Below are 144,179 nucleotides of genomic sequence, written 5' to 3' on the forward strand. Positions count from 1 at the left end.
TATGCAGTTTTTAATACAGTGACGTAAAACTTTCACAATGATAGAGATTCTGTTTTATTTTATAGAAATTTTATTATTGATATTCGTCTATGCATTGTTAGTGACCCCTTTTTCCCGTTCTCTTACTTAAAACTAGAACACACCCGTGATATCGCGGGTCCGTGACTGAATTAAAGTCTATAACTATGCGCAAGTCTTATTTTAGTATTAGTATTGTCATCTGATAAAGTCATGCCGATTAAAAGATACACAGTTTCTGCATGATTTCAAATTTTCCCGTCGAACTGGAACTTATCAATTATTGGTAATATTAATTATTTGGAAAACAAAAGGTCCTGGAATGGAGTATTTTTTAATCAACAGCAGTGTCCTATATAAGTTATAAATAAAGTTGAATTCTTTGATTCGCTGTTTTACGTCATGCCCGCTAACAAATTGAAAACTGTACCTATACGCCTTATTTTCAGTCCAGATTTTTAGTATTCGTTTTGTTATCTTAGAAAGTCTAACTGATTAAAATACTACAATAGGTAACAATATGACAATTTAGTAGTGTCAACCCTGTGATTATGACCCGTGTATATGTCTCTTTGACACATTCCCCATTTCCATTCTCAATTTTATTAATCCTGAATACACCGTTGAGTGGTGCGCCTGTCAGATGCGGAACGTACAGATAAGGTAATAGGTAACAGGTGAATATACTATTGGTATCGGTATCGGACTCGACCCGGAACTTCTTAATTATTGGCAATATAAATTACGTGGAAAACAAAGGGGCCTGGAGTGGTGTAATTTTTAATCTACACTTTTGTACTTTATTAGTTATATATAAAGATGAATTCTTTGATTCGTCGTTTTTACGTGATGACGGCTGACAAATTGGACCTCGTAATTTTAGTATTATAGATGAATAAAAAAAACCACATATTTTCAAACGATAAATTATTAACAAATATGGTATTGATTATTAAAAATCATAATTACACTGATTGAGCATGGTATATATATCGCAGATCCACAATACAAAGAGAGCTATTCAGTAAAAGGTATAGGTACTTGGGGACAGGAACATTTTTTTGACCTTCCCCTTTTTACCAAAATCTATTCCCCCCTCAATTTTATTAATTTTCGCGCTCTTTATATAACAATCAGTGAACTTGAAACTGATACTAAATAGCAAAGCTTGTAGTTATTTCTATTTTTCTATTTTTATATATAGTGCAGGAAAATGCGAAATAAGTTGAAAACGAAAAAATAAAAGATTTTGGAAAAAGGGGGAGGGCAAAACAAAAATAAATTGTCCTGTCCACAATGGTAGTATACCTATGGACATAGACACATGTTGCAATGTTGGTTCGGGATATTATCAAGGGTTTGTACGTTCGCAAGCAAGCGAAACTGTTAGAGCCCAGGTGGTCGTGTGGTCTAGCGGGACGGCTGCAGTGCAGGCGATTTGGTGTCACGATATCACAGTAGCATGGGTTCGAATCCCGGCGAGGGAAGAACCAAAAATTTGCGAAAGCAAATTTACAGATCTAACATTGTTGGGTTGATGTTTAGACGAGTTGTATATATATATAAGCAGAGATGCCGCATTCTTAACCTTCAAGAATGTATTAGCAGGATTTACATGTATAGGTGTGTTGAGTACATTACAAAAATATATGGTCATTGAACTCTGTATGGTAATAGGACGCCCTTTAGAGAAACATCAATACAAAATTACAAAATATCAATGATATCATATATTTTTCAGATGTTTGTTTGCAGCCTTGAGATTTGTTTATGTTGACGCAATTATTGATCTGATCAATTGGTATGAAATTAATTTTGCAATGGCGAGGTGCTGTAACTAACCTTGAAAGGTTAAGCATAAGTATGTCGGTGAAAAGAATTTCTTCGACGCAATAGATTTCTCATTTATGCAGAAAACATATAACTTTTGTATGCTCGTACAATTAATGAGTACATTTGCAATAAAATTTGAAATGGAAACCACTTTCTTGCGAACTGAGAGGTAGTTAAGTGAACTTGGTCACAAATTAAAATATTAGTTTCTTTTTTTATATATATATATCTCTTTTTAATAGCGGTTCCGCTTGTTTTCTTATAAAATTATGAAGGTAAAAATTATAAAATTAAAAAGCATGCATATGCACAAAAAAATTAAAGTATTATTACAGTTTATGAATATGATTTAATATATGATTCATGATTGTTGCAATAATGTTATGCGACGACCCCCTCCCCCCACCAAAAAAAAAAAAAATGAAAATAAAAAAATAATAAGAAAATGTACGCTTCAAATCGTAAAAATGAAAGCTTTTAATTATATAATCAGAATGAACTGAAGAAAAAAAATGTACAATTGATACGGCGCACTTTTCAGTTTGTTATAGCTATTTTATTTGTTTCTGATAAAACAATTAAGTCTGATCATTCTTCTAAAATGTCACTGAACCTCACAATTATTTCGAAAACGTAAAATGTAAGTGTAATGTTGCTCGGCCCTTTAACAGTGCGCAATACGCATGTTTCTAACGAAGAGCGACTTGGGAATGGTCACTTTGAGGGGTCCTCTCAAAAGTATTTTTGATAACACTGGAACACAGACGTGTCTGAGAGCACCCTTTCCCGATGCCAACAACGATGCAAAACTTTCTACTAAAAAAGGAAATACAGAGAGGTTTGTCACTTTTGGACACAAAGTTGTAAAAGAACAGAAATATACCTGATATAAGCATAACATAAAAAAAAAAGAAAATATAAATATTGACATGTTGCACGACCACCAACGACGCAATGTTTAACCTCAAGCAAAGGACAGCGATCATGATGAATATAAAAACTATAAACAAATTGCAATCCCTTGTTTTATTTTTTTATTTGTTTAGCCCTTTTTTAAATATTTTTAAGACCATTGATTTACTTTAATTTTGTTACACGTTTTCTTAGTCTTTTTAGTACGATTTTACAAAAAAAACCATTAAATTTTGACCGTCTATAATATTTTCAATAAAATTTATAAACTACCGCTATTGTAACATCGTACTGACAAGACATTGACATATCAAGTTAGTACATGTAAGTAAAAATATAGCCTCAGTGATAATCATTTTTTTCTCTCTCAAAAAGTCAACAGAACCACATATTTACGTAAATATACATCATCAAAAGACAGTTGTTGTATATTTACTTTGAAAAAAATAAGTGAATGTGCAACAAAAAGGGGGGTCATATTCCTACATAGACTGAGTATTATTGGTGTAGAATATGTTTAAAAAACCTGGTAGTTGCATGGTGATTATTTAGCGAGTATTTTTGACAGAAAAATAGTAATAGGTATTCTGAAAAGTAAATAAACAGAACAAAGAATTTTAAAACTTGGATGTTGATTATCGAGATTTTTTTACGAAAATGAGTTAATCAGTTTTCTGAAAACAAAATGGACAAGCATGGATGTTAATATTTTGATTGATCAAAATAGAATTATCTCCGAGACGCAGTGTGACAAGCTGTAGCCTTGACCGTATTGAAAGGTTTGTAAATTCTACGGCGCAATACATGTTTCAAACCATGCATTACATCATGTAGACCTCTTACCTTGTTCAAGGAGATCATTGGCCTTTGTTAGTCTTGTATTATTTAAATTTTATTTTCTTGTGTACAATTTGGAAATTAGTATGGCGTTCATTATCACTGAACTAGTATATATTTGTTTAGGGGCCAGCTGAAGGACGCCTCCGGGTGCGGGAATTTCTCGCTACATTGAAGACCTGTTGGTGACCTTCTGCTGTTGTATTTTTTTATTTTGGTCGGGTTGTTGTCTCTTTGACACATTCCCCATTTCCATTCTCAATTTTATTGAACCCATTAATATCAATACAAAGAAAATATAACAAGGAAAATGGACTAAAGTTTCAAAATAATATACATTCCGGTTGGAAAAAAAAACAAACCAGTAAAATGGACAAAAAGTTTAAAAGTATTATACATTCCGATGGAAAAAGAAAACATAACAAGGAAAATGGACAAAAGTTTAAAAATAATATGAATTTCGGTTGAAAAAGAAAACATACCCAGGCAAATGGACAAAAGTTTAAAAATATATATTCCACTTGGAATGTTTTCGATCGTATTTAGAATCAGATTCATGTACACGTGACGTGTTTGTATCATTTATCACTTGTACATTTTTAATTCTAAAGTCTTTGAAAAAGTGATTCAGAATGCGAGATTTAGAAGATACTAGCAGCTTCTAAGTTGCGGATCCTTGGGTAGGAACCTCTTTTTTTTGGACGATCAATGCATTTAAATGGGGACATACAGTTTGAACCCCGTTTCTCTTGGGTTTGGACCTCCCTTTAAAAATGGCTAGATCCGCCCCTGCTTCTATATTTGTTTGTTTTTTGTTTTTTAATTTATTTTAACAGTAATTGAAATGAATTTCTATTGAAATATTTCTTTTTAACAAAAAAAGCAATATTATTTTACGAATATGAAAAAAATGACGAATTGTCGACCTAAAACTCCTCAAATCGAAAAAAAAATCGACTTGTATTACACATGCTGATGCTCAAGTTCAAGTCACAAATGTTGATGTGATTCAGAATAATAAAGTCTAAATTGTCTACAGTAAATCTAGGAAAATGGAACACCGTCATTTTTTATCAGCCCTAGAATTTTATTTTGGTTCTCTCTTTTAGAATTATGTAATTATGTAAAATGCTCTATTTGCATTGTACTATTTATAACTTTGCTATATACTTAATATGAATTAAAGCTGATAACTGTAATTACGTGGTAGAAAAATAAATATAAATCACAGTAGGAAAAGTGTCCAGCGGGTATCGTGTTGTTTCGAGTGATTTGATCGTGTACTAGTATTTACTCCTAACCACATATCTTCGAGTGAATATGACAAAAAAGAAATTCCGATGGCTCTTTATTGGAAAAAGTAAAATCACAAAAATAATTAATTCCGTGAACAATTCTAAACGGGATGTACCTAATTAAATGGCATAAGCAAAGGCTCAAATTAAACACATCAATACCAAACGAACGGACAACAACTGTCATATTCCAAACTTTGTACACACATTGAGACTTAGCGTTATTGCTCTTTAATGACGAATTGTATATTGTTTTTTTTTCCAGTGTTTTGCCATATATGATGAAATTGTAATAAGACAAATATAATTGAGTTAAGCCTTCCAATTGATATTTAATCGTGTGTTTTTCTATGTTGTGATGTTATACTATTGTTTCATAAAAAGGGAGAAGGTTTGGTACCATTAAAACGTTTAATCCCGCTGCAAATGTTTGCACCTGACCTTAGTCCGGAATCGGATGTACAGTAGTTGTCGTTTGTTTATGTAATTTATACGTGTTTCTCGGTGTTTTGTTTTTTAATAGATTAGACCGTTGGTTTTCACGTTTGAATGGTTTTACACTATAAAATTGAGAATGGAAATGGGGAATGTGTCAAAGAGACAACAACCCGACCAAATAAAAAACAACAGCAGAAGGTTACCAACAGGTCTTCAATGTAGCGAGAAATTCCCGCACCCGGAGGCGTCCTTCAGCTGGCCCGTAAACAAATATATACTAGTTCAGTGATAATGAACGCCATACTAATTTCCAAATTGTACACAAGAAACTAATATAAAAATAATACAAGACTAACAAAGGCCAGAGGCTCATGACTTGGGACAGGCGCAAAAATGCGGCGGGGTTAAACATGTTTGTGAGATCTCAACCCTCCCCCTATACCTCTAACCAATGTAGAAAAATAAACGCATAACAATACGCACATTAAAATTCAGTTCAAGAGAAGTCCGAGTCTGATGTCAGAAGATGTAACTAAAGAAAATAAACAAAATGACAATAATACATAAATAACAACAGACTACTAGCAGTTAACTGACATGCCAGCTCCAGACTTCAATTAAACTGACTGAAAGATTATGATTTCATCATATGAACATCAGGCACAATCCTTCCCGTTAGGGGTTTAGTATCATACCATCATAACATATATGAGAAGAACATAACCCGTGTCATGCCAACAACTGTTTTAGAATAAATGTCTTTAGTTCCGACGCAAAGACCTTATCAGTGACTCAATATTAACGCCAAAATATGCAATCTTTAATGACTTGACAACAGTATCGTAATTATATCCCTTCTTAATCAGTCTATTTAAAGGTTTTGTAAGTTTCTGAGGTGAATACTGACACCTTTGTGCTTTATAAAGAATATTTCCATAAAAAATTGGATGTGAAATACCTGAACGTATAAAAAGTCTGCATGTTGAGCTATATTTACGAATGATGTCTTTATACCGATGATAAAATTTAGTAAAAGTTTTGACTAGTTTGTGATATCGAAAACCCTGGTGTAATAATTTTTCAGTAATACATAAATTTCTCTAGTATTTTTGGGGCCATTTATAGCTTGTTGTTCGGTGCGAGCCAAGGCTCCGTGTTGAAGGTAGTACCTTGACTTAAAATGGTTTACTTTTATAAATTGTTATTTGGATGGGGAGCTGTCTCATTGGCACTCATACCACATCTTCCTATATCTAAATAGAAACTTTCAATAACAAAAATGAGAAGTTTGTTTAACCTTAAATTAATTTGTTAGTTTTTTTTCCTGATTAAAATCGCAATGATAAATGCACATAATAGTTTCTGAATTTACAGTAAAAGCATTATCTACAGCTCACTTTGGGCGCATCATGGTCAATGTCAAAGTACGGAATTCAATTGATTTATTATCAAATATTTGAAAATCTCTAGAAAAGATTGAACGTATATGACATTTGATATTTTCTTTGTGTAAATAGATCATGTCAGAAGTAATGATTTAAACACATTTATGAAATAGCCTGACCTGTTGTATAAGAGAGCCGAATGATTTCTTATATAACTATACAATTATGAATATATGTATTTAGTCCTGTTATCTAATACACGTGGCTATATTGCTTATCCACGTGTCCATTCACGTGTGATTGTTTATTTACTTTTAATTTAATAAACATTGACCATTGGTCCAAATTAAACCATTAATTTTTACTTCTGTTAAATTTTGAGGTTAAATAAAGTTGCAATTTATGTTGCACGATTTTCAAAAGCTGGCATAGTTTTCTTTGTTTATCAAATTACAGTACAAAATCATTCGAAGCTCAGTTTTCAGTGCAGCTAACCCCTTCCCACCCATAGCTATTTATACATTTTATATGGAGAATGTATGTATTTTTCATTTATTTGTATACTGTCTATTCTTGTGCAGTGGAGAGTGCAAGAATAATATAATATGTGCCGGACTCTTTATGTTTGTTTGTTAATAATAAATTGAGCTGCAGAACTGGCGAGCTGATCCCATAAAGATTTATGTAAAAGTCTAAGTGTCGTTGGGTAAGGATTACGTATACATGGTATAAATACTTTATGTTCGGCTGTGGAACGACTGAGAACATAAGACAGTTTAACTATTAAAAAGTATTAAGAATTTTCATATGATAGAAATGAATACTATAATCATATATTTGGATGATATATTTGCTCTCAATAATGACGACTCAAAAATGTAAACTGAAAAGATTTATCCTGCTTAACTACCCTTAGATAAAGCTAGATCTAAAAACTGATAACTGCCCTTTCCTGGATCTTGCATATCTTTATCTTGAACAGGATTGTCAGGAAGATTAAAGTCATATGAACCTTCAAACTAAAAAAAGATGATGCATAAGTTTTTTTTATAACCAAATGTCTAGTTTGTATCCTGATATTTATTTACACAGACTTGTTTTCTCAAGAAAATTCTATAGTGTGTAAAAATTTAGAAGAATCTTACTTTTAAAAAAAATATTTGCTTCCAGTTTATAATTGCCGCGATATGTTTTCCGTATGCAGTGAACTCATCGTGACCTTTCTCGTAAAAATCCGGAGATCGCAATACGCATGGCTCTGTCATTGAAACTGTATCTTATTGTACATGTTCAATGATATACGTGGTTAATTTCCATGCTTCTTTGTTGATTGTTTACTTAAGTGACAAATGGTTAACTACGGCTTCAAAACACGGAAATTAATTAGCTGCCATATTGTCACATCACCACAGACTGATAGAAGAAGAAAAAAATTGACGATTATACGATATTGATGCGGAAAAAATGATAAAACCGTGAAAAGTTTATGATATATACATGCATTGGTTCAAGAATTGAATAAACACTATTTTCCACCAGGCACTCGTTTCATATGACTTTAGTTCCAAAACTTACAATAAAAGAGATATTTTTTTCCCTCTTGTTATTTATTCAGTTTTAGGTAGTGATGCTCCATTGTCACCACCTTATGTAGTTGGTGACCTTCTGCTGTTGTTTTTTTATTTGGTCGGGTTGTTGTCTCTGTGACACATTCCCCATTTCCATTCTCAATTTTATTTACATCAACTTTTCGATTCGCTCGTGTATGTAACGATGTATTTGATTTAAACGAAAGAAATCTCTGTATTTTTGAGCATCAGAGTTTCCAAAATCACAAACTTGGCAAAACATTTACTAAATTTTATCATCGGTAAAAGAGCATCATTCGTCACTATAAATCAATGTGCAGATATCTTATACGTTCAGGTATTTCAAGTGATATCTTTTATGGTAATAATCTATACTAATCACACACATGTCGTCATTCAAATTCAAAGATATCCAAGCATTTGAACATAACTTATTCAGTAGTAGTAAAGTAACAATAATGTTGCCAGGTCATTAATGATGGCATTTTTTAAAATAAAAAAAATGATTTTTTAATTGAGTCTCTGCAACGGAACTAAACACATTCATTCTAATAACAGTTGTTGGCATGCGATGGGTTATTTCCCTTTCATATGTTTTTATACGAAACCTATAATGAGCGAGAATGTGCTTGCTTTCAATCAGTTTAATTCAGGTCTGAGACTTGCATTTGAGTAACTGCTAGTAGCACTTTGTTACTTTTTGTTTCATTGTGATTTTGTTTAGTTTTTCACTGTGCTTATACACCTTATCGCTATTTAGTCCATTCCTGGAAAAACAGTCATTTATACAACTACCTGTTTAGGTCACGCGGGCCGAAAATGGAGGTCATCAGCAGCGAGCTGAGGGAGGAAAAACTTTAGAAAGTGATCATACAAAAACTTTGATATAGTATGATCCGCTTTTTTCGATATTAAAATTGAAGTAAAAAAATATTCTGTTTGAAGTATTTACAGTAGTTTAAACAGGTCTCATTAAAAAGTATCATGCATGGTGAATTGTTTAAACAGGGTCCCAGATAGCTTCGACTGGATGAAAGAGTTGTGTAATTTTAGAACTTATCCGGAATGGAATAAATAGCGATTTAGGTGTATTCTACATTGGCTAGAAGTCAAGGGGAGGGTTGCGATCTCATAAAATTCACCACCTGCAGTTTTGCGCCTGACCCAAGTAATGTACTCTGTTCTTTTTTTAGCCTTGTATATAGTTTTATGGTTCATTTATATATTTCAGTTGTTGGCAAGATACGGGTTATGTTCTTCTCATAAATTTTATGATGGTATAATACTAAACCGCTAATGAAAAGGGCTGTACTTGATATTTATATGATGAAGACATGGTTTTTCAATCAGTTTAATTGAAATCTGGAGCTGGCATGTCAGTAACTGCTTGTAGCTTTTTTGTTAATTTATATATCATTGTCATTTTGTTTAGGTTCATTTGTTACTTTTTCTGACATCGGACTATGACTTCTTTTAAAACAAAGTTTTACTGTTCGTATTGATGTTTATTTGTTTTTTCAACATTGGCTAAAGAAATAGCGGGAGGGTTGAGATATAAAAAAACATGTAAAACCCCGCCGCATTTTGCGCCTGTCCCAAGTCAGGAGCCTCTGGCCTGTGTTAGTCTTTTTTTTAATTTTAATTTCTTGTGTATATTTCGGAGTTAAGTATGACGTTCATTATCACTGAATTAGCATACATTTTGTTTAGGGGCAAGCTGAAGCACGCCTCCGGGTGCGGGAGTTTCTCGATGTAAAAACTCATTGGTGGACTTCAGCTATTATCTACTCTTTGTCGGGTTGTTGTCTCTTTGACAAATTCCCTATTTCCAATCTCAATTTTATTAAGATGGGGCATATCATATTTAATAAAGTTCTAGATAAACCTCAGAGATAAACATGCGCGTATTGTTATTAAATGAGTAAAAAAGACGTATAACCTTAACGGTTCACAAATGAAACTATATACTAGTATGCAAGGACAATGAGGGAGTAAAACCAAGAACAAGGAGTGTGGTCTGAGTTCAAATTTATGAAACAGAAGGACACATATAAATGATGAATTCAAAAGAGATTTTTATTAAAATATGGCAAATAATTCAAAAACATCGCAATTTTTGTGGAAATGTCTTCATAGCCGAAACACGTCCCAACAAGAAACACTATTCCAGCTCTTAAAAGTCTTAAAAGAAGATGGTGTTAGAACTAAAAATTTCAGTGACATCTGTAATGTTTTAATAATTTTTTCAACGTTATTCTGAAGTAATAAATGTATGAACAATGATCATGATTATGCAAGATTACACATTGTACAAATGAAATTTACGTAATTAAAACTATGAAAATACTCAATTTCATCAGTGACAATAAATAATCTATATAATGTACGAGATTATCTAACTTTGATAATCCAGCGGATCTGATAACATAGGACCAACAATTTTAAAGAAGGTGCTAATGTGTAGATTCTGCGTACTGACGTGTTATATTGTGTTTTTTGTCTTTGTTATGTTATCAATATTACTTCTACTGTTTTGTCTGTTTTTGGTGATATCCATTTGACGTGGCTCGGTACTTTTACATCCCGTCAATGTATTGTCCGTATTATTTTTGCTGGTGTGCTCTGTACGTGTGACTTTTTGTGTTTCATTGGTACATATGACGTGGCTCTGTAATTTAAAACATCCCGCCATTATGGTATTGTTCTATAATAATTTTCAAAATAATTTGAACGACAACATTATATTATATCTCTAACTGTTTGGCGTTTACATTCTGACATCAAACACGCGATTCTACACCAGAGTTGATATGAAACTAGCCATTTAGTCACAGGACTTCAAATATTTCAATCCTTTGTGAGTTGATTCAAAATACAAAAATAAGTAAGCAGTGAACGTGGTTGTTAAATTTGATAATATATGCTTTTTTGTGCTTCTTTGTTAAATATTTGTTTAATTTTGTTCTGATTGAGATTGTGACAAGGTGAAGATTGCTATACCCCTATTTTAACAATTTTACCTATTACGTCTGTTTTGTTCACGCATTGTTGTAAATATAATGGAATTTGATACAACTGTCATACAAGTGAGAGGTTCATTTCTATAAAAAACAGGTTTAATCAACTATTTTCTACATTTTGAAAATATCTGTACCTAGTCAGGAAAATGACGTTGTTGTCCATTCGTTTTATATGTGTTATCATTTGATGATTTTGCCATTTAATAAGGAACTTTCCGTTTTGATTTTTCCTCGGAGTTCAGTATTTTTGAGATTTTACTTTTTTCATAACTGAATATTTAGCTTACATTTTCAACAGAATGATAGATACTGTTATATGCCTCTATTTGGTATTTCTGGTTTCCGGAAATGTAGGACATAATTTATACTGTTTATTGTATTTTTACGGGACTGTATAACTTCTTTGTGGTTGTCGGCGGCGAACAGTTAGTGTCGTCTGCCATACACGTGTTTGATAAATGGCAGTAAAATAAAATTTGGAAAACGAAAAGCGTGACTTCAATCCCATAGTCCCCCCAGACAACAAAAAGGATTGAGGCCCACGACATGGTGGAGGACTTAAAAGGCTTTTAGCGTAAATATTATTTATTTTTGTGATATTGTTGGTGAACCTCTTTTTTTTTTAAACACGTGGTAGTGAACTAAATGGACCGCAATGAGCCGAAATCAACTAAACAAGCAGATCCATAGGCTGGAACCCTCACAAGTTTTACTTTTGATTTTATGCCGGTAATTTTGAATGATTATAAAGCAAGATTTTTACAGAATTCGAGGACAGAAAGGAAAATTCAGTGGTGGTTTAAAAATGGTGCATCCGCGAACGACCAATTACAGTACATTAAAGACAATTTGGAGCTTAGATTACAGATACATCCTAAAATATTACTATATGTTTGGCTAGGAACGTGTGATCTCACGAGAAAAGATGGTAAATTTATTTCTTTTAAATCAAGAGATAATTCAACGTTAATCAATTGACACAAATTTTCAAAGAAATTCATGCTTTTATATCAGACTTTCCGACGGTAAAACTTGCCTTTCTGGAATTACCGTACTATTCAATTTTTCATTGAAATGCCTATAAAAACCATGCTAATCCTGGACCGTTCAAAAATGATGATCACTTGCTGATTGAACAAATTGATGCAGTCAACAGTTTTATCCGTGAAACAAACATGTTACTACGAAAATATTCACCAAAATTTAATTGTGACATCCAGAATTGTAGGAAAAGCTCGGGCAGTAACCCCAGATACACATACAAATTTATAACTTTTTTATTGACGGAATTCATCCTTATCCAGCTTATGCCAGACTGTGGCTACTCAGAATTTGTGAATTTTCACAAAAGGACTGCATTTAAGCATGAATTATTGAAAACTTCAGAAAATATAATTCGGTGATAATTGTATCGCCGGTACTACCTACATGTACAGTTTTGTTTCTTAAATTTTTCTCACAATAAGCCATTTCATTTTTTTGATGTTAATTTGTCTTCACATGGTTTTCCTTGTTTTGGTGATGATTGCATCGCTAAACAGAAATTACATTCCGTTTAAAAATAGCAAAGTTTGCGTGCTTTATAAAGTGATGATTGCATCGCTAAACCGAAATTACACTTCGTTTAACCATAGCATGGATTGGATTTCTTACAACATTTAGTTTCGACCTTTATAAAGTGATGATTGCATCGCTCAAATTATTTACACTCCGTTAAGCAATACCCATGGTTGGACGTTTGTTCTGCTGTTTTGGTGATGATCGCATCGCTAAACTTACATACCATAGATCGCGAGAGGTAAGCAGTTGCAGTTATACCCTGATTTTCAGCTATGGACTATGCAGAAGGACGACATAATCTTCTTGATTTGTGACGTTTTTGGTGATGATAGCATCGCTTTAATTGAATTGCACTAATGTACTTTTATGAACTATTATTTTCGCATGATATTACGATTGATTGTTGTTATTGTTTCTTAAAGTTATGCATTTCTATCATATGTTACATTCAAAAAGTATATATATCATGAAGCTAGAAAAGGTATTATTATGAACTAGATGTGTTACATGCAACAGAATTGAAAAGTTTTTCAGATACTTTCGAAAGTTTATCTCAGTTAAATTTATAACGGTGTACACAGTGTTAGTGTCTGCTAGAGTGAAAACCTGTACATTTCCTATAACATTGTTTATTGAGACTGAGAGTGTATGTATACATGTATATCAAAATTATTTTACGTGAACTTTTTGCTAGTTATATAAGAGTGTGTGATAGTGTTATACTAGATTGTGTTATTTAAAATAATTGTATTAAGAGTTTCGGGTCTCTTCTAGCATCACTGTGATTAGAGCACAAATGGTCACCAATATATAGCAAACTTGAGAGTTGAGTCAACTGTATGGAAAGTTATATTCGTCTTATATATGATATAGTATATATATATGCAAGTACGTACAAAAATGTGTCCATGTACGGAGTTAGTAATGCCAGAGTGAGAAAAGGTGTATACCAATTTTAAATGTATTTTTTTTTTATTAATATTATTATTGTATTATGTTATTTCCAGTGCATTTCCAGTGACCAGACCAAAATTTTTCAAGTTTTATATTTGGGCGGGGGATGTTATATACCTCTATTTGGTATTTCTGGTTACCGGAAATGTAGGACATAATTTATACTGTTTATTTTATTTTTACGAGACTGTATACCTTCTTTATGGTTGTCGGCGGCGAACAGTTAGTGTCGTCTGCCAAACATGTGTTTGGTAAATGGCAGTAAAATAAGATTTTGAAAACGAAAAACGTGACTTCAATCCCATAGTCCCCCCAGACAACAACAAGGATTGAGGCCCACGACAATACATTTACATTGAAGAATGCAAGAGTAACCCCTGTTATAAAGCCAGGGAAAGGTTCATGACAACCAGTTACAGACGAATTTCTGTGTTTTCTGTTTTATCCCAAAATTTAGAAACAAACATGTTTCAAAACATTTCTGTGACTATCTGAAAGACTTAATCTTCTACACAAAACATAGCCGGAACACTCTTAGCAGTTCTTTTTGATTTTAAGAAAGCTTTCGATGATATTCTCGGTAAAAAGCTTGCAACTTATGGACTTTATAATGCTACTGTTTCTTTTTTAAATGCTATTGAAAGATAGAACAAAAAAAGTACATTTTGGTAAGGCTCATTCTGAAAAAAAAAAACTTCAACTTTATATCAAATATGGTGTATCCCAAGGCTCCATATTAGAGCCTCTTCTTTTTATTTTATATATACATGACCTTCGTATGTAAATGAAACATTATTGCACTTATGTATATGCTGATGATTCAACTTTACATCTTTCTAGTAGTGGTTATCAAACTCGGCAGTCAAATGTACACAAATATTTGCATGGTGTTATGCTAAAGCTATATTCATCAATTAATAATTTAATTTTGGACGTAACGCATCTTCTGATTGGCTGACGTTATTTTGTTATTAGCACATATATATATATAATTTTGTCATGTGACCGTGACGTCATCAACGTTTTTTCATGGTTTTCTACGGTTTAAAATGGAATTTAGAATTAAATTATAAGAAATGACTGTAATACTTTTTCTGTCTATTCGAAATAACATACAGAATTTTGTGCAAACTGTTAAATAACCCGCTACGCGCGTTATTCGGTGTTCACCAATTTATTTATGTTATTTCTTCATAGACAGAATTTTTATTACAGTCATTCCTTAAATGTAAAACAAAATATATGATTATTGCAACAAATCAACAAAATAAAAACATGACACAATGCAGTAATAGTGGTCTTCCACTTGCGATAGTATCCAATACATTAACATTAATCCTTTCTTCACACGGACTTACCAAATTAATTTGATCTGCACATTTAGGCTATATCTGATATTAAACATTAGTTAAGAAATTTCTGAATATAGACTGCAGAAAATTTTTCTATGATGTTCATATCTGTATTGTCGAAATGTGCATCTGGTACAAGAAAATTGATACCGTTAATTTTATTACCACTGTCTTATTATTTATTGTTGTATAGTGTGGAGTAGATTAAGAAGTATAAGAGTATACTTAAGATATCAAAATAAAAAAAAGACAGCTGCTAGAATAATACTGGAAACAGAACCTTCCGCTCTTTCTGATCCCTTTTTCAAACACTGTAAACTGGACGACAGTTAAACAAAGATAAAATATCATAAGTTTGTGATGTCATTTAAGTGCATCAACAATTGTGCGTCATCATATCTCCCTAGTAAGTTTCATTATTCTGAGGTAGAAATTCATACTTTTTGATAAATGCCGTTCAAGGAAATGTCAAACTCTCAAACCAAAAATAAAAATGTTTAAAAAAATCTAATGGTTTCTGGACTTTTCTTGTCGAATTTGGTTTAGTTCCTTTTAATCATCATTTTTGTAGTTTTGAAAGAATAATACTGATTGCGCCATGTCTTCCAAACCATCCCATCAGCATAGATATTTGTCACTCCTCCTAAGTATAATCCATTCAGATTTGAATGACTGCATTTATTGTACCACCACGCTCCTTGTCGCACTTGACCACAGTTACGACCGAAAAAATCATTGTCCCTATCAATGGTAGTGAATTTCATGCCGTTATGATGCTTCATCAAACTGTCTCCTAAAAATAAAAAAAAATATGTAATTGACTTTTCAGAATCGACAAATAACAAAACATCTTATATAACTAAGTTTACGGCATTCACAGAGACATGTTATTACGGTATGATATCCTAAGACACGATAATAGTCATGGTTATCTTGACCACAATTTACTTTACCTTATTCTGATATTTTGTTCTGAGTATGGATTCTTCTTTTGATGGAAGACAGAAAAAAAAACCAAAAAAAATTATATGAACAATAACTGATCACCATTTGGCCTCCAACAATAACCAATATCAATACCATAAAGCATAATAAAATGCACCAGTATGAAAAATGTGAAATACGCGTTTATAGGGTTTCAATGCATATACATGTCGAGTTAAATTTATCTCTACTACAAATATCAAACAGATATATGTTAAAAAGAAATTAGCCAAACAGTTGTGATACTTGGTATTAGAAGCAGTCGTTCATATTCATATTTTTCGCATTATTCGGGTCGTTCAGAGAACAAATATTCAAAATTCGATTCTGCAGAAAAAAATGCATGCCGGTGTTTTTTCTTTATGGTTTATTTGTTCGTCTACGAATGACATTTTTTCAAGTTTCTACTGTTATAAAAAATATACAAATCAATCATCCGTGTCGAAGGGTTATGTTACAATTGTCGTTTCAATTGAAAACACTGACTTGTGTTATCGTGTTTCACAGCAAATGCACATATATTGAGTAAAAGTGTTCCTGATGAAGTAAATTAGAAAACCGTTTCAATTGCAACACATTTACCAATATTTTTTAACATTGCAATATAAGCGGAAAGTATGGCTATCCATTAAATCCGGTTCATCCCATCATTGTTCGTAAAATTGCATTTACCGAGTCAGGAATATGGCTGATGTTATGTAAAAGTTCGTTTCAATGTATGTTGCATTGTTGTTTGTATTTTGTTGCACTTCTGTGTTCTATTATTTCGTTGTTTTCCTCTTATAGTTATGTGTTTCCCTCGGGTTTTGTTTGATACCCGGATTGGTTTTCTTTCAATCGATTAATGACTTTTAACCAGCGGTATACTACTGTTGCCTTTATTTAAGTCTACTGCAAGAGGAATGAGCCTAAATTTATTAGTGCTCCAACATACCAGTTTTAAGAAGAACAAAAACTGTCTTTAAAAAAGATATCCGACGTATTGAAATTTGAGTATATGTTTAAAACTATCATGTTGATAACCGTCAGAAGCACACCGACTTAATGATGCAGGACCTCTTTAATAAAATCTCCATCTGAATGTAACTACAAGAAATTCTTTACTAAGTCTGGTTATATTAAGGCAATAATGTATAAGAATACTGTGATGACACCTAAAAATTTTATTGGTCAAAAAATCTAGTGCAAATAAAAAGAAACAAATATACATTTACTGCTGTTTAGATTAAACTTAATTCCTGGTTAACAAAGCTAGAAACTATTGGTAGTATAAGTAGTATCTTTCTGTTTACATTCACCAAAACCCCGCGGAAATCTCACATGCGTAGGTGCGTTCTAAAAATTATATAATTGTCCCGAATAAACAGCTGTCTTGGATGCAAAGAGCTATTGGAGAAACAATTATTTTAATAAAAATATAAATCTTAGTAAGATCTAGTTCAAATATTTATAGTTTTTCACCTTCTTTCCTTCACGATATAATTTTTCGAGACGTTTTTTCAAACACAACCAAATCACCCTACGTGACAGCATTTTGTCCAATCACAGAAAGGATTTTCGAGCATGCGTAGTCTGTTGCCATAGTGAAGCGTCCTTAAGTTCAAAGTGCACAAAGCGAAACTATACCGACTACGTCGGAAAAAATGTATTCACATCTGATTCATGCCGTCTTTAGAGTAGGTAGTTAAACAATTTCTTTGAAAGCCTGCTTTGATTGCTGATAAAATTGATTAGAAACACGTTTTCACTGAGCACTTGGAAGATAAAGCTTTATAATCTTGTTTGTATGGACACTTAGGTAATTTAGGTATGCAATAGAATACCGGACCCAAATTTTCAAAACCAGAATACTTATACCACCTCAGAAATTCATAGAGGAATTAAATTGACAATACACAGTTGATCATCTTTGTTTTGCACAATTTGATATCATCTCCGACTTTGAAATTTAATTTTCCAAATTTGATGATTTTCTTTTGTCTATTTTGAAAAACTGTTTGAATTTTTTACAAAAAAATCGAAATAAATGAATTTTGTTCCCAACATATATAAAATCTGGAGATAGAAATGGGCAATTTGCCAAAGAGACAACCAGAAAGAAGAGGAGAAAACAGATGAAGGTCACCAATGGGTCTTCAACATAGCTTGAAAATGATGCGACCGGAGGAGGGCTTCAGCTGGCCCCTAGACACAAATGTGTTTTTTTCCCAGTTAAAATATACATGTATATCCTTCGAATCTTCCTTTTACAATCAATGTAAATGAATGACATAAGGTTACAAAATAATTATCGAGAGTGAAAACAACTTTATTTGAAAATTGAATAAATGAAAGCAAAATTTGCATACCTCTGTTCAAAGGTAATAAATAGATTGAGAGAAAAGAAATCTGGGTTACAAACTAAATTCGAGGAATACATATCAACTATAGGAGGAACACAACTGAAACAACAGGGAATCTAACTTGCAACAACAAAAAAACACGCCTATATACGAACTATTAGATCACAAGTGCCATATACCTGACATTAGTTTCAATACCATTAAAACGATGATAAATGTTGAATAATTTTAATTCTGCACTATGCAGCCTTTCATTTATTCGAATTGTTGAATTGCTGTCTCATTGAAATATATCATCCCCCTTTTATTCAAATACTATACATTCAGAAATTATTGCGAGGTTTTTATTATTGCGATGTTTTTATTATTGCGATGTTTTTATTATTGCGAAAAATGCGACAGAGGTGTAAACGAAATATTTTCAACTCGCATTTAGAAAGACTTAATGTAAAATAAACAGGATATTCCCCAACATCGTAAAAATTAAAATCACATCTAACATGTTTAAGTCTAAAATGAAAAATCGCAATAATAAATGCAAGTAATAATTTCTGCAGTTTAGAATCTAAAGAACTATGGGTAATATCATTGTTCATACACAAAAATGAAAATAATGTTACGTCAATTGTTTCGAACGTTTTGGTGTACTCGTTTTAAAATATTCACCAGAATGCATTATATTCTGAAACAGCGAATTCCTAAGTCATACCTGCAGTACCACTGTAACCAGTAACTCTCAGAATAAAGTTTGTTGCAGCATCCCCTACACTGAATCTGCTATACTGTGCGTATTTCGAATTACCTTCAAAATCCTCAAGATGGACATAAAGCTTGTAGTTTCCAGAAGACGTAAGGATATTTATTAGTCTATTTCCTGTGCAAAGGTATAATAAAAGTTACATCTTCAAAATAGTGTCGGCTTATTATTATTTTATCAATCATATTATTCTTTTATCAATAATATTATTCTTTTATCAATAATATTATTCTTTTATCAATCATATTATTCTTTTATCAATAATATAATTCTTTTATCAATCTTTTTTTTTATCAATCTTTTTTTTTATCAATCTTTTTTTCTTTTTTTTTTATCAATCTTTTTTTTTATCAATCGTATCATTCTTGTATCAATCGTATTATTCGTTATAGCGCTTAAAATGTTTTATGGGTGCATTGATGGTTGTGTGATGAAGTTGTGAGAATTTTATTTGTCTGAATTGTAAAAGTTTATCCGCTTTGTCATCCTCCGAAATAAAAAAATTAAACCAAATATTACATAAAAGTTATTATTATACTTTATGAAAAAAAAATTATACAACGCTGACTGCTGTTTCTTTGTTTTTGACATTTTTGTCTATCATATCTGTTTGTTTTGCTTACGCATTGTTGTCAATATAATGGAATTTTATGCGACTGTTATACAAATGAGAGTTTAGCTAGCGATAAGATCAGACTTAATCCACCATTTTTTTTTACATAAGAACATGCTTGTACCAAGTTACGAATCTTCATTTGGTATCCTTTCGTTTGAAGTGTTTGAACTTTTAATTTTGCTGCTTCATTAGGTACTTTTCGTTTTGAATTTTCCTCGTTGTTCTGATTTTTTTGTTTTTTGATTACTTTTGTCTTATAAAAGCACCAACAATATAGAGCATGCTATAGATATGACTTGTTAGTTGAACTATATTTTCATGTGCCATGAAAAAAAGAACGTTTGAATTATTCGAAAAACTAAGGATTTTCTTACCCCAGGAGTAGATTACCTTAGCCGTATTTGGCACAACTTTTTGGAATTTTGGGTCCTCAATGCTCTTCAACTTTGTATTTGTTTGGCTATTTAACTATTTTGATCTGAGCGTCACTGATGAGTCTTATGTAGACGAAACGCGCGTCTGGCGTATAAAATTATAATCCTGGTACTTTTGATAACTATTTACACCACTGGGTCGATGCCACTGCTGGTGGACGTTTCGTCCCCGAGGGTATCACCAGCCCAGTAGTCAGCACTTCGGTGTTGACATGAATATCAATTATATGGTCATTTTTATAAATTTTCTGTTTACAAAACTTTGAATTATTCGAAAAACTAAGGATTTTCTTACCCCAGGAGTAGATTACCTTAGCCGTATTTGGCACAACTTTTTGGAATTTTGGGTCCTCAATGCTCTTCAACTTTGTATTTGTTTGGCTTTTTAACTATTTTGATCTGAGCGTCACTGATGAGTCTTATGTAGACGAAACGCGCGTCTGGCGTATAAAATTATAATCCTGGTACTTTTGATAACTATTTACACCACTGGGTCGATGCCACTGCTGGTGGACGTTTCGTCCCCGAGGGTATCACCAGCCCAGTAGTCAGCACTTCGGTGTTGACATGAATATCAATTATATGGTCATTTTTATAAATTTTCTGTTTACAAAACTTTGAATTATTCGAAAAACTAAGGATTTTCTTACCCCAGGAGTAGATTACCTTAGCCGTATTTGGCACAACTTTTTGGAATTTTGGGTCCTCAATGCTCTTCAACTTTGTATTTGTTTGGCTTTTTAACTATTTTGATCTGAGCGTCACTGATGAGTCTTATGTAGACGAAACGCGCGTCTGGCGTATAAAATTATAATCCTGGTACTTTTGATAACTATATTCATTAGGTGTTAAATTTCGTTATAACTTGGCCGTTTTGATAATGATTATTTCATTACCAAATCAAATATTTCATGATAATTTGATAATCTATGACTATGGATTTGGTTATTTGATAAGCTTTGACTACTGTTTTGATTATTTGATAATCTATGACTATAGTTATGATTATTTCATAATCTATGATTAAAGTTATGATCATTTGATAATCTATGACTATAGTTATGATTATTTGATAATAAATGACTATAGTTTTGGTTATTTGATAATTTATGACTACAGTTTTGATTATTTGATAATCTATGACTATAGTTATGATTATTTGATAATCTATGACTATAGTGTTGATTATTTGATAATCTATGACTATAGATATGATTATTTGATAATCAATTCCTTACTTATATTCAATCTACGATATATGTAAACAATTAAATAATATAAATGTCAAACTAGCTAATTGATAAAACGATAAAGCAAAAAGCTTGCACCTAAAGTTGACGCTTAGCAAGCAGTAATATTTGCCATTTGATTTTGGAATTTTCCGTTTTGTATTCACACGGAGTGCTGTATTTTTGCTAAATACCCTTTAAATAAATGCGAGGTGTCTCCGTTTAATAATTGTGACAATCTAATATAAAGAAATCTTGTCCCAATCTATTTTAGAAACCAGGAGAATAGCATAAAAAAAACACACCTAAGCGTATTGAATTGAAAAATTGTATCTTAAGGACTATGGGTAATATCATTGTGTGTACACCTAAATAAAAATAACGATGCATCATTGGTTTTATTTCATTTGTTTAGAATATAAACCAATCAAAACGTTTTGGTGTACGGTTTTGAAAATATTACCCAGAATGCATTAAAATCTGAAATAGTCTAATAATTGATTATTATGATTAAATTACCTAACCAAAACTCAAATTTCAAATTTCCAAATCCAATTTCATAATCGCACCAACGTTTGTAGAAATCGACGGTCCCATTAATTCTGCTTTGGAAAACCTTTGAAAAATAAATAATATTTATGAAAAATATAATATGTTTTGGAATCTGCTTACCCTTCCGGAGCACCTGAGATCACCCCTAGTTTTTGGTGGGGTTCGTGTTGTTTATTCTTTAGTTTTCTATGTTGTGTCATGTGTACTATTGTTTTTCTGTTTGTCTTTTTCATTTTTAGCCATGGCGTTGTCAGTTTGTTTTAGATTGACGAGTTTGACTGTCCCTTTGGTATCTTTCGTCCCTCTTTTAGTCATTTTTAGAGGCATGTTCATTTTTATTTCACTGCCGCTTATTAGTTTACTTCTAGGTCACGTTTTAGTTATTTGGCTATTTACATGTGTATCGAATTATATCTATATTTTGAGTTATTAGCATTCATGATAAAGGTAAATAAAAAAGTATTTTAAACATGATAGATCAAGACTGTATGCTAAATAGGGGCGAAAGATACCAGGGAAAAGTCAAACTCATAAATAGATAATAAACTGACAACGTTATGGCTTAAAGAATAAGACAAATAGTCAAATAGTAGTACACAAGAAACAACATAGAAACTAAAGACTAGAAACAAAACAAACCCCACAAAATAATGGGAATGATCTCAGGTGCTCCGGAAAGGTAAGCAGATCCTGTTACACTCATATTCAGACCTAAGTTAAACTGATTTGAGGATTATGTCTTCATCGTATGAAAATCTCTCAATCCCTCCTGTCAAAGGGTTAAGTATCATACCATCATTAATGTACGAGAAGTACATTACCCGTATCATAACAACAACTTGCTTAAGAATAAATGTGTTCATAAACTAGTACAAATTCAAGGGCAGTTATATTGTATCAAAGCAGGCCCAATTGACACAGCTCTTTTGTTTACTTTTACTAAAACTGACTTAATACAGTATGAACACATATATTCACATTCTGACTTTTTAAATTCCCATCTTATTAGGTGTGTAAATATTTTTTTAATTAAATTATGAGGTAAAATATATAGGGTAGAAAAAAATAGACTCAAACTTACCAATATAAGCATGTCAGTGAAGAGGTGTAGTGTTGACTTAAAAGGTGAGTCCACTTATCAGTAAAATAAAGAATAACAAATTATCCAAGTAAAACTTGCTATTTTATAGTCTTGTACATTGTAGATACGTTTTGTCATACCAATTTATGAAGAGTTAAATTTATCACGTCGGGGGAAAGAAGTAGAAAACAATTACAAAATAACAATATTTTTAGTAAAACAAATATCTACATCTTCACTATGTTGAAGGCACTTACTGTCCATCCAAATCCTGCTGTATTCATGTCGCAGAAAACATCAAACTTTTCAGTTGTTGGATATATTGCATATACCCCAGATTCACTTCCTGATGGAAGATCACTGCAATCACGTGGGCGAAGTTCTAAAAGAATACATATTTGTAGAAGAAATGGTTGTCGTTGGTATATCGCATTTGTGTACGATTATTGTTTTGTTCATAAATCAGGCCGTCAATTTTCTCGTTGGAATGGTTTTATAGTTTTTATTTTGAGGACTTTTACAGCTGACTTTGCGGGTATGGGTTTTGCTTATCGAAGTCCGAATAGTGACTTACAGTTGTTAACTTCTATGTCATTTGGTCTGTTGGAGTGTTGTCTCATTGGCTATAATACATATTAAGGCTTCACAAACTTGCCTAGGACGCCGTATACACAGATAAAGGTCTAACACGTACAATAAGCATACTGCATTTTCAAATGTAGAGAATGGTGGATTGATGATAAAGTTGGAAAATGTACGTTTTACTTAATGGTATTGGCTGTATCGAAAACCTCACATGAGGCGCAACTTTGTCAGGTCTTGTCAGAACGTTACCGTTGGGTCAATATTGTAAGCGTGAACCGAAGGTGTACCTTCATGAGTTCTTAATTGGAAGAACTAATATGTCTAGATTTTTTTTATTCATAAAAAAGTACTATCAGAAGCATTTTGAGTAGAGGACTCCTATATATTATGTCAGCGTTTGAAGTTATGTTTTTTTTCGTGCTTAGAATATTTACTTCCGGGAATTTCAAACAAATACCAGTGCAACGTAACGTTCGTCAGTCTTTGCTGTGTTTCCATTTGGCTTGCAGCAAGGCTCAGCCCGGGGGTTCCTAGAGGTAAGAAGCAGCGCATTTAGCTGTATGAATCGCAGTTTATATTATTAGTAAGGGTTGTAGTTTAGAGGTAAGAAGCAGCGCAGATAGCGTTATGCCTTGTTTTTATTCTCTTTGTCATTGTAGAATTTAAGATATATCCCGTTTGGTCCATACACAACTGATACAAGAGAATGAATATCATTTTAGTAGCTCCGCCCCGTATGTTAATATTGTATTGCTGTTATAATAGTGTATATGTATGGACATATTATAATATAAATAAACGTATCATTTTTACTATTGATAAATCACGCTACCAAGAGAGAACAGAAAACAGAATTGTATTTATTCATTCCCCCCGTGTAGTAACAATTTGTATGAGTTATTCGTATTTGCTGGTTTTATAACTATACAAAAACAAAGCAAGAAGCAGAAATTACGACACTGCACATAGAACTCAGTACAGCGATATAGGCCGGGTGCAAAACTAAAATACAAAACACATTGTGTTACCCCCACATTGATATAATACTTTATATCAAGTTACTCTGACAGAGTACACATATTGTTTGGCATTCACAAAAGTAACAGTTGCATGTGAATTTCACGGATCAAATATCACATCGATTTTTAAGTATACGTTTTTGAAAAATAATTTATGACCTTATCCAAATATTAGTTACCTATGTTTCGTGTGTCGGCCAAAGCAAAATGTCCTCATTTTGACATAACTGCTTAATTTTAAAACAACTTAAATAGTAACGAGATAGAAATACTCAGATAATGAAGCTTAAATATAACAAAGTTCACCAAAAATTCGTTAATTGAACTACATCCCGAAAGAGCCGTTGATCAGCCGTATAAAAAAGTCACGTTCACTTCACAATAAATATGAAAGGTTATACGTGCGACACACATCAGCGTGTAGCTCCGACATACGCTGGGCGTGTTAAAAAGTCATGTACGCTACCAATACGCTAGTAATTTTGGATAAATTCAACCTGTCAATCATATCTGTATCGTGTGCATACAAAGCTTTAAGCGTGTATTTGGCGTACGAGAAACGTACATGAGCGTTTATCGGGGTTCAAGTATTGTATGTTGGCGTATGTCTGGCGTTTGTCCTAAGTAGATAGAATGCACGCTACGAAGGAGAAACGTCTCTTGAACGTATTTGAGAGACATTCCGGTCGTTTCTTGGACGTTCTATTATGGGGTGTTTGTTACACATACTTTTAAGTAATTATCCTGGCGTCACACATTGGCGTGCACCAAACGTACAGAGAAAATTGACAAAGTCCGTAAACGTTAGTTGCACGCCAGAGGAACGTTAAGCAATCGTTAAACGCGCGTTGCATAAGTTTGAAGTACGTCGAAATGCAAAGGTATACGCTTGGGGAACGCTATAACTTCAAGAAATTTTAATGTAGCTTTCCATTTTTATTTTGCTCAAGCTTGTGTCAAGCGTATACCTGTTCGCTACACGCACGTAATTACTACGATACAGCTAAGTTTGAGACACGTTTAGTGCACGTTGTATGCGCTTTAAGATCGTTCTACTTTAATTCAATCGTATGCGGGTGTGTTTGTAAACACCTCATAATAAACGTCCTAGACACTCCGAAAGCATGGTATATCGTCGCAGATACGACCGGTGCGCGTCTCAAAGACGTTCATTAGACTTTTTTTCCTTCCTAGCGTGCATTCCATCTATGTAAGACAATTGCCAGAAATAAGCCAACATACGTTACTTGAATGCCTGATTATCGCTTAGGTACGCTTTTTGTACGCCCAATACACGCTCAAAGCTTGTTTTGCACACGATACAGATATGATTGACAGGTTAAATGCATCTAAAATTTCTAGCGTATTGGCAGCGTACATGATTTTTTACCACGCCCGGCTATACGCTGATTTGTGACGCCGTTATAAAAGTCAAACGATCTTGAAGCGTATACGATGTGCCACAAACGTGTCTTAGACTTATCTGTAGAGTTTCCAACGCACTTGTAACGTATGTATTACATGCGTGTAGCGTACAGGTATACGCTAGACATACGCTTGAGCTGGATGAAAATTGTCATGCTGCATTAAAATTTCCTCGAGTTGTATCGTTCACCAAGCGTATACTTTTGTATTTCGACGTACTTCAAACTTATGCAACGCGCGTTTAACGATTGCTTAGCGTTTCTCTGGCGAGCAAATAACGTATACCGAGTTTTTTCTCTGTACGTTTGGTGCTCGCCGGTCTATAGGCCAATGTGTGACGCTGGCATAACACATTTAACACCATGAATGGCACATTTTTTAACTTATATCTTTTAGGGGAAGTGTATGCCATCATGTACTAAACTTACGTGTGTAGATTTCAGGTGAGCGCATAGGTAATGGCACACAATAGTAACCTATTCCCTTTATCATGCATGCCTGATTAACATTGCAGCTATTACCATTGCATTGTCCAGCCAGTTTCTGAATTAAAAGAACAAACATTATATGAGCATGGAAATTTAATCTTTTATTTATTCTTATTTCTACCAGGCGTACGCTTTATTCATCCCTGAAGACCATTTATCACTCTTCTTTATAACAGAAGGAGTCGCACAGTGTTCTCAATGAACTTGTACGTTTTTATTTTACTTTCGTATTTAATGCACCTTTGGTATTTTTTGTATATCTTTTTAAAGAAACACTATTGTTATACTATGGCTAAGTTTATTTTGAATGTTCATGATCAATTTTTCATCTCCTTGAGTGTCTTAAGGCTTGATTGGATGATTATATCCATCTGCTTTCATGCAAAAGGTTGTTTAGCCGATGGAAAAAAGAGAGGAAAAATACTGTTTTGGACCCCTATGGCGAACTGCATGTTAAGTAGCTTTTTTATTTGAAGTCAACATTAACAAAGTAGAAACGTCATTAATTTTCTCGGAACAGTATTAGTTTTGCGTTTGTTTGGTGTTTGATACGTTTGGTTTGAGATCTTTATCGGATTGACTTCGCGAAATGCATTTTGCATATGCGTCTTTTGAAAGAGGTGCATTAAAGCTTTTTAAAGTTTCTCCCGTCTTCATTTATACTTATGTCAATAATCTGCTTCTGCTCAAATGTGTGTATCTCGAACTTTGGTTGACATTTTTGATCTTAAAGGTTATAAAATTCTATCTTTAAAAGTCGTTCAAATAAAAACGACCATATTCTCAGATGACAAATCTGTCAATCTGTGTGTCTAGTCACCAATTATTGTTTTGCAGGTAGAGATCATTCAATTTAAAAAAAATTAAAGATTATCGGTATAACAAGGAAATGAACTATTTGTTGTTTGTGAAAGAATAATTTACAGAACCCAAACTCATAGGTTAAATTATGAAAACGACTCCACGAAGCATGTCAAAATCAATCACTCGACTATTACAACCAACGGAACAAACGTTGGTACTGGCATTTTCCGAGGAGTTTTATAAAATCCTTATATAGTAAAATTCTTTTATTCAAGATATTAAAGTAAAACCAAAACAGAAAAGCATTATTTTTTTTCAGTTTATATATTGATGCGTGTGCCTGAGATCATTACATATGAAATATTGCTTTTAGAAATAATCGGAGTAAACATACAGTTTATAGCTTAAATTTTATAACACTGTAGTTCGATTTTTGGAAAATATTTGGCAATAATCTAATTTTGAATGAAAAGCGTCTTTTGTTAGACTGACGTTATTTTGTTATGAGCCCATAGACATAATTTAGTCATGTTAACGTGACGTCATCAACGTTTTTTCATGATTTTCTACGGTTTAAAATGGAATTTAGAATTAAATTATAAGAAATGACTGTAATATTTTTTCTGTCTATTCGAAATAACATAACAAATGCCTTAAAAAGATGTAGAAAGTCACTGTTTAATAACCCGCTACGCGCGTTATTCTGTGTGCACCAAATTTTTTATGTTATTTCTTCATAGACAGAAAAAATATAACAGTCATTTCTTAAAGAAATTCATTGAACACGAATAACTGTTAACAAGATTTGCGTTTAGAGATACTATTACTGTGAAGAAGATAAGCCATATTCTAATATGACAGTGTTCGGAGGCTTTGAATACACACGCCTGGTAAAATATTAATATATATATTGTTTGTCAGCTGATCGGCAACGTCATGCTCCGATTTGTAGAAAGACCCCAGAAAATGATGCATTATAATATAAGTGGTAAAATGTTAATATATAAGTCATTGTTTGCTTGGGCTGTTCCCATCCTTCTCTCACATAGCCAGCCTTTTACGAATGATTTAACGGAGGTTATTCGGTGTAAAAAACCTCTGAGAATGATGATGTCAGAATATAAGCATCCTAAAGGAAAATGCACGAATATGAAACTAAAGGTCATTCAAGCACGGTAAAAATATGTTGAGAGCAAATTGCCTTCAAAAGATGTAGAAAGTCACTTAACTTTTTCCAAACCTCAGATTCTGTATAAGTATGTTACTGTAAATAATATAAGCGTGCCACATTTTCAGTTTTTTGTGTCTTTTACATCAAAGTTGATAGTCTGTTTTTATGACGGGAACAAAGTTGATAGTCTGTGTTTATGACGGGAACAGCAAACATTTGCTGTCGTCTAAAATGTGCGTGCTTCGATCAAAAAGAATTGCCGTCTTAATTTCTGTTAGAATATTAATAATAAATGAAGGTTGAATTTATATTCAGAACCATAAGAGTATTTTGACCATACGCGTATGGTCATGACAATATGGATAAATACTCTTAAGGTCCGACTGATTAATTTAATACTTTCCTATGTAACCATCATTGTTTTTATCAGATAAAGTTTAATATATTAATGAAACGTTTCAAAGTATATTTGAAAAAAAATACCTATATGGTCCTAACCCTCATATGATCCTGTTTATAACCAAACATCTATATACTCATATGGTCCGACCATGCAGTTTTGACCATAATGTCGATATTTTATCCCTCGCTATTGCTCAAGGTAAAATATTTGGAAAAAGATCCAACCCGTGGTTAAATCAGTGTAAATTCAAGAGCCCTTTCTATGATATTATATTAAATAATTTTTGGAATATATTTTCTATTGTTTCTTAAACATATTTTTATTTTGTAGTTACCTGTGGAAAATTCGACGCCGCTACAAAACTATTTCCAACACTCTTAATAAGTTCACAAGTACTAACCCCGGGATCAGCATCATTTATCTGGCAAGTTTTATTCCATGATATAAAGTTAATTGATTTGCATACTTCGACCCTCGAGCAGTAATGAGCACATATAGACCACATTGGCATGGGTATCTGAAACAACACATGCCCTAAATAAACTTTGTCTTTTTGTGTTTTGATAACGACTATTTCACTTGAAGTCCAAACAATAAGGAAAACAGTAAAGAATGTCAGGCGGTACATATTTTGAAATTTGAATATCATGGAAAGTAGTTATGTTTCTTGTATTTTCCGACAAGTAATGCATCTATTTTCTTGCATGTATTGCTGTTGATGTCAGTCGATACGTTAGAAATTCAACAATCATGGAGTGTGCATTGAATTTCACTCATAAAGTCGGTTCTGTATACTTTTAACAAGTAATGTAAATGTATTCATTTACACATGTCTTATTCAGTTGATTGTAATTACAAATAATGATTTTTATTTATCTATTATAATTAAGTGTTTCCTTTTGGGAATATTCAGAGTTTCCAATCAGAAAATTTTCGTAATAACTAGAACACACCCGTGATATCGCGGGTCCGTGACTGAATTAAAGTATATAACTATGCGCAAGACTTATTTTTGTATTAGTATTGTCATCTGATAAAGTCATGCCGCCGATTATAAGATAGTTATCACAGTTTTCTCTGCTTTCAAATCTTTCTGTTTGAACCCGTCTAACTGGAACTTATCAATTATTGGTAATATTAACTATTTGGAAAACGAAAGGTACTGGGATGGAGTATTTTTTTAATCAACAGCATTATCCTATATTAGTTATAAATAAAGTTGAATTCTTTGATTCGCTGTTTTCAAGACGTCATGCCCGCTAACAAATTAAAAACAACCTATACGCCTTATTTTTAGTATTCGTATTGTTATCTTATAAAGTCTTACTGATTAAAATACTACAATAGGTAACAATTTGACAATTTAGTAGTGTCAACCCTGTGATTATGACCCGTGTATATAGCATATCCTGAATACACCGTTTGGTGGTGCGCCTGCCAAATGCGGAACGTACAGATAAGGTAATAGGTAACAGATGAATATACTATTGGTATCGGTATCGGACTCGACCCGGAACTTCTAAATTATTGGCAATATTAATTACGTGGAAAACAAAAGGGCCTGGAGTGGTGTAATTTTCAATCTAAACCTTTGTACTATATTAGTTATATATAAAGTTGAATTCTTTGATTCGTCGTTTTTACGTGATGACGGCTGATAAATCGTAATTCTAGTATTATAGATACTATTACAAACCACTCCACCAACCTGTTTAATTAGATATAGCAGAAAGCTTTTTTTGCCTTCCATCTGTAAAAAAAACACAATAAATCGTTTAAATTGGTGATCATCAAAGAAAAATATCAAGACTAAGTGTTCTACAAATATTCAACGAAAATATAAATGCAAGGACAAAATGCTTTCCACCAAGTCAGTGTTTCGAAACGTAAAGGAACATCATATTATGTCTAGAATACAAAAGGCGTTAGTTTCCAAAATTCAATGGCAATCATTACTGTCTATTCTCCATAATTATTGAACAAGTTGTTCATGAGTACACACAAAGAATCTATAAAATCGTATGTTTTATATTGAATTTTAGACTCAACAAAACTTACCAGACTTAGCTTTTTGAATTTATGTTATTCTCTTTTTTTTTTTAAACTTTGAACTATTAAACATTGAGTAGACCACAGGATGGTAGCAGTTCCTTACGGAACCTAATACATGCCATTTTTATATCTGTATTATGTTATGGTATTGCGATAGGAACGATAAATTTGAATAAAGTTGGTCAAGGTAATGCTGCATTAAAATAAAATCCTAACATATTTTCCCATCAGAAAATTAAAGAAAGAAGTAAGGGAATTTGTTTATTATGTGTTTATTATATTTTGTTATTCTGTGTTAGATTTGAACTTCTCTCTACATAGTATAGAATCAACCAGTACAATTCCTAGTACAAAGAAAAACAATATAAACGGGCAGTCATATGTTAAAAAGGACAAAACCATGAAACTAGGTAAAATACCTCGTCCCAAAACAAAAAAGCAAACATACAAACAAAAAACTGAAAATAAAGTCAACAATTTCAGATATGTTCATTGTGCCTTTTTGTGTCGGGATGTATAAGTACCCGGCCACGTCCACTTTTGTTTTTTGTCTATCTGATGAGTTAAGCCTTTTTTAACTGATTTTTATAGTTCGTTCTTATGTTGTACCGTTATACCACTGTCCCAGGTTAGGGGAGGGTTGGGATCCCGCTAACATGTTTAACTCCACCACATTATTTATGTATGTGCCTGTCCCAAGTCAGGAGCCTGTAATTCAGTGGTTGTCGTTTGTTTATGTGTTTCATATTTGTTTTTCGTTCATTTTTTTTTACATAAATAAGGCCGTTTGTTTTCTCGCTTGAATTGTTTTACATTGTATTATCGGGGCCTTTTATAGCTGACTATATGCGGTATGGGCTTTGCTCATTGTTGAAAGCCGTACGGTGACCTAAAATTGTTAATAGTTGTGTCATTTTGGTCTTTTGTGGATAGTTGTCTCATTGGCAATCATACCACATCTTCTTTTTTATAATACCTGATATATGTAAAATTATTGTTAAAAGGTATAACTCGACAAGATTGTGTAATACCAACAAATCATAGTACGTCACATCCCTTTGCATACGAAATGGGAAAAAAAGCATTCAACAAAAAAGTATATTTTAGGTGTACTACAACCAAATCATAGTACGTTACTTTTGGTTGCAAACGAAAAAGGGTATAAGAATATTCCCTTGAATTTGACAATTGTAAGAATTTTAATTCAAGTTAATGAAATATCATTTTCACGCTTAGTTATAATTTTGTTCTATATTGTCTGTGTTGTGACGCAAATGTCAATTATAGAGATATATATTTAATGGCAATTAAAAAATGCGATATACAGTTCATTTCACTTGTTTTTCACATTTTTTGCTACGTTCATAAAACCATTAAAGGCCAAAGAGCAACTTTAATTAATGGAAGCTTGAATAATAAGTATTCATAAAACTGATTTCACGCTTAAGATGAAGTACATAACTATGACTATGAATAGAATATAGAATAGAATATCTTTTATTTCCATAAGAGGTACCCTCAAGGGGAATAGTGAGAACATAACATACATATTTGATTTTAATTATCTTGAAGGTTATGATAGACACGAAATAAATGATTTCACATTTTTTTCTGACTGTGGGTAGGTTAATTGGGGCGATTTACTACATTTAACTTACAAATTAGACCAAAGTCCGAAGTACATTTCTTGTAAAGTTTTCGAGTCAGCGACCCAGGATACACTCCAATAATCTGTAAATAAAATGGATGTAATCCTTAATTGGAGTCGAACACGCCTGCAACGCACAGAATTCTCAGTGTTGATAGGCTAGTGATACAATAACTCGCTTTCTAAGCGTTGGTTGTTCAACAGTTTGAAAGTCCTTTAGGAATATTGATCCAGACTAAAAGGGACAAGGAAAAGCAAAAAGGGTTAATGCAAATGCATTACAATACAATATGACCAAATAAGATTATGCATTTGAACGGGTATGATAAATCAGAATGGTTATGTTAAAATATTCACGGAGTTATAGATGAACTCAGTAGACGTTTCTTAAAGTGGCAAGGCGTTATAAGGCTTAATGCCAATTTTCAAACTATTTGAAAGGAATCAAGCCATTTTTTTACGCCGTTTCGAAATTAATTTGGCTGCGATAAGATTAATATGTGTCTAGTCTTTCAAATCTAAGAACTAAAAGTTATTGGTGTCAACATCGGTGACAGTGTATTCATTTTTGAGTGATTTTGTTTTAATCATTTTAGGTCTTTCCCCAACAGATATGAATATACTGCGTGGTGGCTTTTTTAAAAGTGTTCTATGTTGTGTCTTGTGTACTATTATATGTCTGTTATCATTTATTTTTTAGACATGGAGTTGTTAGTTATTTTAGATCTATGAGTTTGAATGTGCCCCAGATATCTTTCGCCTTTCTCTTAAATGAAAGCTGTAGATAAAGTCAATATTTGTGGTCATTATAACATGACTAAGGCTCCCTTTTTTTACACACAATGATGAAATTGAAAAGAGTAGATTTGTAGAAATGAAATCTTTCATGAAGATAGAAATTGCAAACTATGCAATGGTCTTGCAAACTATGCAATGATCTTGAAAACAAGGAAAATTTTCTATTTGAACTTTTAAACATTTTTTGATTCGAGCGTCACTGATGAGTCTTTTGTAGACGAAACGCGCGTCTGGCGTTAGTATAAACTTAAAATCCTGGTATCTATGATGAGTTTATTTCCTATTGGAGTGCAGAATAAATAGTCTAAGATTGGATCAGTTTAAATAATCAAAATACGAAGGTGAATTTATGTCACTTCCAAAGGACCTAAAACTGGTTTAGATATTAAACCCTGTATTTACATACCATGTGACTTAATTAATTGGCTATTTTACAAAACAGTCATTAGAACTGAGGATAGAAGAATCTCTAATTTTCATTTGTTTATATCTTTATTTCATGACTTCAATAATCATGTTAATGATTAGTAATTCTGTTCAATCTATATTCCATTGATATTATGTACGTTTTTGTCACAAATATTTTTTATTTGTTTATAAGAAATTTAAAGAACTACGGTAACCTATAGTTGTTAATTTCTGTGTCAGTGTGGTCTCTTGTGGACAGTTGTCTCATTGGCAATCATGCCACATCTTCTCTCTTCATAGAAAAAAAACTCCGAGAAAAATGTGATATATAATCTTAGAATTTCTTGACATGAATGTTGTGTTGCTTTTGATATAGACATTGGTAGATGCTATTCGTTTCAACTTCAGACTAGAAGGAACAAGGAAAACAGAAGGGGAAAACACTACACATTAACCCTCAGAATCGTTTATTAAAATGTTCACGGAATGATAGACGAATTCGGCCAATTTATATTGCATTGATTTATATATATGTATATTACTGTCACAAACTAGTCTCATTTGTTTGTTTGATATGACAAAAAAAAAAGATTATTATATAATTTCGGACTTTCTTGACATGAATGGTATCTGGCTTTTGAGATAGACATTAGTCAGGTTAGTAAATGGTATTTGAGCATCAAGTTTAAAAACTTGTTACCCTGTTTTATACAATTGCGTGCCGGATTATTTTTTTAATTGTACGTGTTGGCTTTATAAATATTTTTATATGAGCGTCACTGATGAGTCTTATGTAGACAAAATGCGCGTCTGGATTATCAAATTATAATCTTGGTACCTTTACTAACTTTTTGTCTGATGATAATTTGGATTGCATAGTTGGTATAACGTTACTATTTACCGATAGAAAAATATTATTTAGTTTCATTTATTTGTGCAGAATGTCTTTAAGCAGAAATTGGTGAAATAAATTGGGTGTTTATGGATAAATTTACCCGATATGAATTTTATTGACTTAATAAATTACCGTATAATGACAATTGCATACTGTGCAACTAATATAACAACGATGATAAAAAAAATAAAAATAATAGTAATAATAACAATTATGATAACGATTATACTTCTTCAAATAAAAAATAGCATTAGTTTACCTTCATTCAATTTTTCTGTTATGAAATCTTCAAAAAATTCCTAACTCTATGTTGGGGCAAATTGATTGGCTCACACATTTTGGTTGCCATTTACCAGTTGGTGAAAAAAGTATTCTTCATTCTAATATGACGTCCTTATTACGTTTTGTTAACAAAGCCGTGTTCTAATGAGCACAAAAAATATGTTTGACACATGCGCACGGTCTTACTGGTTATATTAACGCTATTTCCATCGTTATCCTTTTAAATATTTACATTTAAGCAGCTAACATTATATAAATAACACATAGCTGAGAGGGTGATAGAGCAGATTGGTACCCCGAGAAAACATTGTCAACCGCGGCGAAGCCCAGGTTGACAATGCCTTTTCGAGGGGTTCCAATCTGCTCTATCACCCTCTCAGCTATGCGTTATTTAATTTATTATACTGAATGTCCTATCATTATTGGCTTTTACAGATTACTTTTATTTTAAAAGTATTTTCTATGACGTCACGTTCATAACAACGTTACGGGTATTAGAAAAAAACAACAAAAGTGAAGCAAGATGTTTTATTTTATTGATTTTAACAGTCGATAATAGAATCTGAGCAAAAACGAAGAACTTAAGCATTGTATTTAATTGCTTGATGAAATTTATCTGGGATTGTTCTTTGAATTATCGATTTCTGATTGGTCTAGACGAGAGGGTAACATTAACAAAATGTGTCACCCGCTCAGCCATGCGATAGAGTAAATTGACACGCTCGTCTTAGCCAATCAAAATATGGCATTTTAACGTGAAGTATAATAAAAAAAAATATTATATATTTTTATCAAATAACATTTATTTGCCTTGCTCGTAGGTTTTAAAATTATCAAATATGTAGACTCCTCGGGGAGGACACGGGAACAGCAAAACAGTCTTACGGTATTTTCGTACGCTTCGACCTATAAATATATTGTATTTGTCATATTAGAATCGAAATAATTCCTTCATGTCATGCTCTATGCTCATTTTAACATGGGTAGGCATTATGTTTGACCACATTTTACACCTCACTAACGCTCAGTGTAAAATATCGACAAATATAATGCCTACCCATGTTAAAATGAGCATAGAGAATGACATGAAGGAATTATTTCTTGATTAAAGAAAACGGAATCCCATTTAATTGTTAACAAAACTTTGAATTTTTACATCAGGAATAGATTACCGTATCTGCATTTGGCAAAACTTTAATAAATTTTTTGCCCCGAATGCTCTTCAACTTCGAACTTTATTTGTCCTTTTAAACATTTTTTGATTCGAGCGTCACTGATGAGTCATTTTTTAGACGAAACGCGAGTCTTACGTAAATATATTTTTTCCCTGGTATCTATGGTATGATAAGTTTATTTAACTAACTTTGAGTTATGACCCCAATGTTTATGAAGAAAATGATAATATCAAGAAATGGACATTGTTGCTGATAAACCTTCTTTATGTCCATCAACATATACTGTTTTTAAACAACAAATTGTGTTATAATAAATGCAACTGTACGATGGATGTGTATCAAAATGTGAAAGATATGTGTTATCACGTTGTTAAAAGTTGTTAAAGGGTTCATGTTTTACAATCCAATAATAAGATAAATATATTAAGCCTCACTTCAATTGTCAAGATATATTATCAATACATAACTTCCTGTCTTCTTTCTTTCACCAATGATATCTTTCTTATTTTATCTATATAAGTCGAGATATATACTGTCGATAAAAGATTCAATACAGTTGATTTTGATTGGTTGAAGTGGGCTTATATATATAGATATAGGAAGATGTGGTTTGAGTGCCAATGAGACAACTCTCCATCCAAATAACAATTTAAAAAGTAAACCATTATAGGTTAAAGTACGACCTTCAACACGGAGCCTTGGCTCACACCGAACAACAAGCTATAAAGGGCCCCAAAATTACTAGTGTAAAACCATTCAAACGGGAAAACCAACGGTCTAATCTATATAAACAAAACGAGAAACGAGAAACACGTATATAGTACATAAACAAACGACAACTACTGTACATCAGATATGTATGTTTTTGTCACAAACTAGTTTCCTTTGTTTATTTGATATGACAAAAAAAGATTATTATATAATTTTGGAATTTCTTGACATGAATGTTATCTGGCTTTTGAGATGGACATTAGTAAATGGTATTTGCGTAACTTTTTCTACGTTGTGATGTTATGCTATGGTTTCAGAAAAAGGGAGAAGGTTTGGATCCATTAAAACGTTTATTCCCGCTGCAAATGTTTGCACCTGTCCTAAGTCAGGAATCTGATGTACAGTAGTTGTCGTTTGTTTATGTAATATATACGTGTTTCTCGTTTCTCGTTTTGTTTATATATATTAGACCGTTGGTTTTCCCGTTTGAATGGTTTTACACTAGTAATTGTGGGGCTCTTTATAGCTTGTTGTTCGGTGTGAGCCAAGGCTCCGTGTTGAAGGCCGTACTTTAACCTATAATGGTTTACTTTTTAAATTGTTATTTGGATGGAGAGTTGTCTCATTGGCACTCAAACCACATCTTCCTTTATCTATTATATATGGAATATTTGTTAAGCTAACATCGTTTATATCTAAGTAAAAGCATTAAAGTGTCATATAAATGATGTTTTAGATCATGAAACAATGAGCGCTCTAAATTCAAAATTCAATAAGACTGATCAACTTAGAAAACATACTAAGACATAGATTTTCACTTGGCACTTGCATTATAAGTACAACAGCTTTAAATTCAAATTAGAACAGCGGAAGTATAATTTACAATTCGACAGTTGGTTGAGACCATTAACTTTCGAAAAGTATGTAAAGAATGTCCAAATTCATTTTTGAAAGGTCAAATGAGTGAGATATGCTTAACACTGATTATACTGCACATTTAGTGTGTATGTGCTGAGTCTAAGTATCATCAGCATGTTAATTAGTTATTCGACACTGTCATCAATGATAACACATTTCGTTAGTTTCCATCTTTCAGATTTAAAAAATATTTAGAAACTATGGTTCCCATAATTACCGTTTATTGTTCTAAGAAGAGTGTGTTAATGGTAATGTAGATCAGCAAGTAGTTATACACGACTTGCTAAGATATGTTTGAATTTGTGAGGAAGGTTTAACTTTAAAAGTTCTTCGGAAGGATCTCATTAAGAAAATTCTCCAGTACTAGGCGGATAACACTGCTGGTTGCTTATTAGTTCCATCAGTTAGTTAGATATCATCAGTGTTGTTGTCTGTACATTGACACAACAATGATATATAACTTACATGTATGTTGACATACACTTATATATTGTTTTATGATTGCTAATGAGATATATCTACACCAGTAACAAAATAAAATAAAATGTTAGTAACTAAAACCTATAGGTCATTGTATGGCTTTCAACCATAAGCAAAATCAGTACCGCATAGTCTTCTTTTAAATGCTCCAAAATGACAAATGTAATATTTCAAACTGATATGTGATAAAACAACAACAAGGGACAGTGGTCTAGCAGCACAAAAAAGAACAACCTATAAAAAAAGTTGAAAAGTAGTAACGTCATCAGATCGACAGCAAGCACGACAGTTACTTAAAATAGTACAGAATACACGAATGACATATATGATATCTGAGAGTTCATTTAGATACTGAAAGCAAGACGAAAGCCAATAATAACTATTAATAGAATAATGTACAAAAGTAGGATAACTAAATTTGGTATGTGCCGATATTGCAAGTTCCTCATGACTGTCAGACAGTGTCTAACTGGCAGGTATCATCTGACCTTGACCTCATTTTCATGTTTTATTGGTTATATTTATAATATATGTTTGTTCTGTTTTTCTTATACTTGAATTGTAAGCAATATGCCTATTATATGTGTTGTATGGAAAGATTGCAAGTTGTACATGTCTGCGTGGCATGGTTCATCTGACCTGGACCTCATTTGCACGGTTCATTGGTCACTACCTAGATTTCTTTGTTAAGCAAAAGGTAAAAATATTTAGTATATTGAATAATTGTAAGGCGTTTATGTATTTCTTATTTGGTTTAAATGACCTGGACCTTATTTTCAAGTTTATGTAATAATTTCAGTAAAACATTATGTATATGACTATCATCATAATATAAAAGATTAGTAAAGAAGGTGAGACATTTCACCGTTTGCACTCTTGTTTTAGGATAACTTATTATGTTTTATTTGTTCGTTTTTGTTTGTTTGTATTTGTATGTACGTCAGATTAATTTGGAGTTTGTAATTAAGTGGTTTGATGTACTGTTTTGCTCCTTTTGTATATCATAGAATAAAATAGAACCTTTGGAAATATCAATAATCTTGCATAATAAGCCAATATAGCAAGAAAACCCCGCAACGGAAGCCTGTTATAGATGGCCCTGAAACAAAAATATATTCTAGTTCAGTGATGACGGACGTCATTCCAAAACAGAAATATATAACTAAAAATCAGAGGAGACAAACAAAGGCCAGAGGCTCCAGACTTGGGATAGGTGCATAACTTGTGGAGGGTTTAAATATGTTTTTTTCCAGGCCTCAACCCTCAACTTCTAGCCAATAAGAAAAAACAAACACACAGCAAAATCGCATAAACCGTATAAATCAGTTTTTAAGAAGTCCGAGTTATATGTTAGAATAGGTAACAAAAAAAACTAAACTAAGTGACAATGGTATATAAATTATGAATGTGCAAAGAAAAATAGTTGATTCCCTCTCTATTCATCACGTCATTGCAATTGACAATTAAATATTAAACGATTTAATCAGTTGCAATAATACGTTTATGTTCATGGTATACTTCTAAAATGGACCAACAACTGTCTCTGATTTCACAGGTAACAAAACACTAATAATATTTACAAGGACTGTGACAAAGTATAAAGCACATGCGGCTGTAGCCAGGAAGAATCCGGTTGTCAAATAATCTTCATCCGGATACCCAAAGAATGGGTCAAATTCCATCAATGTTTTATAGTGTTTCCTGTACTGGTTCAGTGCATAGGCAAGCATAATACCTTAAACACAATTTGACATATCATTAATTTCAATAAATAATCAAATTTGATCGGTTATTTTGTTATTGATTCTGTTGGTTGCAAAAGAGGAGCGTAAGATACCAGAGGGATATAGATAAAAAAAAACTGACCACGCAATGCCAACAAAAGAAAAAGACTATAATAAATAGAATATCAAATTTAAAGATACAAAAATAGACAAACAATAGATAACAAAACACAACATAGGAAAATTAAGACTAAACAAGACTACACCCACCAATATATAAGGGTGATTTTCTCTGCTCTGGAAGATAATGCAGATCCTGCACTACATGTGGCACTTGCGGTGTTGTAACCATATTTGATCATTTAATATTGTGTAGTTATACAGGTTAATATAGCTTTTGAAGCCAACTTTTACTTTCTTTCAAGTTTGAGTGCGTGTCATTGAGTGAAAAAGTGACATTAGCATAACAGTTGAATATATAAGTTGATTATTGCACAATTAATGTCTTTTCAGTGATGCACGAGACTTAAGTATGCGAATATCCTGAGCTAAAGAAAACATCGATGAACGATCAACAAAAAGAGCCTGTAAATTCAGTGGTTGTCGTTTGTTTATGTGATACATATTTGTTTTTCGTTCATTTGTTTTACATAAATAAGGCCGTTAGTTTTCTCCTTTGACTTGTTTTACATTGTCTTATCGGGGCCTTTTATAGCTAGCTATGCGGTATGGGCTTTGCTCATTGTTTAAGGCCTTTAGGTGACCTATATAGATCTCACATCCATGTCAGTTTGGCCTCTGGTGGAGGTTGTCTCATTTTCAACCATACCACATCTTCTTTTTATATACAGTAGTACCAACACCTGGACATGGAATCACATTAGAAAAGCTTGGATCCACAAGGAAATGTAATGTTTGTTTTGTCGCAGATCAATAAAACATGATATAATTATACATTTACTTGAGACTTGTGACTAAAATAAAAGTTAAAGGATATTCGATATTTACAATCAGAAGACTTTAAACATTGTTAAAAGACAAATTAATTATTTATAAATAAATAAACACGAAAAGTATAAACAAATAATGCGTCTTTTGTGCTCGTTTTCCAGATGAAGCCATTGATAATTTAGTGGGAATACTCCCCTCTAGATTTCATATACAATTAACATTGGCAGAATTTTGTTTTAAAACTAGATAACAAGGATTTGTTAAAATTTGAAAATTTGACTTTTAAAACTATAAAATAAAGAAAGGAAAAGTAGGGCTTAATGAGCCAAATTTTTAGATGCATAAACTCAGAGGATTCCGAATATCTAACAAAAAATCAAAAATACATAAAGCGAACATGGTTAAGTTATATTTACCTGCGGTCATAGAAATTGCGGATGATGTCAACTTACAGACAGTCAAAATAGAACGTTTCTTTTTGATTACAGGAACCAAACTTGCTAGTAAAAGAATAAGGACCGAACAGATTCATAAGAATGGTGTAGCTAGAACAAGGTGACGGACCGGGTCTCTCCATGTGTCTAGGAAGATAGAAAAACAACAGTTTTCAAATTTAGATCAGCAGATAAACTATATATATGATTCATACAATACCTGTACAGAGTACATATTTTTTTTCCAAAAAAATCATGAGTAAAGATAAAAACACAGATGGGATGTATCCATCCTTTCCTGCTGTTTTTTTTCTTTTTCTTAAGCAACAATTCTAACATGTAAAGGAAGTGTTGTTTGGTATATAAAATATATTTGTTTATCAGTGAAATGAATGAAATAGTCATCATTTTAATGTATATTATTGTATGAAATTTGTTTGATAATTTTGTTTACCTTGCAATAAAAATAAAAAAATAAATTCATCGTGTATGACTAGCATGTATATATCACACGGCACAGATGACTTTTCTTTTCGTTGAAACGACTTCATTAATGGAAAACATGTCAACATCGTAGTTATAATAGTAATTTATGAAAAGACGAACAGAAGTCAACAAAACGCTACACAGAAGGGAACATTTGATTGACAGGAAAGGTTCTTCTCCACTAAAGAAGCAGGTCGGTTCCCTCCGTTAACTATCCAGTATGACCTTAGTAGGATTTGGCAAAAAAGAATTTTGGTCCTCAATGCTCTTCAACTTCGTACTTTATTTGGCCTTTTTAAACTTTTTGGATTCGAACGTCACTGATGAGTCTTTTGTGGACGAAACGTGCGTCTGGCGTATATACAAAATTTATTCCTGATATCTACGATGAGTTTTTTTATGGACACATACAAAAAAGAACTTACTTAATGAGTAAAAACTTAATCCACATCACTTGAAAGTGGCTAATGTACATTATTAATCGAAGAATTGGTTAAATGTACTTCTTTACATTAATATCTACAGTTTTCTGTTTGTACTAGTATTTCCCAGATTTGTGTATTTTATGTAATTATTTGAATTGTACGCTGTACTAACGAGTTTACGGAGTACAAATTCAGTATGTAATTTTTATGAATGTATATTTTTTTCTGTAGAAAGATAAACATAGGTGTATAACAATTTTTTTGGATATTAAAAGAATATTGATAAATCTTGTTATAAGTCAACTAAATGATATATTTAAATATTTTTGTTTTGTTTTGGTCATTTTAAAGCTGTCTTCGTAAAAATTTAAGTAGCTCCAGGATGACAATTACGACTCTTGCATCAAATTTGACGATTTCAGTTTTTATCATTGTCAATCTGTTGGGTTTTTTTTTCGTGTATATTTTTTAAAATGTAAAAAAAAAAAATTTAAAAAAAATGCTTACTCACCTTCAGCCATTTTTTCAGTTTTTCAGGTATATAAGTTTCATCGAATTTCCGTTTATTTTCTGTGGAAGCATCATGACTACCCCAGATAGTTTGATAAGCATGTAAGCGCATCAAATATATACCCTCCCCTTGTACTTCACGTTCAATGCTTATCGTATTCCAATTTACTGATTTCAAGACAGAGCTACCAGCCAAAGATATAGCTAATACCAATGAAGATACTGACAGCAATAGAAGAATAGTATGCACCGAAATGCATTTCATAGTGAAAACAAATTGCCAAATTATTTTTGACTGATATTTATAGTATATAGTTTTGTATGTTCTCTAAATCCACAAGATAAGATAGAAAAATGAAGTATACAATACTGTAATGGGATTAACTTTTATCACAAGCATTAATATTTGTTCATTTCTATGTTAATAAAATTCTTATGATAACATATGAGAAATGAATGAAACAAAGTCAAAATATATAATATGTATAAGAAATAAAATTTAATGAAATGAACGTCAATCAATTGGTCAAGAACGTGTCAGAAGTAAACGAAAAGATTAAGGTATCATTTCGAGATGTCCGGTTTAAACACATGCATGTTATTTAACGGTAGGGAAAAATAAATGTATTTAACTATAGCATGTATAGAGTATTAAAAGATTAATTTCCATATAAAATGACACCTTTGGAGAGTTTTCCAAATGCTTATTTAAAACATTAACAATAAATTTATGAAATAATTTACAATTGCATCCTCCACTTTTTGTTAAACAAAAGAATAGTTGTCTGAACCTGGAAAAATATATTGTATACCTATTGACTGGGTATGAGTTGAATAGTAAGTTTATTGTCCCGAGGTGCAACTATTGCCTTGAGTCTTAGCCGAGGACAATATTTGTATCTGAGGAGACAATAAACTTACTATTCCACAAATATTCAGCCAGTAAGTGTTTTATCATACCGAAAGAGACTACAGACAACAAATGTCAAGGCTAAATCAACTATCGTAATATACAAAGCAGAAACACCACCATACTGTTGTAATTCACGTTGACTTCATATATATTCTGAATTAAATTCTCCCTCGCCCTGTTCGTCCAAATTCAAAAGTATTTCGACTCTTAATTCAATAGGCTTTAAACAAAACAAACACAGACAAAGATGCTCGAAGTAACATTATTATCTTCTCTTGCGATACAAATTTTATTCAATTTAATAATACAGGTTTCCAAAAATTGCTCGCCCTGAAGATCATAAAAAAACATTTTATTAAAATAAAGTATGTCAATAAAGGTTTTGATTTTGTAAATATTGCCGGTATTTTTAACGACCATTCTGTTAAAGACCAAATTCCTGGATATTTTGATAATACTGAACTCCCCCTCATTTGTTATATTTACAAGAAATCTACCCGAAAATATGTGTTTAATTATAGCCAATTGTGTAAAGATGTAAATATCACTGACAATACACCTATGTCGTGTAATTGCAGTAATTCAGAATACACCTATGGCCCAATTTCCCATGTTATAACAGGAGACCTTAACATCGTTCTCGACCGTGAGTTAAAATCATTCCTAAATATCGTCCCCCGTCAACTATTAACTGGAATGAGTGTCGTAATATCATCAACGACTCACTCCGTGAAACTACTGTTTGAAATGGGTAAAACGGGAAAAAGCTGACAAAAAATCTTTAGACTCTTTTTTTAATTCAGGAATGAAGATAGTTGATATTCGAATACAACATTTTAAAGAACATTTTACTCTTAACAAAACTATAAAAACCCTATTTCGCGTATCAAAAATAAACTAACAGAACTAGCCAAGGAATTTGTTTTTGTCCCGGCTGATAAAGCTGCTAATAATATCAATCATTATTGTTTGACGTAAATTTTATATAGAGGTTCTGCAAAAGGAAATCACGAATTCACCAACATTCCAACTGACTTCATTTTCAGAAAACGACATCTGTAACAAACATAAACTTTTAGCTACTTCTTTACAAGCAGAACCAAACACAATGAAAGTCCCAACTATGTACTGGCTTCCAAAGCTGCACAAAAAAACCTTACAAATATAGATTTATTTCATCTTCTAGCCATTGTTCAACTACTAAATTGTCTGTTTTACTTACTAGTACACTTGGTACAATAAAAAACCTGATAATAAATTGTTCAAATAAGGCCTTTGAAAATAGTGGAATTAATTACTTTTAGAGTGTCAAAAACTCGTTGGAAGTACTTGATAAATTGCATGCATATATTGGTGATTTTGAATCTGTTCAAAGTTTTGATTTTTCTACCCCATATACCACTTTGCCTCATATTCTTATTAAGAAAAAATTCACATCCCTAATTAACTGGGCATTTAAAAAGTCGGAATGCGAGTACATATGTTCAAACTCTTTTAGATCATTTTTTAGTAGCAATAAACAAAAGAACTATGTCAATTGGACATGCTTTGATACTATTTATGCGCTTGAATTTTTACTTGATAACATTTTTGTTCGCTTTGGAGATTCCGTATATCGTCAAGTTATTGGAATTCCTATGGGGACTAACTGTGCACCACTTATTGCGGATCTGTTTTTGTATTGTTATGAGTTACAATTTATGACTAAAATTAGCAAAGACCCATCAAAACAACATTTGATACAAAAATTTAACAATACCTTTAGATATTTGGATGATATATTGGCTCTCAATAATGACGACTTCAGTATGTATACTAAAGACATTTATCCTGTAGAACTTACTTTAAATAAAGCTAATGATAACAATGACCACTGCCCTTTCCTCGATCTTGATATCTATATCATAAACGGGAAGCTTAATACAAAAATTTATGATAAAAGAGATGATTTTTCATTTCCTATTGTTAATTATCCATTTTTAGATGGTGACGTTCCCTTGTCACCATCTTATGGTGTTTATATATCTCAACTTGTACGATTCGCTCGTGTATGTAACAACGTATTAGATTTTAGCGAGAGAAATTTATGTATTACTGAAAAATTATTACACCAGGGTTTTCGATATCACAAACTGGTCAAAACATTTACTAAATTTTATCACCGGTATAAGGAAATAATTCGTAAATATAACTCAACATGCAGACATCTTATACGTTTAGGTATTTCACATCCAAAATTTTATGGAAATATTCTTTATAAAGCACAAAAATGTCAGTATTCTCCTCAGAAACTAACAAAACCTTTAAATAGACTTATTAAAAGGGGATATAGTTACGATACTGTTGTCAGGTCATTAAAGATTGCATATTTTGGCTTTAACATTGATTCACTGATAGGGTCTTTGCATCGGAACTAAACACATTTATTTCTAAAAAAAACAGTTGTTGGCATGACACGGGTTATGTTCTTCTCATATATTTTATGATATTATGATACTAAACCCCTAACGGGAGGGATTGTACCTGATATTCATATGATGAAGACATAATCTGTCAATCAGTTTAATTGAGGTCTGGAGCTGGCATGTCAGTTAACTGCTAGTAGTCTGTTGTTATTTATGTATTATTGTCATTTTATTTATTTTCTTTTGTTACATCTTTTGACATCGGACTCGGACTTCTCTTGAACTGAATTTTAATGTGCGTATTGTTATTCTTTTACTTTTCTACATTGGCTAGAGGTATAGGGGGAGGGTTGAGATCTCATAAACATGTTTGCGCCTGTCACAAGTCAGGAGCCTCTGGCCTTTGTTAGTCTTGTATGATTCGGAGTTTAGTATGACGTCCATTATCACTGTACTATTATGCATATTTTAGGGGCCAGCTGAAGGACACCTACGGGTGCGGAAATTCTCGCTACATTGAAGACCCATTGGTTGCCTTCAGTTGTTGTTTGCTCTATGGTCGGTTGGTTGTCGCTTTGACATATTCACCATTTCCTTTCTCAATTTTATTCTTCGATCAATACAAGCAACACAATATAAATACATGTACTAAACATAGCAGCCATTAATATGACTAACTTCTTGCGATTCGACGTAATTGCGAGCACCTTCGATATTAATACAGTTCAATGCCAAACTGTATATAGCACCATAAAACCCCACCCGTAGAAACCGCAAAAACTTTTCCAGTGCCTTATACGCGTAACATCAGACTTTATGAATAGTACACACTGTTGCAGAATTAGTTACACTCGTTTCAATCTATATATAATTACCACAAAAACCAAACGGTAAAAACCTAATTTCAAACGAAATGAAATATACTTATTAGGCTACGTCTCGCACTAACGTGAACCCTAGATACAACAGGTATAACGCGATGTCGTAATTTCCGCGACATTCTCAACATTGCCCAATCCCGTAGCAGCATTTCAAATTCCGTGAAATATAATGACGCTTGCCGTCGAATAGTTTCAGCGAGGTCTAATAGTTGGAAACTGTTAACTGGTCGGTCCGTGTATATCTGCGTCCAATCGTTTTTCGTTTTGAAATATCAAAAAGAAAAAAGAAAAATCGAAAGTGTTTTCATTTTTCGTTTTTGATTTCTTAAAAACCAAAACGAAAAACAAAAGTGTTTTCGATTTTCGTTTTTTATTTCACAAAACAAAAAACGAAAAACAAGTGTTTTCAGTTTTCAATTTTGATTTCTCAAAATCGAAAATCGAAAAATGAAAGTGTTTTCATTTTTCATTTTTGATTTCACAAAAACAAAAAACGAAAAACGAAAGGGTATTTATTTTATCTTCCCAACACTGTCATTTTTCATTCATTTAAAGGTCGTTAAAGTATACATGCACAGCGGTTGTCAGACCAATACTACTTTAATCGAAGATAATGTCGACGGATGCAAAAGTCTTTATCAATCTAAACAATAAGGGTGCGTGATCTTTACTTTTAAGTTTGGAGAGGTTAATCTAAGATGTTAATACTAAATTGTAACAAGCCTCTTTTACAAATAAAGCAAACTATATATTGTGGGCGAGGGAAGGGCTCAAAGACCCCAGAAGAACTGGGGAAAAAATGATACAAAATCTTTCAGACCCTTTCTCAGTCTAAAGCGCAAGTTTTAATTTATCTTGTTTATTTTTAAGAATTGAATGCTTCTTTTTGTAAATTTATTGGGGTGTAAAAGCGTTGACCGAAGTACATTTTGTATGAAACGCGGAAGCGCTTCATTCTAAAAATGTACGCACGGTCAACGCTTTTACAACCCTATAAAGTTACAAAAAGAAGCATTCAATTCTTATAATTACATTTTTTATCTAGGATCATGAAAACACGATTTTTATCAAGTTTTATTTAATTCACCTGTGCACTTTATTGTGGGACCTCGTGTCATCATGCATGATAAATGTTATTGTCTCAGGCAACTGTTTACGGAATAACATGTGATGTGCAGTTAGCCAATCAGAATAACGTATTATAATCGGAAACATATATCTAATGTAATTATTATGTTTTGGTCTCGGAGCAAAATATATAGATACAGTGGAAGACTTTTAGTATTCACATGTATGAACAATATCAAAAGACATATGTAGGATGATAAAAACAATAATGTAATCCACAAAGTCAGGTGTGTGGCTATTGTTAGTTTAAAAATATTTTTTTTTTTTTTTACTTTATTCATGAAATGTACATTTATACCCCTGATGGTTGAAGGCATATACAAACAATACAATACAATTTACACAATAGAAAAATTAACAATTTTTTAGACAATAATATTTATGCAGGCGTTGTGTCCACTCCCCTCAGTGCAAATGACCTTTTAATGAACGGAACAGTAGGCTGCATAATATCAAATGAAGATAGAATTAATAGTGGAGTGGAAATTTTCTCACCGAAACGGTGACCGAACCAGGAACTTATGTTTTTGTATAGTCCGATGCACCAACCTATGTCACTTTGGTATAATGAGGATCTAGTTCCTCGTTGAAGACTCTCCAGCTCCTTTCAAGATGAAGAACAGGAATAAAAAAACCTGTTCATTAATAATTTGTATTTTTTCTGTATATTGTGTGCGATTTTGTCCCGTGTACATTTACTCCACATCTCTTTATTTTCTATTTCGGACCTGGACACGGCTGAATGCTAGTTTAGCCCTCCAATGTTAAAGGTCATATGTTTTTTTCAAATTATTTGATGCCGTGGGATTGGAATTTTTAGCTTTTATGTAAACCATGTCCGGTTTTTCACTGTATTTACAGCAAAGATAGCCAGTTTTGTGTTCTGTAATATACTGTAACAGTTTAATTTTACATATCCGATCGCATTGTAACTTCTCAAAACATTTTTCGAACAATATCTGGACATCGGTGTCGTGGGCATGTACAATTGCTAAACCACACATGAACGTTCTTTAGTCTTCGTAGATCTATTCCAACTTGAAGTCTTTTTGAGGCTACGACAAGCAGAACATGATATGTTATGCCATTAAACATTGAAGCCATAGTAATGAAGATCGAATACATTTTTTTTTGTACTTGATTAACGTATCCGCACCACAAAAACGCGAGAGCTACTTTTGAATATTTCTTAAGTAGTTTTCCACTCACAAACACAATAATATTTTCAACATTTATTAAAACATTTTGTTTTACACTTTTTTACTTTTATGATGTTTTAAAATATCAATTTGACTTGAATTTGGGATCCCGCTAACATGTTTACCCCCGCCACATTCAAAATGTATGTGCCTGTCCCAAGTCAGGAGCCTGTAATTCAGTGGTTGTCGTTTGTTTATGTGTTACATTTTTGCTTTTCGTTTAATTTTTGTGCATAAATTAGGCCGTTAGTTTTCTTGTTTTCTTGTTTTACATTGTCATTTCGGGGCCTTGTATATCTGACTATGCGGTATGGGCTTTGTTGAAGGCCGTACGATGACCTATAGTTGATTATTTCAATCTGTGTTATTTTGGTCTCTTGTGGAGAGTTGTCTCATTGACAATCATACCACATCTTCTTTTTTATATGTATATTAGTATACTAAATAAACATGTATATTCCAAGCTAAGTCAGTTTATATCTTGATTTTCGTCTGACTATACAGTGGAAAAGGGCTTAACGTATGAGATCGATACAAAACAGAAGAAAAAAAAGATCTAACAAAAACACATACCGAATGTGGCAGGGTATTTTTACCTCGTTTTCAAACAATCAAAGTACTGATTCGAAGTACTGAACATCGAATGACTGCAAGTTCTTTTTGATTGTCACAAGCACTTGTCTCAGAAAAAAAATCACATCTCTATACTTGAAAGTGAAGTTAATGTACAGATACTTTTTTGAAACGCAGTACACATATTATATATCATATCGATCTTTTTAATTTTAATGTCAAATATAGTAAGAGTTCTGACCCTCAATTCCACGGTGCACTAGACATGGAAAATGATAGTGCGAGTGGGGCATCTATGTGGTATGGACACATTCTTATCAAAATCCTTTTTTTTAAGAAGTCGGTAAATTTACTACAGATAATACTTCATTTGTAAATTAGACGAACTAATCTATTTAAAAGGTATATCTCTGATTTCGTTATACTTATGTGTATGAGAAAATTAAGATATATATATTAATTTTAATAAGATTGTTGAACTAACGCGTTCAATCGTATGATTTTATTCTTGTCAATTTTTTCGAGCAGAGCGAGTCGAAAACAATTAAATAGACGTTAAAAAAACAGTAGTTGTCGTTTGTTGTTGTCGTTCTCGCTTTTCGTTTTTTAGCTCACCTGGTCCGAAGTGAGCTTTTCTCATATCTTGGCGTCCGTCGTCGTCCGTCGTCGTAACTTTTACAAAAATCTTCTCCTCTGAAACTACTGAGCCAACTTCAACCAAACTTAGCCACCATCATCATTGGGGTACGTAGTATAACAAATGTGTCCGGTGACCTGGCCAAATCACCAAGATGGTCGCCATGGATAAAAATAGAACATAGGAGTAAAATGAAGATTTTGACTTATATCTGAGAAACCACAGCATTAAGGGCAAATCTGATATGGGGTAAACTTGTTTATTAGGTTATTATCTATCTTCCTGAAATTTCCAGATGAATCAGACAACCTGTTGTTATGTAGCTGCCCCTGAATTGGTAATTTTAAGAAAATTTTGCAGCTTTTGGTTATTTTCTTGAATATCATTTTAGGTTGCATTTCTGTAAATATTTTTCATTTTTTTTCAAATGTCAAAATATACCGCTGTGCGGCATATTTTCAACGTTTATATGCCCTGAAATTCTCAGAGTTTAAACTTACACAAATTTTCTTAACTACCCCTACCTTGAATGAAAGGTTACCACAGATTTCAATGTAAACAATATGCACGTGTTTATTTACTGGTAACATTTCCAAGTTCTGTCTCTGCGATATGGAACCAGTATGTCAACAAAATTAATTTTCTATGAATATTTAATTTCTACCCAAAAAGGCGTGTTTTCAGAAATAGCTGTATTTACAAAGTGCAACCTATTGATAGAGATAAACTGTAAACATCAATAATGTACAGCAAAGTAAGACCTACAAATAAGTCAACATAACCAAAATGTTCAATTGACCCCTTAAGGAATTATTGCCCTTTTTAGTCAATTTTTAACAATTTTCATAAATTTGTACACTTTTTACAAAATATTTTCCACTGAAACTTCTAGGCTAAGTTCATTATAGATAGATATAATTGTAAGCATAAAAAATGTTTAGTATTAAAAGTAAGATCTACGAACACATCACCATCACCAAAACACAAAGACCAAGGTGAGCGACACAGACACTTTAGAGCCTCTAGTTATATATAGAGTTTAAACCTTTGGTTTTCCCATTTGAATGGCTTTACACTAGTCATTTTGGGGGATCCTTATAACTTGCTATTCGGTGTGAGCCAAGAATTTGTGTTGAAGAGGGTACTTTAGCCTATATTAGGTTTTTTTCTGAATTGAATCATGTCATATTTTACATGTCGTGTTCCTTTATATAGCTGACTATACAGATTGGTTTTTATCATTATTGAAGGCTACAAAATGGGATTGCAAATAATTGTTTACATCCACTCATTTGAATTTTGGTGAATAGCTGTTTCATTTAATAGGAGTCATACCACATCTCCTTATTTTCATATTGGTGTACGTAACAAAGAAAAAGTAAATTCACAAAAATATTTAACTCCGAATTCAAAAGCAAAAAACAAAAGTCCCTTATTAAATGGCAAAATCAAAAGCTCAAACACATCAAACAAATAGATAACAACCATCATATTCCTGACGCTCAGGGTAAAATAATCGAATATGAATGCCCATCCCATGGTTAAAAAAAACAAATCTACGGCTGCCATGAATTATTTCTTAAAAAATTAATGGCAAATGAAGAGAAAAAAATAAGAAAATAAACAAAACGAAAATTATGAGATAAAATATTCTCCACATCCAATTATTTGTAACCCCTTTTAGTAATTACCCTTAACCTCAAACCTAGTTTTCCCTATGTGGTATGGTACCATGCAGTAAAATTAAAGTGAGGTACATTCTCTTAAACACAATTTTATTTTGTTATGATACTAGAAAAATGCTTGTTTTCGGTCCCTAATTCCTGAACGTTTTGGGCTAAGATGAAATTTGAAAAATAGGTAGGACAGGAGTTTAAAGTAAAAAAAGTCAGGGTGAGACATGTTGCAAACAAAAAAGGAAGATGACAATTTATGTCAAAAAAACGTGAGGATAATTTAAAAAAACCCAGGCAGGACCGAACAGATTGGAATTAAAAGGCATGGCAGAAATAACAACTTGAAAAGGGACAGTACAAAATTTTCCATACCACCCCTCCCTTCCCCCCTGAAAATCAAACGGTAGGTCCCGAACACGTTTACATACATATTTCAGTATTCTACTTTTTTTCAAAATTATCTCTCCATTATGCCAGTTGAATTTCACAATCGTAGAAATGGAAGCCGTTGTAGAGATGACGCGCTGCCAATTTTGCTCTTTAAAATTCATAAAATCGTTATAACGCAAACCTTTGCGATATTTGCGTTATAACACAAACCTTTGCGATATAACACAAACTTTTGTGATAAAAAGCAAACCTTTTCGTTGTAACGCAAACCTTTGTGTTATAAAGCAAACCTTTGTGTTATAACGCAAACCTTTGTGTTATAACGCAAACCTTTGCGTTATACGCACATATTTTTTTAATTTTATTTCTTATTTAAGATTCAAACGAAACAGTAGTTATTAATGGAGGAGGCTGTATATATTAAAATGTATCATCTTTGTAGTCATTGCAAAGTAAAATGCTTGAATAATTAGATCATATCAATGACTAATAATGAGCAGAATATTATAAGAAGATGTGGTATTAGTGCCAATAAGAAAACTCTCCATCTAAGTCACTATTCGTAAAAGTAAACCATCATAGGCCGAATTACGGTCTTCAACACGGAGCATTGGCTCACACTGAACAACGAACTATAAAGGTCCCCAAAAACGATATCCATGTTACTACTAGTATATATTTTACAAAGAAAATTAAGTAAATTGAGGTTAATATACCTAACATAAAAATCAAACCTGCTAATATAACTATAACCGAATATGAATATACTTCCAAAGTAAGCTCTTGTTTGAGAACTGTGTAAAGTAGGGTGGATTCAAACAAGCTACCCTTTGGCAATAAATGTATAGAATGAAGATGTTTTATTAATAAAATTATGTTCTCTCTATTCAAATTGCTATCCAGGCATCTTAAAAATACTTCTTTATATTAAAATGAAAATTCGATGACTTTCTATCAAAGAATCTTATTCATATTCTGAGATTTAAAAAAGAAAAGTAGAAAGATCATTTTGTCTATTTGACTTGGAGGTTTCACAATTGTATGACATTATTTTTTATCTTTCAATTTAGATATGACTATATACTAAACTATATCTATTTTCTTGTTAAATTATATACTTTTCTGATGCACAAATCAGTCTTAATTTATGTATAATTGCACTTCAAGTATTCCATTATTCCTATATATACATATTTATTATAATGATTTGGCCTTGCATGTATGTTTCTTTTTTTTTATCTAATAGTAAATCTCATCCGAAATAAATGACAGACGGACATATAAACAAAACTTAATGAATAATTGAAATCAAGATATTTGCGTTATAACCCAAAGGTTTGCGTTTACCTTATATCACAAAGGTTTGCGTTAAAACGCAAACATAGGAAGAAAAATAAAAAAAATATGTATGGCGCTAAAACGCTTCCGTACAAAATGTATCTACTTATTAATGAGCATTTGTTAATGATCTTGTCTGCATTGATTCAACTTAAAACTATTGTCTGATCGGTTGTCAGGTGGAATTTTCGAATATTCTTAAACATTTAAAAAAATATTATTAAATGTTTCGTAGAAGGGCAGACCAAAAATTTTCAGTGATGGCTAGTTATCACGCACACAAAATTGTAATTTTTCGAAGATTTGCTTTTCTATCATCCAACTGAACTTAAAAGACTGTCGTCAAGTACTTTTAGTAAGAAGAAATAGCTATTCGAACACACCAATTCTGTTTTTGTGATTCATTAGATACATGTAGGTATTTCACTTGACCCACATATTTCATCTTTCCGTGCTGGAATTTCTGTATGTTATAAAGTCAACCTGTAGCTTTGATATATAAAAATGGTATTATCTGAAGCGAGATGATATATCAAAAACTCTTGCTTTGTACGATTTAAAAACAAAATATACACCTCAAACACGCCCTAACTTAAATAAATGTACCCATTTTTCCCTTTTTGATACAAATGTTACCAATTTTGGGGATTTTTTTTCTTGAGTCACATAATGGAAGAGCAGACACGAAGATTACTAAACTAATAGATTGATATGTTCTCCGTCGGTGTTTAAAAAAATCGGAGGTTAAGCATTTTCTACATCCAACTTGATAGACACCCAATCGTAACTACTCGGCCATTCTCGCTACGCAGTACAATAGCTATTTCTTCGTGCAACCAGAAAGGCCGAGTTGTTCCGATTGGATAGACACCTTATATGTCGTCGACTTGATATCTAATTGTTCTGCATTACTATGAAAAAAAAGTTTGTACAGAAAAACTTTTTAAATTTTTTGTTACTATAGTAAACATTACAGTAAGCGTTTATCGCCTTCTCTTACACAGGTTGGGACCACTACCTTATATGGAAATGCATAAATTAGCATACTTATGTTCTCGCACATGTAATTGTTTATTTACTGTAACATGTGACGCAATTTATTTTTACCTAGGTTTTTGACAAATCCACTAAATGAGTCACAATGCATGATAGACTACTACGTGTTTTCTATCAACCAAGGACACGTGTTTTTTACTGAAATACAACATATTTTTCCGTGCAATGCGGGCTTCACAATTTTACGGAAGCGTATTAGGGACATAGAAAAAATAAAATTGGCAGTGAACTTTTTTTTCAAAGTCGAAATTTTGACTTTTCAAATCTCGAAATTTTGACTTTAACTTGAAATTTTGACTTTTCAAATCCCGAAATTTTGACTTAAACTTGAAATTTTGACTTTCTAAAATCTTGAAATTTCGACTTTTCAAAAAGTCGAAATTTTGACTTTTTCAAACTCGAAATTTCAACTTATAAAAAGTCAAAATTTCCACTTTAAAGTCGAAATTTTGACTTTTTTAAAACTCGAAATGTCGACCTTTCATTAAACTCGGAATTTCGACTGATCTAAAACTCAAAATTTCAACTTATTTTAAACTCAAAATTTCGACTTTTTTAAAACTCGAAATTTCGACTTATTCTAAACTCGAAATTTCAACTTATTTTAAACTCAAAATTTCGACTTTTTTAAAACTCGAAATTTCGACTTATTTTAAACTAGAAATTTCAACTTATTTTAAACTCAAAATTTCGACTTTTTTAAAACTCGGAATTTCGACTTATTTTAAACTCGAAATTTCAACTTATTTTAATAACACAAATACTTTTTTAAAACTCGGAATTTCGACTTATTTTAAACTCGAAATTTCAACTTATTTTAATAAACACAAAATTTCGACCTTTTTGTAAACTCAAACTTTCGACTTTTTTTTTTAATCGAAATTTCGACTTTGATCTCAAAAGGACAAGGTACGATAAGCATTAGAGAACGGCCCCCTAATTTCGTTCAAATTAAAAGTGACTTGCCATTAATTATAATACATTATTCTTAAAGTTTAAAACCTATATTTTTGTTAACATTAATAGATTTTTCAACTTCCGTTGATATTATTCATGCTCTGTTGCTGTAAAGACCTCAATATTCGCGAAAAGGGCAGAAAAATGGCAGTTTCAAAAACTTTTTCTGCATTTTAAACTATGAGCGTACCTACGACCCACGATCATATTTATACCAGACATTCCTTGAACATTAATGTTGATGTAGTTCAAATATTTTAGTGGGTCGTAAGTACGCTCATAGTTAAAAATTCAAAAAAGTGACAAAAAATCGTCGTTGTTTTCATTGAATCATCGAAATTTTTAACCGAACTGCGGACCGGAGATGATTTCCGGTATTTACTAGATATGACGACGGAAAAGTGTTCCTGCTACGCTATAATAATAGCTAGTTTCTTTAGGACGAAAAATAAACATATATTTGAGACAGGAAAACAGGATATTCCTTTACTCATTATTCTTTAATTTAAAGTGACATTTTAGCAGACCGTCGAAATTTGACCCAAAAATAAACGGAACTGTGATAAACTTCAGAGAAATACTGGGAACGTAATTGTGAATGAATATAATAACTGGTTCATACTCAAAAAGTGCATATATACGTATTTTGTTTCATAATTGACGAAATCGTCGCCCTGGAATGTTTAAATCTCCGTTGACACTTTTGTGAAAAGTGCTTTCTTTCACGTCCGCATTTCTACAAAGTATGGCATGCCAAGTTAACATTTTAGACAATCATTTAATAAAAATACAGATGGCGAAAATAAACTACAGAACTGTGAATAATAACATACACTGTAATTCATATCACATAAGAGGGGGAGGACAGGGGTTAGGGAGACCGGGAGAAAGGGGTAGGAGAAAGGAGAAAGGGGGTACGAGAAAGGAGAGGAAGTCTGGGAGAAAGGAGAAAAGTTGGAGAAAAAAATAAAATATCAAAAAAATAAAATATCTCTTTTTTCCGGTAAATTAAAAAAAAATAAGGAGAAGAGGGGTAGGAGAAAGGAGAAGAGGCCTGGTAGGAGAAAGGAGATGAGGGGTGGGAGAAGGGAGAAGGGTACCCCCTGTCCTCACCCTCACATAAGAAGACACCATGTGACCATTTTAATTAGTTAATTGTGTAAGTGTAACAATAATCAAAATTAAACAAAACTATCCAACACTTTTATGATCTAAATTATGTATCTTGAGTTATTTTTTTTGGTCATGGCGTTGAATTTATTGGACTTATTATTTGTTATAATTGTCACCCGCCTTCCCGTTGTTCTGTCTTGACGACAACTTGGTGCTACTTCGTATTTCTTGTTTGCAAATCATTCTCTTCATATCTTTCCGTTAAAATTTGCATGCATAAAGTATTTGTCACTGGACGGTCAGGAAACAACATTCAATCAATCATATATCTTCTAAAATAACAGCACTTCATGTATTATGAATTTAAACATATTCAAAAGAATAAAAGCTTCTTTTATTTTTTAATCAGATATTTACACGTCGAAGAAAATAAAACAAGTATTGAATATGAAAGGAATAAAAACGCATCATAATTAAAGATATCTTGCTTGTAAGACGTGTGTTTCGCGTACAAAAGACTCATCAGTGACGGTCGAATAAAAAAAATGTCAAAGGACCATAAAAGGCTCAAAATTCCGATTTTATTTTGTGAATAAAGGTTATTTATTCCTGAATATATTATCCGTAGTTTTTGCAAACAATATAAAGTTTTGTTAACAGTTAATTCATAAAAGTTACTATTTCAATCATAATTCATGTCTACACAAAGTGCTCACTTTTGGACATCATGTTGCTGAATGGGTTGTTTGTTTCATTAATTTTTAGTGTGCTATAGCTTAAAAGGTTACAGTCCGTTGGAAGACATATTACCCTAACTTGACACTCCGATCCAACTAGTTTTTGTTCTTACCCCTTAATGCCAATTGATTGACGGAAATCAGCAAATACCAATTGTTAAGTCTTAAGTTTGACCAGGCCGGTGTCAGAACCCACGATATCAGGCGTTTTAATTCATTTATTATATTTATAAAATTGTACAATGAATGAATAAAAGGGTGCATACTGTAAGAATCCATCGTATATGAATCCGCGCTTAAACATACACATCCACCCAAAAGAAATAACTTTTGCAACATTTATAGAAATAAGAAGATGTGGTATTAGTGCCAATGATACTACTCTCCTTTCAGGACACAACATGTAAAAAGTAAACAATTATAGGTCAAAGTACGACCTTTAACACAGAGCTTTGGATTACACCAACCTGCAAGCTATCAAGGACACACAAGTGGCTAATGTAGCAATTCAAACAGGAAAATCAACGGTTTAATCTTTATATAAAAAAAACTAGAAACGAGGAACACGTATGAACCACAACAACCACTGAACAGGTTCCTAACTAGTTGCAAACAAACGCAGCATGTGTAAACGTTTAAACAGGCGACAACCTTCACCCTAACCCGAACTTATATTAATATACTCTTATTAGTAACTTTCATATCCAATTAAAACTGTAGTTCATTTTGATAAACAAATTACAAAAACAAAACGAAAAAATACAAAATGCAAATCAATCACATACATGCATTTTACATGATATTTCACAAATCATTTGACACTGACAGGAAAGTGAAACCATTTTCCGTCATTGCCAGTATTCACATCATAATTACAGATAACAAAAATGTTCCATAGTTATAGGAAGATGTGATGTGAGTGCCAATAATACAACTCTCCATCCAAATAACAATTTATACAAGTAAACCATTATAGATCAATGTACGGCACGGGGCCTTAGCTCACACCAAACAACAAGCTATAAAGGGCCTCAAAATTACTACTGTAAAACCATTCAAACCATAGTCCATTTCATCTTGAAAGAAAACAGTTTATTCTGTACTCAGTTTTCACTTGTCTTTGTCAATTTTCTCTGGCTTCAAATGAAATGAATGGATTAATTATGTTAAACATATTACTTTTTTCTTCTTTTTTGGAATTTTATTCTCATACACACTTGTCCCGGTCTACACTTATTTAGTTTTTATACATTGACTTGTGATATTTGGCATACAGTGTATAGCCATGACTCAGATATCATAACAGTCTAATTTTGTTTATTTTCTTTGGTTACATCTTCTGACATCAGACTCGAACTTCTCTTGAATTGAATTTTAAATGTACGTATTGTAATGCGTTTACTTCTCAACATTGGCTCGAGGGATATAGGGGAGGGTTGAGAGCTCGTAAACATGTTAATCCCCGCCGCATTTTAGCGCCTGTCCCAAATCAGGAACCTCTGGTCTTTGTTAGTCTTGTATTTTTTTTAATTTTAGTTTCTTGTGTACAATTTGGAAATTAGTATGGCGTTCATCATCACTGAACTAGTACATATTTGTTTATGGGCCAGCTGAAGGACGCCTCCGGGTGCGGGAATTTCTCGTTACATTGAAGACCTGTTGGTGACCTTCTGCTGTTGTTTCTTCTTTGGTCGGGTTGATGTTTCTTTGATACATTCTCCATTTCTATTCTCAATTTCAATATCATTATGACATTTACCGTTGATCTCAAGGTCCAATTATTTGACCTTTAACTTTCATGGTTAAATGCCTCGTTAATAACTCCAAAAACGATGTATACACCCCCCTTTTTGCCTTGTTAAGTCGTTTCTAATCCACCATAGGTTTGTACCCATGCAGAGGACACATTTATTCCAACCCCTACATGTGTATATCATATTAATTCGTAATTGCCTGGATTAGACATTTTATTCCGCAAAATGTCTGTATGTGGTACAAGTCACGTCTCTTTTATTCCATTAACTGTTCAGTATCTTTAAAAACTGTTTAAACTCATCTCAAATTATTAAATCTTATATATTCTTGTTTTCATGAAAAGACTTTCACATTGAAACAAAGATTTTGTACTGGTCTACAAATTAAAACAAAATGTTTGATGTTGCTTAAGCCCCAGTCACACTGTCACGTTTCGGCTATCCCGTTTTGCTACGTTTTCAAAACGTAGCGAAACGGCAATATCCGTAGTGAATCGTATCGATCCGTACTTAAAACGGCTATATACGTAGTTATGCGTAGATTGATACGTGATCGGTGCCGTTTGTATTGGTCTGCACAATACAAACGTGACTAAAAATGAAAACGCAGTACTAACGTAGAAGAGCGCAGTAAAACGTAGAAGGAACGTAGAAATGCGTATTAGAAACGTACCTGATACGTTCTAAAACGTATTTGATTATAATCACTAGGTGTTATTACGTTTAAGAACGTATCTGCCACGTTGCATTAGGTTTTTGTACGGTATATTACGCTTCATGGTACGCATTAATAGGTTTCATTACGTTATTCTAGGCATTATTACGTATCGATGCGTATTACTACGCATGATTACCTTCTTTTACGTATAATCAAACCACGTGTATCTATATTTCTCGCCATTTGCTAAAATAGTTTGTCAGTCTTACAGCAAGATTAAACTTGTAAAAGCTCTCTGTTATAGTACTCAACAATTGAGCACAGTTTCAATAAAAATTATGGATTCGTTCTTAAATGACTACTTGGTAACAGTCGATGACGGACGGACAGATGGACAAGCGGACGAAAGAGCAGACAGACAGGCAATACGCAGACGAACGGACACTCATCAAAACGTTTTTTACGAAGGGTATTACACAATGCCTTGCGACTTCGTGTGGCGAGGTATACAAATTAATGTCATTACCATAGCGTATCATCGGACACAGGATGTTGGTACCAGGCTTAAACGATTTGTATGGTGTTCAATTTTAAAGCTGCTACAGTACATCAAAAAGTTGTTGCACTGCACCGTGGAGTTATGTTTTTCCTCCTAAAAAAACAGAATAGACCCTCTGCTCGATGATACACGATTTTTATATAGCGTATTCGGCCGTGTATAGTACACATTCATCAAGTAACAAAACATTAACATACAAAAGCATAGCATACCTCCCCCACAATCTGTCGTCAATACCTGGAAGAATGCTGACCATCCAATGTCCCCAGTTCTACCTATCGGGTGTCATGTCCGCATGACTAGCCAGCTTAGCCTGCACTTGTTTCTGTAATTCAGAAGACTGTTTTATTGCTTCCTGGATGTCTTTTTCAACTGGAGATTGCATCTTCAGGTATTTCTTTTTCGTTTTTGTTGTAACTATAGGAGAGGGAATATCTATTGTGCTGGACGTCTCCTCAAGATTACATTGCGATCTAAAGAAAAAAAAAACGATGAAAGTTGTATTTTTTGTTCTAAACAATACAAAAAGACACCCTATCTCTACTACTACGGTGGGTTTTGAACGACCTTGACTGGCTTGACACCCTATCTCATAACAAGAAAACAAGAAATGCCGGAAGCACACTCAATCCGATACAATTACTTTTAACTGAAAAGTATTTACAAATGTAAGTGTGATGGACGAACGGACGGACGGACCAAAACATTATAATAAGTCCTGATGTGAAGATATAGTTTCAATTTAACTAATTATACAAAGAAGTAAATGGTTACTGACCTTCTTTCATCGTCTTCTTGACTTTCCTCTTCGTCCTCATGTTCACTGGGAGAATCGACGCAAGCATCTGTTCCGTATTTTGCCTTGAGTTTCTCTTTCAGCTGAAATATTCAGACATAATCGGAACATTATTTATGTATTCGTACAAGATATATCGAGATAAAGTCAAACGTTTGAAATGAAACAGCTGTAAAATGAATTTCGTAGAATCAGAACATTAAGTATCATTTAGAAAAAGAAAAAAGGTACGGGAGTTCAACAAAGGAAATAACAATAAAAGGTAAACAAAGTGAACTGAAATATTAAGTAATAGAAACCTGTATTGCACACGTTTATTCCTCCTCTGGTTTCTATTCTGGCAATATGTGGACCCAAGAAGCCATTTTTTTCTTTGATCCATTTGTCTCTTTGAGTATCATCTTTTCTGCCTGAACCAGATTTATTGCCTTCTCGTGTCAGTCTTCCGAGCTGAGATCTCATTGACTCAACCCATGTCCTGAGAGTCTTCCAATCCTCTACCCCTAGCTCATTAGCTTTTGCTTACCATCGTGTATTTTTGAGAGCAGTATCTTTGTACTGATAATGAGCTGAAAGAGAAGAAAAAAATCAGTCACATTGATTTTTAAATATAAAGACCATGCTGTAAGTTTATCTATGTCTACTGGTGGGGTTAACATCTTTTGACATTTATTCTCCGTATTAATATTTAAAATTATAGCAAATAAATACATGTACCTTTGTTGTATAGAGGTTCGTTTTCTCTATACCAATCTGCCACCTCATCCTGCTTTTCTTGTGGTATTTCTAATGGCTTGCTTCTTTTGCGCTTCTCTTTATTGGTATTAGCTGGCTGTTCAGTATCACTATTTTGTGTTTGCTCATTTGTTTCTATTGTATTAGTTGTTTCAGTCTCAGGCGCCACACTAACTATGCGGCCTCTGCCACGCCCACCACGACCCCTTCCTTTGCCTCTGGTCCTCATCAGAACGGTCTGGTTTGAAACACACTAAAAGATAAATCAAATACCGGTAAGAGGAAAATTGGATTTAAAACGGACAATGTGCAACGTAGAATATTTCAAAAGAGCAATTATTATAAAAGGGAAAGCATTGACAATGTTCTAACCAAAGCTTTAAATGTTTTTTCATGATTCATGTCTCCACTCAACAAAAATCTTATCTGAAAGAAAAAACAATAAAATCTTTCTTTTGAGTACAAAAAATCTAAATTTTTAGACCATAAAATGGGAACAAAATAATTTAATTACAATGAAAGATGTATTAATAATTATAAAGTGTACCTCTAGTAATGTCTCCAGATTTGTTTTAGTTACTCTGCTCCCTCTTTGCATCTCTGTCCTTTCTAAATTTTATTGAATAATGATGCCGTTTCATGATAAGTGATCACAGCGTAGTGACACGTGATACTGCGTGCAATAAACTTGCTAAATCGTAGGAAATCGTGTAAAAGCGTACTTGAACCGATTTAGAAACGTACTAAACCCTAGTAATACGTAGTGAAACGTAGTAAACCGTAGTAAAACGTAGTTTATACGTACTGAAGCGTATTAAAACCTAGTAGAACGTACCCCTTGTAGTTATAAAAAAACCTAGCAAATCGTAACAAAACGAAACAATACGTAGAAGAACGTATCAACACGTGGCGTAAACCTAGTTAAACGTACGGACCGTTAAAAATGACAAAAAAATGCCATGAAACGTAGCATTTCTACACGTACTAAAACCTAGCTGTCGAAACGTGACAGTGTGACTGAGGCTTTAGTAAGATGTGGGATTCTATACTCAATATAGAATTCGTCCCAAAAATATTGATAATCTAGATGTGTATATTATAGTGTAACACCGTATGATACGGTGCTTTTTGTTCGCAATTCGCTTTTTGTCCGTTTTTGCTTTTTGTCCGATAATTTTGCTTTTTGTCCGACACTTTTGCTTTTTGTCCGTTGCTTTTTGTCCGTTTTGCTTTTTGTCCGATTATTTTGCTTTTTGTCCGACACTTTTGCTTTTTGTCCGTTGCTTTTTGTCCGTTTTGCTTTTTGTCCGATTATTTTGCTTTTTGTCCGACACTTTTGCTTTTTTGGCCAGTGAATCTAATGGCGAATGGTCACTATGTCTAATGGCAAATGGTCACTATGTTGCTAATGTTGGCTGTTCTAACTTCAAAACCCCTCCCTCTGAAAAACACGTTTCATCTACCCTGTTAAAAAGACATGTTTATAATAATTTCATTGAAACATATGATCTGACAATAAATATAAAATAAAGTATAGGTTATTATAACTGTTGTAATGAAATGACAAAATTGTTTCATATTTATGATAAAATGGATTGACCCTAGCAGGGAATCGAACCCCATTCTCCTATTTTAAAAAAATAGGCGTAATTACCAATATACCACCGAAGTTTCCAATGCATTTTACAAATACAACAAGATTGTCACTCAGTTTTAATTTTAATCATCATGTAATACAGCATTTTAAATCGTCAGATGCACAATGGCGTGCACTTTCATCAACTTTACAGGGTGTAGCTACCGCAAGTATAGTCCAAATAATTATGACGTCTGGCAAGGCTATTTTAATTTTTTTCTGGGACGCCACAAGGATATTTTAATTTTTTTCTGGAACTCAACAATGCTATTTTATTTTTTTTCTGGGCGCCGTCTTAGGAAGGCGTCCCAGAAAAAAAATAAGATAGCCTTGCCAGACGTCGTAATTATTTGGACTACTGCAAGTATAAATGAATCTCTGCCAAAGGGCCCCTCCTGCCAAGCCTCGAATGTCAGCACAATTTTATCAAGGAATCCTCTATCAGATATGAACATATTTACCAATGCTACCATAACCGGTGGAACATTTACGATTAATTTAGTAACTATAGACCTACCGATTCTTCTTGTGCGTCCACCGCTATTGACAACTGACTTGAAAATATGCGTGTCAGAAATTGACTTCAAACGAAAAGACGGTTGAATTATAACTTTTCTGTTATATTGTGACACAAATATCGTTTTAGTTAATAAATTTGTTAATTTTTGTTTCAATTTTGAATTTTAGAAAAGCAACTTTGCGAAATTAAACTGGTTTGAACTAGTTGGATACAAATCGACAGGGAGGTTGATGGAAGAGCCTACACAAATACTGTACACAGCGAACATAGAAATTACCGTAAATGACCTAATCATAATCGAAATAATTGATTATCACTCTGGCAAAAATAATCACGAATATAATGCCTACCCATGTTAAAACTACAATAAAGTATAGCTGGCATCAATTATTTCTTAAATAAAGTACAATTCTTAAATAGATACTGGAGTTTGAATTACGATTTTTACCCATGTCTGTGTTGTTGGGGTAAAAAGCATGATAAAAATAGAAACTATCAACAATAACAAAAGAAAAAAAAAGGGAAACAAAATCAGCAGCAGTAAAAGATCAAACAACTGAAATTCTAGTCATGAATATATTCTAGCGTAATACATTGGAGCTTGGCTTTCTAATATCCATAAAAACATATTGCATTCTATTTCAAAAATGAAATGCCGACTACCGTTTTTTTTTAAATACATTGTACTTATTCAAGACGAGAAAAAAAATGAATAAATAATAATACAATGTATAATAGTGCACAAATATAACATTCATTTCCTTTTCCTGTTCTGGTAATTCAAGATATATTTGGTTGACATGCACTAGAAATTACCAATTGAGGGGAACTAACTCCGTAATTTGCTATCATTCTAACCAAAAGTTACCTGGAGATTACTCGAATTACCAGACACACAGAAACGAAAAAGCTACCATTCCTACCTCAAGATGAACGTTACTTCAAATTGGATGATAAATTTGGTTTGGTTTTTTTTTGTCAAATTTGAAATTCTTCTAAATTGCCTGACGTTTACAAAGACTTAAATATATATAACACAGTTCACACAGATTATAAACATGAATAAAACAAATTTTAGTTTTTGGAAAACTGCATGGAATTTTTCAATTTCAAACAATATTCTCAAGCTTAAACTTATTAAAAATTTTCGTTTTGCCTTATTCTACATGTGTAACTTCCAAAAAATATTTTTCGAATAAAAAGAAGCAATACACTATTCAAATTCAACATGCGTCGGTGTAAGTTATCACATCGGTGAAATATAATTGTATTAAATACAATTAAAACATGTGTTACGTAGCAAAAACAAGGAGATGCAATATTCGGAAATAATGATAATTTCAGATATATGAGAAGGTATATTAGACATGTAATTACAATGTTTAAATTAATATTTACGGATGGACAATAGCATCATTTTAATATAGATAGCCTATAACCTATTAGAAGATACAATCAACAACTCATGTTACTTAATTTAATTTACTGTTGATTATGTATAACATATCAAAAAAATATACATACAAGTTTTTTTTTTCTTTTTTAATTTTGATACAATCATCAATATTTAAGTGTAATTATTGTCAATTTTTTAATATATCTTGTGCGTAAACAACACAACCTGTTTCGCCAATTCTTTTAAAACCTTTTTTTTCAAATTAGAAGGATAATATTAAATTGACTTCGATTGACAAATACGTACCCGAATTCGTCAATATATCTGATAAATGTACGTGTCCACACGTGGGTTTATTTAGGGTATATAAGCAACTTTGCATCACATGAGACTCAAACAGCCGGAATCTTGGATGCACGACTGGGAGTTTTCCTTTTCTTGCTTGTGACAGTCCTACAGACAGTAGTCGGTAAGTTGAAATTTTAAAGATGTTATGTCAATATTATCTATATGTAGATATCCGAAAGGTTTGTTAGTTTTACTTCCTTTTTAAAATTAAATACTTTTGAAAATGTGTGCCTTTGCTCAATATAGAATTTGTAAAGAATAAAAAAAAAAGGATGTATATGAAAAAATATTGGATGAAACACCAAATGGAAAAAAAAATCTTCAAACAACAGCTTAATTCATACTTAAGAGGGGCAAGTACCAATTTTTTAACCGTTGCTAGGCAACATTTCTGTTGCCAAGGTTGTTTTTAAGCATATAATAAACAAAATTAAAGGGTATTTTCATTTGTGACTTCAAGTTCTTCTTGGACAAACAATATCATTTGCAAATATTAAAATTTTTACTGATAAAGCAATTAATATGTGATAATTTTCATTCTTCATAAAAACCGTTGCTAGGCAACCTTCCTTTCACCGGAACACAATAAAATCATTATTTTTTCTAGTGTCTACACTAAGACCATCATTGATATCAATTTAAACTTATTTGGAGAGGGGGCCAAAAATAGCCCTTATCATACCTTGTCCTTTCGACTGTTGAAATCTCGAAATTTTCACTTTTTCTAAGTACTCTTAAAACTTTGATGTTAGTATTCAAACAGTTATTACAATTTTAGAAGGAGTAGACATGGACGCAAATTATTAAAGCGTCATTTACTTATTTTGGCAATTTATATTCAGAAACTGGTTTTGATAACTATTTGTTCCTAAGATATGGATTAGCATTTAATATTAAAGAAACCATTCGTAAAGAACATGAATGTTGACAGAATTCCCCCCCCCCCCCTTTTCGCATATTCCATGTTTTAGTTTCCACGACACTGTCATAGGATCGTCAGACCTGAGGACATTAAGCATCACAGTTGCAAAGGCCTGTTTGGTATCCCAATAGCAAGTCACTGACTTTGCCTTGTTTAAACAATGGTAAATCAAGTAGCCCAAAATGCCATGCATATTCAGAACGACCAATGAGCTGCCCCAGTTTTTTAGTTTTGGAAGTTTGCATTCTTATAACACAACTATTAACCCTTGTCTTTATATATTAGACTGTTGAATAAAAGTATGTCGTAATATAGGTGTGTCGGAATAGCGGGGTTACTTGATACACATATCTGAAGTCCAGACTTGAAATATGTATTTGAACGTGAAACATATTTTATTTATTCTTTGGCAAGAACAAGATTTTCCATCTAAAATAACCTCTTTAAAATGTTTCAGTTTATTAAAATATGCTTATGAATCTTTTGTGGATAGTTGTCTCATTGGCAATCATACCACATCTTCTTTTTTATATTATGAAGTTTATGATGTAAATGACTCTCCGCCTCGTTGATATAAATGACTGTGAATGTGGTAATCCCAAACGTATAAATACTGAGGAAAAGTCGAAATTTTAAGTTTAAAAGAAGTCAAAATTTCGAGTTTCGAAAAAGTCGAAATTTCAAGTTTTAAAAAAGGTCGAAATTTCAAGATTTTAGAAAGTTAAAATTTCAAGATAAGAAAAGTTAAAATTTCGAGTTAAAGTCGAAATTTTGAGATTTGAAATGTCAAAGTATCGACTTTGAAAAAAAAGTTCACTGCCAATTTTATTTTTTCTATGTCCCTAATACGCTTCCGTACAATTTGGCTAAGTTTTTCATTTTGTGTATCCACATTTATAGTTCGTGATATAAAGTATTACTTCCATCACGGTGGGTATGGTTGTCCTGCGAGAGAACGTACTGTGCTTGTGATTCGGTCCTGACGGGTGCTGGTGATCAATGAAAAAATGTAAACAAAGACAAAAATGATGATTTTTGACGTTTTCACTCATAAAAAATGGAAGAAAACAGTTGAGATTTTTCAATTTCGTTTCTTATGGGTTCATATATAAACCATTACAAAATTGACCCTCTAAACTGTTTCAGTAAGCGTTACACAAAAATACTCATTTTCAGAAAATCTCGAACTGAAAAAAAAAACAAAAATGCTCATAGAGTCCGCTTTCTATACCGCAATCCACACGACAAAACAATTTTGTGAAAAAACATTGCAATTTATTAAAATTTAGCATTTTCTCAATTTATTCATGTCCTGATACTGTGCTGGTGGGTCCTGTCATTGTGCTGGTGGGTCCTGATACGGTGCTGGTGATTTTGGATAAGAAGTTGGTCATATTTGAAACAAATGTTACAAAATCAATAAAATTGGGCAGATAATTGTTGCCAACAGGATCTATGACTCCTATTTTAGCTCTTGTCCCTCCATTTGGCAGTTTAATATGTGTTTTCAAATGATCTTAACTTGTATTATATAATAACATAAAAGGGCAACATCTTTCGTCCAATATCAGATAACAATATATAGTATCTAAAATAAGTTAAAAATTCCACAATACTATATAATTCATTTTATGTGTCAATTTGTTCGAAAAAAGTCGAAAAGAAGAGTTTTTTTAATGTCATGATTATCTGTCGCTTTCTATAGATCTATGCTAAGCATTTATTTCAGATGACATGGACTCCTCACCCTGATGACCCTGCTGCCTTTCATAACTTTATCCGTATACATATATTTATAGATAAACAAAAGGCTGCAACTGGTATTTTTGTATTTAAAATGATTCGTTGTAACGAGAATATTTGTGGTGAATGAAAACTATGAGGGTCAAAATCTTAAATTGCTTAGAAATGTTGCTGGACCCAGTTTCGTTATCTGATCTGAATTTTCTGAAATGTGCAAGGTAGATAGACATTTTGATTGTTTTACTCGGTAATGAACCCTTGTGTTGATCCCATGCTAAACATAACAAAAATCTCTGTACAAAGGTCTGTGAATTTTCTACAAAAATAGTGATTTTATTTTCACTAAATTCTCTTTTTTCTACTAAATACAATAATGAACTATAAATAATAATGCTTTGCAAGAAGTTTCCCCTTGATATATGTACAAAATTATATCTCTATTATTCATTGTCTGTGCTGTTTTGATTCTATTGCAGTTTGCACATTTCGTAATTGACATTGTCATAAACCGTACACGAAAAGATAAAATATTGATATAAGTACTTAATTTGCATCTTTGAACCCCCACCCCGGCTTGTTTTTTAGGAGCCTGGGGTGTCTAAAAATGGTCGAATACAGACAGCCGAGTACGCATTTTACTTTCCAGGCGTGTTTATGTTGATTGTTAAAGTCCTGAAAACGGATAGATGGAAACAAAAATGTTTGATATATCTGGCTTTAGATTCAGTTTTTAAGGCTATATTTTAATATAATAATTCTATGAATTCACAATATAAAAAAATGCAGAAAAAAAATGAATGAAGTGAAATATCTTAGTAAGGAGTCATTACTACAGAGATGGTGTGTTTGACACACAAAACTTAAAAGCTTAGTGATATTACCAATATTAAAATAAAAGTTTATTTTAGTTGGGTATTTTTTCCATTTACTCATTTTTAATTATAATCAAGGCACATTCGATTTTTATTCATGAAAAATATTTAAATATAGAAAAGTAGGACACATTGTTCACTTCCTCCCCCGTAATTCTTTATCAAAAACATTTATTTTGAAATGAAAAAGCTAAGAAGTGTTTTCTAGGTTATCTCGTCTTTATTCTCTGACATATTCTAGCCTGCCCTTTCATAAATTAGTGATTTTTTTAGTGTTCTATCGAATTTTCGAAAAACAAATACCTGATAACCGCTTAGACACAAAAAAGAATATGTTGGAAAAATCTTACAGCAAGTGATTCTTAATAGCTATAGCCTCGGTCACACCTTACCGGATAGCTCGAACGGACGCCTAACGGATAAAAAAAGAGTTATCCGTTGACAAAATGTTTATCTGTTGGGAGTCCGTTGGTGTACTAACGAACATATAAAGAATGCCAAACGGACACACAACGGACAATGAACGGACGTGAAACGGATACGTACCGGACAGAACGGACGTCGAACGTACTTCCAACGGACGAGTACCGGATGAAACGGACACCTAACGGAAGCGTAACGGATAAAACGGATGAACAAAATAATCTGAAAATTAAAGGCAATAAACCATCTAAAAATTAAAGGCAATAAACCATGAGAAATTTCAGTTGGCATTTGTCCATTTTACATCCGGTAGACATCCGTTTTATCCGTTATCCTTCCGTTAATGTCCGTTTTACATCCGTTTTATCTGTTAGGCGTCCGGTAGACATCCGTTGGTGAATTGGTATGCCGGATCTCCAACGGATGCATAACGGATACAAAACGGACGAGTACCGTACAAAACGGATGCCTAACGGACGTTCAACGGACATTTTATCCGTAGGACGTCCGTTCAAAGTTTTGAACATGCTCAAAATTTTCCACCGGACAGAACGGACGTCAACGGATAAAACGGACGCTTAACGGACATGCAACGGATATGGACGGACGCCTAACGGATAAGAACGGACGTCTAACGGACATGAACGGATTGATAAAAAGTTATCCGTTAGGCGTCCGTTCGAGCTATCCGGTAAGGTGTGGCCGAGGCTTATAAGATACATTTTCTTTTACAATACAACTTTTAAATCTTACTGGAAACTATTCCAAGCTTTCACTGTAACCTCGCTCTAACTTATCCACCTCCCTCCCCACCCTCCCAAAAAAAAAACACCAAACAAACAAACCCGCAATACTATTGTAATTCTTATAGTCAGCACTCAATTGTTCACAAACAAATGTGTTTAAGCTGCTAAAGACATGATTCAAACGCTCAGAAAGTCCTTTGTTCTATATTTTGCTCTCCATTTTTATGCAAAACCTTTCACATTTTTATTTTATGGGTTATTGTTGAAGGTCGTACGATGACGTTTGGTTGTTAACACATACTTCCTTTCGTTTCTGATGGAAATTTGTCCATTGACAACAAACATACCACATCATCTACTTTATATTGTATAAATTACAACGTATTCTGGTGATCTTGCAAAATGATCGTATCCCGAAAATCGTAAACATATTTTCTTATCTTAAAAGGGGGCAAGAAGGGTTCCATTAACAGGCCAATAAATAAGATTACAGTTAATTTAAAAAAAAAATAAAAAAAATAGGGGTTTTTTCTCTCTCATAATAACAGTAAACAGATTCACAACAATGTCAATTTCAAGAAAGCAGACAACAGCTAATTAGTCAATAACAGTACAGCATCAATGATCTTGAATATATGCCACTTTTAACTAAAATATAAAAGCACAGAACCAGGACATAGGAGCACAGAACCAGGACCGTTTTTCTTATCACCAGCACAGCGTTAGGACAATTCTGTTTAACGAACTTGCACGACTTTTGCAATATAATATTGTTGTGATATACTTTGCATGGTACTTATGACACATCAGAGAAAAATTAAGCAACAACACAGTCGTTTTATTGCCGTTCTGATACAATGTAAACAAACCCACCAGCACAGAATCAGGACCCACCAGCACCCGTCAGGACCAAATCACCAGCACAGTACGGTTCTCTCGCAGGACAACCATACCCACCGTGTCCATGCTCAGGTTAACGAAGATTTGTTTCTATGCGAAGAAAAAAAAAAGGATTTGAATTACCCGATATATGGTCATTAACATGTTTGTTGATGGCACAGAGATTTCATGTATTTGTCCACCAGACAGCAACGAAACAACAGCGAAAAAACACAATTACCAATGAGACAAACTTACTAGTGTAAAGTAAGCCGTCGATAACAGCCGGTGCTGATATTCATGAGTACAGCAATGTTCGTATAGATAATTAAAGGCAAATGTGAAATCCTTGAATTTTGTGTTCGTAAAAAAGACAAAAAAATATTTACATACATGGCAGTGTTAACAAAATCTATAAGTATTTTTTTGTCATATTTATTTCAGTATATGGGACTTCCAAACTGTTCCCTTTGGTTTGAAGGTAGTGAAGTCAGCAACTGTAGTTTCAGTTTGTTCGTTTTTTAACGTGCTCGGACATTTGCCAAACTGAATAAAATCATTACATTTCTTATACCTGCAAAGTAAAACTTTGGTTGGCTTGCTTGCTTTGTTTGTATAATTGTTTATATAATCTTTGAAAATAAAATAGAAATCTTTAAACAATACATACATAGGCATAGTTTAACTTGGATATTTTATATGTTGTACAATATATAAACTAAGCAAACAAGCTAACCAAAGATTTGCTTTACATGCATTAGGAAATAAGCTGTAGTGATTTTATCCATATGTATATGCGACAAGATGGAACATTTGATATGTTTTGTGAAAATTGCAGCGTTGGGTCTATAATAAAAAAAGAAGATGTGGTATGATTGCCAATGAGACAGCTGTCCACAAGAGACCAAAATGACACAGACGTTGCGCACGATATTGGTGTCACTTTGGAAATGTGGATTAGAAGGCGGGTTATTCAAAATAAATCTCTTATCATAAACAATAGATAACCATGTTATGCATATCATTCGAAAGGAAATAAACCATAGAAATCAATAACATAGATGATTTTGTGCTTCGGATATTTTTTAATGAAAAACTTTGTTCATTTCGATGCCTATAACGTCATTTTAAGGGTGTCCCGCTGTTACAATTTTGTTTTATGTGCGTCCCTGAAATCCCATTGCGGATTCATTAGTTAGTGGAATGGTTTAAAATTTTACAACTGTATTGTATACATTATACGTTTTATGAAGTAATAGACGTTTTTAACTGTAAGAGAAGGAAGATCGTCAGGAGAGTTTAAATAAAAAAGTGAAAAAATGTCCCAATTAGCTGCTCAACCCGTAAAAAAACTTTCTGTCTTCATTTTCATAAGATATAACGGACGAAAATGGAAATTAATAATATCAGAAAAATTATACATGTACCGAAGAAGCTATCTGAAGTCATCATTATGTAACTGCGGTCTTATTTTAAAAACATCTTCATTTTCCCCGTGTCCAATAAAATGTCCCGAAGGACAAAATAACACAAAGAATAATTCAGAGGCTTTTTATCAAACGAAATTCTACTATATCTCTAATTTTTATCACCTGTTACCGGATATGAATGGAAAATACATTTAATTTCCTTTAAAATGATATGATTTGAACTTTTGTTTGAGTTGCAGGTAGAAAATCCGAACCGATCTAAAATGTCCAATAAAATGTCCTTGTAACCGTAATTTAACGTTCGCGTTTTCATAACGTTAAACTGTATACGAAATTTCTTGCATATTTATCATAACATAACTTCATGAAATGGTCTGATCTATATAAAATAAAGTTCTCGTTTAATATGCACAATTGGCATTCATACCACATCTTCTTTTTATATATTTAAATCATTTCGCACGACATCAAATTGTCATTTTGTGTATTGTTGCAGACAATTCTTCGCAGAAATTAAAAGTTCTTCGTGTATCTAATTTTTTTTTTTAATTCAATGGAATTTTGAATTTGCACCGGCTGGAAAAATTAAAACCCTATAAAGAAGCAACTTAGAACATCTCTTTACTTTAAGCGGCACTTTCACACGAGTAGAATATAAGGTCAACGTTTTAAACTTTTCGTTGGACAACGCGGTCGAAATCGTTGTTTTATAAGGAACGTCGTGTAACGCTAAGTGGCACCAATACCGTGCGTAACGTCACTGTAGAAATTAACATTTATAGATCACCGTATGGCCTTCAACAATGATCAAAGCCCATACCGCATAGTCAGCTATAAAAGACCCCGATATGACAATGTAAAACAATTCAAACGAGAAAACTAACAGCATTGATTATATATATAAAAAAGAATGAACGAAAAACAAATATGTAACACAAATACAAACGACAACCACTGAAATACAGGCCCCTATACAATATATATTTTTTTATGGGATAGATTTCTTGTCCTTTTATATATTTGATTGGACCGGTTTGGTTTTTTTTTATATTGTTTTACACAAGGATTTGTATAGTTAGAAAATGTAAATTTTATCACTCATTTCCGTATTTTGAGGAAGGAGTATAAAAATAGAAAATGATGTTAGGACCGCCCAATAGGCGGGATAGGGTGAGGTCACTTCGGTCATTATTCAAATTCATTCTATGGATCCGTGTACTCTTACTGCGATCGTAAAAGTTATTTATTACACCAGAACCATTTTAAACTTATTATTTTAAGCATAAAGTTTGATAAATATGGATTGTTATACTTACTTATCGGGTGTCAGTTTGTTTAGGTGATGAAATGTCCGCCATTAATCAAGGCATGTTTAGCATTTCCCAGATGCATCACGGGTAATCTCACAAAATCTCTCGCCGCATAAGATATTATACTACAGTCTATGCAAAAGCCCACGAGATTCCAATCCTTCTAACTATACAAATCCTTGTTTTACACAAGTAATCTTTGGGCCATTAAAAGCTTACTTTTCAGCATTGAACCTATGACTGCTTACTTTACTAAATTATGTCTTTGTTGGAAAGATGTTTCATTTGGCACTCATACCCTCTCTTCTTATTTGTATATACAAAGCACGTTTTAGAAAGAAGAAAAAAATAGGTAATATGACACCCACTATGATCCAGAGACTTTTAATTTTATTTTACATTTGTCAACAGGACAGCAGCCGAACGATAAAAAAAACTCTCAGGTATATTTTGTGATGAAATTAGCAACGAACGGATATTATCGATGGATGAAACTATAAAAAATGTATTGAGCTATTATACCGTACCCAATCAGTGGCGGATCCAGGGGGCGGGGGTTCCGGGGATTTTTTGGACAATCAGTGCATTTGGATGGGGACATGTAGTTGGAACCCCTCCCCTCTTGTCCAGGTTTAGGACCCCCTTTTTAAAATAGCTGGATCCGCCCATGCCGCTTTCATAACACTTATTTTTAGCATACTGAATATTATGATGTTCTTACTATTAGTTCAGGTCCTGATAAAAAACAAATACACATTAAGTACAGAGAGAAGTGTTTCAATGAAAGTTTTCGTGTTTTTCTAGGCAGAAATGATTTTGGAATCACATTATACAGGTTTGTACGACTTTGCCCCCCGCAGAGCTATAGAAAAACAGTACATTAACGGGTGTTACACGGACTCTTTTGAGATGATACACGGACTCTTTTTAGTTGTTACACGGACACTTTTTATGAATAGAATCACTCGTGCATGATCAGTGAGTTCATGGGCACTGTAACTTTCAATTAGATTTGAACTTTTTGATTCACCGACTTATTTCCTGTCTTTTTATTGAACAAAATATTTATAAGTTTTTATCAATATCTTTTTCAAACATTTCCAGTAAAATACTATTTATATCAGTACACTAAGGGATTAGAAATTTAACTTCAAAAGGGAGTGAGTATGGTTTCTCCTCTGAAATAGATATTTAATTTGATCCCAAAATATTATGGTCAAGCAGATGACAATTGTTTTGCATGATTCCTGATTTTCCGAATACCGTAAATAGTGCTAATTTAAACAAAACTATTTGGGTGAAGGCGTTGGAAAAGAAAATTGTTGATAGACTTAAAAAAAAGAACATACCGCCCCCTTTATGAAGCAAAATATTCGGTCAATAAATGTTTTCTTTATTATATAGACATGAATAGTATTTTGGACAAGCTGAAAGTAAAGAAATAATGATATTAACGTGTATATTTCAATAAAAATAAGACTGGAAATAAGTAAATAAAAATCAAATCTTATCAAAAAATTAAATCCCTATCAACTCACCAATGCACGATTGATCATATAAATAAAAAAAAGTGTTCATGTAATACAGTCACGTCCAAATAAGCAGCAAATCTAGAAGAAATTCATTCAACTTGTGTCATCAATTTTGGGAGGTAAGCTGCGATTGGATCATAATGTAACACGTGTTTAATCTCGATCAACACTTGCAGATCTAGAGACGAGCATGCATTTAAAAAAAAAATAAAGTATATGCCTGAATATATATTATATTAAGACAAAATCCATTTTTTTTTATAAACATTTCATTCACTAATGAAGTAGGAAATTCATTATTTTGATACATATATATTATTATCGAATTTATATCAGTGGTGGATCCAGGTCCAAATCCAGGACAAAACAGGGGGGGGGTCCAACTTTATGTCCCCATTTGAAATTCATTGATCGTCCAAAGAAAGGGTTGTTCCAACCCCCCGGGACCCCCCCTACTGAATATTTAATTCATGTATCGAGCGACAAACGCGGGATTTCTATGATTTTTTAAAAGGGGGAATGGTGGGATAGAATATATTACTTTTTTACGAAGTTGCATTTTAAAAAGTCTTGTATGTGTACAACATTCATCTTTTACTTGAACTGGTTCTTTTTTTATCAAATTATTATTAGATTCCTGATTTTTTTTCTTGAAATGTAAGTATAGTTTTCGAAAAAAATCTCGGTTGAAGGAAAATGAAATTGAAAAAAATGTGTTTATACTAAAACTCACATTTACTGCTTTATGGCTAAATAAGTTTCCCAAATGTTTAGTCTTGCAAAATGAATTATTACTTTCAAGAAACGTCGTACAAGTCAGATAAAAAACAAAAGTAACAAAAGAAACAGGCCGGTAACAACCAGCCGAATAGTTTTTCTGCACTTTCGCCTCGGACCTTGACCCGACTACTCGTGCAGAAAACTATCCGGCAAGGGTGGTTACCGGCCTGTTTCTTTGTTACCTTTGTATTTTATCTAATACTTAAAAGAGCTCAAATGATTTTCTTACTGGACAGTAGTCACTAAGTCTTCATTGGATATTACACTGTGTCATGTCGTGAAATTAATGCAGGTTCAATTCATAACAATGGACAAAACCGGTTCAACTTCTTTTGCAAGGAGAAAAAGAAAGTCGAATCGTGAAGCCAATAAACAATATTTTTTTAATCTGAGCATGCATATTGAAGATTACGTTATATATTTTACATTAAATAAATTATATTTGCAAAATAAAAACTTTGGTAATGACAGTCCCAGACAATATGTTAGTTGACTGTTTTCCCACTAATTCCACGTGGTTTAAGTAGTAGTTTACTTGTAGTAGCCCACAATGCACTGTAGTTCATTGAGTCGAGTGGTCAGTTATTCAAGGCCATACTCTGGCCTTGTGTTTTGGAAATTACTATATGTATGCAAATATATATCCTGACGTCAGAAAAACTAGAATTCTCGACCTGTTACAAAGAGCTTCGATTCTTTTGATGTATTTCAACTGGGTTTCAATGGGTAATCGGAATCCATTTTTCTATTTTTAGATATTATAGTATATATACGACTAGGTTGTCCGTTCACTTTTCGCGGGCTCGTTTTTCTCGTGCTAGAGACTCATTTGTCCATCCAGGCATGTATATTTAAACCTCGTCTGGACTATTTTTTTCAGATTGGGATAACTTTCGTCCTGGTAAGTTGTACTTTAAATTTATTTTATTCGTTTTCAATGATTTATTTCTCTACATTTGATTATTTTTTTTCTAATTTTAGAGTCAAACATTTCTTTCGTCTTATATGACATGCAGTTTTAATCATTATTTCTGAATCCTTGACTCTTCGGACTCTTTTTTAACCGGTCTCATCATGACTATATGCAATAAGTCACCTATACCTGTCTATGTACAATATTTATATAAGAAGATGTGGTATGAGTGCCAATGAGACAACTCTCCATCTAAGTCACAATTTATAAAGGTAAACTATTATAGATCAAAGTATGGTCTTCAACAGGTTGGGAACAAACCCCCTGGATGGTGATTATACCTGTATAGAGGGATAAACCTTCTTTAGAGGGATAAAATTATCTCTCTTTAGACGGGTATTTGTGTTTGCACTGGATTTATCCGAAATTTTATGCATGTTTAATGCATGCGAACCAAGATGGCCGACATTGGTAAAAATAGTACATAGGGTAAAATGCAATTTTTGGCTTTGTCTCAGAAACCAAGCATTTTGAGCAAATCTGATTGCCCTATTTTTTCGTAAGGCCAAGGTCTATCTGTCTTGAAATTTTCAAAGTATCTTAACAACTGAGCCAAGTTCTTTCTACATAGAGATAATTGTAAGCAGCATGAATGTTCAGTAAAGTAAGATGTACTAACACAAAACCATAACAAAAACACAATTTTGTCATGAATCCATCTGTGTCCTACGTTTATCATGATATGCACATAAACAAAGGTGAGCGACACGGGCTCTTTAGAGCCTCTAGTTTTTTCTTGTCGTGAGTGTTAAAAGATATATCTACAGTAAAATTGTTTGTTTCTTTTTTGTAGAACTCATACGCTGAAAGAAGAACGTCATTACATTGGTAGTTAGGATGATTACGTGTCCAACGATCGTCATTTTCATAGCCATGTATTTGCCCTTCATAGCGTGCAGTTCACAGTCATGTGTTAAGGACATTATACATGATTTTGAACAGATGAAAGTGGACGTGGCAAGGTCTAAAGGTATATATGGAATACTTTGTTCAAAGATAAATCTTTAACTGTCATTTTTGTCGAGCCTTCGACTTTAGTCGAAAAAGCGAGACTAAGCGATCCTACTTTCCGTCGGCGTCGGCGTCGTCGGCGGCGTCAACAAATATTCACTCTGTGGTTAAAGTTTTTGAAATTTTAATAACTTTCTTCAACTATACTGGATTTCTACCAAACTTGGACAGAAGCTTGTTTATGATAATAAGATAGTATCCTGAAGTAAATTTTGTAAAAATAAAATTCCATTTTTTCCGTATTTTACTATAAATGGACTTAGTTTTTTCTGCGGGGAAACAAAACATTCACTCTGTGGTTAAAGTTTTTAGAATTTTAATAACTTTCTCCAACTATCCTGGGTTTGTACAAAACTTGGACAGAAGCTTGTTTATGATCATAAGATAATATCCAGAAGTAAATTTTGTAAAAATAAAATTCCATTTTTTCCGTATTTTACTTATAAATGGACTTAGATTTTCTTACAATCATAAAATAGTAACAAGAGGAATATTTTTATTGATCTTTCCTCATTGTTGTTAAGCCTGAGATTTACAGCAAAAATAGGCGAGACACTGGGTTCCGTGGAACCCTTACAAATTTTTGTAATTGTCAGTGGCATGTGAGCAATAGGAACAAGTGAGATTTTCTTATTATGGTTTTTATCATTGTTACTTTGTCGAAAGACAAATATTTTCTGTCATCTTTCGACTGAGTTTTACGTTTAAGGATTGTGTACCCTTGTGCTGATCCAATGCTAAACATATGGAAATTTTATAAAAAATCCATTCTTTCCCCTTGATGTCGAAATTCGGGGACTGATATAGTATTATGGCATGCAGTGCTAGCATTGATTACCTTAAAACACATATATGAATTTAGTTATTGGTAAATACAAATATAAATATGGATCAAATCAAGTACACCTTCTAAGTTGCACTCGCCTTTAGTGACTTTGAAAGTTTGTTTAAGAACTCTTTGTAAACAATAAAACGCTGGCACATCATAGAAAAGCAATAATTGATCTATGTTTAAAATTTAAGAACAGTAAAATCTCTATTTTAAGACTTGATTTTCAATTAAAAAAAAAAAGGGTTTATTTGACACATAGTATCTTTTTCTAGTAAATTCAATGAAACAGTAACATTCAAAATTCAAAATTCAAAATATTTTATTGGGCAAAGCACATATGATACAATGCGCATTCCAAGATACAAACACATTAAACATGACAATTTATGCAAATAAAATATAAAGAAAACATTTCCAAGTACTAATTATATATATTATATCACAGTATTACACTTATGGTAGACCAACTGACATTAGATTTTTATTACTAACTCCAAAGCTTGACTTCAATAATTACATATTTGTCTAGTGTCAACCAGATTTACTGGGTAAGTAAATAAATCGTTGATATAATATCATCATCATTATTAAGGTTTTTGAAAATATCAAACTTCTCTCGAAGGTCTTTATATAGAGGACAATATAAAAGAAAATGAACTTCATCTTCCACTTTATCTTTACAAAGTTTGCAATATCTTTCACTTTGCCGAAATTTTTGGTTTGCTATACCTCCCAGTTTCAATTGCAATTGAAGGTGCACTTATTCTAATAATGGTAAGCAGTGATCTTTCATATTTCTTAATATCAAATCTTAAGTAAGCTTTCAAGTCAAATGATGAGCCCATTTTACAATAAAATCTTAGTTTACTTGTGTTATTAGATTTAATATTCTCAAGTTGACCCAAAATCTTGCATTAATAAATGTTTTTCAGTGAGTCCTCAAACATATTGTGATATTTGAAGTGAATCAAAGTTGACTAACTTTTTTAGTTTATGTAATGATTGTACCCAGCAAGAGCTCTTTTGTGTATACAATTTTTTTTATCTTCATTGAATGCAGATTTTAATAAATCAAATTTTGGGATGTTTCCAACTTCAATGTCAGTTAACCTAGCATAGTATTTAAACATTAGTTTATATGATATAAAACACACTGGATATAGCTCAGGTTCTGTACGTAAAGCTAAATTGTAAGCCTTACCATGAACACCAAGAACATTTTTCATAATAATATTCTGAACCTTTTCAAATGGTAGTGTATCAGCAGTGCAAAGATTTATATTAAAATCTGAGATCCATAATTCATAATTGGTGAAATTAATGGGTTGAAATATCTTGCCCATTTGTCCACTGCAATACAATTAGAATATGGTAATTTTGATTTTAAGGCGAAATATGCCTTACGTGCTTTATCAGCAAGATTTCCAGCTGCTATATTAAGTTTACCTCTATTGTTGAAGATTATACCTAAGTATTTATATTCTGTAGCAGATTCTAATGGTTGGGGACCAAAATAAAAATGTTTATCTAATAGAGATCTATTTTTACTCTTTGATAAAATCAGTTTGGGTTTTATTGGTGTTCACATTTAGGCCCCAATCAATACAAAAGGATTGTAAGGCATCCACACGGTGTTGCAAGCCATTCGGTGTTTCTGAACTTGAGATTAAATCATCTGCATACAGAAGATGACTAAAGTTATTCTGATTTAAATTAACTGGATCAGATAATAATGCTTTGCGCGAATTTTTCCCGTCGTATATATGTACAAAAAAGCCTATCTCCATTATTCGTTATATTTGTTATTTTTATACTATTGCAGTTTGAAAAACTCGTATTTGACTGGCTACAGAAGATGTCATAAATCTAGGCTAAGGGTTCGTGCCACCATTAATTTATCTGAATATTGCGCTCGTTTGGAAGACGAATAACGAGAGGTTTTTATACGTTTTTTATACTGTTAAAGTCCTATCAAACTTCCTATATCCTAACTTTGATTAAACACTCTGTAATGTTTTCTAACCCCTTACACCTTGCTCAGTACTTGCCACTTCAGAAAAGGGATTCATCTAAGATAGATTACTTTATAAGAGGACGATCGTTTGGTTTTCCTGGACATTGGACAGTTTTGAAATAGATATGCTTACCTGTTTAGAACTACGGTGATATAAGAAAATGTAAATATTATGCCTTACAAAATACAGAAACAATACATACATCTATAATACTAAAATTACGAGGTCCAATTTGTCAGCCGTCATCACGTAAAAACGACGAATCACAGAATTCAACTTTATATATAACTAATATAGTACAAAGGTGTAGATTAAAAATTACACCACTCCAGGCCCTTTTGTTTTCCACGTAATTAAAATTGCCAATAATTAAGAAGTTCCGGGTCGAGTCCGATACCGATACCAATAGTATATTTAAGAAATAATTCATGGAAGCCATAGATTTGTTGGAAATTTACACATGGCCTGGGCCGTGATATTCGAATTTTATCCAGAGCGTTAGCGAGGGATAAAATTAACGAATATCACGGCCCAGGCCATGTGTAAATTTACAACAAATCTATGGCTTCCATGAATTATTTCGATTCTAATAGGACAAATAAGTTAATTTAAATACTGAAGCGAGGGTTGGTATGCCGTGTGTGAAGCTGTTCTTTTTTACTCCTTGTTAGATAAAGCTCAAATATTCTCATACATCTTTAACTTGCAATAATTATTTCGTTAACAACCGCTAGAAAAAATATGTTTAATTCTCAAACCCAATATTTGCGATTTTTAATTTACATGTTTTCTCGTAAGCTACCGTCAAATCCAAAATTGACATTTCGTAAAGAAGGAGCTGCCATGTTGACTCGCTGAATCAAAGGCAATAGAATAGAAAACCTCAGAATTCCATTTTAATACAATATTATACGAACTTCGTTGGTTACAAAAAAGTTTTTATTTTTGTGATATTGTCTAAATATTGTTTTTATACTGCAATTTAAATTAGTATATTGATATTTTTTTAAATCGTGACATAAATATCAAGCTTATTTGCATCCCTTAATGAACCCCTCATTGTAGAGAAAGTGTTCCATGATGAAATTGACATTGCACAAAATATACAGTGTTACTATATTTAGGAAATAAAACAAAACTAGTTGCAATACATTAATTCTTTTTATTATGCATCTGAATAAGAATAAAAGTTCTGTAATGTTTTTTGTTTCATTAAAATTAGTAATACAATAAATTTGGCAAAGCGTTTGCAATGTAGGTTCAAAAACATGTGGATTTACGTGGGAGGTATATTGTAACACCCATTATTATGTATATCTCTGAGTCTGCGCTAAGTATAGATATATCGAGAATTTTCACACAGTGTTGTTTACAAAGCGAAAGAAGCACGTCATATTAGAATCACCTGTTACCTATTACCTTATCTGTACGTTCCGCATCTGACAGGCGCACCACCAAACGGTGTATTCAGGATTAATATGCTATATATACGGGTCATAATCACAAGGTTGACACTACTAAATTGTCAAATTGTTACCTATTGTAATATTTTAATCAGTAAGACTTTCTAAGATAACAATACGAATACTAAAAATCTGGACTAAAAATAGGGCGTATAGGTACAGTTTTCTATTTGTTAGTGGGCATGACGTAAAACTGCGAAACAAAAAATTTAACTTTATTTATAACTAATATAGACAATGCTGTTGACTCCATTCCAGGACATATTGTTTTCCAAATAATAAATATTACCAATAATTGATAAGTTCAAGTTCGACGGGTTCAAACAAAGATTTGAAAGCAGAGAAAACTGCCGTGTATCTTATAATCTTTATCAGATGACAATACTAATACTAAAATAAGGCTTGCGCATAGTTATATACTTTAATTCAGTCACGGACCCGTGAGATCACGGGTGTGTTCTAGTAGTGTTGAAATTAAATAAGAAAGCCTATAGGAGTAGAATTCCGTTGACAAAAAAGTTTGCTCTTTTAGGAACGTAACTTGTCGTTCTCCTTAAACTGATTGAATTAAATATTTTAGTTCTAAGTTTAATTGTTATAACTGATTAAACTTTTTTTTTATTTATACAGCAGCAGTCAAGACAGCATTTTTTGCTGCACTTTCTCCGCATTTTACATTAACTGGAATAAATGCGATTTTGAAATTCGATGACGTGAAATTGAACAGAGGTGAAGCATATGATCCATCAACAGGCGTGTTTACAGCAAGGGTTCCAGGACTATACCATTTCTCATGTATGATTTTGGCAAATCATGGTGCCGTAGTTCATTACCAACTGAACAAGAATGATCAGCCATATATTCTAGGTTACTCACATAAAGGACTATCTGCGGACTCTAGTACAATTAGCGCTGTGATGGAGCTAGCAGCTGGAGATCGAGTATTCATCAAACATAGACATACTGGAGCTTCAGAAGTTGTTTTTGGGGCAGCTCACACGTCCTTTTCTGGATATTTCATAGCACCTTGATTTTTCTTGTTTTTTCATGCTGTTGTACTTGACTAATAAAGGTAATTCAATATAAAACCTATTTACAATGTATATAACGTGGTACAATATGATGACGTTTGGTTAACTATTTCAATATGATAGCAGACACGTCTTTGGCAAAATTTCATCACTTATTAAATCAAATATCAAGTGATGAGGACACCTAATTGAAAAATTACCTGAAAAGAAACGATTACAATTACTTGCACGGAAGCAGGTTACTGGAGACGTTTTTTGTACATTTGGATGGAGAGTTGTCTCATTGGCACTCGCACCACATCTTCCTATAGGTGTAATACCACCATTGATTTTCCCCTATTAGTCTTTGTTAAATTTGCACTTTTCAAAAAAATGTGCAGAATTTATCTTTGTTTCAAATAAAGAAATACTTGGCATGAGTAAAGTTTTATCCTGTCCAGTTCTATAGAAAAAGTTTCACATAACATTTCATTGCATATAAGAAAAGAACCAACATTTGAAGTTAACCAATCAAATTTCTCCCCTTATTCTATCTGTGTACAAGGTTTAGTCACCATGTAGCCTCAAAATTACAAAATTTTCTATAGAAATCACAAATAAAAAATAATGGTGTTTTGAAATACCCAAGACATATGTTTATGACACAGAAATAGTTTTACTGCATTAAAATGTAGGATTAATTACCTACAACGGTCAAATTCAAGGGAATATTTTTTTAGACCTACTTTCGCAACCGGATGTGACGTACCATGATTTGGTGGTATTACACCTATATCTATATATTTATATATAAGATGACGTATGAGTGCCAATAAGACAACTCTTTATCCAAGTCACAATTTTTAAAAGTAAACTATTATAGATGGTCAAAGTACGGTCTTCAACACGGAGCCTTGGCTTACACAAAATAGCAAGCAATAAATAACCACAACAATTACTTGTAAAACCATTCAAACTGGAAAACAAACGGTATAATCTTATAAAAATAGGATAAACACTTTGTGAACCACATCAACAAACGACAACTACTAGACATCAGGTTCCTGATTTAGACCAGATGCAAATAAATGCAGCGGGTACACATCAACCATTAATTTATTTATGTACCTGTTATTTGTACAATAGTCGGCTGATTGCAGGATAAAACACTTTTAATGGTATACAACAACAATCAATATCATGGAAGATTTCATTCATCTTATTTGGCATAAAGAAATGCATTTAAAAAACCAATAGTCGTGTATGAAATAGAATGGAAAGTCAATAATCAAATTTAGGCAAAATTAAAATCTCAAACAAATCAAACGAATGGAAAAACAACTAACATATTTCTAGTTTGGTGCAGGTATTTCTTTATGCAGAAACTTGTGAATAAAACCTGGTTTTATAGTTAGCTTAAACGCTTATTTGCACGACAATCACTTAGAGTTCCATTTCATTGATAACCGTGAGTGAGCAAAAAAGACACAACAGGTTAAAATTTCCACATTATGTCAAAATTTCAATTACTATAAATAAAGGCAACAGTAGTATACCGCTATTCAAACTTCAATTAAAAACAAGGATAATAGATATACCGAGCCACCTTGAAAGATCATAACCAACAATAGACTAAAAAGTAAAGGTTAAACATATACATAGACAAAATAAAATCAACACTATTACACATAACTTATTGTATAGAATGTTATATAATAATAAAAAGACAGCAAATTAAAATTCAATTGAACGTCTAGAACCTTCATAATAAATTTTTAACCCCATATTTAAATACACCCAACAGGTCCCAGCACTTTAAGTATTAGCTTATTGTTTCAAAATCATCGGTATATTTGCCGGCGAGGTTCATGAAGGCCAAATATTAACCTGGTATGGATGTAATTCAGAACATATGAAGTTTATAATTCTCTTTTAAGACTTCCTTCTTGTGTTTGTCTAATAGCCAAGTTGCCAATCAAAGACGTCTTATTATTCCTGTCAGGCGTAGATGTACAGATATTGAATTAATTGTTCATAAACTTCGACATCTAAAAGGAGAATGATTATAACCACATTAAAGACATGAATGACTTTAATTGTAATGTAGTTTATGACGAAACATGTGAACTGATTGCTATCGTGCCCTTCCGGAGCACATGAGACCACCCGCATACTTTGGTGGGGTTCGTGTTGATTAGTCTTCAGTCTTCTATGTTGTGTCATGTATATCATTATTTGACTGTCTTTTTCATTTGTAGCCATGGCGTTATCGGTTTATTTTCTGAATTTGACTGTCCCTCTCGCATCTTTTGCCCCTCCTATATCTAAGAGTACCCGCAGATAAATATTCAGTATTTAGTGTTTTGTGCCTTATATCGATCTAATGAATCGTGCACTTTTCAACTGGTTTTCAGTTTGTTCTTATAATGTGCTGTATTTTGTTTGAATTGTTTTTCATATGTCATGTCATGGACTGAGCCTATTATATGTCTATGTTGTTTGATGTTGGATTATTGTAACAGGTCGCACAGAGGCCTATATTTTTCAGCTGGTAACGTATACGCCATCTTCTTCATTAGAACATTATGCACGTTCAAAGTCAAAAATATGACAGTTGTTATCCAATCGTTTGATGTGTTTTTGGTTTCGTTCCCGTCTTTTCACCAACAGTACAGAAAGGTTCACGTTTAATGATCGCACATTTTCTTTAAATGTTGAAACTGATATAACTTGAAAAACAAACAGTATTATTATTTACTAGCATGAAACAAACCAGAATGCGGCATTCATTCAGTACGTAGGTGAAAGCGGACGATATTTATCTATTCGTCTTCCGTTAACACCCATATATCACAATCACTGATAATAATCATACTAATAAATAACAAAAAAGAGTAAAGTGCAATACCACACGACAGAGCCCATGGCTGGTTTAATAACAACCCTTAAATGTTTTTATAATATATCAAATTTCGAATCAGAACGAAAAGTCATCATATATATATACAACTCGTCTAAACATCAATCAAACAATGTTAGATCTGTAAATTTGCTTTCGCAAATTTTTTGTTCTTCCCTCGCCGGGATACGAACCCATGCTACTGAGATATCATGACACCAAATCGCCTGCACTGTAGCCGTTCCGCTAGATATATATACATTATATATACTAGTACTAGTATTTCAATACACACAATCATTTGTAAATCAATCAATCTCTTAATGCATGATACAAAATATCAAACAGCATGAATGTAAAAATTAACGTGACCTATCTAGTAGACCCTGTCGTGCTGCCGAATGATTTAACCGCCAAATCACACAAACCTCTTCACCTAAACGCCACCTATATGGGCAGACAATTCAGAAGAAAATAATTTCATTTTAATTCAAAAAATCAACCGACTGAAATTATATGTATTTATCAAAGTTGTACAAAATCGAATATGTAAAGTTGTTGTTTATAGTTAACACGTGTTTGGTTAATTATAGTAAGGTCGGTTCGATTGGGATATTGAGTTCATGCACGAGTGAACTCAGGTGGTTTAAAGGCATTCGAGCCATTGCAGTCAAAGTGTACAGTAGCATTTTATTAGTTTCTCTCCAACTTGTTCTTTTCGTAATATGGCAAGTTTTGAACGTGAAGATCCTCTATGACATTATTGTACTGACTTAACAGATGCTAACTAACATGCTTACCAAAGTTGCAGACATAACCTTGAACAATATCTTGAGCGGAACAAGTTATTACGATTGCTGATAAGTCACCAGCAGGAAGGGATACAGCTAAAGGATACCTGTCATACGAGCTTGCTTAGGTTTCCGATGACGAGTAGAATATTAGGTCCGCTGCAACACGGACCTTGACGCACCAAATAAAACAAGTAACACGAGCATGTTAAACATCAAGGTGATAAGTATTGTTTACATAATGTATAGTTTTTCATCATATTGAATATAAAATTATATTTAGATACAATTCAATACATGCCATTTGAATATGAAAAAGATTCCCTCATGATCTGTTTTGGGAAATGAGAAGAACATATATATATAATATGAAAGATAAATTATACAAATTCATTCGTTTTAGACAGGATTGATAATGGTTATTGTATCCCGTTTATTATGATTCAACCAGTTTTACTGTTATATTTATCAAGAACTATATAAAAATGCGGAATTTGTTTCAGAAGCTAATCCAGAGAAAGGATTTGTAAAAGGGGATCATTATTTACCTACATGTAGTTAAACAACACGTTTGGGAATATATAATTTAGTTCTTCTTTTCATGGTATCCAGTTTCCGTATTCATCAGATTTTTAATGAGTACTTACTATTTAAAAAAGTATATAGTTAACATGAGCTTTAACTAAAATATTATTATACAGTACCCAAGAGTTTCAATTTGATTATTGTTGCATAATCTACCACTGGGAATGATACTAGTACATTTCTTTTAAGTTATTACTTTTTGAGTAACTATTTTTCTTAATTGCTGGGCATATTTGAGTTAAATCTACTGATAGTTATATTAAGGCACTAGACTATTAATAATTTAATCCACTGGACAGGTTGTTATTTGAGCCGCTGGATTAGTTGTAAGTGAAGCCACTAGGCATGTCGTAATATTAGCAACTTGCCTATAGTTATTCAAACCGCTGGACTTTTGTCATTGAAACTACTGGGCGGGTTTTATTGAGGCCACTATTCGTGTTGTTTTTGAAGACATTGTACAGATTGTGTTATTGATGTCACTGGGAGTGTTTTTATTGACGCAACTTGGCGTGTTGTTAATGACGCCACTGGGTATGTTGTTATTGACGCCGCTGAGCAAGAAATTATTGACGCCACTGTGCGTGATGTTATTGACGCAACTTGGCGTGTTGTTATTGATGCCACTAGGCGTGATGTTAATGATGGCACTGGACAGGTTGACATTGAAGCCACTGGGCGTGTTGTTATTGAAGCCACTGGGCGTGATGTTATTGACGCCACTGGGCGTGTTGTAATTGAAGCCACTGGGCAGGTTAACATTGACGCCACTGGGCGTGTTGTCATTGAAGCCACTGGGCGTGATGTTATTGACGCCAAGGGACAAGTTGTTATTGACGCTACTGGGCATGTTGTTATTGAAGCCACCGGGCAGGTTGACATTGACGCTACTGGGCGTGTTGTTATTGAAGCCACTTGGCAGGTTGACATTGACGCCACAGGGCGTGTTGTTATTGAGGCCATTGGGCGTGTTGCTATTGAAGCCATTGGGCGTGTTGACATTGAAGTCACTGGGCGTGTTGTTATTGAAGCCACTGGGCAGGTTGACATTGAAGCCACTGGGCGTGTTGTCATTGAAGCCACTGGGCAGGTTGACATTGACGCCACTGGGCGTGTTGTTATTAAAACTACTCGGCGTGATGTTATTGACGCCACGGGACAAGTCATTATTGACGCCACTGGGCGTGTTGTTATTGAAGCCACTGGGCAGGTTGACATTGACGCCACTGGGCGTGTTGTTATTGACGCCACTGGGCGTGTTGCTAATGAACCCATTGGGCAGGTTGACATTGAAGTCACTGGGCGAGTTGTTATTGAAGCCACTGGGCAGGTTGACATTGACGCCACTGGGCGTGTTGTTATTGACGCCACTGGGCGTGTTGTTATTGACGCCACTGGGCGTGTTGTTATCGAAACCATTGGACAGGTTGACATTGAAGCCACTGGGCAAGATGCTGCTGAAGCCACTGGGCAAGATGATTTTGAAGCCACTGGGCAGGTTGTTGTTGACGCCACTGGGCGTGTTGTTATTGAGGCCACTGGGCCGGTTGACATTGAAGCCACTGGGCAAGATGCTAATGAAGCCACTGGGCAGGTGGTTATTGACGCCACTGGGTGTGTTGTTATTGACGCCACTTGGCGAGGTATTATTGACGACACTAACCGAGGTATTATTGACGACACTAACCGAGGTAGTATTGACGCCACTGGGCGTGATGTTATTGACGCCACACGGCGAGGTATTATAGACACCACTGGGCGTGTTGACATTGAAGCCACTGGGCAAGATACTGTTGAATCCACTGGGTATGTTGTTATTCAAGCCATGGGCTAAAAGCTAATCCATTAGGCATGTGGTTATTGACGCACTTGGTTTGTTGTTTTAGACGCCACGGGGCAATTTGGTATTGAAGCAACTGGACAGGTTGTTTGTTACGTCACTGGGCAGTTTGTTAGTTTGTTATAGTCGCCACTTGGCAGGTTGGTATTGAAAACATTGGACAGGTCGTTTGTAAAACCACTTGGCAAGCTGTTAATGGAGAATCCACTGGACTGGTAGTTATTGATGCCGATGGACAGGTTGTTGTTGACGCAGCTGGTCGTGTTGTTATTGAAGACACTGGACAAGTTGTTATATAAAACCACAATGCTGATTGTTAAATTAAGCCACTGGGCATGTTATTATTGACTCCACTGGCCATGTTAGTATTTACGCCACTGAGCATGTTGTAATTGACACAACGGGGGAAAATTATTATTAATGCCGAGGGAAAGGAGGCGGTTGAAGTCACTCGGCAATTCGTAATTAAGCCATGGGTTAATAGTTATTTGACGCCACTGTGTAGGTTGTTATAGACGCAACTGGGCGGAGTGGTATCGAAGCCGCTTGAGGTTGTGTGTGAAGCCAGTGGGCAGTCAATTGGTGAAGACACTTGGCTTGTTCTTATTGACGCCCATGGGCAGGTCGTCGTTGACGCCAAAATTGAAGCCATCGGGCGTTATGTTATTGAAGAAACTTCAGTCTTGGCAAATTGTAGTTTAAGCCAATGGGCTGATAGTTAATTAAGCCAATGAACATGTTATTATTGAAGCAACTGGACATATTTTTATTTTTACATATCGGCATGATGTCATTTAAGCCACTGGTCATGTCGTTTTAAAATATAGGCTGATAGTTATATTAAGACACCAGGCATGTTATTAATGCCACTGGACAGGTTGTTTGTAAAGCCAATGGGCCGGTTGTATTTGAAGACATTGGGCACGGTTCATTTATTTTACATAAATAAGGCCGTTAGTTTTCTCCTTTGATTTGTTTTACATTGTCTTATCGGGGCCTTTTATAGCTGATTATGCGGTATGGGCTTTGCTCATTGTTGAAGACAGTACGGTGACCTATAGATGTTTATGTCTATGTCATTTTGGTGTTTTGTGGATAGTTGTCTTATTTGGCAATCATACCACATCAGTCTTCTTTTTTATATGTTCTTATTGACATCAGTGGGCAGCATGTTGTTGAAGACACTTGACGGGTTGTTGTTGAATACACTCGGCATTTAGTAATAAAAGTTACTAGGCTAATAGTTAGTTATTTAAGCCACTCGACATGTTGTTATTGACGCCATTGGCCAGGTTTTTATTGAAGATACTGGACTTGTAGTTATTGCAGACTATTGGGTAGTTGTTGTTGAAGACACTGGGCTTGGTGATGAGGACATTGGGTTGATAGATGTTGAAGACACTGGGCTTGGTGTTGAGGACATTGGGTTGATAGATGTTGAAGACACTGAGCTTGTTGTTGAGGACATTGAGTTGATAGATGATGAAGACACTGGGCTTGGTGTTGAGGACAATGGGCTGGTTGATGTTGATGACACTTGCAGTGGTTTGGCTTGTTGTTGTTAAAGCCACTGGGCATGTTGTTATTACAAACACTTGGCGGGTAGTTATTCAAGACACTCGGCATGTCGATGTTGAAAACACTGGGTAGGTTTTTGTTGAAGACACATGGCAGGTTGTTGATGAAGACTCTGTATGTTGTTATTGAAGACACTGCTGTCTGTTGTTGAATACTTTGGACAGGTTGTTTGGTTATTGAAGACACTGAGCTGGTTGTTCAAATTCTCGGCTGGTTGTTAAAGATACTAGGCTGTTTATCGTTGAAAACACTGGACAAGTTTTAATTAACGGCACTTGGCTGGTTGTTGTTGAAGACACTAAGCATGTGGCTTTTGATGAAGCAACTAGGCTGTTTATTATTTAAGTAACTTAATTAGCATATTATTAGTTAAGTCACTAGTCCGAATGTTTAGACAATACTGATTGTTATTGAAGCTATAAGGCTGAATTTCAGACATGTATATTGGTATATTATTTAACAAAATTAATTTCTTTGAATAGTTATATTAAAGATGCTGCCATACACCTTGATTGATATCTAGTTATAATAGCTTTCAACTAGTAGTCAAATGTTCATATAGGTTTCGTCTCTCGTATACAAGAGCCAGTGCTAACACCTGTACTTCTGATAAGATCTTTTCTGAAACATAACGGGTTAAAACAGACCAGAAAAAACAATGGTTAAGTTAGAGAAGACGTTCCAGCACAGTCAGTTATATGTTTATAGAAATTCAAAAATTAGATAAATATTCAATGCTATTTTCCCGTTCTTTGTGATTCGAGAGCACTTGTCTCTGCAAGTGGCGTCTCCCATGTAAGAGTTTGTGGTTATTTGATAAATATTTTATGTTCGTTTGAGTTTACGAATTAGAATTTAAATAACTCTAAGAACACCTGTATCGTTTTAAAAGACCCAATAAATTAAAAAGTATCATTTATCAACACCTTAAACACAGTCATCGTATTTTATATTTTAACAGGTTCAACCTTTAGTAAATAAACAGCCTGGTGAATCTCATTCAAAATTTGTACAATCACGGAAAATAGTTGAATTAAACTAGATTTAATAAAGGCAACAGTAATATACCGCTGTTCGAAACTTATAACTCGATCGAAACATAATCAACCTGAGTGAAACACATAATTTTTTGAGTAGAACGACACAACATTAAAATGCAATACAGACAGAAACGAACTAAGCATAAGAAAAAATCTGATGAGAATAACAAATATAACATCAAAACTAAATATGGATGAATTTGGGATAGAAAAGTACTGTGACACGTCTTATAGAAATTCGAATTCACACTCAAATACATGAGGAAACAAACTACACAACAGAAACACAACGTTAAAATATAACCCACACAGAAACGAACTATAAAATAACAATGGCCATATTCCTGACTTGGCAAGGACATTTTTTAAAGAAAAAAGGGCGGTTGAACCTGGTTTAGTGACATGCCAAAAACTCCCGCTTTAATGGCAATATTAAATATAACATTAAAATGAAAACAACATTATAGGACTACATATTGGACAAAGAAAACACGAATATTAGGTTAATGAAGGCACCAGGTTAAACAGTTAATGCTCCACCAAGACTAACAACGTCAAGTGAAGCCCAGAAACAAATAGTTTGAAAAGCCAAAACAAAGTACAAAGTCGTTAAATAACGAAAGACAATTATTTCTACAAATTAAGTTTTCAAATAATACAAATATAATTTCATTTTGCTCATTATTTAATAGTAAAAAACAATCCGTCTTAAGGAAACTGTGTTTATTTATTAAGTGTATTAAGGTTCCACTTAAGTCAAAATAAAGGACACTTCATAAACATCTAAACTTTGCCTGTATTTTTCAACCTATAATGAATAAAGTCATAAACTATGAGAACATATGTTCATTTAAACATACTTTATATATACACATTGTGTAAATTGTAAATAAACTTGAAATTGTTATGTTGTGGCCAAACCGGTTCTTTGGGTGAACACAAAATTTTCAAAATAATCTGCAGGCCTGCAAGACGACTTAATTTGCTTAAAATTGGTATGGACGAATACTGTTACATGTAATGCAGGATATCATCATGAACAAACAAAACCTAACTGACCAGATAATTGCTCAGGGTAAAATATTTGTCATAAAGGGCCAACCCGTGGTAAAATAACGATATATTCAAGCCCCCATGAATTATTTCGATTCTAATAGGACAAATACGGCTACTTTTTTGGATCGAAGCGCCCTAGGTGGAGGCCATTATTTGCCGTTCCCATAAATTCACGCACTTTTAGATTGGCGTAAAAGAACGGAGCAAACAGAATAAGTGACATGCTCAGACTATTCACAAAACTTATAAAGATAGATTTCGATGAATTTTAATGATAACTTACTTATATGCCTTCTATGCATATAAAAAAATGGGCTTATACCACATTTTTGCATCGTTTTTACGTTTCCTTGTTGTGATGATTTTCGGTATCAAAAGCGTGTATTTTTCCCGTAAAATGCTTAAATGATAACGTCATCATTCTATGACGTCGGGTACTTCATTCATTAAAACAACATATGACGTGGGAGTACGATCGGAACAGCCAATGCAATATATTCATATTTTACCACGGGTATGTACTCAAAGCGTTTGAAGAACGTCATGTTAGAATAACTGATAACGAATCATAAGTATTATATTGTCAACTTATTTCATTTATTTTTTGGTTTAAATGATTGCTATATTATGCAAAGGAAAAGTATACACTTATATACATTTTATTTTTGTTTTTTGCATATTTTGATAGACTTATAAATTGCTCTTGTTCTGAATAAATATGATTAACTAAAGTTTTGAATATTATATTCATTCAATTTTTAGTCAATTCATTGCATTATGGATTAAATTTAAATATGTACTGTAGATTTCAATTGTTAATATGCAACATGTTTAGATCAAGAAGTCACAGACTCATACATTTCCCTAAAATCATTTATTTAGTTATGACAATTCATTCAAATTTTAATGTTTCAGGAAGAAAACTTGAAGATGGAAAGCAACTTACAGGCAAAGGTCGACTTACAAACAAATTAATGAACAGTTTCCAAACCTTTTACGGGATGGCAATCAGAAACAACAAGGGCAATGTCAATGCAATGAGATTAAATGTAATGGCCATATTATATCATTATGCCAGCACAGCAGAAAATCCTATGCATCACTTTTGTCCTGAAGGGAATACTTCTTGGTGTAAATGGCAAGTTGACAAAGACTGTGGATCATCAACCTACCGACCCCTAAAAAATCCATTATCTTAAGTTGTAGTCCAAATACTTATTCATGTTTGCAAAGGGAAAACCAGTTTTCGAAAAGCTGTCTGATGAAAAACTGCTTACCGGCGCTGAGAAATGTTTGACTCAAAATCAAAACGAATCACTTCATCATGTTATATGGAGCTATTTGCCAAAAGGAGAATATCATAGTGCAGGAGAAATTCAGCTTGGCACAGCACTAGCCGTGGGACATTTCAACAGTGGTATGGCAAATTTTAACACTAAACTTTTTGAAAAGGCAAATATCAGTGTAGGTGACAATAATAAGCGGTTGTGGACTAACATTGATTCTACCAGAATTCGACATTCTTTGTACAAAACAAGTGAGAAGGGAAAGAAACGGAGAAAACAATTGAAAGCTATGGAAGCACAACACCAAGATACACTCCAATATGATGACAGTTATGCTAAAGACAAGTATTATAAATCTACTACTTCAGACAATCCAAGCGAAGAGGGGAAGAGACAACCTAAATGTAAAACATGTGGAAAACCCATGAAAGGCCACAAAAAACAAACTTGTCAAATAAATCAAGTTCAATGATGTAAAGATTTTCAAATATGATAAGAAATATGTCTTTCCCTTTGCAAACATGAATAAGTAACAATTGTGTTATTTTGTATCAATATCAATTTATGATTATAACTGAATATTTCTTCTCAGCCACTATACTACAGAAGATTTCCATTGTCACAGGAAATGCATCCTACAAAAAAAATAAAAAAAATAATTACTTTTTAACCAAATAAATTTGTTCATTAATTTGTTAATCTTTTATTTTTAACTTTGAACAACTTTAAAAATGTGATTGCATTCATCAAAATGTTCATAACAGATTTCAGCACCTCCTTTGGCCATGCATACTGTGCATCGTCTGGTCCAATTTCAGAATCCTGTTGTATAACAAACATATTATATGAATTAATTGAAATGTTACGTAAGATCGAAGAAACAAAATAGTATGCAAGTAAACAAATAAACAACACAAGCCAGGAATACGCAAAGAAGGAATAAAACAATTAGCAAAACGAAGAACAATAATATTTAATTTACTTAGTCCAAGGGACATACAAACAAAATGAACCCCCCATCTTTTCCAATAATGATTTAACTGCTCTTTGCATTACAATTCTAACAATGCTGAATAGCCAAAGAAAGACTTTAGATAGACGAATCAGACAAACTTCTCATTCTGTAAATTACTTGATAATTTTTTTACGTAACAGTATCTTACCTTCAAAGCATAAGCCCAATGACAGTATGTAACCCATCTTAACTTTCTGTCTCCCCTATTTCTTCTCCTTTGAGAGTGAACTTCCTCTTGAAGCAGTGTCGCAAACATTTCCCCATCATATCTAAGAAACATATTTATAAACATTTTTATTTAGTTACTTTTTATTTTATATCAAAATCAATTTTAATTTATCAACAATAAATGAAAATTATTATTACTACCATCATTACAATGTTTGTTCACATGTCTTGCATGTAATTTAAACTATTTTACTTATTAATATTTTTTTTAACAAAAAAAATAATAAATTATGATCAAAGTAACTTACCCAACATGTCTTACTGCCTGCATAAATTGTTCTCTCTGCTCTTCTAAATTTAAATGATGAGCATGTCTTCTGTTTGGAGTTTTAGGCATTTTAATAAATTTTAAGTTTAAGTATGAGAAATTTTTCAATTCCTTAAAACTAAAAAAATCATATGAGATAGTCTATTTTCAGGAAGGGGATGGTCTTGATCTTTTTATGAACATGTCTTTTATTGCATAATTATAATGTTCTAGCTAATTTCACAGTATATTTCTTTTTGAAATACACATGCAAATTATTCTTTATAGCTAGAATAATGATGGTAAATAATGATTATATGCAGCTGGTCAATCCTGTTATTCCCTTATCTTAGACTATCTGGTTAGGGGCGGAGCTTTGTCTATATTTAATTACTACATTACAGATGTTGGTCAAATCTGTGACGTCAAACTCCCGCTAAATGCTAAGTTAGTGTTAGATAATGCAAAATTTACAGTATATAAGCATCAAAGACACAAACTGTGTGGTTATATTGATGTAATAATGGTGTCAGAACACTCCTGTGGTGTTTCCTGTTGAATTTTTGTATTAATGTTGCATTTGTAGGGGTTCAAAGGGGGGAAATTCAGTTTTTAGGTGATTTCTCAGAACAATTTTTCATGAGAATTGTTAGCAAAAAATGAAAGTAGAAACTTCATGGGTACCCCCTTTGGCTTGACCTTGATATATGTGATTAAAGGGAGTATTTTCTACAATACTGTGTCCCAGGTTTTGGATAATTTGTTTCTAAATGAATTTATGGGTCTTGTAAGATGAAAGGTGAAATGAGGTTTGGCACCCAGCAGTAAAATCAATATATCTTCTTACTGGAGGCATGTATCAAAAATCTGAGACACGGTTTTGTTTATTGTGAAAGGTTGATTAAAGGGATGAAATCAATGTTTTACTACCATTTGAAATGAATGTGTCATTTTCATCCAAGTTGGATGACCACTTTTTTGTCAATTAATGAGCCATATTTTGAGATTAATTTTACAAAAAATTAATTTAGCTATAGATATATATAAAGAAAGAGTAATATTTCAGCTTTAAAATGAGTTAAAGATTTTTAAAATCCATTGAGTAGTTTTTGAGAAATAAATCTTTAAAGACTGTTGGTTGGAGTCAGAAAATTCTGACTGTAGTGCTACCGTAATAAAAAAGTTTGTCCCTCCATGTAAATGTAATCGTATAAGCATCTTACTGATCATTTTTCCTTCAAATATCATTAATTATACATGTTACCAAACATGTATGTCATCATAATTACAGTATTTGTTTACCTTAACTATTGTGTCTGTATTTATATTGTATATTTCTCTGTAAACTTGTATCTAGTTTTTAGAGAATAAAGTATCTATCTAAACAGCACTTAGGACCAAAAGTTCAAAAAAGTTGTTGTGTTTTAGTATAATTTATACTTTGCAAACAGTAAATTTTATAAAATGACTATATGATAGATATACATGATAAAACTGAAGTATAAACTAATTACAGAAAAAAAACCGGATACATTACAAAAACCTACATAATCCAACAAAATTCAACGCAAAAAGTGACTTCATATTTGAAATTGTAAAAACGCACAAAAATAACGTCACATTGGACATTTTTAGCTAAAAGAACTCGGGAATTTGTTTTTGTCCCGTCTTATAATATTGGAAGTACTCTTGATAAATTGCATACTTATATTGGTGATTTTGAATCTGTTCAAGATTTTGATTTTCTACCCTATATACAACATTGCTCACATTTTCATTAAGAAAAAATCACACCTAATTAAATGGGCATTTAAAAATTCAGAATGCGAAAAAATATGTTCAAACTCTTTTAGGTCATTTTAAGTAGCAATAAACAAAACAAAAGAACTATGTCAATTGGACATGCTGTAATGCTATATCTGCCCTTGAATTATTACTAGGTAACATTTTTGTTCGCTTTGGAGATTCCGTATATCGTCATGTTATCGGAATTCCAATGGGGACTAACTGCACCACTTATTGCGGACCTGTTTTTGTATTGTTATAAGTTACAATTTATGACAAAAATCAGCAAAGACGCATCGAGACAACATCCGATAGATACAAAAAATGAATAGTATTTTAGATATTTGGATGATAAGATAAGATACGATACGAAAACTTTATTTCGATTCGGCATAAGTACAAATAAGCAACATAAGCTCTTTTGACCGAATATAAAAACATGAATAACATAAAAACAGTGAATTTTAACATATAAAACAACCTTTAATACAAAGTTGAAATTTCACTTACATAGCATGCAATGAAAATAAGCAACAAATTTTCGAATGATGTCAAAACATGCTTGACCAGAGCAACCAAAAGCAGCATACATATTAAACAGCTCAAGAATTATCTGCAAGTCGAACAGTGACATCCAAAACTATTCCAGGACTGAAAAACTTTTAAAATGTGAAAACTGTTTTAGTCCTGAAATTGTTTAGAAGGCTGTTCCACAAAATAGCAGCAGCAAATTTTAAAGATTTTTACCGTAACGGGTTGACTTTACATGTGGAATTTCAAAAATATTTACATGCCTGAAAGAATATTTAGATTTTTTGACATTCACCAAAATTTGCAAGCACACAGGAGCTATGACGTTGATAATTTTAAAAGTTTCTAGAGCCATTGTTCTTTTCCGTCTGATCTGCAAGGAGGGCACCTTGGTTTAAGTAAGAGGTCATTGTAGGAGATGGTAAACCCTAATATACACAAAACGGTGTGCTCTTTCCTGCACCTTTTCTAAACTGAGGCAGACACAACAGGTGATCCAGACCGACCAACTGAGTTTTTTGGAATTTGTCTAAGTGCAAAAATGCCATGCCAAAGGGCAAACATTAATATTACTACGAATAAAAGTATGAAATATAGTAGTAATGTGTTTTAGTCGATTTTAGTCTCTGATGCATGATTTTTTATTATTAATTGGTTTTGGTTTTTAACTAGCTGTCAGTAACTGCGAGCGAGTACTCTCAAATCGTATTTTGTTAATTCGACCTGTTGATACTGTTTATAATGCTTTTTTGTTATTTTTTGTTTATATGGATCTTGTCTGTACACCAGCTTTGATTATTTGTAATATCTTCAATTTTTCACTTATTCTTTCAACATTTGTATAAACTTCAAAATTATAAAAAAATGTTTTTTTTCTAAAGTGAACATTGATTGGTTAAATATTTCTCCGTGATGTCCTGTGTTTGAATTTCTTTGTTAGCTTTTTGGTCATGAATGTTTGTCTCTAATATTTAATTAACTGTGCATTTGTATTCAGATATCGCAGATCAAATTTATTCGTTCATTATGTAATCTTACGTTTTTTGATTGAGTTAAGTCTGCCAATTGATATTTTATCGTATGTTTTTCTATGTTGTGATGTTATGCTATTGTTTCAGAAAAAGGGAGAAGGTTTGGATCCATTAAAACGTTTAATCCCGCTGCAAATGTTTGCACCTGTCCTAAGTCAGGAATCTGATGTACAGTAGTTGTCGTTTGTTTATGTAATATATACGTGTTTCTCGTTTCTCGTTTTGTTTATATAGATTAGACCGTTGGTTTTCCCGTTTGAATGGTTTTACACTAGTAATTTTGGGGCCCTTTATAGCTTGTTGTTCGGTGTGAGCCAAGGCTCCGTGTTGAAGGCCGTACTTTAACCTATAATGGTTTACTTTTTAAATTGTTATTTGGATGGAGAGTTGTCTCATTGGCACTCACACCACATCTTCCTATATCTAGTAAGTTTACTAAGGCTATCCAAAACATTTAATTGCTGTGATGCCTTCCTACAGATAGAGCTGATACGAACATCAACATTTAGCTGGAAGTTTATTTCAATTTCGCATGTGAGGTTCGAATTTTGAATACGTATATATGGTTTCTTTTGAAAGGTCTTTTTGCCAACAGCCAAAACTTGAAATTCATCCGAATTTGCTTGCATTTTATTCACCCTGAACCACTCAATAAGTATTTTTGAATCAGATTCCACAGTTGAAATTAATAAATCGAAATCTGGAGAACAAAAAGACAAAGTATTGTCATCTGCATAGTTATATAAACATGGATGGAAAGTTGTCTCATTGGCACTTATACCACATCTTCTTATATTTATATATTCTTTCGATATGTTTGATTGTGGTCTGGAGCTGGCAAGTCAGTTACTGCTAGTAGTTCTTTGTTAATTTATGAATCATATTCATTTTGTGTAGTTTCTTTTGTTTAGGCTATTTTGTCATCGGACTCGGATTTCTTTTAACTGAGATTCTCTGTGCATATTGTTGTGTGTTTTTTCATTCTACATGAGCTAGATATAGTTGTATAGCGGGAGAGTTGAGATCTAACAAAGCATGTTTAGCCCCGTCGTATTGTTTGCGCCTGTTTCAAGACAGTAGACTCTGATTTTTGTTAGTTTTTTTATGTTTTTTTTGTATCTAAGTTAAGTGTGATGTCCGTTTTCACATTACTAGTATATATTTTTAGTTAGAGGCCAACTGAAGCCCGCCTCTGGTTGCAGGATGTTTTCGTTGTGTTGAAGACTCATCGGCTGTGCTCTTTGGTTAGGCTGACTGTTGTTTCTTTGACACATTTTTTATTTCCATTCTCAGTTTTATTGATTGATCAATTGATTGATTGATTGATTGATTGATTGATTGATCATTTTACTACAAGCAAAAGTCATGATCATTTGAGAATCCTTTATTTGTATTGTAGTGTTTATTTCACCAATGAAACTCGACATTAATTTTTGTCTAAATATCAAATTTCTTTGTAAACTCTAAAATTACCGTCTGATTATAATAAGACACGCAAGAATAAAAAAAATCTGGCCTTAAATGTTTCAACCTTTTTAAATGTGAGTAACTTCATTGTTCACTTATATTTCGAATTTGATATTGTTTTTGCAAGTTTCCATAATAGATTTCCGGTAATTGTTCTGAATAAAACCCTATGGGAATTTAAAGCACATTGACTTAATTTTCCAAACGTTTATTGGAACCCAATGATTTCGCAAGGTGTTGCAACCTGTAATGTAAAGAAGTAACAGCCGATTACATTGAGTGTGTAGGCAAAGGTAGCATATCCTTGTATTATTAGGTTAGGTAAACTACCCTCTTTTAAGAGTAGACTAGTTCGACAGATAACCAATCAATCTGTCTGTAGGACTAGCTAAGCTCCTTCTACAGGAGGGTGGTACATCTTACCTAGTTACTTCATAGTTCAGCTAACAAACAAGCGATTCATAGATATTACCTTTGTCTACACACTCAATGTAATCGGCTGTAATAAAAATGCGGAGTTTGTGAGACTAGGCTCAAACAGCCAGTCGGTAGCAGTCAGTTTTCAAATATAAACACAAATATTGCATAAGACTCAAACGTACTTCAAATGTTTTTATTAATATATAACCACTATATCATCAGTTTTGAAAATATATTTAAGCAGTCAAAGACACTATTCAATGAATTTTTAAATTTCATTTCTGGTTCATTTAGGAATTGAATGCTTTTTTGTTACTTCATTGAGGTGTAAAGCGTTGACCGAAATACATTTTGTATGAAACGCGGAAGCGCTTCATTCTGAAAATGTGAACACGGTCAACCCTTTTACAACCCTATGAAGTTACAAAAAGAAGCATTCAAAATTTATAATTACATGTTTTAGCTAGGATCATAAAAACACGATTTTTATCAAGTTTTTATTAAATTCACCGGCCTTTGACTTTATTGTGGAACCTCGTGTCATAAAAAATAATGATTTCTGTTGTGTAATGTAACATGAGATGTGCAGTTAGCCAATCAGAATAACGAATTTTAATGAAACATACATCTCATCTTATCTTATGTTATTATTAGTTATATAAAGGCAAAATCAAACGTTTTCGATATATTACACAGCGCACTGCCCGCTTTACATTGTAAATTGTCAACACTTTGAGTGTTTATAGAATCGTAAATAATTATGATTTTTTTTAATGATGGTAAAATTGCACTATTGGGTGAAATAGCTTTGAAAAATAATAATAATTCTGCGTTAAAAGAAAAGAAAGTTGCCCTCGCGCTTTAACTTTTTTAGCCACACAAAACTGTTTTTACAAAACATTCTACCTCTGAACTGGATTTCGCGTAAATATGACTGGACAAAAGGTTTATTTTTTGTATTCAAAGTATGGTGGGCAGGTAAATTATTTATAAGCTTAAAACCATTGATTCGTGCTATAAGTTAACTTGTAATTTTGATCAAGTAGGCCCTAGATCTCTAGCTTACGTTCTCACCTAGTGCAGATAAAAGTATTGCCGCAGATTAATTTTTTTATTAACTGTGTGGTAAGGTGTTTTTGTAGGGTATACGACCTACTTTAGAAAAAGAAACTAAGCAGAACAACACCCTAGATTTTTCTATTGTAGACCTCAGCTACCCAGCTTCCCTTTGCATCTAGTGAGGACAATTTTTATTACATTTTCGGTAAGGGTGGGGTTGGGTGTTCGACCCCAACTTTGGACCTATCTTTTAAAAAAAATAAGCGAAACAGCAACCTTGATTTGTTTTTCCAGCAGACATCAGCTACCCAGCTCCCCTTTACACATTGTGCGGACAGAAGTATTTCCGTAGACATTTATTTATTAACTTTTATGTAATGATGGGGTAGGGTGGGTAAGTGAGGTCCTCTGAAAAAATTTACAGGGACTCCAATGTGGTGTGGTCTATGCACAACAATTACAGGAAATCTATGGTAGTTTGCAAAATAATAGTCTTTTTTTATAATGTGATATATAAAATGTTGGCAAATAACAAAAGCACGCTTCTTAATTAATAGACATTGAAATAAAGAGAAAACGTATGATAACCAATAAAAATCTCACAGAGATAATCTAACGTTCATTAAAGAAACTAGTATGATGGTCTGGATTCGGGGTTCTTAATTTCTGTATTCTTTTGATATTGTAGGCCATATTTCTCTATTCTTTATACTGTATACTTTTTGACATTTAATCTCTGATCATTACATTTTAACACCATTATTCTAGCTGTTTTATTTATTTCTTGGTCCATTATCTCTATTATTTATATTTTTGTCCAGTATTCTCTATTCCATTATCCCCCATCAACGGCCTCTATTTAATGTCACCTTATAGTCTTCACAAATAAGCAAAATTAATACGATATAGGCTTCTAATGGCAAACCAATTGAAGGGTTGAATATCCCAGTTTGAATTGTGAAATTGCGGAAATTTTGAAAATTTGATCAAGCAGAAATACATTATCGTCCTCGTAGTTCGTAAAATACTGGCAGATGGATCTTGGTCATCAAATCTAATAATCTTGGATCGACCTTTCTAAACTTAAAAGTAATAAAGTTCACGCACCCATATTGTTCCGATTGCTAAAGACTTTTGCATCCGTCGACATTATCTTCGATTGAAGTAGTATTGATCTGACAACCGCTTTGCATGAATACTTAACGGCCTTCAAATGAATGACAAATGAAAACATTGTCATTTTTTGAATGACAATTAAACAGTGCGGGATAGATAAATTGAATACACTTTCGTTTTTCGTTTTTTGTTTTTGTGAAATCAAAAATGAAAAATGAAAATACTTTTGTTTTTCGTTTTTTTGTTTTGTGAAGTCAAAAAACGAAAAACGAAAACACTTGTTTTTCATTTTGTTTTTTTAAGAAATCAAAAACGAAAAATGAAGACACTTTCGTTTTTCGTTTTGGTTTTTAAAAATCAAAAACGAAAAATGCAAACACTTTCGTTTTTCATTTTGGTTTTTAAGAAATCAAAAACGAAAAATGAAAACACTTTCGTTTTTTGTTTTTTGTTTTTGATATTTCAAAACGGAAAACGAATGAACGCAGATATACACGGACCCTGGTCCAATAGTTCATTGCTTTTAGAATTATTTTTTTTTGCAATTTTAAAAAATACCAAAACTTTTGCGTACTATAGAAAATGATAACTAAGGTATAATAAATATGTATGTTAATATATACAATCATAACTGACAAATGACTATGTCGTTAAAACCAAACTTGCAAATATTATTTTTTTCATTAAAAGAAAAGCAATTAGATGGGGAAAAAAATCAAACAAATTAAAAGATAGAAAGAAAAAGTTCGGCCATGTGCGAACAATCAACATTGTTATGTTATACTGCTCCTTTCGTTTTTGGGAATCTTTTGAAAAAGCTAAACAACAGAAGTTGAAGTCGTAAAACTTTGCTCAGTGCTTGGAGCACAAAAATCATGCTCGAAACATGAAATCCAGCATTTTGATTGGTTGATTTTCGAGTTAGGAGTACAAAAATCGGACTCAAAGGTTTTATGACCACACGGCCAGATGATTTTGAAATTTAATACAAGATTTATGACGGGGACATTTTCGGTCCATTCTTCTGGATTTCCGGCGTTATTTTCTTTGAAACTTAAAAAAAAAGTAAAAATGTCATTTTGGAAAGCCCGACGCGCTTTTCTGGATTTTCTCTACCGGGGACGGTCAGTACAGAACATTTAATGTATAGGAACCCAAAAAAAGAGATATGAATTAAACTTAAAACAAATAATAGCCAAATCCATCTAAATTCATCTTCGTATTGAGCTAAAATCTAAGGTTTTATAAAATTTATAAATTTATAAACAAACAATTAAAGATTTTTTTTAAATACAAATCATGTCAGTATCGAAGTACTGGCTACTGAGCTGATGATACCATCGGGGTTAAGCTTCTTGATTACTAGAACACAGCCTTATCTAATTATGCCATACCGTATAACACGTTCACGTTATCAATGCTTGTTATGTTCGCTTTATGTTTCAGTGGGTTGTTTTGTTTGCCGAAAACTTATATCCTTAAAATGGAATACACATAAATGAAATTTCATCACATTTTGTATTGAGCAGGGATATAATTAATGAGCTAGCTCACGCTTCATCCGTTCTGTTGCTTGGCAACGTTTGATTTTGTCAGTTTACAATGACGTCACCAAACAATGAAGTTCAATATTATATTTATTCTTTTAATGATGTTTATTTTTCCCAAAAAGTTAACACAGTTTTGCCAGGACATTAAATTTTATAATTTTGTGTAACTTCAATGATGATTTAATTATTTTATAATAAAAACATTCAACCGACAGGCAGTAAAACCCTTACAAAATGAAGGCAAACGTTTGACTCTGCAGAGTATACGAATACTCATCCACATCCAGTAAAATGGAGAACTATAAGTTCAATGTCTAGTAAGTATATCGTTTTTGGATACTTAATGCTCTTCAACTTTGTACTGGTTTGGCTTTATAAATATTTTGATATGAGCGTCACTGATGAGTGTTATGTAGACGAACACGCGTCTGGCGTCCTAAATTATAAACCTGGTACCTATAACTATCGATATTGATAACTATTATGTTAATTCTTCATAATGTCATAATATTCATTGTTATTCCGAAGATGTGTTTTTATGAATACAATTTTTAACATGGAATTTCTTAATACATATTACATTGTGTACTCTTAAACTACCCAATGTACTTAGTGTTTAAAGACTGTAAGTTTTGAAAACGTAGTTTAAACTACAAATCGATATTGGTGTTATCGATAGGATTGTATTTGGTTGAGTACACCAACAACACACTCAATGCGACCTTGATTTAATAAAAATAAAAGGCTTCAATGTGTAATTAGTCAATAGATAATTTTTTTTCAATTTTATAGAGATGGATTAATACAGGCTTTGCTACATGTTGTGTAATACTTCCTAACTTATCCATATTTTAAGTAATAGAGAGTAGCGATTAGCCCAGACTACAAACACGATGGTTCCTGGTTCGATACCCGTTCCGAGGAGGAAATTTCAGGGACTTCATTTTCGGCTCTCCCTTCAGCTTGACACCATTTGCGGGTATGGTTTTGAGAAACGATGATAGTCCGTCGGAAGGGGTCGATTTACGTCTGATCTGTGTTAAGATATCTTGCCCGTAAATGACACCCTTGTAGATTTCGACAAAGAGCAGGCTAATGCCGCTACAAGGTAGCACTAGCACCCGCAAAGTGGTTAGGGTTTACTATAAGTTGTACCAATTTGTTTCCCAATCCACTATCAACCAATATGTTTAAACTAAAGTAAAACTAACAAAAGGATAGATGCAGAACCATGTTCTTTTTGTTTTTGTTTTATCTTTTATTTGTTTTTCAATGGTTAGGATTTAACACCCCCAATACACTACCACCTTACAATGATATCAGGGGTTAAATACAGAAAAAAAATATATCTGACTAATTAATTTCTAACAATAAGAATATTATAAACCCTCTTTTGCAGATGGTCAGATATAAAGTTGAGGTTAAATATAACTAGTAAATATACTTTAAAAGAGTATGTATACACAGTACAAATCGTTTGTTACTCTTATATAAAAAAAAAGTGCACGTATTTATTCGACCGTTACCTTTTTTTTAACGTCGCCAATGCGCCTTTTGTAGACGTCCGCTTTTCTTGTGTACAACATTATAAGTCTGATTTATTTTGTGTGTTTTTACAGACAAAATCTAACTAGATAAAATGCACAAAACTTCAGTTAGTAATCGACTGTAATACCAAACATGTATAGTATTATAATTCATTGAGGAAGACGGTATGTTGATATTTAAATGTATCTTGTTTCTTGTTTCTTTTACTTTGTTAGTCTTGTAATATTTTAATTTTAGTTTCTTGTGTACAATTTGGAAATTAGTATGGCGTTCATTATCACTAAACTAGTATATATTTGTTTAGGGGCCAGCTGAAGGACGCCTACGGGTGCGGAAATTTCTCGCTACATTGAAGACCTGTTGGTGACCTTCTGCTGTTGTTTTTTTTCTATGGTCGGGTTGTTGTCTCTTTGACACATTCCTCATTTCCATTTTCAATTTTATTACATACATTAAAAAATAAACAGAGTCAGTGAAAATAGCAACATATCACATCAACAACACTTTTTTGTTGTGACGTTGGTAGATTAATTTGTATTTGTCCAGCTGGTTCGAGAAAGTTATTAAAAAAGGAAAGTTTGATGATTAAAGAATGCAATTTTTTACAATTGTAGATATATATCGGCAATTTGAAAGTTTGTATAACGCAATTATGATTTGTGTAACCACATGATACCATCTGAGCGATATTGGTAATAATAATGGATATGCTCGACTTGTTCTTGCCATAAACTATATTTCTTTTTCCTGTGAGTCAAGATCAATAAATAAGGACAATCACCGACGTTCTACTTGCAGTGACACTACAAAGCAGTAAAAGTCTGAAATACCCTATATCTGTACTCGACCAGTCTGAATTTGTCTGAGTTTACTAAATAATACTCGACTGTAGTCTAAACCATACTTAATAGCCCAAACTTGTACTTAACCATTTCAAACCATGCTCAACCTAGTCTGAACCACTCGACCAAATCTGAACCAAAGTCGACTATTCTGAGCCATACTCGACCAAGTCTTAACCAACCTAGACCTAATACGTGTATATAAACATTGTATCTGATCTATTAAGGAACTGGAAATTATAACAGCAATTATTAATGTATTTATTATAGCTTTAAACCAAAATTTTACAATAAACATAATACTACTTCAACACCATATTTATCAACAGTTACACATACATATAACCTTCAAAAATAAAACAAAAATCTGATCAAATTATATCAAAACTGAATTGTGACTAATATTTTCTTCAATGCTATTCAAAATTTTTGAATCTTTTAGATCTATTTTATGGTTAAATATATACTTGATTATTTTAATCATTTGATTTTAAGCTTAGTATAGATATAGGGTGTCAGTTAAGTAAAGTAAATAATGCAGTATTTTTTTTTTTTATAATCAAATACATCTACATGTAAAATAGTATATAAAGCAACTTAATCTTAAACTTTGTTTTGTAAAACCATAAATTTATAAAATCTTTTTAAAGAGAAATGTGTTCCAAAGTTGCAGTAATTTAAAAAAAAAATCGATCAAATCTAAATATTTTTTGTCAAAGTTAAAAGCATACAAGAAGCACTTAATAAGATTTATTTACATCAGTACTTGTGTGATTCGCAGGTAAAAAGAAAACCCTACTTCCTTAAACTCATGTACTACTTATCGAGTGAATTCAAAAGGCCTTGCGATATAAGAAGTACAGGATGTTGAAATTTTGGATGGATGTTATTTAGAGTTTGATACTCTCAGACCAGATGTGATCTGTTTAATGAGTTCGCAGGAGGTATTAATTTATTCACTAACCAAAAGAACAATTTTATCAATTTTTTTTCACTATGATTTATATAACATATAACGTATAAGATATCACAAATTATAATAAAAGATATATTTCTAATGTAAGATTGGACAATATAAGTGAGTTTGTTATCTTTTGCTACATGGACCCCATTAAAAAGATATAGTATATAACCATGAAACATATGTGTGGTATGCATAGACATTTTGTTAAACCAAACTGTCAAATTTAAAAATTAATAAAATAAAATTATTATATAAGATAATCTGATTTAAACCTCTTCTATTTGATTAATCGGAGAATCATGAATAATGATGTAAAAATTTGATTTTATATATATGTTACAGGCATTTTCTAATTTTAGACATTTTGTAAAATGCCTGAAAATTTTAGGCATTCTCTAAAATGCCTGCAAGATTTAGACATTATACATAATGACTAATTTTTCGAGGCATTTTACAAAATGCCATGAAAAATTGAAAGACATTTTGCAAAATGCCTGAAATTATTTAAAAGAAAGAAATATTAAACATTAAAAAAAAATGATGAAAGCTTTGAACGCAAGAACAGTTTTATTCATGATAATTATGACTGAATGAAAAAGAAGAGTTTAAATAATCAAGAATTTTACTCTAAAAAAATCGACAATTATTCATCATTTCTGTTTGGATGTCAGAACTGTTACATAATCAAATAATATCTTTCTTCAACTTTTGAAAATACATGTATGTTTGGCGTAAAATCTGGTTTAACCGCATTTGGAGAAACCAGAATTACACACATTTAGCTCTTTCATTACCTTTACTGACAAAACACTTAACTCAACGTTCGACAGAATTGAGTTTCGTTATAAGCAATTGCCAATTAAACCCTGTTGGAGTTATTGCCCTTCATAGTCAATTTTATTTTTTATTTTGTTAAATCTAGCCACAATCTACAATTTCGATTGAAAACTGTATCCGATGACACTACCAACCATATATTTGCGTCATATCAAAACACAGTATTGTATGTCAAAACCCATATTGCAAAGGGACATTTGTTTCGATGTGGGTGTTTAAAATTAAGATTCTCATTATATCTGAATGGGAATATTAAATATTGTCATATCGTAGTAAAATGCAATACTTTCTTCACGTTAAGAACTCTACATTTTTTTTAAATTTCTATTTATGACTATTCTGCAGGTGGAATTTTCTGTCCCTACCCATAATACCTTCATTTCAATTGAAAGCGTCTGTCCTTTATCCGGGTCAATCCCCTACAGAAACAACCCATATGGATTATAACAATGTCTAAACAACATAAACAATGCATGACATATTTGCGACTGAAAAAAAAACAAAAAAAAACCAATCAGTCAGTAAAAAAAACCACTTTTTCTCTGCTTCTTATGATTCATTTTAATTTACTGTTTTGAATCCAGAATTTCTAAAATTTCTATTGACAGAACAATATGTCCTGCCATTTTGATAAAATAATCACAAATTCGCTCCTGGTATCTGAAATACAGAGTGAGGTTTACTGTATGTAGTTTCACAGGAAATGTACACATCATATGACATTCAAACCTTCCCAGCTCGGTTTTGGAAAATACATTAATTCTACAGAAATATAAATCATTTTCTTTGCAAAATATCGTGATTTTGTCCACTTTTGTCAACGCTGACCTTTTTCTACAAATTGCCTGAAACTGAATAGGCAATTTGTTGAATTTTGCTTCCAGATTTCAATCATTTTACAAAATGACTAGGTATTTTAAGTCATTTGGTACAATGCCTTTCAAGGTTATTCATTTAACAAATTGCCTGAAAATTCAAACATTTTACAAAATGCCAAATTTTTTTAAATGTCTGTAACATGTGTAACATATGTAACATATATCTCTTTATTTTATTGTGGCTGTAGTCATGTCACGAAATTTATTATAACAGTTAAAATTAAAAAAAAAGTAGAGGTCATTTAGTCAAGTATGCTTCAGACAGGTCGAGTATTGTTCAGACCTAAAGTCGAATATGATTAAGACTGAAACAAATAGGTCGAGTACAAGTTTCGAACAGATGAAGACTGTTTCAGACTCGTTGAGTAATACTTCAGACTATTTTCAGTCTCAAAGATATGGGTTAAGTACAAATCAGTGCAGTCGAGTACGGTTAAGACTTGGGTCGAGTAATGTAAAGAAAAATTCAGACTAATTCATGCTACCGGATTTCAAGAAATTACACTTCAATCTGGAATACAGCATTATCATCTAGTTTTGATGTGTTACTGATTTTTTATTCTTCAATATCTGTCTGTACTAGATGCGTAAACATTTTATCAGGACCTGAACTAAAAGTCTTGTTTATCTTTCGTAAAGGCATGGACAAACTTTTTTCATAAAAAAGCTTTAATGTTTGGTCTAATTTAAGACGATTTACATGTAACAATGTGTTTTATTTGTTTTAGATTTTGATATTCAAAAGGTTAGATAAATAGTATTTATAAATGCACAATTATTTGTATGGTACACATGTTTTAGTGTTAGGTGTGGCTAAATGTATTGGTGACTGAAAATCATATAAAAATACAATCAACGCTATTTGACTATTTACTTAGAACGATGTGGCTTGAATTACATGAATACAATATGTTATTTACCCATTGACTAAAGCATTTTTTGTTTATTTCTTCACTTAATTGTAGACTTGGACGATTTTTTTCTAGGACAAATTGTTCCTGGAAATCTTATTTTATATTGAACATATGGGCCAGTTAATGTCATAAATCTATTGCTTGCTGATTTACATATCATCCCTGTACACCGGGTTGCTTGTGTATAACACTCTTTTGCCGATTCTTTATTTCCTGCAATCTCATAACACACACCAAGTAATGTAAAACACACAGATGCATTATTAGTCGCAGCAATGTGACTTCCATATACGGATAAACGCAGGTCACGTAAGGATTGTTCTTTATTTTCAATTTCATTGAGGTGATGGTGACAAAGAAATCGAATGCAGCCCACCATAACATCACATGGAACGTTAAGGTTGTTATCCTGATTATCCAGTTTGAATTCATGAGGTGTGAAGGACGATCGTTTGTAATATTGAACGTACTTCCTGGTGGAAAGTTTCATTTTCTCGGTCAATGTTAATACTTCACATTCGCTTATACTTTGATATTGTATAATGTTAGCTTGCTTAAAAGAAGAACATGATAATCCAAACAAAATGGACGAACAACGTGACAAAACGTATTCTACGATTTTCAATGCTGCATTATAATGGCCTAAATTATAATGATATGATGCATACAGTACCCATCCTGACACTGCGTCTGACTCTTTACATTCACTGAAAAATCTGCGATAGAATATGTGCTTTGCTTTATCAAATGAAGGTGATATCGGTATCATTTGCGCAATTTGTTGACATATTACACAGATATAGTAATGATAAACACCTTTCAAGAAGACTGATGTCATAGAAAAGGACATATTCTTTAAAAAAAATAAAATTTTGAAACCTTTTGCAACACTTGTTATCTTGGAGATTTCGACTATTCTGTAAAAAAGAATCTCAAGGTCAGCATTTGAGTATTGGCGTAGTGGTGGCAAAACAATCTTTTTTGTCATGAATGTGTTGGTCGCGAGACTGCATAAACGCCCTATTTCCTGGAAACGGACGTTATTTAATACAGTAAAAAGCATCCTATTATTTGACTCATTAATTTTACCATTGAACATGTTATGTTCTGGAATAAAATAATTCGGACAGTAACAGTTATTAATCCAGCCTAAGAGTTTGTCAATACACAAACAAAAGCATTGATATAAGTTTGATATTCGAAAACATTCGATTGAATTTTCTTCAGATACCCAAAATAAAGCTGTTTTCATGAAATAAGAACACAACATATCTCTAGCATGGACGTTTTTATTAATGATGTTCTTCAGTGTCAGTTTGAGAAGCGAATAACACAAAAACTGGACATAGTTAAATGAATGGCAAAGCAGTTTCTCTGCCATTGAAAAGGATATCCTCCAAAATTCGGATTCATCCTCTTCGTATTTTGGACACACTGGAACAATTAGACATCCGAAGCCCACTATGTTTTCGACTAATCGATCAGACGGCCACTCTTTTGATCTATGACGGTAAATCCAGGCTTTTGCTTGTGCAGGCCAAGAACGTAAGTGGAAGCAAAATGCATTATCGAAAGTCAGGTCAACATCTGAGAGACAAGGACCATGCGTTTTTAATTGCATATGTGATACTGACCTGCACATACTGTCCAAAAATGCCACGGAGCACAAGTATTTCCCGTTGCCTATTTCAATAAAGGAAAGCGGCGAAAATAACATTTCATCTCCTCTTATTAATTTAAGTTTAGAGAATCCCGGGTGATTGTCGTCATATTCTATAAGAAAGGTAGCAACTCCTAAACGACACGGAACCTGACCTAAATTTTGGAAAACTGTGATTTCTTTTAAAACATACATAGAGTCATAATCGCTCCCTGATAGATCCAATCCTTCCGCTAAACTGCCACTATATATCCTAGTACATCCGAATCCACATATCTCAGATATAAAATCATTCAATACAAACAGTTTCTGTCTCATTCTGATTGTTTTCTCGCAACCTATTATTCTCCGTATACTTAGGTACAATAGATTCTCTTCTGTTGGTAACAGTCCAATACTTTCATCTAAAGAGAATTCACAAAACAAAACATTTAGATTAACGAAAGATTTTAATGACACATTTGTCATTAGAATATGTTATACAACATTATTTCTTGAAATGAAAAGTTAAATAGCAACTTACCAATCAGTCATGGAAAATATACAAAATGTAGTTATTTCTGTCAAGAGTATCTTTAAAAAATAACTACCTTGCGAAGGATACAAAAGATAAGTATCAACTTCATAAAAAAAATGCCAATTAGAGATTATGAAACTATCAGCAAAAATTCTTTTACAAACAAGGAATGATCCTATATGTCCCTAACCTGTATTAAAAATGACATCCGAGGTTTGTCTTTTGTCTGTTTAAATCTAAAAAAAAATCCGCCTCAGATATAAAACTAACAAATGTTTGCTCCTACTTAGTGGTTGTTTAATTGCTCCTTAGAAACAATATACATGTATAAATATACAACTCGTCTAAACATCAACCCAACAATGTTAGATCTGTAAATTTGCTTTCGCAAATTTTTGGTTCTTCCCTCGCATAAATATAAATATATTTATTTATTACTTGTTGAGACATGCAAAGTTGATTTCTAACAATTTTGATAGGTTGTGTAATTTATTGGATTTTTGAGGTGTTTTACCATGAATCAGCTTTGATGTACTATGTTTTGCTGTTATAACACCTAAAGGCAGTACATTTGATTTAGGGTTGTTCTTTTGAGCATCAGGAGGTATAAACATGTCATATCAAATCACAAAGTTAAAATATACTCTATGTGTAGGTTATTTATAATTTCGTTCGATAACATAATGAATGCACAACAGTAAATGTTATGGTTATGGTAAGTCTTCCGATGAGACACTGTAGGATGAATTGTTATAATAACTCATAAAACTGTAATTAAAAAATTAATATGTTTTAACTACATAATCGGAAAATATGATGTCATCCATACACCCTTGTTGTAACTACATTCCCACCCTCTTTTCCATAATGTGACTTAACGAATCAGACTTATTATTCGGTTTGTAATAACATGAGTAACACGACGGGTGTCGTATACCTTCTGGAGCACAAGAGATCACCCCAAGTTTTTGGTAGGGTTCACGTTGCTCAGTCTTTAGTTTTCTATGTTGTGTTTAGTTCACTTATGGTTCTATGTTTATTTTTCTTTTTTTAAGCAATGGCGTTATTAGTTTACGATCGACTGATGAATTTGAATGTCATTTTGGTATCTTTCGCCTCTCTTACTCCTTAAGATAACAGGTAACAAATTATTTCCTTTATTCAGTTGTTTTCGTACTTTATCGTATTACAAATCAAGCAGCCAATAGTCAATCGGTAGACGGATTTTTATAAGAGCACTGCTCTTGTTTCCTATTCCCAATTATTGAATTCGTTTGTATATTTCGTATTTATGGCTTTATCCTTTTAGCTATATATATATATTCATAATGATTTTTTTATAAGATATGTTTACAGCAAATCAAGCTTGAATGTTCACATTAAATAAGATTTTTTTTTATGTACAACTAACTATATGATATTCGTTTTTCTCATTGTCGAAGGTCGTACTTGTTCACATATCAATCCTTTTATATTTTTTTCTTAATTCACGGTCCACTTTTATCTGCTAAATAGATATATTTCACGTTTTTCTTAATCTTTGTGTGAACGTACATGTTTATAGATATATATCAAACATTTCACCCCCCCCCCCCCAAAAAAAAAAATCAATCGAAATGCGAAAGAAGCAAAACAAATATATGTGTTAGAAAACAACGAAAAATCCAAAATGTAGACCCTAAACGTCCGTTAAAGTTTTAATGCCGTTCCAAATATTAAAGCATTGTCTGTCTAGGTGTTCAATTGTTTAAAGCTACGTATTCTTTGTTGTTTTTGTGCAGGATTTTTTTTAAAGTTTCGTTTTTTTTGTTTTTTTAAAACATATATCAGAATGCAGTCAAAGCCAAATATTAACTTATAGTAAGAAGGACACAATATGTTACTTAACATATGAATTGACTATACCGGTGTCTTAAGAATTTAGATAGAAAACATGTCTCTGTTGAGATACAGGTTTAAACATTTTATATCGATAAACCAATTATTCCCGAGAAATAATTTTCTCTATTTTTTGTGCTATTTCTATATTTCCTGACCAGTGTAAGGAAATTTTTCTCCTCACTAGTGAAACATTTGTTCTCGACAAATGATTAGTTAAAATTTAATTGTGACGTTAAATTTTTTTTCTTCTTAATTTTCTTATTGTGAGGTCATGCAAAAGAAGGAGACTTGCCTGATGATATCACATTAAAAGTACACAAATTTCCAAAATCTTTGAAAAAGAAGGATAAAAATCATTACAGAAACAGATGCCACCACTGTAACTAGTGTATTACGTTAGTCTCCACTCCCAACAGTTGATTTTTTATTATTTAAAAAACTCGGCAAGCCTCGCGCTTCAAATATTAAAATTTGACTCTCTCGATTGGAAAATATAGTTATTGACTTGTTGCAGTTGTGAAATCTATATGTTAATAATAGGTAGACTAAAATTGGTACAAAACGAATGGTAAAAATACGAATCTGGTACAAAATCTTTGTTTGAAGATGGGTATCTTTCAATTGCTTGCAAATAATTTAAAATATGAAGCTGACCTTCTCGTATGGGTATGATATTCAATTTCATATTGTAGATTTTTTGTATACAAGCAATCGCTAAAAAGGATTGTATAGTTGACAGGACATCATTTATATATCATGCATATCTAAATGTGAAATTTTGCTTTTGCCTTGTGTTCAAAATAAAAGTTGGACAGCAGATCAGCTATGAAGTATTTTGATTTATGAGTGTGCAAATACAAGTTCATGTACACTGAGCTAACACAATATTTGGGGTTAAGAGAGAATGTGGTATGCAGAAAGAAAATTGGTACTTACTAAAATATAGCTTAATGAAAATCAGTTATATTTTTGTTAATGAATTACTCTGAATACCACAAACCTACATATAGAATGATCATTCATTGTCTAGAACATAAATCGAAACTAGTAAAAAAACGAGACTTTGCAAACCATTTATTTCCTGTGTCGAGCCATGTACAATTCAAATTTATATTACGGGATAAACTATTGTTGTTTCTATTATTTTGCAACTCATTCAAAAGAGAGGCAAGCAATCTAATTTGGCAATTTAATATCAGCAGTCTAAAAAGTAGATGACATGACCGAAAAGGGGGAAAACAGTACAAAAAAAGATAAAAAAAACCGCATAAAAACAACTGACAAAATTGACGGAGTGTGACAGAGCTTTCAATTATTTTTCTGTAAAAAAGAAGGAAGTAACTTATTAAAAAGTATTTGCACATAAGGTTTAATGTGACTTTTGAGTCGAAATGGCCTTTCATTCACACCCTCTTATAAACAAACACACAAAGGACAGTAATACTAGTTGATGTTAATAAACCCTGACTACCGCTAAGGCTGAGATTACTTCCAGATTCTGACAGCTAGTTCAAATCCAGAAAACGAATTACAAAGGTCAAAAACAAGACTAGATATTATTAGTGAGAGTATATCACGAATTACTCTATGTTCAATTTATTTGAAGGCTTAATAAGCACTATTGCAAATGAAAAAAAAAGTTTATACTTTATACCTTCTTGACAATTTTCTAAATATTCAATGTATCCATCACTTGTTTTATCAGGAAATCGTATGTTGAGAAGCCACTCTTTATTTCTTGTTCGTCTTTCTAAGTATTCTTGAAATCTTGATTCAAACTGATGAATAGTTGATCCTAACAAATCATTTTGTATCATAAATTGTCCATTGAAATGTTGATGTAAAAGAGGTGTGTGTTTCCTTTTGCCTTTATAAGGGAAACTTTTCACACCATATATATCCCAATACGTAACTTTCTTCATGCAATAAAAGGTGTCTTTCCCATCATCTGAACGTGTACCTCCTACACTCATTTTCCTAAAAAAAAAAACATTGTTATGTTCCTTCATAATACAGTTCGCCACATGAAATATATTAAAGATTTTTTGCGGGAGTTAAGGGATAACTTTAAAGATGACAATCAGACATTTTAAATTATGATGGAATTTCTTTCATTGCTACTAAAGAGACATTCAAGCTCATAATTCGAAAATAATTTGACAATACCATTCTTAAAAAAAGAGAAGACGGGACAAACAGATAAACAGACAAACAACGGTACACAAACATAACCGAAATAAACTCAAGACTGAGCAGTAAAAACCGGTGGTGACCGGAAAGGTTATTTTATTGTGTGCTCCACATATAAGTGTTGATCATGTAGTTACAAATCCGATGATAAGTAAAATTGATTTTACTATCAATTTCATTTGAAGTTTGAAGAATATAAAAACTCTCATACCATTTCCTTTTTTTTTTATTAGTATAGAGATTTATAATGATCTAAACGATACTATGTATACAATAAAATAAAAATAATAACACATCTTCACACGCTTAAAACATATGTATCATGTTCATCTTTATGTTCGCCTTACGTGACCAGGTAACACAACGACTATTAAGATTATATTTTTATTGCAGATGTGGTGTAGTGCGTCGAACATGAGGTTAAGAAATTGGAGCTTCAGTGTCTAAAATGTGTGAGTATAAATCCCGTTAAGAGACAAACATTTGTCGGCAAATTCTTTTTAAATCTAACACTGTTGGGTCGCATGATCATACTTATATATACATATAGGATAAACAATATTAGATAAACTACATGTTTATTAAACAATATGATGCTTTAATGTAGCGTTACTTGAATAAAAGCAAAAATGCATATGAGATATATAAGGTACAGTCCTTGGATGGTGTAAACTTCCAACTAACACTATGCACCATAACACCATACACCATACACCTTGTACAATTACACCATACACGTGCACGTTGCACATTCGCACCATACACCTTACACATTACACCATACACCATACCCATTCTATATACACGATCCGAAATTACCCATAATGCAATTAAATTTCCAATACTAAGATTGTTATTATTGTTTATGTTTACAATTTGAAAAAAACGAAATAAAAAGAACTTCGTTTTCAACTAATGAAATGTTGTACACCATCATTCACACCATTCCCGATCACACGTTACACAATCACACCATTCCTCATACACCATTACACCATTCCTCTTACACCATACACCATAGCACCATACACCTTACACCATTGCACCATACACCTTACACCATTACACCATACACGTTTTTTTTGGAAGTTTACACCATCCAAGGGCTGTATGTGACTGACTTCAATAAGTCAGACATCCCACAACACAATAATTCTATTATGATTTCATGGCTTCGCATATCTACAAATACTTGAATTGGATAGACCAATTAGAAGTTTTTCCCTTGGTTTGCACTTCGACCAAATAACCGAAACTACCCTTACTATTAATGCGCTATTCACATGCATGTGATCCATCGGGTACTAGGCAGATTGAGATTGAAATCAAATTAGATATTTGTTTGCGCTTAAAAACGAAGTTGGATGCATTCAAGTTCTGCGAAATATTATGAATAATCTTACCGCGTTAAGGAAGTTCGCTACTTAGATTCAAAATTACAATCTTTTTAAGACATTAGTATATTATATAATGATTGGGGATTAATTAAGGAACCAATAAAGCAAAAATTAAATATAGATCAATGTGCTTGTTTTCGAAATATAAGCCGTTGAAATGTTGGCGGGAAAACGCTCGCTATTGATTTTTCATAGCTATATCATTGACAAGTTTAAGATCTCAAAAACTATTAAGAATGAACAAGGATTTTACAGCATGTTTACAGATGGCTAATAATTATGCACGTTAAAAAAAATTTAAAAAGAAAAACGAGGGTCAATGAGCAACATATTCTAAGGTATTCAAATTGGTAAAGCCAATGGATTCATACAATTTGACAATAATTAAAAAAACTGACAAGCGAACATCCTTAACGTCATGACAAACATGACGTGACACGAATGAAATTTCTTAATCTTAGTTCGTTACTTGTTCGGTTCAAATTAAGAAAATATATCATAAAAGATCATTTGTGGAATATGTGCCATTTCATTTTAGATTCTTTTACAGTTCCAACGTACATTGAATTTCAGAATGTCAATATGTATTAGTCTCGATATGTCTTACGTTTGATGGGAAATAGATGCCGATTAAATAAAAAATTATAATTTGAAAATTGCGAATGTTCTTCTAAAAAATAAGAATTACAAACATTTTCTTTATTGCTGTGTAATCGGCGTCGCGTATTCCCAATCTTTAAATAACAGTCCATTTGGACTTTTATTCAATTTATGAGTGAATCACCACAGTTTAAACATCAACAACCTCTAGTAAAAATGTGTTTAATAATTTAATAAATCTATCAAATATTTAATTTTAATTTTATAAATACATACGTGCAGATCTCTAACCAGTATGATACCCTTTCTTTCCTTATTAGAATTGCGAAAACAATGATGAAGTTGATCTTCAAACCTGTTTATACGGGTGGTGGAAATTTCCAATTCAGTTAGAAAAATTGTAAAATGAAAATTTGTCACATAAGAGGGTCTAGATAGGAACTTCATTTCTCTATCCTTTAATATTGCGGGATGTTTCTCTCAAACCTTACATTTTTTGGCAATCCTTTTTCCCATTTTCTTTAAAAACTTTTTTTCATATTTCTCTATTTTTGACGTATGAATACGTATTTGTTTGTTATATTTACCTTATTCATACCCTTATATACCAAACTATATGTAATTGAAGAATACCGTTTCAATAAGATAAAATGTACGGTCTGTTAAACACCATAATCAATACTTACATAAGTGTAAAGGTGGTTCGGTATCAGATATAATTTAAGTCACTTTAACAAAAGTTTTCCTTTAAAGTGAATGTGAATGACGTCTGTATATTTTTAGAAAAAAATATTATGGTACTTAAGATAAATAAAAAAACATCATGTAAAAAAAAACACCAAAAAACCTATAACACTACAAAAAGACAAAAGAGTGAGCTAATTTGGAAAGCATGATTATTTTTTATTATTTGTCTCTTGCTTTCAACTACCTTTCAGTAACTGCGAGAACTCTCTAAGTATACTTTCGTGTTAATTTGACCGGTACATACAATTTGTAATGCATGTTTGTCAATTAATATTTACTTCTTTTGTCTTTCATCCCGTCTCACTATTTTCTTATTTCTATATTTCATACATGTTATAGTTGATAAGTATTTAGCATGTTTAGCTTGATGATAATTTTTAACGACTGATCTCGTACTATGAACAACAAATTTATTCCTTTTCAAATCAGGTTTTTGATCTTCATGTACTCCTTACAAAAAAGTATTTTAATTACTTGTGCACGTTATTTTAAACGGAATTTTGACCAAGGTCATAGTTGTCGTTCTGATTTTTATTGTACATCTCTACCCTTATTTTCTCCTTTTTAATTGTTTTTTTTAAAGGTACTGATATAAACAGTGATCTTTGTTATGGTTGTGAAATTTTGAGTGCTCAAATGGCATCAGCTATAGAAAGGATACATCTGGGCTATTATAAAAATAATAAGAAATTGAAAAGCTCTACTAATAATTTCATGGTTTACTATGATCTAAGTAGATTGTCATTATTGTACAACAGAAAATGTCGCATTTTTGAATACTGGTTTAAGCTGCTATATACTACAAACTGTATTTTGAAAAACTGTTACTGTTTTTTATATGACAATATATCAAATATCTCCAAATAATAAGATACATTGGTTGTATTTTATTAAAATTGGGTAGCTCAGTATAGTCTTAGGTGATATTTGGTATAACTTAGGTTTATTTTTAGATAGCAAGCTCTCCAGTAGTTTTTATTTGATAATTAAACAACGCCTGTTTGGTTGTCTAAAGTAAGATTTTGACAGTCAAATAAATAATTAAGTTAAATGTACAAGTTATAGATGTAAACCAATACCAGTTATTTATAATCAAAATAAGACTTCGTAGTCATGATTATTTAGCTATAGAATGTGGTTCTATTCTGCAATTACAAGAAATAATAGACTTTGTAGTTTTTGAAAAAAAAAAGACACTGAAGATAAGATCAATTTTATTTTATTTCATACAACCATATAAATGGAAAAAACTTTCTATATGGAAAAATATATACAATTTATGAGTTCTAATAATCTTCGAGCATTATGTAATTTGGGTAAATTTGTATTTCGTGCACAAAAATTAAGATCTAACATTATGTAATATGCTCCACACACTACCTTCTGCTATCTATGTAGACTGTGTGTAGTTTATATGTCGTATGTCTATAGTTGTTATGATTTTGGTAAATAAAAGATATAAGTTTATTCATTTAGAGTATGTTTACGTATTTTTGTTTATACATTTTTGATCGAGTTTTAGCAATTTTAATTATACTTTATAGTGTGTCTGTTTATGTTGCAATGTTACAATAACGTTTCGGGTAAGGGTGAAGTTTGGTACCAAAACAAAAAATTTAAACCCGTTGCATTTATTTGCATTTGTCTTCAGTCAGGAACTTGCTGTTCAGTGGTTATCGGTCGTTGTTGTGATTCATTAGTGTTTTTCGTTTCTCGTGTATTATATATATAAAGGCAAACAGTAGTGTACTGCTGTTCGAAATTCATAAATCAATTGAGGAATAAAATAAATTCGGGTTACACACTAAAAATTAGGGCAACGCATCAAATATAAGAGGAAAAGTACGACACAACAGAAACACCACATTTAAATGTAACACACACAGAAACGAACTATAACATAACAATGTGGCCGGGCTTTGTACATGATAATTTGAATAAAGAAAAAAAATGATGGGTTGAACCTGTTTTTACGGCATGTCAAACCTCTCGCTTTAATGGCAATGTTGAAATAAACATTACAATGACAACAATACATGACATGATTACAATACAAAGAAATTGGAGAAATTACAGGACAGAGAAACACACAAATAATAGCTAACACAAGGTATCCGGCATCAAATTTAATACGCCACACGTGCGTTTCCTGCACACAAGACCAACCAGTGACGCTCAGATGAAAAAAGGTTCGAAAGCCAAAACAAATACAACACTAAAGAGAACTGAAGACCAAAGGTTCGATAAAGTTGTGACCCATACGGCTAAGGTTTAATATCTGTGATAAAAACATCCTTGTTATTTGGAATAATTCATACTTTTGAAAACAATAAACTTTATAAAATGACTATATCATACTTAAACCAGCACATCAAATTAGCCAAAGTGATCAACGCACTTGGAGACGTCACATTTGAATTTCTAAAAAGATTTCCCAAAAGTAAGATAGAATTAGGATAAAATGCAAGATAAGCTTTGTCAAACTGACATTTGGTTTTCATGTTTGTAGGATTTTACACTAGTACTTTTTTTGTGTCCTATATAGCTTCCTGCTTTTAAATGTGAGTCCAGGTTCGATGTTGAAAGCCATACATTGATATTTCTTTTATAGTTCTTTTTAATTCATAAACGCTGCAAAAAAGGTAAGGAACCCTACCAAACTTATATAACAAACAAAAAAACGTCAAGGGAAATTCAAACAACGAAACAAGTGCAAAATCAACTGCCATTTATCTAACTAGGCATAATCTACATCGGTCGTTAATGTAAGATTCAATTATATACTAAATACTAAGGATTTTCTACCTCAGGCATAGATTACATTAGCTGTATTTGGCAAAACTTTTAGGAATTTTGGTCCTCAATGCTCTTCAACTTCGTACTTTATTTGGCCTTTTTAACTTTTTTGGATTCGAGCGTCACTGATGAGTCTTTTGTAGACGAAACGCGCGTCGGACATATATACTTAATTTAGTCCTGTTATCTATGATGAGTTTATATACTTATCTACAGTACTAAAACATTCTATCTTTGAAACACTCAGTATTGAAAGAGGAATAAAAGATACCAGAGGATCAGTCAAACTCAAAAATTTAAAATAAACTCACAACGCCATGGCTTAAAATGAAAAGGACAAACAGACAAACAATTGTACACAAGACACTACATAGAAAACTAAAGAATAAGCAACACAAACCCCACAAAAAAGTAGGGGTGATTTTTCCACACATGCTGATGGTTTTACAACATCATCCGTGGACAATATTGTTAATAACCAGAGTTCAACGACGGCTAAAGAATTGTTTAAAAGTAAAAAAATTTAATACCGGTTTTTCAGCATTATGTTGTCTCACTTTTAAAGTTCGTCATAACCTAATGCTCAGTAGGGCATCCCTTTAGATATAGTAACAATATCACGTTATGGCCAAGTATACTACTGATCTGAAACTCTGTTTAGTATGTTTTGAAAGGTAGCATGTCTTTTAAAACAACATGTCATGTCCCAAGTTCGACAGACAAATCCCATTAAGTTGTAGGTCGGATTTGACAATATATGAGCCACTCTATAAACCTTTATTAGTATGTACTACATTTGTAGCTAATAGTTTGCACATAGAGAAAAGAACTTTACAAAATCCATTTAACTTTATATACCCGACTTTGAGCGTTCTTGATGAAGGCAAATCCAGAAAGTAGATTACTAGAGCGTTGTTTTTTTTTCTATTAAAGTAAATTCGAAACACTGGCTTTTTGATGATCGCATAGCTGTCTCGAATACTGATAGTCACCAAGAAGTTCTTCTAGGTTAGTGGTAGGAAATATAATGAGAGACATTTCGTATTAAATAGATAGTGGTAAAATATCGTCGACGCATGTAAAATAGTAAGCTATCGTTACCTTTTTATTAAGGTCATTCCTAGTACCTGAACTTGTAAGGGATATAACATTTGGGTTGAGTTTGCAAACTAACCAATTTTTACACACAGTGTAAGAAAACAAATGAGGTTAATCTTCCAGTTTTTCATAGAAAATTAAAATCTCAACTTCTATAAGTTGGAGTATAAAAGGCCTCTCCTTTAATTGTACTCAATTAAAAATTTAAATTGAATTTCAACATTATTATCCTTATTTACCAAAGTCATAACAACTATAGGCAACATAAAAAGACCCGCTATAAAGTATAAATAGTATCGAAGAGCTTCCTATATAAAAATACATCGTCACTATACCAAATATCACCAAAACTTTTATCAAGCAAATCAATTTAATAAAATTATTATTTGGCCATTTTTGTAAATCATCATATAAAAACAGTAATAGTTTTTTTCAAAATACAATTTGTGGTGCATAACATCTTAAACCCGAATTTAAAATTCGACATGTTCAGGTGTACCGTCATGTAATCTACCTAACTTATAGTACACCATAGCATGAGTCGAACTTTTTACTTTCAATAATATTCATGCAATAACCCAGATGTATCCCTTCTATTGCTGGTGCCTAATGAGCACCCCAAATTTCACAACCATAACAAAGTACACTTTTAATATAAGTATCAAATAGTGTAAGTAAAGTTACAAAATTTAAATATCTTATACATTTCTCCTCAAGGCAAACACAGCATTGTTACCCTGTTCTGAGATTTTCTACTGCAACAGATTATATTTACCATTAAAATTTAAAAAAAATACTAAGATAACTGAATTTATCTACAACTTCTATTTCATGGGTAATATAATACCATGTTTCTTGTCATGTATATTTCCACCCAACAAATTCTTGAGAGAAAACAAGAAAATATCGTTGTGGTAAATAAATGTAAACAAACATTATTTGCTTTCCGATTTAGTAAACTATTATAATATATATATAAACAATATAAGGTCAATGTCAGGAAAATTAAACTTTTTTTGTATGCGGCTGACAAACTGGGAAGGGCGAGGTTCTAACGAGCCCTTCCCAAGTTTTGCGCATAGTACAAAAAAGGTTTATATGTTTATGATATTGACCTAATATTGTTTTATACTGCAACCTAAATGAATACACAGATAACTTTTTAAATCGTAACACAAATGTCGAAGTTATTGTATTGCCTTAATGGACCCCTCATTGTGTAGAAAGTGTTCTATGAGGAAATTGACGTCATACAAAATATAGCTGTGTTACTGTATAATTAGGAAATAAACACAAGTAGCTGCAGTATGCAATTATATAATCGATTCTTCTTTTCAGACGACCACTCATATAATTATATTACCTGTCATTGTCAATTGTAGGTGCAGAAATTGTTGGAAAGGTTTATCTAAACGACATTTTGTCTACTTGTTAACCATGTTAACGGATTTAACACCTTTTCTTTAAAGATTTTGTTTTTTAAATCGCTAATAATAACAATACATGAACTATTCGTGCATAGAATTTGCCACAACGCATACCACTACAATTTAATTTGTGTCATTTAGATTTTCTAAAAATCAAAATCAAATACTCACCTTAGCAACACACAAACAATATGATCCCAAATAACTAAAACAACTTACTAATACGTTAAAAACCTAAAATGGATAATAGTAGCTCGTACGTGGTGTATATAGCGACAATCAGTAATTTGAGTGCACATAAAAATGAAAATGCACTGCGATCGTCAATCGAAAATTTATTTACCAATTGGTTACGGATACAGATTACTACCAATGATATTAATTTTACCAGTAGCCAAGGAAAGAAGGCGGCCATTATACATCTTCCATCACAGGGAGCAGCTCAAAATGTACAGCAGAATTTAGCAACACGAGAAGGCAGACAAAAACTACGATTCAACTTTCTTCAACTTGCCGATCCAGGCGTGAATATTATCGTAGATGTTAAATATGATAAACAAAAAAGTAATGTACAACATGATACATGTTACTTTCATGGAGATAAAATTGGAAGTGAAAGTAGAAATAGAGAATTTAAAAAAGGCGGTGGGAACTACTCATATGATCACTTAAAAACTGATGTCAGTGTATATGTGTGCGCTTTTCTAAACAGCGAGGAGGAGGGAACGTTGTTTATTGGTGTCAACGATGAAGGTAAATACACATCTTCATGCTGTGGTGATTTACCGGAAATCTAACTTGGGACCTCATGATCAGTCCTTTCTCTTTTCTTATTCTTATAAAACATACTTTATTTTCTCTTTTTTTCCAAATTCATAAGCTTAAAAGACAAAAACAAAACGCTTCTCGCTTAATTTAACAGGGTGAGGTCAGGGTCAAAATATGTTACTAATCCAAAGCAGATCAACTAAAATTAGAACCGTATTTGTTTTTTAAAGGACGTTTGGTGAGTTTGAGCTATTGAATTTGCCTATTTCAGTTCCAAATTTTGTTTGGTATTTCTAATAATCTAAGTTTTAGCTCACGTGGCCCAAAGGTCTCATCACTTGGCGTCCGTCGTCCATAGTCGTCCTTCGTCGTTAACTTTTACAAAAATCTTCTTCTCTGAAACAACTGGGCCAAATTTAACCACAGTTGGCCACAATTATCATTGGGGTATCTTGTTTTTAAAATTGTGTCCGATGAGCCGCCAAACTAACTAAGATGGCCGCCATGGCTAAAAATAGAATATATTGGTTAAATGTATATTTTGGCTGATAACTGTGAAACCAAAGAATTTAGAGCAAAACTGACATTGAGTAAAATTGTTTAATAGGTCTTGATCTATCTGCACTGGAATTTGCAGATGAATCGGACAATGGGTTGTTGGGTTACTTCCCCTGAGTTGGTAATTTGAAGGAAATTTTGTCCGTTTCCGGTTATTATCTTGAAAATTATTAAAGATTGAGATAAACTGTAAAGTAATAATGTTAAGCAAAGTAAGATCTACAAATAAGTTAACATAATCCAAATGGTCAGTTGACCCCTTAAGTAGTTATTGCCCTTAATAGTCATGTTTACCAATTTTTCGTAAATTTTTGTTATCTTTTACAAAAATTTTCTCCTCTGAAACTACTGGACCAAATTTTCAAATGAATTAAACAACTGTTTGTTGGATTGATGCCCCAATTGATAATTGTTCTTAAAGAAATTTAGCCGTGTTTGGTTATTATCTTGAATACTATTATAGATAGATTAGTTGTAAACAGCAATAATGTTCAGCAAATTAAGATTTACAAATAAGTCAACATGACCAAATTTGTCAGTTGACCCCTTATGGAGTTATTGCTTTTTATAGTCTTTTTTAAGTTTTCATTAATTTGGTAAATTTTGGTAAGTTTTTACAAAATGTTTATTCTGTAACTAAAGGGCCAAGTTCATTACAGATAGAGAAAATTGTAAGTAGCACGAAATATCAGTAAAGTATGATCTACAAACACATCACCATCACTAAAACACAATTTTGTTATAAATCCATCTGTTTCCTTTGTTTAATATGCACATAAACCAAGGTGAGCGACACGACTCTTAAGAGCCTCTAGCTAAAATATGAGTTGAATTCCAAAAATATTTATTTATATACATTGTCCTCTTTTAAACACTTTCATCTTAAGGAAACCTCGTTGGTCTCTTGTAACAACCTTCATCTTTTTTTTATTAAACTTCACTGCATACTATGAGTGTTATATACGTTTCCCCATGATAATGACGCCTTTGAAGTAACATTTTTAAGGAATGAAAATGAAAGAAAGATGAATATACAAAAAACTCATAAATAAAGTGCAAATACACGACAATGCTGCTGCTATGTTTATTTAATATGCTACACATGAACATTCAAAAACACAAATGTATATATTATACACACCTATATACTTCACACAAAATAATACCAAAAAAAACAAACCCTCCAGTCCTATCAATATCATATATATCTTATAGATAATTGAAAAGGGGGGACTTATTGAAAAAATAAAATTTACCAAGTTATTAAATGAGAACCGCTCACTATGGCGTTTGTCGTACAGAATGACCGAAACCCCGTTTCGGCAGGAAACTGACCACATGATAGGTACGCCACCTATACATCATGAAAAAAAACCAGAGAAAATGTTTTCAATCTAACTCACTTTTGTGTTGATTTGTGTTATCATTGATATGTTAATAATTATAAATTAACTGCTAACAATACTTTGAAATACTTTGGCTTTTCTACCTTTTTTTTTGGTCCTCAATGCTCTTCCAACTTCGTACTTTATTTGGCATTTTTAACATTATTCATACGAGCGTCACTTAGACGAAACGCGCTTCTTGCGTAAATATTAAATTCGAATCCTTGTATCTATGATGAGTTTATTCACTACGTTCAACCGTATGAAATTTTATATGCATGCTACCTTCTTACATTAAAATAGACACACTTACTTAGATATTTCAAGAACAAGTGATATCTTTGTGAAGAACAGAAGAAGTTTAAATCTGTTTCTGCACAATTTCTAAAATTATGTGCACAGGGATATTATTCAATAATTTGATGTAAGGACACGTGTGTTTCAATTTACTTTATTATCTATTTGAAATATTTTATGTTTTTTTCAATATTGTGCCCATTTATGATTTAAAAAAAAATCATAAATTTTCTTATACTAAAGTTATTGTGGGAAATCGAAGAATTATGCTTATTTGTGCCCTTTTTGGCCCCTAATTCCTAACTGTTTAGGACCGAAACTCCCAAAATCAATCCCAATCTTCCTTTTGTGGTCATAAACCTTTTGTAAAAATTTCATAGATTTATATTTACTTGAACTAAAGTTATAGAGCGAAAACCAAGAAAATGCTTATTGGGCTCTTTTTGGCCCTAAATTCCTAAACTGTTGGGACAAAAACTCCAAAAATCAATCCCAACCTGCCTTTTATGGTCATAAACCTTGTGTAAAAATTTCATAGATTTCTATTTTCTTATACTAAAGTTAGAGTGCGAAAACCAAATGTCTTCGGAGGACGATGACGACGCCAACGTGATACCAATATACGGCCAAAAAAAAATCAGTTTTTGCGGTCGTATAAAAATGTCTGTACCAAGTCAATGAAATAACATTTGTAATCAATTCGTTCCGTTTAGAAATCTCCCCAGGGTTCGTAATTTTTATTATTTTAATTTTAATTACAGTTGTTTCATTATTGGACAATTCAAAGAAAAAAAATTTCATAATAAATTATATCAATGATCATTGCATGGCTGAGATGTCCATATGCAAAAGACATTTTGACAGATCATGTGCAATTCATAATTAATATATCTTTTTTATCAGGGATTGTTGAAGGCATTGAATGTGAGCAGAGGAAGGAAGACATTATACGTAAAGATATTATTGATCGTGGAATAAAAGCAATCACGCCAGAGATTTTTCCCAAGAACTACACTGTGAAATTTACTCATGTATGTGATGAGAACAAAAGGCAAATAGGTGAGATGAAATTATACCCCTCTGTTAATCTCGTTCTGATCCAGCAGTATAACACATATAAAGGTACAATTAAATTAATTACCGAAATCAAAATCCACGCTATAATGTTATCACATGGAGAAAACAATAACAGAACCAAAAAGCATTGGAAAAGAAATTAAAACATTGATTGACTTACTGCTATCCGTACTTAAAATTGAAGAAAGCTTTATATACTTAGCCTAACGAATTAACTTTTCTTTCACTGTAGAGTAGTTGTCACTGTATTTTCTGTCTAGCAATCAAACGCCAATTCTAATGAAATTCTTTACCAGCGTATTCACTGCTTACTTACTAAGAAAGAAGCACGTGAAAGTATAATAAAGGCAAGAATAGTATACTGCTGTTCAACAGTCATAGTTCGATTTGAAACCAATTATAACCGAAGGAAACACATAAACTATAAGAGGAAAACAACTAAATACCAGAAACACTGAACTGCTACAAAATCAAACTCCAACATCCATAGAAACGAACTAGTTGATAACAACTGCATTGGCATAGGACGTTTTAAGAAAAAATGTCTTCCAATAAATTGTTATCTGTTAATTAGTCTGATTAACTGACAGAAAAAAATCAAAATCAAATACATCAATTACAGAGATTCTTTTCCAAACTTTGGCTAGACGGATATATTACGAAAATTGGTCTTTCCTAGAAAACACTTTTTGTTATAGCTGCAACATGTTGTCTACTGAAAATTATTACAAGGACGCTTCTTTTAGTGTATTTACAGCTTGCATTAGGCATGCGAGATTTTAGTGGCGGATTTAGAATTGCTAACCACTTATTATGAAAAGAGTTAATACTGTTAATACATGTAATGCATATTTTTTACTTTTTTAATGAATATTTGGGAATAGTGAATCTATTTTAGCTATTATTTACTCTGTCTCTTTACAGTTTGTATGATCAGCAATAAATGGTCAATTTTCGAGTGTGTTGTATTTGAATCAAAATCTTTAGTTTAGTGGCGTCACATCCGTTCCTATGTTTAGCGAGTGGTTGAGAAAATATAATGCTAGATTCCACAAATCATTCGGAAAGAAACTCTTATAACTGTTATTCATCACTGCTGACATTAGGGAAATTTGATTCAGTACTTACGAAACTTATATTAGTTTATCCTGCATAATGACGATCACCAAGACTAGTAATGAACTTAAAAAGAATAGGGATATAGATCATCCCCTCTATCTAATACATGACGTACCGAAGGCGCACAAAATTTACGCGCTTTGCAGATGAAGTACATAACTCGAAAGTGGTCTATGCAGTCATGAAATGAATATATAGTGTACAAAATGACTTTTGGTTGAAACCGCTTTATCAAGGTGTTTATTTTAAGGTGGCTCGAGCCTATTCGTCGAAGTATCTATCAGAAGTGACGTTTTTTGTTATTTTATTCTTTGCAGAAAGTGAATCAAATTGGTCGAAAAAAAATAGGGGGTCAGGGACCATTTAAGCTCAAAATTTTACTTTTAAACAGTTATGTAAAAGGGACCGTTTTACAATGAAATGATAGGGAAAATAGAGGAATATCAAAAAAACGTTCTATGACACTTGGTTCAAAACAACAATATAAGAAGCTGAAATATAGCATCAAAGAATGAGCAAATCAAAAACATAGGTCAACGATAAGGAAAAATAAATATTTTGCCTTAAAACCCAAATATTGGGGGGAAAATGGTGAAAATGGGTGAAATGTCATTTTGACCCTTTAACAAATACGTATAATAACGAAATTATTCTAATAGTCACATAATTACAATGATTTAACATTTCTAATCAATCAAAATATTTTAAAAAAAAAAATCGAATTAACGACAAATACTTGTAATTCATACGTGAAATTATGCGCTGTCGAATAGTCCAGAGCCACCTTAATCAAACCTTTTTTTTTACTTTCAGGAACCTTAAAAGTTATAGAAATAACGGTGAAGAAAGTGGAGCAATTGACTCAACTTTATGAAGTTGTCAATGTTGGCGTCTACATAAGGCGAGATGGAAGTAAGCAGGGTCCTTTAAAGGTCAATCAGATTCAAGAATGGCATAATCAGGTCAGGTCATAAATATAGAATAAATAACAAAAAACAAAACCGAAGGGTATATATAATGAAACAAAATACATGAATTGATAATTGCTCAACAATTGAAAGTTACTGGAGTATGATCATGGATAACACCTCGAAATAGTCGTCAATCTAAATATGCCCTGATAATAATACAACTTTACAAAAAAAAAACTAAATATCACAAGTAGTACCTATCAAAGTGACTTATCAATTGTGTACAGAGACAAACAAAATGAATATAAATGTCTCGCCTGTCTAATTTCAAGGAACTCAAAATGCTTTTATGAAAAAAGGGTCAAATCTAGCCATTTAAAAGAGGGTTCCAACTAAATGTCCCTATTCAGATTGCATTGATCTTCAAAAAAGGGGGTTCCGGCCCCACCGTCTAGATCGGCCACCAATAAAGTCGTATCCAAATACACCGAAGGGTAAGACAGGTACTCCTTCACTAGTGGAAACCATCGTGTGAGAAGTATTTTAAACCAACTCATTTTCGCGGACACTTTAATTCGCTACTGGTCCTTACATGCCAATTTCGCAGCGATCAAATTTCGCTATTTTCAAGTTAAATTGAAATAGTATTATAAGGAAAAATAAGTTTGATAAGTTCGCGACGATTTATATTCGCGTTTATTATCTACTTGAAAAAGTCGCCAAAAAAAATCGCTCACGCAAATAAGTTGGTTTACAGTAAATACTTCATCCTTCATTTCAAAAAGCTGACAGACATGTGATTTATTATTTTCATTTCAGCATTCTTTATTTGAAATGATAGGAAGCAGTCAAGATTTTGACTAGAGTCTGTTTAAGTACGGATCTTATAATTCTTTAATGCTTCTCAATTACAAATTGCAGATCAAGTTCATTTTTTTACCTTTTTCTTTTAAAATTTAATATTTACAATTAGCTTGGAGTTCATGCAATTTGGTCATTATTAAATCTCGTAGGTTTGGTTATTAAACTGCATTTATGGATGCTGTTCGGCACTTGTCTCTAAAAATAAATTACAATGCAATTCGTTTGTAACGATAATTTTCATTGGACGTTTACAAATATTTTGAAGGGGTAAATTTCACGTCCCAGTCCGTAACCAAGAAAGCCACCATTTTTAATTATAATTTGTTTTGTATGTAATTTATCACAAAATAAACAGGAAAGTCAAATTTGGAGCATCAAAATGTCCTTCTTGTCAACGTTGAAACAATTCTGAAGCGTACGAAAAGTATAGATACGTCTAGAGTTTTATGTTTGACATCGTGAGTATACATATGACGTCAAATTGGTTACAGTCTCGCGTCGCGTTGCTAGATAAACTCAATTTGCGACAATAAAATCTTCGTGTTACAAAGGCCAAGCTTGAAATACAATACAGTTATCTCCTAATTTATAATACTTAAATTGTGGGTGATCCGTTGTTTATTTATTGTTGTTGATTTTTGTGTCAGAAGATTGATTTTTTAAAAAATCAGAATTCATTCAAAATATATCAACAACAGCTTGTTTAAAACGTCTACTCACTTATATGCATATTTTCATAAAAAGTCACGTCTATTTCAGAAATCCAATAGGTTCACGCAACAACGATTAAAATCTGCAAAAACACGTGGTGAGAGAGAAACGGATCAGTTAAAGGCAAGATTGGATGAAAAAGATCAGAGGATCGCAGAAAAAGAAGACAGAATTAAAGAGAAAGAAGATAGGATTACAGAGAAAGAAGATAGGATCAAAGAGAAAGAAGAAAAAATTAAAGAGAGAGAGGAAAGAATCCAATCATTAGAAAAACAAAATAATGAAATGGCAAGAGCGAAGAGTAGATTGGGACATCGGATAGATGATACAGAGAAAGAAAAGGAAGAAGAGAAGAAAGTTTTAGAACAAAAATTGGAAGAAGAGAAGAAAATTTTACAACAAAAATTTGAAGAAGAGAAGAAAATTATAGAACAACAAATGAAAGAAGAGAAGAAAGTTTTAGAACAAAAAATGGAACAAGAGAAGACATCCGCAAAACAAAAAATACGGAATATGGAAAAACGTGAGAAAGAATTTAAGAAACACATTTCTAATTTAAAAAAAGATATACAGGTGTTTGAAGAACAACACAATACAACAACGGCGGACAAAGCAGCACTAGAACAACGTATTACTGTAAATGAACAAGAGAAAATAGAACTAGCACGACGCGCTGAAGAATTAGAAAATGAAAAGATGACACTAGAACATCAAATCGAAAATGCAAAGAAAGAGGTTGAAAAGTCTAAAAATATGTCAAATGGTGTGGATGAAGAAAAGAAAATTTTGGAGCAACATGTCGAAGACATGTACCTTAAAATGAAACAACTTGAAGAAGATATTGATATCACAGAGGAGGAAAAATCAAGTTTACAGCAAAAAAATGACGAAATGAGATTGGAAAACAAAAGTATGGAAGAAAAAATAAAAAATGATGAAAAAGAAGAAAAAAAACTAAAAGACAAAATTCTTGCAGAAGAAACCATAAGAAAAACTATAGAAAAAGAGACTGAAGAACATAAAAGAACACTTGAGGGGAAAATTCTAGAAATGGAACAGGAAAAGAAAATACTAGAAGAACAACACAGTAAAGTAAAGGATGAGAGCAGCAAAATGGAAAATAAACCCGATGTTATACCGACTAAACTTGACAAAAAGAAAAATGAAAAAAGCTCTAAAACTTGTGTCATATCATGATTATAACAATATGTATAACAAAATATACTCAAATGTAAACGAAGGGTGTTAAGAAAACTTTATTATTGGGAAAAAAGTCGAAGATTGGCTTCATGGTACAGGATAAACTGTTCTCAGTTGAGGAAGAGACACTCTTTTATAAAGTGTAGATCAACCATCTTTGCATCAACTTTTCTGGAAATTTCCAGATTACATCAAAGATGTCCTACAGAGGTCAACTTTTATTTTATTAATTTATAAATTGTTTATGCAAATGACCACGGTAATTGAATTTTGTAGTAAAATTTTGAATTATTTTTCTCATTTATGGACTAAAAATCTCCTACGAAGCGAACCTAGAGATGTTTGTAAGAGTCAGTACCCTGTAATTAGTTTCACTTTCAAGAATAAAGCATAGTTCTATTAATGAAACTGATGGTTTACTATATCTATATTCTAACATAGATGCATTATACATGTTATAGAGATACTGCCAGATTAAAAAAAAACAAGGGCGTTTAGATATACTGTTATTTAATTTGGGTCTGAATAATATCCCTTGTTCGCCTTTTCTAAGGTGCCATAAATGGATGATTTTCTTTTTTGATTATCCAGATTGAAACATGTAGTAAACACGAGCTGTATTGAATCATCGTAGTGAATTGAGAAAGGCCAAACAAAGAAAATTTTTATGAAACAACTTTTTTAAACGTCTCGTGGTATAAGGGGGACAAAAGATATGATACAGTCAAACTCATAAATCGAAAATATAATGACAACGCCATGGCTAAAAATGAAAAGAACAAACAGACAAACAATAGTTCACATGACACAACATAGAAAACTAATGGTAAATATAACAAATTGTATTTAACTGATCTCTTAAGGAACTTATTCATGCTAACCTCCAACAGGATAAAAAAAAATAACAAAAATATTGATCTCCGAGTAAAATTCACAAAGAAAAGTCCCTAATCAAATGGCAAAATCAAAAGCTCAAACACATGTGGAATGAGTGTCAAATAGACAACTCTCTATTGCAGTTTAAGTAAACCGTTAAAGGTAATTGCCTTCAACACGGAACCTTGGATCACACCGAAGAGCAAGCTATAAAAATATGTAGCGTTTCTCTATTGAATTGTTTCTCGTTTCGTCATCTGGATTCTTTAATAGATAGCTATATTTTTCTGGTGTTGCCAATTTATTTAGAGATTTTGGGTTACCTGTAATTGTTTTCATTTTTGTCCTTTCGTCTTTTTGATCATTTTGTATGATTGGCTATTATAAAATATCTTCTATATTATGCGGCCTTGAATGATATCCACAGACACACTTCTAATTTCATCAGGTGACGTTCTGTGTACACAAAAACAAATATAGAAAACGGGGTTGAAAATAGCTCGCCAGCAAGAACCTTTTTATTGCATATTTTTTAAATGTTTAACATTCCTCACACGAAAAAAAATAGAGAGACATAAGAATTAATTTGAGAGAATAATATTGTTTTTTTTTCTTGAAATAAACCATTTTCAAAAGTCTACAGTTTGTTATTAGGCAACTCCCGGGTCATTCGATTATCAAAAGTAATGTAAATAAACTGGGTCAACAAATCTGAGACTCCTCTAAAATTAGCATCAATACAGGCAACAGTAGTATACCGTTCGTTGCTCGAAATTCATAAATGGATTGAGAAAAAAAAATCCGGTTTACAAAGTAAAACTGAGGTAAACGCATCAAATATAAGGGGAGAACAACGACACAACAGAAACACATTAAAATGTAACACACACAGAAACGAAAACTTAAAAAAAAAATTAACTTTGAAGTAAACAGTTGACAGAAATTAGGGCAACAGTTATACTTTTTACCCATTCAATTAAGGTTAAAATCGATTAAGAAATCGCGTGAACTCGCAAGACCATGTGTCGACAGGGTAAAAATGAAAGCAACACGTTAAAATGCTATTCTGGATTTACCTTCATCAGGAACGACCAAAGCCGAATATTTGAAAGCCGAGGATGTTTAATAATCCTAATCAGTTGGAGAGCTATCTTACAAAAAAGTCTTATAAAATGATTAAACATGTTATAGAGATACTGCCAGTTAAAAAAAACCCAGACATGTTTAGATATACCGTTATTGTAATTTGAGTCTGAATAATTTCCCTTGGTCTCCATTTTTGAGGAGCCATTAATTGATGATTTTCTTCTTTGATTAACCAGCTTGAAACACGTAGTAAATAAACTCATCATAGATACCAGGACTAAATTTTGTATATACGCAAGACGTGCGTTTCGTCTTCAAAAGACTCATCAGTGACGCTCGAATCCAAAAAAGTCAACACGAGTATTGAATCGTAGTGTTGAATTGAGAAAGGCTAAAACAATAATATTTTTATGAGACAACTTTTTAAACGTCGCATGGTAAATATAACAAATTCTATTTGACTGATCTATAAAGGAACTTGGTCATGCTAACCTCCGATATAATAGAGCAAAAGAAGTTAAAATCACAAAAATACTGAACTCCGAGGAAAATTCAAAAAGAATAGTCCAAAATCAAATGGCAAAATCCAAATCTCAACAAATATGGAATGAGTGTCAAAGAGACAACTCTCCATCAAAGTTATAAAGTAAACAGTTAAAGGTTACGGCCATCAACACGGAACCTTGGATCACACCGAAGAGCAAGCTATAAAAATATGTAGCGTTTCTCTATTGAATTGTTTCTCGTTTCGTCATCTGGATTCTTTAATAGATAGCTATATTTTTCTGGTGTTGCCAATTTATTTCGGGATTGTTGGTTACCCATAATTGTTTGCATTATTGTTCTTTAGGCTTTTTGATCATTTTTGTCTGATGGGCTATTATAATATATCTTCTATTTTATGCGGCCTTAAATGATATCCAAAGATACAATTCTTATTTCATAAGGTGACGTTCTGTGAACACAAAAACAAATGTAGAAATGGTGGTTGTAAAATAGCTTGTCAGCAAGAACCTTTTTATTGCATATTTTTGAAATGTTTAACATTCCCCACCACAAAAATTAAGAGAGACATATTAAAGAATTGATTTTAAAGCATAATATTGTTTTTTTTTCTTAAAATGAACAATTTTCAAAAGTCTACAGTTTGTTATAAGGCAACTCCTGGGTCATTCGATTATCAAAAGTAATGTATGTAAATAAACTGGGTCAACAAATCTGATACTCCTCTGAAATTAGCATAAATACAGGCAACAGTAGTATACCGTTGCTCGAAATTCATAAATGGATTGAGAAAATAAAATCCGGTTTACAAACTAAAACTGAGGGAAACGCATCATATATAAGTAGATAACAACGACACAACAGAAACACATTTAAATGAAACACACACAGAAACGAAAATTAAAAAGAATAAATTAACTTTGAAGTAAACAGTTGACAGAAATTAGAGAAACAGTTATACTTTTTACCCATACTATTAAAGTTAAAATCGATTAAGAAATCGCATGAACTCGCAAGACCATGTGTCGACAGGGTAAAAATGAAAGCAACACGTTAAAATGCTTTTCTGGATTTACCTTCATCAGGAACGACCAAAGCCGAATATTTGAAAGCCGAGGATGTTTAATAATCCTAATCAGTTGAAGAGCTATCTTAAAACAATAGCCAAATCCATCTCAGGTCAACTTTGCCTGAGGAAATTGAAACCTTAGTTTCTGATAACTGTGTGCTTCATCCCACATATTTTGTTTCTTCTGAAGAGTTGCCTGGGGTATAGAATGTCGGAACTTGGGCTTTTATCACCAGTCAGAAATAAAACGATTTTTTGTTTGGTTGTATGATCGGGGACAATGTATAAATATGCCATCATTTCTAGTGAGTTAGAACGGGATGTTGATAATTTTGAGAGTATTTCTTTCTGTATTTTGAAGGAAAAAAAACTTGCAACAAATCTTTAAAGTCTCCTGTTTTGCATGACAAAAAGGTGTTCTTATCATAGCTTTGCAACGCCAGCATAAATATTCTGTTCGTCATCAATAGATGCTAATTATCGATTTTCAACTTGCTACTATTCTGAACATAAATGTAAGATTTTCAACTGGATGTTAAACAATCAGAAAACAATCGATCTTTTGATGTCCTATATATTTGGTTTGGAGCGTACATTGTTTTGGATTTTTGGTCATAAAGCTTTTTAACTATTTCAGATATTAAACACCCTGTGCTTTCAAATATTCGGATTAAAACATTCCTAATGAATCTGAATCCAGACGAGCCTTTCTGATACATGAAACTTGTAAAGTGTTGTTTTCGGGTTTTTTTTTAATTTTGAAATGGGACAATGGTGTATCAAAGAAGATCACACATTAGTTTGCTAATCCTAAACTGTGGATTCTTTAGTATATTTTTGTCGAAAAACTAATTTGTCTTATCCCAGGAATAGATAACCTAAGCCGTATTTGGCACAACTTTTTTGGATTTTTTTGTTCCTCAATGCTCTTCAACTTTGTACTTGTTTGGCTCTACAACTATTTTGATCTGAGCGTCACTGATGAGTCTTATGTAGACGAAACGCGCGTCTGGTGTACTAAATTATAATCCTGGTACCTTTGATAACTACCTATACCGTGGATTCATTGGTATATGTTAGAGATAAATGTTCATGGATTTCATGGGTAAAGGTATAAATTCAATTATTAAACTTAGTACACATTTTCTTTTGGCAAAAATACAGACATTGGGGGAAAAAAAGAAATCAAATATCTAGGACAAAATATTTTTCCCTCAATCCACACAAAAATTATGGGTCAATAATAAATACATATGTGTGGAGCTGTATAACTAAACCATTTTTAAGTAATAATTAACAAGAATGTATCCATAGTAGACGAATGTCTCCAACCGCACTATCATTTTCTATGTTAAGTAGACTGTAAAATTGGGTTCAAAACTATAATTTGGCATTAAATTAGAAAGATCATACCATAGGAAACATGTGTACTAAGTTTCAAGTTGATTGGACTTCAACTTCATTAAAAACTACGTTGACCAAAAACTTTTATCTGTTTTAGACAGACAACGGGCGGATGTACAAACCGAAAAATATAAAGTAAAGCATAAAAAAAATTCTCTGAGTTTTTCCATGTATATAAATTTGTGTTTGTTTAATCTTCTAGATGCAGGATTTTCTAAATAATTTGAAGACCCATTTAATTGGTGGCCTTCTGCTGGTCAAATTGTTGTCTATTTGACACATACCCGTTTTCCTTGCTCAATTTTATTCTAAGGTCAATTTTGCCTGTCACATGCTGTTAAACATCCATCTTAAATTTTTGTACAATAAAATATAAAATATTTCACAATAAAAAAAAATAATAACAGAAAATTGTGTCCCTATGATACCTTTCCACATGGCCATGATCAGTAAACCATGAAAACACAAAGTTATGAAAATGTGTACGAAGTTCAAGTTGACAAGACTATTCATAACTTAATGCTGCTAATGATTATCTTCCTTAACCATAACTTTTACCTGAGAATATAGTAAATTCCTTCTATCAAATTTAGTTTTCGGTTCTGAACCATAATTATTAAATAATATAGTTTCAAGCCAACAACACGATGAACATGTTTAAAGCTGTTGTGACCACATATTCGTTGTAAACTACGTACAGGTCATCATAAATTATAAATGAAAAGGAACTTATTTCACACTATCAAATTTAATATTTATTACATCCCAGCTTCTTCATTCTACCAAGGTTGATCTGACTCAAATCACCCCGACCAGATCTACTAGATTGAGTTTGTTTGTTCTGTTACATTTTGGTGAGACTGTCAAATCCGAAAAAAAACCACCTTAGAATTACTTGTACAGAAAAGACTAACAATCAAAATGTAAGTAGAAAAAATCCAGTGGCTATGATGGGATTCAACTTAAGACCTGTAATATGAAGACCCACTGAATTAAACTACCTAAGGACGAATTGATACAAACTTTCTGTTAATTAAAATATTCAAACATTGTGTCATTGGCTCATAAAGGATATATACCATATAGTAATATATAAAATATATTATAATGATTGTGTGGGGTTATACACTAGATTTAATGTAGATTAAATGTTTGTTTTTTTTATCTAATTTAGAACAGCCTGAAGCCATGGGTATGATCTTACACTGACAGGATACATCCTCATAGGATAACTATAATGTGAACCATGCATTCATGGTAATAACCATAACGTGGCATGAAGATTAAAAATCAAAGCACCAAAAGGGGTGCTATAGGCAGTTAATCAAAAACCCAAAGGCAAACTTGGCCACGTTCAGATGAATAGTGTAAAGAATTAGTCAAAATATTTATCTGAGGCATTATTCTCAGCTATTTCTAAAGTACCAAATAATGCTTGTACAGTAATGTTTATGTTATGCAATCCTTCCACTTTCAAAAGTTATTTCGAATTTATATCTATACAGATTCAATGTCTGAGATTATACACATACACTGTCCTATGTTAGGGAAGAGTTTTGCAACAGTTAAGATGTTTAAGCCGCCACATTCTGTATGTACCTGTCCATAGTGAGGACCCTATAATGTGGTGATTGTAGCTGTATATCATCTTTATTTTTCATAATCGTTTTGTACATTTTTTTTAATTTTATTAATTTCTTGTGTATACTTCTGATTTTAGTATGATGTCCAAGTTATTGTAAATGCTCTTTTGTTGCAAAGTTGGAAAGTTCCAGGCGGATAAAAACTATTTTGCCGAAAAGTTCTCCGGAACTTATTAATTACATTGAAGTTACTTTGTTCTTCCTCTGGTTTACAAGTGATTAGTTGAAATAGTTTACATTTTTGTGATTATCATGTTAAGGGGCCAGCAAAAGCAATCCTTTGGGCAAAGGAGTTTCTCTCTGCATTAAAGATCCATTGGTAAACTTTGACTGTTGTCTGCTCTAAGATCTGGTTATTGTCTCCATGACACATTCCCCATTTTCACCATGTTCACTCTCAATTTTTTTTACGTCTCAAATAATAACTGAATTAAAATATCTTGATTACAGTTTAACTGTCTTCCATTACTTATATCATAATAAACTTTCCATAACTGTAGGAATTAAGAAAAACTTGCTTGTAACTTCAACTTGTAAACATATTAAACGTTTCTCGAGCCTCGTCATTTTAAAAGGTACGTAAATTTCGTCTTCTATGTAATTTGAAATTGCCGCCAACTTATATCAGCTGATTAATAGACTACTGACGCATGTAATACGTATCAATGACCAACAATAATCCTACGACTTTTGCCATATGGAAAATATTAACGACTATAATCTTTATAGATTTTCGGCGATCAAATATTTCATACCATCGATCTTTGACATCTTAGCCAACAACACAGGGGATAATAAACTAAAGAAGGATTTCTATCGAGCACTACTTCCTATGTGCAACTTCATAACTTTTGGGAAAATCGACGACCATTTAACATTTTTATGGTAATATTTTATATAATTTAGAATAAAAAGTATGAAAAAAGTGTCCTATTAGTTATAAATAACATGATATTAGTGGCACATATTTCCGCATTTATCGGGTCGACAATAAATCAAGGGTGCTCGCATAACAGCTTAACTGCTTAAAAATCAACAATATGTGTACTAGGTTTAAAGGGGCACTAGCTGTCAATTTCATGCTCACAGATTTTAATCAAATTCTCATATTTGATTTATAACAATATAAAACATTTATCCAACCTATTAAAAGTCTTAAATAAACAATTAACAGTGCACTAGATGAAAATACATAGTTTCATTTTGTGTGTATTCTAGTCTAGACACCATCTAATTAACTATAGAGTTGACCTCTAAAGTCATCAAATGACCATAAGTGAGTTAAACATTCAGTTAACTCTCGTTGTCTCAAACTCGGTTGACTCGAAATTTCGGATGAGTCGAAGTTTTCACGTGGTCCCGAACTTTGTTCCATATAAATGTATGTTATTCGACTCCTGATGAGTCGAAATTGGATGTGTCGAAATTTCGGTTGAGTCGAACTAAATTTACGATCCCAAGGTTAACAAAAGCATTCAAAATTCATTATTTATCTCGAACTAATACACATGTGTCAAAACATGACCTCCCGCATTTAAATGGATTGAAGAGTTAATCTGACAATACACGTGTAATTAAATTTCCAGTCACTGACCACTGTATTGATTTATGACATGCTATTTCCACGAGTGTTTACCTAAGATTATCTTTTATAGAATTTTTATAAATAATTAGTGATACATTGTTAATGTTCATTAAAAAGTATTTAAAATGTTTACAAAACAATTAATTGTGAGCTTGGGTGTGTATAAAGTAAGGATTATGACTTCCGTTGATGATCACCTAAAAACTACTCAATCGGCGTCTTTAATCTTGTTGTATTTTCTTTTTTTAAAAGAAAAAGTGAGATAAAACAAAATGAAGAGGAATCTAAATTTTCTAAAGTCTTTTGTATCCAAGAATAAACAATTTTGTCAACTTTAAACGACCTGAATAACGAAACTATCGATTGGAAATTACTCTCTTGGATAAAAGCCATAGGAAAAAATTGTAACTGAAACAATTAAATAAATAAACAATTGTTTTTATAATAACGAAAAACCATGACATACAAATACATCGATCTGATACCAGAATATCGATCCCCTTCCCATATTCACCCGGATTTATTTTTTAGCTTTACCATGCTAAGCAAGAGTTGTGTCCCTTGTTCAGTCAAACTTCCAGTTTTCGTTTGAGTTGAACTATGTGTATCTCGAAATATTTCTCCGGTCCGGCTGACTTCGAGATAACGAGAGTCGACTGTAGTTATAAATATAAATAGATTAAGCAAACTAGTGCTAATGGATTTTTCTAGGTCTATTTGATTTCATATTATAGATTAAAAATAAATGTTTATCATTGTTTTTACATGTATAAGAATGATTTTTTTGTGGATTGAATCAGTCAATCAAATGATTAACCTTTATTTCACTTTCAATGTTGACCATTTTTTACTTTTAAATATCTTTACACATACAATTCATGAGTTATTCATCTCAAGCTAAGGGGCTAAATTGAAGTTCACACAAATACAGATTCAATGAGGTAGAATTATTCATTTGCAAGTGAATAATTCATAA

The 144,179-nt window shown here is 32.5% G+C and overlaps 3 protein-coding genes and 1 long non-coding RNA gene across 8 annotated transcripts; 2 read left to right on the forward strand and 2 right to left on the reverse strand.

The window, feature by feature from the left end:
- Positions 1-39,911: 39,911 nt before the first annotated feature.
- Positions 39,912-74,875, reverse strand: LOC134691124 (uncharacterized). The gene is made up of 3 exons (XR_010102098.1): positions 74,717-74,875; positions 41,542-41,706; positions 39,912-40,185 (listed from the first exon to the last, which is right to left on the reverse strand). It is a non-coding gene; the product is annotated as an uncharacterized LOC134691124 (long non-coding RNA).
- LOC134691122 (collagen alpha-1(VIII) chain-like) lies at positions 66,382-84,404 on the forward strand. Of its 3 annotated transcripts, none has more exons than XM_063551391.1 (4): positions 66,397-66,506; positions 77,903-77,923; positions 78,789-78,965; positions 83,947-84,404. In XM_063551391.1, the coding sequence occupies exons 3-4, from the start codon at positions 78,833-78,835 to the stop codon at positions 84,345-84,347; spliced, it is 534 nt and encodes a 177-aa protein (XP_063407461.1). In that variant the 5' UTR covers positions 66,397-66,506; positions 77,903-77,923; positions 78,789-78,832; the 3' UTR covers positions 84,348-84,404. The 3 variants fall into 3 exon arrangements, with proteins under 3 accessions (XP_063407462.1, XP_063407461.1, XP_063407463.1); XM_063551393.1 differs by having other exon boundaries at positions 83,950-84,404; XM_063551392.1 differs by lacking the exon at positions 77,903-77,923 and having other exon boundaries at positions 66,382-66,506.
- Positions 84,405-111,814: 27,410 nt separating this feature from the next.
- On the reverse strand, positions 111,815-126,614 carry LOC134691125 (uncharacterized). Of its 3 annotated transcripts, none has more exons than XM_063551394.1 (3): positions 126,490-126,614; positions 117,546-117,868; positions 111,815-113,897 (listed from the first exon to the last, which is right to left on the reverse strand). In XM_063551394.1, exons 2-3 carry the CDS (start codon positions 117,862-117,864, stop codon positions 111,871-111,873), a joined length of 2,346 nt encoding a protein of 781 aa, XP_063407464.1. In that variant the 5' UTR covers positions 117,865-117,868; positions 126,490-126,614; the 3' UTR covers positions 111,815-111,870. The 3 variants fall into 3 exon arrangements, with proteins under 3 accessions (XP_063407464.1, XP_063407466.1, XP_063407465.1); XM_063551396.1 differs by lacking the exon at positions 126,490-126,614 and adding an exon at positions 126,318-126,426; XM_063551395.1 differs by lacking the exon at positions 126,490-126,614 and adding an exon at positions 120,355-120,477.
- LOC134690055 (golgin subfamily A member 6-like protein 1) lies at positions 126,351-135,285 on the forward strand. The gene is made up of 4 exons (XM_063550028.1): positions 126,351-126,899; positions 130,058-130,213; positions 132,164-132,312; positions 133,885-135,285. The coding sequence occupies exons 1-4, from the start codon at positions 126,386-126,388 to the stop codon at positions 135,031-135,033; spliced, it is 1,968 nt and encodes a 655-aa protein (XP_063406098.1). The 5' UTR covers positions 126,351-126,385; the 3' UTR covers positions 135,034-135,285.
- The last annotated feature ends 8,894 nt before the right edge of the window (positions 135,286-144,179 follow it).

Source organism: Mytilus trossulus, chromosome 11 (assembly GCF_036588685.1).
Source record: "Mytilus trossulus isolate FHL-02 chromosome 11, PNRI_Mtr1.1.1.hap1, whole genome shotgun sequence".
Lineage (NCBI taxonomy): Eukaryota > Metazoa > Mollusca > Bivalvia > Mytilida > Mytilidae > Mytilus > Mytilus trossulus.

Excerpts from the sequence above, each read along its gene's own strand:
- LOC134691125 (XM_063551394.1), bottom strand. The coding sequence starts at position 117,864 with ATGAGTGTAGGAGGTACACGTTCAGATGATGGGAAAGACACCTTTTAT. Across the intron at positions 113,898-117,545 it reads TTTAGAAAATTGTCAAGAAG|ATGAAAGTATTGGACTGTTA; the intron begins GTATAAAGTATA and ends AATTCTCTTTAG.
- LOC134691122 (XM_063551392.1), top strand. The coding sequence starts at position 78,833 with ATGATTACGTGTCCAACGATCGTCATTTTCATAGCCATGTATTTGCCC. Across the intron at positions 78,966-83,946 it reads GGACGTGGCAAGGTCTAAAG|CAGCAGTCAAGACAGCATTT; the intron begins GTATATATGGAA and ends TTATTTATACAG.
- LOC134690055 (XM_063550028.1), top strand. The coding sequence starts at position 126,386 with ATGGATAATAGTAGCTCGTACGTGGTGTATATAGCGACAATCAGTAAT. Across the intron at positions 126,900-130,057 it reads TATTGGTGTCAACGATGAAG|GGATTGTTGAAGGCATTGAA; the intron begins GTAAATACACAT and ends CTTTTTTATCAG. Across the intron at positions 132,313-133,884 it reads TTCAAGAATGGCATAATCAG|AAATCCAATAGGTTCACGCA; the intron begins GTCAGGTCATAA and ends CGTCTATTTCAG.